Source organism: Denticeps clupeoides, chromosome 4 (genome assembly GCF_900700375.1).
Source record: "Denticeps clupeoides chromosome 4, fDenClu1.1, whole genome shotgun sequence".
Lineage (NCBI taxonomy): Eukaryota > Metazoa > Chordata > Actinopteri > Clupeiformes > Denticipitidae > Denticeps > Denticeps clupeoides.
In genome coordinates, this window is record NC_041710.1 from 3,341,203 (window position 1) to 3,456,493 (window position 115,291).

At 46.5% G+C, this 115,291-nt stretch overlaps 6 protein-coding genes across 17 annotated transcripts; 1 reads left to right on the forward strand and 5 right to left on the reverse strand.

The window, feature by feature from the left end:
• Nucleotides 1–9,256: 9,256 nt before the first annotated feature.
• On the reverse strand, nt 9,257–33,624 carry cacnb2b (calcium channel, voltage-dependent, beta 2b). 10 transcript variants are annotated; one of them, XM_028975700.1, is made up of 14 exons: nt 33,494–33,624; nt 33,140–33,385; nt 19,928–20,005; nt 18,601–18,723; nt 18,385–18,524; nt 17,969–18,036; nt 17,471–17,493; nt 16,953–17,092; nt 16,119–16,228; nt 15,838–15,846; nt 15,111–15,262; nt 13,439–13,534; nt 13,156–13,332; nt 9,257–12,063 (listed from the first exon to the last, which is right to left on the reverse strand). In XM_028975700.1, the coding sequence occupies exons 2-14, from the start codon at nt 33,185–33,187 to the stop codon at nt 11,383–11,385; spliced, it is 1,845 nt and encodes a 614-aa protein (XP_028831533.1). In that variant the 5' UTR covers nt 33,188–33,385; nt 33,494–33,624; the 3' UTR covers nt 9,257–11,382. The 10 variants fall into 10 exon arrangements, with proteins under 10 accessions (XP_028831533.1, XP_028831537.1, XP_028831535.1 ...); XM_028975704.1 differs by having other exon boundaries at nt 19,928–20,002; nt 33,494–33,623; XM_028975702.1 differs by having other exon boundaries at nt 33,490–33,597.
• Nucleotides 33,625–38,265: 4,641 nt separating this feature from the next.
• tmem236 (transmembrane protein 236) lies at nt 38,266–40,458 on the reverse strand. The gene is made up of 4 exons (XM_028975717.1): nt 40,119–40,458; nt 39,814–39,886; nt 39,269–39,392; nt 38,266–39,159 (listed from the first exon to the last, which is right to left on the reverse strand). Exons 1-4 carry the CDS (start codon nt 40,367–40,369, stop codon nt 38,552–38,554), a joined length of 1,056 nt encoding a protein of 351 aa, XP_028831550.1. The 5' UTR covers nt 40,370–40,458; the 3' UTR covers nt 38,266–38,551.
• Nucleotides 40,459–42,649: 2,191 nt separating this feature from the next.
• On the reverse strand, nt 42,650–51,009 carry stam (signal transducing adaptor molecule (SH3 domain and ITAM motif) 1). 3 transcript variants are annotated; one of them, XM_028975713.1, is made up of 15 exons: nt 50,901–51,009; nt 50,635–50,764; nt 49,645–49,729; nt 49,417–49,492; nt 47,886–47,981; nt 47,028–47,174; nt 46,861–46,951; nt 46,569–46,764; nt 46,384–46,478; nt 46,045–46,133; nt 45,835–45,922; nt 45,699–45,753; nt 45,410–45,587; nt 44,880–45,013; nt 42,650–44,451 (listed from the first exon to the last, which is right to left on the reverse strand). In XM_028975713.1, the coding sequence occupies exons 2-15, from the start codon at nt 50,672–50,674 to the stop codon at nt 44,241–44,243; spliced, it is 1,581 nt and encodes a 526-aa protein (XP_028831546.1). In that variant the 5' UTR covers nt 50,675–50,764; nt 50,901–51,009; the 3' UTR covers nt 42,650–44,240. The 3 variants fall into 3 exon arrangements, with proteins under 3 accessions (XP_028831546.1, XP_028831545.1, XP_028831547.1); XM_028975712.1 differs by having other exon boundaries at nt 50,635–50,809; XM_028975714.1 differs by lacking the exon at nt 49,645–49,729 and having other exon boundaries at nt 50,635–50,809.
• Nucleotides 51,010–51,954: 945 nt separating this feature from the next.
• Nucleotides 51,955–77,504, reverse strand: colec12 (collectin sub-family member 12). Its single transcript, XM_028975699.1, has 10 exons — nt 77,132–77,504; nt 75,584–75,634; nt 59,669–59,791; nt 56,637–56,723; nt 55,302–56,345; nt 54,736–55,215; nt 53,761–53,903; nt 53,181–53,290; nt 52,950–53,092; nt 51,955–52,767 (listed from the first exon to the last, which is right to left on the reverse strand). Exons 1-10 carry the CDS (start codon nt 77,136–77,138, stop codon nt 52,748–52,750), a joined length of 2,208 nt encoding a protein of 735 aa, XP_028831532.1. The 5' UTR covers nt 77,139–77,504; the 3' UTR covers nt 51,955–52,747.
• Nucleotides 77,505–81,629: 4,125 nt separating this feature from the next.
• clul1 (clusterin-like 1 (retinal)) lies at nt 81,630–86,410 on the forward strand. Its single transcript, XM_028975715.1, has 9 exons — nt 81,630–81,760; nt 82,695–82,807; nt 82,878–83,026; nt 83,196–83,369; nt 84,063–84,474; nt 84,569–84,691; nt 85,351–85,565; nt 85,641–85,801; nt 86,012–86,410. Exons 2-9 carry the CDS (start codon nt 82,705–82,707, stop codon nt 86,025–86,027), a joined length of 1,353 nt encoding a protein of 450 aa, XP_028831548.1. The 5' UTR covers nt 81,630–81,760; nt 82,695–82,704; the 3' UTR covers nt 86,028–86,410.
• A 2,369-nt stretch (nt 86,411–88,779) lies between these two features.
• On the reverse strand, nt 88,780–114,048 carry yes1 (YES proto-oncogene 1, Src family tyrosine kinase). The gene is made up of 12 exons (XM_028975711.1): nt 113,453–114,048; nt 101,118–101,411; nt 98,281–98,380; nt 97,803–97,901; nt 97,325–97,428; nt 97,100–97,249; nt 95,437–95,592; nt 94,941–95,120; nt 92,977–93,053; nt 92,591–92,744; nt 91,552–91,683; nt 88,780–89,088 (listed from the first exon to the last, which is right to left on the reverse strand). The coding sequence occupies exons 2-12, from the start codon at nt 101,401–101,403 to the stop codon at nt 88,880–88,882; spliced, it is 1,647 nt and encodes a 548-aa protein (XP_028831544.1). The 5' UTR covers nt 101,404–101,411; nt 113,453–114,048; the 3' UTR covers nt 88,780–88,879.
• Nucleotides 114,049–115,291: the final 1,243 nt, after the last annotated feature.

Genomic DNA, 115,291 nt, shown 5'->3' on the forward strand with positions numbered 1-115,291 from the left:
TGACAACAATATCATACAAATTTTGTGATCAAATCAAATTTATCAACCCATGGAGGTCTGGATTTAGCGTCACGGAAAAACACACTACAGTCTCAAAATGAGGCTCAGTAGTATGTGTGGCCTCCACATGCTTGCATGACCTCCCTACAACACCTGGACATGCTCCTGATGAGGTGGCGGGTGCTCTCCTGAGGGATCTCCTCCCAGACCTTCACTAACACATCTGCCAACTCCCCAACAGTCTGTAATGCAATGTGGTGCTGGTGGATCAAGAGAGACATGGTGGCCTAGCGGTTAAGGAAGCGGCCCCATAGTCAGAACGTTGCTGGTTCAAATCCCAATCCGCCAAGGTGCCACTGAGGTGCCACTGAGCAAAGCACTGTCCCCACACACTGCTCATGGCTGCCCACTGCTGTGTATCACATGTAAATACAAATTGGATTCAGGTCTGGGGAATGGGCAAGCCAGTCTATACCACCGTCATGGAGTCTGTTTCTGGCCATTTCAGCATTTGAGCCTGCTGGAGGTCACAAAGGCAGAGGTAGCAATCTTGCTGCTGGGTAGTTGCCGTCCTACGGCCTCCTCCAAGTCTCCTGATGTACTGGCCTGTCTCCTGGTAGCGCCTCCAAGCTCTGGACACTATGCTGACAGACAAACCCTCTTGCCTCAGCTCGCATTGTTGTGCCATCCTGGATGAGCTGCACTACCTGAACCTATGTGGGTTTGAGTGAAAACACCGCCAGCATTCAAAAGTGATCAATACATCAGCCAGAAAGTAAAGGAACTGAGAAGTGGTCTGTGGTCACCACCTGCAGAACTGCGCCTTTATTGGGGACATCTTGATAACTGCCTATAATTTCCATCTGTTGTTTATTCCATTTGCACATTGTGTTGTTTAAATGTTCCCTTTATTTTTTGAGCGATGTACAGGGAGTGCAGAATTATTAGGCAAATTAGTATTTTGTCCACATCATCCTCTTCATGCATGTTGTCTTACTCCAAGCTGTATAGGCTCGAAAGCCTACTACCAATTAAGCATATTAGGTGATGTGCATCTCTGTAATGAGAAGGGGTGTGGTCTAATGACATCAACATCAGGTGTGCATAATTATTAGGCAACTTCCTTTCCTTTGGCAAAATGGGTCAAAAGAAGGACTTGACAGGCTCAGAAAAGTAAAAAATAGTGAGATATCTTGCAGAGGGATGCAGCACTCTTAAAATTGCAAAGCTTCTGAAGCGTGATCATCGAACAATCAAGCGTTTCATTCAAAATAGTCAACAGGGTCGCAAGAAGCGTGTGGAAAAACCAAGGCGCAAAATAACTGCCCATGAACTGAGAAAAGTCAAGCGTGCAGCTGCCAAGATGCCACTTGCCACCAGTTTGGCCATATTTCAGAGCTGCAACATCACTGGAGGGCCCAAAAGCACAAGGTGTGCAATACTCAGATACATGGCCAAGGTAAGAAAGGCTGAAAGACGACCACCACTGAACAAGACACACCCTGAAACATCAAGACTGGGCCAAGAAATATCTCAAGACTGATTTTTCTAAGGTTTTATGGACTGATGAAATGAGAGTGAGTCTTGATGGGCCAGATGGATGGGCCCGTGGCTGGATTGGTAAAGGGCAGAGAGCTCCAGTCCGACTCAGACGCCAGCAAGGTGGAGGTGGAGTACTGGTTTGGGCTGGTATCATCAAAGATGAGCTTGTGGGGCCTTTTTGGGTTGAGGATGGAGTCAAGCTCAACTCCCAGTCCTACTGCCAGTGGTACAGGAAGAAGTCTGCATCCTTCAAGAAAAACATGATTTTCATGCAGGACAATGCTCCATCACACGCGTCCAAGTACTCCACAGTGTGGCTGGCAAGAAAGGGTATAAAAGAAGAAAAACTAATGACATGGCCTCCTTGTTCACCTGATCTGAACCCCATTGAGAACCTGTGGTCCATCATCATATGTGAGATTTACAAGGAGGGAAAACAGTACACCTCTCTGAACAGTGTCTGGGAGGCTGTGGTTGCTGCTGCACGCAATGTTGATGGTGAACAGATCAAAACACTGACAGAATCCATGGATGTTATATTGGTTTCACTGGTAAAAACAAATAATTGCCTAATAATTATGCACAGTAATAGTCACCTGCACACACAGATATCCCCCTAAAATAGCTAACAATAAAAACAAACTAAAAACTACTTCCAAAAACATTCAGCTTTGATATTAATGAGTTTTTTGGGTTCATTGAGAACATGGTTGTTGTTCAATAATAAAATTATTCCTCAAAAATACAACTTGCCTAATAATTCTGCACTCCCTGTATATCAATGGTCAATAATGACTGATATTTCAATTTACCTATTAAGATCACAATTTCCTCTTTGTTTCTTTCTAGTCCCACTTCCTACATTTATACCTTCAACACATAAGTCTTGAAATCATGAAATAACACAATAAATAAAGAAATAGTCAGAAATACACCTTCTAAAATCTAAAAGTCGCAGCATATTTGTATTTATATGCTTTATTTTCTTTTTTCATTGATTACAGAACAGATTACAGGGGGCAGTGGTGGCCTAGCGGTTAAGGAAGCAGCCCCGTAATCAGAAGGTTGCCGGTTCGAATCCCGATCCGCCAAGGTGCTACTGAGGTGCTACTGAGCAAAGCACCGTCCCCACACACTGCTCCCCGGGCACCTGTCATGGCTGCCCACTGCTCACTCAGGGTGATGGGTTAAATGCAGAGGACAAATTTCACTGTGTGCACCTTGTGCTGTGCTGCTGTGTATCACACGTGACAATCACTTCACTAAATAAAATAAAAAACAGTTATTCTCGAACCCGGACATATTTACACTGGCATGGCCATGGCCATCATGCTTGCCCTGCTAAGTGTGATGGGATTTGCTACTGCTCTATTTTGCCACAAAATTTCTAATTACGTTTGATAACCTGCTGTATTTTATTTATTACAAGATGAGAAGAATCTAATCAGCAACATGGAGGTGGAGCCACAAGAATAAATGTTCCTAGCGGAAACATCACATAAGGAATCTCTTTGGACTTCCTTGTCATTTTGGTGGCCTGTCTGAATTTTAGTTTTAGTCTTTGTGTCCTGTTGTCACATCCAGACTCATTTGTCAAGTTTCAATCAACTAAAAGTCTGAGCATTTTATTCTTATTTTAGTCAAAATTATCCATGACTATTTTAGTCTTTTTTAGTAATGCAATTCTATTTAACCCAGTCAATATAGTACACGTGCCTAGCAGAACAGACAAAAACAAAATTTTGACTTATGTACATATGCATAGAAACAATATTCAAGCTACGTCATCATCATAAACTAATGCATAGAGTATTCAATGCAGTCATGCTTCTGGACAAACAACATCACCATGCTTAAAGCCTCACTTAATGAAAGTAAGAATTTTAATTTGCATTTGAAAGTAAATGAGTCTGGTATAAGAAAACACAAGTGCTTTGGCTCTGTAGGAGAGACTAAGATTTAGTAGATCTCATTATACTGAACTGAGCGGATACTTGTAGGGTCATTTGGAAGTACATGATTTGGACATCTACCAGTGGTTATCATGGCTGTTGTGGTGACACAAATAGCTGAAATTGAGCCTCTTGTGTTCATTTTGAATCATCAAATTTTATAAGTTTAGTTTTGATAGGAAACGAGGATTCTCAAAGGAGAACAGCAAAAAAAAAAAGAGTTAATGAAATGGAAAAACAAAGTGCATCAGTTTCTGCCAGAAGGGGGCACTGAAAAAGAAAAAATATATATAATGTTATTTTTTTGTTTGCATTTAAACTGGTACAGTAACTCTCTAAATATGTCTCCATAAAGGGGTTGCGTCCCCAGGGTTCAGAACATATCTGTGAGGTCATTCAAACATGCCCATCAGAATAAAGACCTGATGTTGTGAAGGCCAGTGAATATTATGTGGAATATTTCTGCAGATGTATTTGTTAAAGCTAGCTAGGTAGCAGCTTTGCAAATTCTTTCAGATTTCAAAACCCGCAAAACCCACAAGTGCCGCCTGAATGTGGCCAAAATATCAAGGGTTGAAGGCATTTACAGAGCATAAAGAAAAAATAAAAAAACAGCACAGGACAATACGCAGGACATGATAATGACACGAACAGAAATCTGACAGCAGCATAATTCTTCAACCGATTGTCATTTCTGAATTTATTGTTACTGATTTGTTCATTATGTTCATATCAGATCTGTGAATGTTTCCCCAACTCTTTGTGGCATAAATTGTCACTGATAGAAAAATTTTAATTGCTACATTTACTGTGAGTCTTGATGGGCCAGATGAATGGGCCCGTGGCTGGATTGGTAAAGGGCAGAGAGCTCCAGTCCGACTCAGACGCCAGCAAGGTGGAGGTGGAGTACTGGTTTGGGCTGGTATCATCAAAGATGAGCTTGTGGGGCCTTTTTGGGTTGAGGATGGAGTCAAGCTCAACTCCCAGTCCTACTGCCAGTGGTACAGGAAGAAGTCTGCATCCTTCAAGAAAAACATGATTTTCATGCAGGACAATGCTCCATCACACGCGTCCAAGTACTCCACAGTGTGGCTGGCAAGAAAGGGTATAAAAGAAGAAAAACTAATGACATGGCCTCCTTGTTCACCTGATCTGAACCCCATTGAGAACCTGTGGTCCATAATCAAATGTGAGATTTACAAGGAGGGAAAACAGTACACCTCTCTGAACAGTGTCTGGGAGGCTGTGGTTGCTGCTGCACGCAATGTTGATGGTGAACAGATCAAAACACTGACAGAATCCATGGATGTTATATTGGTTTCACTGGTAAAAACAAATAATTGCCTAATAATTATGCACAGTAATAGTCACCTGCACACACAGATATCCCCCTAAAATAGCTAACAATAAAAACAAACTAAAAACTACTTCCAAAAACATTCAGCTTTGATATTAATGAGTTTTTTGGGTTCATTGAGAACATGGTTGTTGTTCAATAATAAAATTATTCCTCAAAAATACAACTTGCCTAATAATTCTGCACTCCCTGTATATCAATGGTCAATAATGACTGATATTTCAATTTACTTATTAAGATCACAATTTCCTCTTTGTTTCTTTCTAGTCCCACTTCCTACATTTATACCTACAACACATAAGTCTTGAAATCATGAAATAACACAATAAATAAAGAAATAGTCAGAAATGCACCTTCTAAAATCTAAAAGTCGCAGCATATTTGTATTTATATGCTTTATTTTCTTTTTTCATTAATTACAGAACAGATTACAGGGGGCAGTGGTGGCCTAGCGGTTAAGGAAGCGGCCCCGTAATCAGAAGGTTGCCGGTTCGAATCCCGATCCGCCAAGGTGCTACTGAGGTGCTACTGAGCAAAGCACCGTCCCCACACACTGCTCCCCGGGCACCTGTCATGGCTGCCCACTGCTCACTCAGGGTGATGGGTTAAATGCAGAGGACAAATTTCACTGTGTGCACCTTGTGCTGTGCTGCTGTGTATCACACGTGACAATCACTTCACTAAATAAAATAAAAAACAGTTATTCTCGAACCCGGACATATTTACACTGGCATGGCCATGGCCATCATGCTTGCCCTGCTAAGTGTGATGGGATTTGCTACTGCTCTATTCTGCCACAAAATTTCTAATTACATTTGATAACCTGCTCTATTTTATTTATTTCAAGATGAGAAGAATCTAATCAGCAACATGGAGGTGGAGCCACAAGAATAAATGTTCCTAGCGGAAACATCACATAAGGAATCTCTTTGGACTTCCTTGTCATTTTGGTGGCCTGTCTGAATTTTAGTTTTAGTCTTTGTGTCCTGCTGTCACATCCAGACTCATTTGTCAAGTTTCAATCAACTAAAAGTCTGAGCATTTTATTCTTATTTTAGTCAAAATTATCCATGACTATTTTAGTCTTTTTTAGTAATGCAATTCTATTTAACCCAGTCAATATAGTACACGTGCCTAGCAGAACAGACAAAAACAAAATTTTCTTTTAGTCAAACCCATTTCATAATTAAAACAAGGTTATCTTATTCAACAATATTACAAGATATATTTTCTTATAGTTATTATCACATTACCAGAATTTCCTTATATGGAATTTACTTATCTATGTAGCACACTAGGCTAAATTAATAACCAGTGCGGGAGAGGGTTGTGTTCGTTCACTCCTTTAATGCACAACTGCAATCACACACGAAACTCAAAATGAACAGCGCGAACTCGGCATGCACGCTACTCCAGCTGCCTCTGCTCTAATTCAGTGGCCGTGTAGAGCACTCTTACACAAAACTTGTTCACATAACATACGTTTCCAGACATATTTGGTACACTAACATACATGGCCATAACATACATTTTCTAAGTACAGGTTCCATCCATTCATAATACATGAGAACATGACTTTTCACTACTCTCATCGGTTGTCCTTTTTCCTCTACACGTGTTTCTGCGACTGATTCGCTTACCTGCAATCACACACGAAACTCAAAATGAACAGCGCGAACTCGGCATGCAAGCTACTCCGGCTGCCTCTGCTCTAATTCAGCGGCCGTGTAGAGCACTCGTCCTACTGTTCCTTTGGTATGTTCGGTATGACATTTGCAGAATACAGGAAATATACATACAGTTCTACCATAACTCTGTGTCCAAACATACAGGATATTAGAAAATACAAAAAAATACAATGGGGGAGGCCCAGAATGATCCCAAAGTGTCCAGATCCCTACATCTATCTAGTTTTAATCACGTCTTAAAGGTTCGTTGATGAAGATATTTCGTCAAAAATTTGGTTGACAAAAACAACACTGTGTGTGAAGTTACATTTCTACAGTTCTGTTTATCCTGTTTAAAGCAAAGAAACCCTAGTACATCTCATACTGGAAGGGCACACAGGAAATGAAGGAGGCACCTTGAGATTAGCCATATACTTACCCTAATGTGCGTGGATCCATAACCTTGCTGTTCTTTTAGGAACATCACACGCCACAGTCATGTATGTCAGGGCAGGGCACAACATGTTCTGGTTGAAGATATGAACTGAGTAACATTACAGATTTATTAATGTACCTAAACATTATTCTAAACTTTACTACAGAAGTAACGTATTCTGTAAAAAAAAAAGGCAGGAATCCGGTGCATGTGAGGTCCTATTCTGATTACTATTATTCTAAATTGTGATCCTTCCTTTCCCACCTTTTCCTTTCTCTCCCTCTCCGTCTCTTTCATCTTCTTTCTCATGCTGGTCTTTATGTAACATTGGTACCATTTTACATACAATTATTGCACGTAACATCAAAATTAATCAATCTGTGTCAATAAATGAGAAAAAAGTGTCCTTGAGGATTTGGTAAATTTATTTAAAATAAAAAACAGGGAAATCGCATGTACATAAATATTCACCACCTTCGTTCATTTCACAGCGTTGTCCCATCTTTCCCTCCATCCTAACTAGTCTCCCACTTCCTGCACCTTCACTGTAGGGATGGTATTGGCCTGGTGATGAGCGGTGTGGTTTCCTCCAAAGGTGACGCCTAGCATTAACACGAAAGAATTCAGTTGTTGTCTCATCAGTTACATTTACATTTACATTAATGGAATTTGACAGACCAAAGAGACTTGCATCGTGCTTTCATGTTAGCATTGTAAGATTGGACGTCGCAGGACCATGCAGAAATTTGGTGGGTGGTAGTAGCCTAGTGGGTAACACACTCGCCTGTGAACCAGAAGACCCGGGTTCAAATCCCACTTACTACCCTGAGCAAGACACTTAACCCTAAGTTGCTCCAGGAGGACTGTCCCTGTAACTACTGATTGTAAGTCGCTCTGGATAAGGGTGCCTGATAAATGCTCTAAATGTAAATGTAAGAAATTTGACATTCCTGTGCCAATTGTTGTGCATGAGGATTCAACACCTCTGTTTTTCATGCCTTTTGTCGGATGGCAATGTGTGAGGTGTCGGCCGTCAGGACCGCCCACTCTCTATGAAAGTGAAAGCGAAGTGATTGTCACATGTGATACACAGCAGCACAGCACATGGTGCACACAGTGAAATTTGTCCTCTGCATTTAACCCATCACCCTGAGTGGTGGCTTGCTGCAGAGATGGTTGTCCTTCTAGAAGGCTCTATTCTGTCCACATAGGACCTCTGAAGCTCTGACAGACTAAGGCTCTTCTCCCCCGATCACTCAGTTTAGGCGGCCGTCACACACTTGTGTGGAAGAGTCCTGGTGGTTTTGAACTTCTTTTACACTTACTGTCACAGCCAATACACCTCCAGCCCACCAGAGAGCACCAGACCAGACAGAGAGACGGCGACCCAGAAGCGGAAACGAGAGCGGGCAGCGTAGAGTATGAAAGTCAGGTAACCCCGAGGAGACGCTGCCCGCTCTTTGAGTTGAATCTATTTCCCAGAGACGCTAGCCTTGTTTTCCCACGCCCAGCTGACTAGAATCCACGACCACAACCTTTGCCTGTCCCTGACCACGAGCCTTGCCTGCCCCCTTTATTACGACGATCTCCTGATGGATTCTACCTCGACACCACGACCTTCACCTGCCACTGACACTGAGTTTGCCTGACCCTTGTGACAAGACGATCTCCCCGCTACCCCCCACGAAGCCCTAGTTCCCTGACTTTGTGGGAGGAATTGAAGCCGACCAGCTCCACCTACCATCTGCCCATTGGTCATCTCCACCTATATAAAGAGACTTCAGATGGTGTTCGGGAGGTCCCCAGGGTCTGCTAGGCCCTTACTCTTTTGGGAGGTCCCCAGGGCCCACAGAGATCTGCAAGGAGCTCCGTTGGGAATCTCGTTGTGTGATAGACCCATTTGTTATTAGCCTATTAGCTTTATGTGCCCTTTTCGTGGTACTGATGTTGGTTAGCTGTGGTGAGTCCGCGGTTTTATTGTACCTGTTAGCTCACTGTAAATAAAAGCACTGTTTCCTAGACTTAGGAACGTGACAGGCGTGCAAACGCTAAGAATAAGGCTGTAGGTCAGGTCAGCAGAGTATCTCATCTCTGATGACCTCCCTTAGCCACAGGTTCCTTAAAGGTGAATAACAGACATAATGTCATTACTCTCATGTACTATGCACTAGTAATCTGTTACAAATAGCAATTTAACTGGCTTTACATGAAAGTTAAAGTTAAAAGTGCAGATGCAATGAAGAGGAAATAACATGCAATAGCAATTCACATGTTTACAGCAAATAAAATTATAACAGCGTGATTACTCAAGATTCATTAATTTATTCAGTAATATAAACGAGACCAAACATATTTACTGTACACTCTACCAGGTGCTCTCATCATTCTGCTTACCATATTTACAAAGGCATTTTTATGATTTATGTACATATGCATAGAAACAATATTCAAGCTACGTCATCATCATAAACTAATGCATAGAGTATTCAATGCAGTCATGCTTCTGGACAAACAACATCACCATGCTTAAAGCCTCACTTAATGAAAGTAAGAATTTGAATTTGCATTTGAAAGTAAATGAGTCTGGTATAAGAAAACACAAGTGCTTTGGCTCTGTAGGAGAGACTAAGATTTAGTAGATCTCATTATACTGAACTGAGCGGATACTTGTAGGGTCATTTGGAAGTACATGATTTGGACATCTACCAGTGGTTATCATGGCTGTTGTGGTGACACAAATAGCAGAAATTGAGCCTCTTGTGTTCATTTTGAATCATCAAATTTTATAAGTTTAGTTTTGATAGGAAACAAGAGGATTCTCAAAGGAGAACAGCAAAAAAAAGTTAATGAAATGGAAAAACAAAGTGCATCAGTTTCTGCCAGAAGGGGGCACTGAAAAAGAAAAAATATATATAATGTTATTTTTTTGTTTGCATTTAAACTGGTACAGTAACTCTCTAAATATGTCTCCATAAAGGGGTTGCGTCCCCAGGGTTCAGAACATATCTGTGAGGTCATTCAAACATGCCCATCAGAATAAAGACCTGATGTTGTGAAGGCCAGTGAATATTATGTGGAATATTTCTGCAGATGTATTTGTTAAAGCTAGCTAGGTAGAAGCTTTGCAAATTCTTTCAGATTTCAAAACCCGCAAAACCCACAAGTGCCGCCTGAATGTGGCCAAAATATCAAGGGTTGAAGGCATTTACAGAGCATAAAGAAAAAATAAAAAAACAGCACAGGACAATACGCAGGACATGATAATGACACGAACAGAAATCTGACAGCAGCATAATTCTTCAACCGATTGTCATTTCTGAATTTATTGTTACTGATTTGTTCATTATGTTGATATCAGATCTGTGAATGTTTCCCCAACTCTTTGTGGCATAAATTGTCACTGATAGAAAAATTTTAATTGCTACATTTACTGTAGATAATAAATAATTTGTATTTTTCAAACTTTTATGATCTGTTATTTTCCCTAACAAAGAGAATATGCATCACTTCTGTACATAACTGATTATATTTAATTAACCAATGCAATCAAATGATGGTTGTAAGCATGTTCTAACATCATATGTGATAACATGTTCCAATAAATATAGTAACATGATGCTATATGATGAAAATATAACACTGTTTATTAATTAGAACATTGCCACCGAAATCTGTCACTTTTTTTTTGCTAATTTATAATAGTTTTCTGATTCCTAAAGACATCCACAGTACAAATATTCCCTTTAAGTAACAGATTTTAAACTTTAATTGGTATTGGGGTGTCACAGTTACCGTAAATTATGCTGTACTGTAATTTCACAACTATGTGCAAGTCTTAAAACTCTGTCTTTCATCAGAGTGACCTAATTATTTCCAAATTTCTTTTGATGTACAGATGTCATGCAAAATAAAGAAAGACTGGCTTTTTTGGTAGAACCACGTCAAGCACATACAACTTGTGTTCCGTATTAGAAATGAAAGTACGTGCACAAGCCTCCTTTCCTGGCCACTGATGACCAGCATGCAGGTTGTTCTTGGTGAGATGCCCCCAATTTGAAAAAAAAACCCAGAAAAGAATCAGACGAACTGGCCGCCAAACTGACTACAGTACGTGAGCAGATACATGCTGGCCTACAACTTTACACACATACTGAACACAAAGTGTGATTTGGCAATGAATCAAGCATCGCTGCGATTCAGTTCATTCCATGGAACCAGCTAAGAACCTTGACCCTTGACCTTCTGAGGTGTGAAAAAAGACAGACGACACGTGATATTAAATGATCACTTTATGACTTAAAGCTGGTTGGATCAGGAACGCGTCCAGACAGAAGTGTTGAGGGGGAGTTGGATCGGACGGTGTGAGGTTTAGGAAGGAAAAGACTAGAGGGCCCTGAGTACGAACGCGCTGAGCCAACATGGCGGCGCTCACTGGTGGACGTATGTTTCTCTGGGCCAGCGTCCACCATCCCCCCGCTGAGCATCTCGGACCCTCTCCCTGTCCCTGTCCCTGCCAGGGTAGTGGTAATGGTTGTGGTGGTGGTGTTCGTGGTGTGAGCGGAGCTGGTTTGGGGGCCTTGGCTGCCGGTTGCGCTCGTTGTGCTCCAGCTCGTAGTCCTGTCCCCGGTAGACGGGTTCCATGTGGTCCTCGTTGGCCCCTCGTTGGCGGTGATGGTGGTGGTGGTGTTTGTGATGGTGGTGGTTGTGGTCCCTGTGGGTCACCGTGTTGTGGTAAACGTCACCGTCCAGCTCCTCCTCCTCCTCCTCGTCCTCCAGCAGCAGCCGCCTCCGCCGGGTCTCCAGGTACGCCGGGTCCCGGGCCGGCAGGAGCTCCACGTCCAGGGCCGGCTGCGTCTGTGTGAGTTGAGGGTTGTGGGGTTCGGTCCGGGCAGTAGTGGAGCGGTGCCGGTGGTGGTGGTGGTGAATGTGCTGCGGCCTTTTAGGTTCGGCCCGCAAGGGTCTTGACTCTTCATCCTCATACTCATCTTCCTCTAGCCTGTCTTGCTCCTCCTCCTCATCCTCCTCCTCTCTCTGCTCCTGGGGCTCAACCTGGGTCTCCTGCGATCCTTTCCGTTTGGTCGCCGTGGTCTTCTTGCTTTTCTGATCATCCTGGACAGTCAGGAACACGCACATGAGCCACGATAACATCTGACCTCATCGCATTTTATTACTCACCCACACGCACACAGTTCATCACCATCAACACTCTCACACTGAACAACTGAGCAGTAGTTGGTGACGCTGCTGCTACTAAAAGAGGTTACCCTGCAGCTACGGCTATGGCATCTCACTCACCCGAAAGACTCATGTCTTCTTTGCATTCTTCGCGGTGTTAGTGATGGAGGACAGATGGGGTGGGGAGGACATGTCAGAATACACAAAATGATGAAATATAACCAACTCAACAACTAAGGTTAAAAAGAGGCTGCACCGGTACTTTTTAACTGTTCTCACCGATCCTTTTTGCATCTGTAGTGTAGTAGGGTATAGTATAGTATAGTGTAGTTGCACACACACACACAAAGTAAACCAGTTCCTCTGGAAGAGAGTGAGGTGTGTGCCGAGTCTGTTGTTGCGTATTCTGATACATGCATAGAAAGGTGGCCGCATTTTTCAACCTAAACCCTAAACCAGTGTTTATTGCTGCCGCCTTTCTGTCATGACTTGACTATGTAGGCGACTGCAGGGGGGCTCAGAGCACTTGGTCCATGTTCTCTCCCTTCGTGTCCCTGCACTAAATAAATAAAAAAAAAAAAACACTATTGTCACACTTCATGCACCTCATCCACTCTCGCAATTCCGGCTGATCCGTTTCAGATCATTTCTCAAGCCTGCATGTGCACGCCGACAGTACAGATGTGCCACTTATTCTGGTTTGTGTCTATGTAGGATATAGGATGAGAGCGGCATTCATCCTTGCAATGTTCATTGTTGGTAAGTGTATTTTTTTCAGCTCAAAAAATTATGAATGTGTTTAAAGAATGCCACATACAACATTGCTCACAGGCACAGTAGCGGCAGAAACGTTTAGCGCCCCCTAGTGTTGAGGAATAACTTAAATTGCACAAGGAAGCTGTTAAAAAGCTGCTTAGAGTTAATATGATTGACTTAATTTTACTTTGGATTGAAGTAAATGATGATATTAAAGCACGGCATTGATTAGATGAGATAGGAATGTGACTGTGGTTGGAGTAGTGGTACCTTGGTTGTGGCAGCCGGGCTTATTGGCAGCGTGTTCTCCGCCAGTTTCTCCACCATCGGGTTGGGAGGGTCCATCTCTGGTGGATGGGTGGCCCGCCAGTAAGACTCCAGGTAGTCAGCTATGTGCTCACAGGCGTCTGAAAGTTGGTTTTCGTCCAGAATGACATCAAATATTTCCTGCAGTAGCGTGGGTGGAATGTGTGTGACTCAAAAATAACAATTTCCTACAGATTAATTGTAAAAAAAAAAAACTCTAAATAAGGTCAACTATATAAGAACTCACATTTGGACACTGGGCCAATTTATCAGCCGCCACCAGCTGGACATTTAGATGCTTGGTTTGAGACTTGCCCCTTGTCTTGATCAGTCTTGTCAGAACCTAAATCAATAGAGTGAAAATTAATGCTACAGATTGTAAAATAAATATTTGCAATGAACAAATGCAATGGATTAAATCATGAAATAATTAGTTTTATGTTTTAAAAGCCATGTTCGGTGTTCACGCTGTGGTGAAATAACTTTGATAACTGTACACCTTTGTGCATGCATATAGGTGGAAAGATGCTTTATTTTTGCCAGGGAGATATTTCACCAATCAGACGTAGCCATGCAGTCACATGACCACACTCAAACCGTGGTGGCATAGCAGCACAAACTCAACACACAGCACAGACACGGGACGAAAAATGTCAGCTGCGACTGTCAGCAAATCAAATGTTACTGTAAGTGTCATATTGACCCTTTTAGTGTTTGTAAACATGTTGTTAAATGGTGCGATGAGCTAAATAGACCACAATGTAGGGTAAGGAGTTAGCGTTATCCTTTAGCTGTTTTATTTAATGTAGCAATGCTAACACATATAATTGCCACATATATACGATCAGATTTAGTCCATTAATTACAACAAATTGTACTTTAAGTTACTATTATTATTGCTATTATAAATATTATTATTATTGTTGTTGTTATTATTTTAAGCATCATATCGACCCTTTTAGTGTGTGAAAACATGTTGTTAAATGGTGCGATGAGCTAAATAGACCACAATGTAGGGTAAGGAGTTAGCGTTATCCTTTAGCTGTTTTATTTAATGTAGCAATGCTAACACATATAATTGCCACATATATACGATCAGATTTAGTCCATTAATTACAACAAATTGTACTTTAAGTTACTATTATTACTGCTATTATAAATATTATTATTATTGTTGTTGTTATTATTTTAAGCATCATATCGACCCTTTTAGTGTGTGAAAACATGTTGTTAAATGGTGCGATGAGCTAAATAGACCACAATATAGGGGAAGGAGTTAGCATTATCGTTTAGCTATTTTATTTAATGTAGCAATGCTAACACATTTAATTGGCATATATATATATGTGTGTGTGTGTGTGTGTGTGTGTATGTATGTGTGTGTGTATATATATAAATCAGATTTAGTCCATTAATTACTACAAATTGTACTTTAAGTTATTATTATTATTACCCTTAAAAATATTATTGTTGTTGTTGTTTTTATTATTAGGAAATACCATAATTATCACATTTATATTTTTGTTTCTAAAAATTAAATGCGATATTACAATCCAACAGTTACTCAGTACTAGAGTAGTCTAATCACTAAATACTTTTGTATTCTTACTTGAGTAATTTTTGAATGACTACTTTTTACAATATTATTGTTTTGGAGTAATGCTACTCATGGTTATTCAGGGACTCCAGAGAGTTCTCAGGAAACCAGAGAACCCGACAGAAACTCACAGATTTCTGACCAATTGAGGTACTATGATGAGATATAACATTATAATGCACTTCATAATTTTTTCTAAATCATCAAATTATTTGCAACCTTTCAAAGTGTTTGGGAATGACACAACTGCCACTATTACTAGTAATAATGTGCAATATTGGTAATAGTATGGCAACCATTAAAAGAGAAGATATGTGTTAACCTTAGGCGACGAGATCTTGACATAGACCAGGATGGGCGCCAGAGAGGTCTTGCTCAGCTGGATGGGGTGGTTGATGGTGTCCGCATCCAGCACCACCAGCTGCAGACTTCGGGCCAGTTCAAAGATCCGCTCCACCTCCCCCTGGATCTGGGCTGAGAGTGGAGACATGCAGAGCTACCAACCACATCCATCAAAATGTTTCTCCCAACCCCCGTAAACTCTGCTCATTATCCCTGAAGTGGCTCAGCTATCGATGTCTCCAAAACCTTACAGACAATCCGATCTCAGCCTCGATCTGCACCTGATCACATGACTCCACATGGACCAAAAGTACCAGCTAGAAGCGGGAACTGAGAACTATAAAATCACATGACCCGTTTCAACACCACATGTTCACCAGATGCACAGCTCTGAATGGCGCTAAGCCACGTTACGAGGAAATGATGGCCGCAGCGATGGGATTATCAGGCTCCGTTTAGATTGCCTGTGCTGGTGTGGGTGCAGGCAAAGGTCAGAATGCAGATTTTTTTCTCTCTCTCTCTGGGGAAATGCACTAAATGGAACACGGCAACAGCGCAGTCTTCACGTGATGATGAGAAAAGCCAAAGCCCATGCGCTTCCTCCATTTCTCAGCAGTCATCAGAGGGTCTCTGGGTGGGTGGAAATGACCGGCTGAAGCCAGGGGGGAAAGGAGCACAAAGACAGTCTACTGCTGCGTGATACGTACCGGCGGCGTCTGAGCCAACACGTAGCGTAGTGAGGGGCAGAGCAGAAAGAACCAGAACAGTCAGACACAACTCCGTGCCCAGGGGTGACAGGAACTGGTCCCACATGTCTGCCACTGGCCCATCTAACATCAAGTTCACTCGGCTCCGACTCGGTGGTCAATTTTATTTTTTTTGGATTGCATTATGCTTTTTGCATTATTGTAAACTATTCTTTTTTTTCCAAAGGGTTCCCTGATACGGTACATGCAGTGGTGAAAGTCTGCGTGGCCACGTCACCTACCCAAGTTGGACCTTGTGTTGGACCGGTCCATTATGGCGTGTTTGCTTGGGTTGTTGAGTATGGAGCGTTTGGCAAGAGCGATGTCAGCCGTGACCCGAGTGATGGTTATTCTGACAACACACAAAGACACCATGAGATCAAAAATACCTTCCCTCAGCTTCAAATGCTTCTCAAGCACTAAAAGAACGAAGGAGATTAAATAGCGTTCATGTGTTACTGCAAGCACTCGTTTGAAAATGCTGCATGTTACTGAACGCAAGTCGGAAAATCCTTTTTATTGTCACTATACACGTGTACAATGAGATTAAAAGCTACTCCTCTAGTGCAGCATGCAGGAGAACCAACACAAGATAAAGTGAACAAGTGCAAGACATTCATGTAGTAGAGCAGTACATTAATATTAAAATGCTTATCCTGACTGACACTAACCCTGGAGCGAGGCTTAGGTGGCGTACAAGGCCAGCTGGGTCAGCTGACTTTATTTATGACACCATCTTTAATTGTATATATTACATATATTCTCAAATACATTGTAAAATCAATTGGCCTGGAATTGCACAAAGGAAGCAGTAATTGTTCTTCTGTACTGTAAAATTGATGTGCCAGCAAGAAACATTTGCTTCTGACAGCATTGATGTGACATGCACTTGTGAGTATAAAAAACGCGAGTGCGTTAATTGAATTACAAATTACAGCATATTTATTTATGCTTGGAATCTAGACTGCACGTATAATAACTAGGTACATGAAGTAAAGTCCAGTCTGCATGAGGTTATTTAGGCCTGCCTATTATAACCTCTCCCTTCCTTCTGTACAGAAACAGAAGCCACTCACCTCCCTTCAAATCGGTGTTTCAGGAAGTCAAAGAGAGCTTTTTGCATCATGTCTGTCACCTCGTACCCCTTGAGCGAAGGCCCGATTAACACCACTGGCCGCATGGAAGGCACGACGTCATACGCAGCCAGTTGTTCACCCTTAAACGTAAAAAAGCCAGGCTCAGCGAGGCGTCGCAGCAGGAGCGGCGGCCGGAGACAACAGCGGCAACACACAATGAGGCTACGGCACCACAACACAACACCGCAGGAAGGGACCACGGGAAAAGCGTAGCTCAGAGGTTCTCAACGCGGCTCCCGGAGGCCTTTCCAGGCCTTTCCAATAGACGCACGGTTTACTGTCTTTGAGGGACGGTTGAGAACCCCTGAGGTAACACAGAGACACGAGAAGAAGGACACCAACCACCTACGTCATGTGAATTTTCACACCAGATGTGAATCATTGCACATCTCAAGCCGAAGCTTGAATACCGAACAGGGAACTAGGCGAACGGAACACACACAGACGCCCCAACTTACCGATTTCTTCTTCACCTGTTGGACTGTTCACAGTGGAGAGGTGGAAAAAATAAATTGAGTAACAGCATGCAGGCCGGTGAAATGACAACAATGCTATTCTTTTTTTTTTTTTTCTCTCGCACTTTGTGCCGAGACAGAGATAGAGAGAGAAAGGAGGAGGAGGGGGGGGCGGGCCTCGGGTGTGGCGGCAGCCGTACGGACGAGGCCGAAGCTTGGAGAGGCTGCACATGCTCCACCGTTAGCATTACCTTCTTAAGGAAGGACACTCTTTGCTCTTTGGCTAAGGGAGCAGTGACTGTGTTTGGGTCGTCTCTAGCCCGGGCTGGCGGCTCCGAGACTCTTGGCTCTAAGTCACTGTTGTCTATAGCAACTGATACGCAGAGAAACAGACATAGTGTAGGATATTTTTGTCCTATTGGATTTATGAAAGCAGAAAAGAAAAGAGGAGAAGAAGAAGAAGAAGAAAATGAAGCAGGAGAAGAGAAGAAGCTGCTTTACCTGCTGGTGGAGGAGGGGCTTTCTTTGCACTGGCGTCATTACCCTGGGCGGCAGCATTGGCTGCTTTACTGCAATCAAAGGTCAGCGATCAAATAAACTTTTCTCTAACTGTAACTCTCCAGAACGATCACCTACAATTCAGCTACCTATGTTGAACTACTGCACATCTTCAGCTCATAAAATAGATAAGATTTGTTGTTCACAATCGGGATGTTTTATATAACGCATTAATATGCTGCACAGCTTTTGCTACACAGCAAAGGCTACAAATAATGCAAAAAAATTATCAGCTCTACTGAAATAAGGTGTACCATAGGTGAAGATGAATAGCAGGCAAATTAATGTCGATTTTAATATTTGTTGTCATAGCGACAGATTTCTAGTCATGTAAAATGTAAGCCGTGAAGTGCTTGTACTTGGCCAGGGCCTTGGCAGCTTTGCGGGCTTGGACCTCTCGTCGGATGAGGATCGTCTCCAAGTTGACCGGACTGGGGATGAAGCCCACCTCACCACCCTCCTTCACCGGTCGCCCAATCCACCAGTCATTATTGAACTTCTGCAAACCAATCATTTTCATTCGTAAAATCAGCACGACAGCGACGCGAAAGCACGTTCCCAGACGCCAGACGCACCTCCTTGATGTGAAGGAAGTCCTTAGCCTCAAAGGAGACCCCGAGTCCTGGTATGGGGACGTTGTCGTCGTCCGCGGGAGTGTAGGTGTAGTTCGTGCGCACGGCGAACGCCACAGGTTTGAACTGTGTGAAGGAGTGAAAGAAATCAGAGCTCCACCAAAGCCCTGAGGACCTCGTCCTGTTTTCCACATGTCCTACTTCAACCACTCCACGAGCAATATGACTAAAGTTTCTAATGTTTAACTGGTTAATAGTAATCAATACATTAAATGATACATTGGGAACTTGTACATGAAATCAGGCTGCACCTTCACTTCAGTTTTGTTCATAGTTTTTTTTTTTTTTTGAGCTACGATTTAAGGCCAAATGGTCAATTTGTTGCAATTTAAAAGATTTGAATTCATTGAAAATGCAAAAAGACTCTTAAGGTTTTTAAGTTTTTACACAAAGCAATCAATCCTGGAAGTCCAGTACTTTTTGCCTTAGTAGTTCACCTAAATTTCCACAGTTTATGTACTGTGTGAGAAAAGCAGAAGTGACCCAGATGCACGCAGCTCTTTAACAGAATGAAGAACCTGGCTGGTGTATGCAGCAGCCGCGCTCATGTAAGTAACAAACACACTAAATTTGGAAAGGCTTTCAAAGCAGGGCGCTCACATCGGAAGGGATATTAGCATAAATTAGAGTTTCTTAAGATTGCATTCTGAAAACACAGCGGGCGTGTGAGCTTTTTTTAATTTTTTTATCAAATGCCTTCGTCTTGGTGAAAGCTGTTTCTTCTGAGTTTGTCTGTGGGCCAAGACGAATAGGATGTCTCAAGGACAAGGTCTCTGGAATTTCTTCACAGACGGAATACTGTGAGTTGGCTTTGGTGGTCAAAGGTCAAAAGTCAACAGGGCGGGCAAAATTAAATGCTCACCGTGGAAAAACTAGGACTGTTCCATTCACTGAAGTCCCCTGGGGCAATGTCCCCTCACCCCGACCTGACAACATCTCATGCCAGCGCTGTGCATATCAGGCTGCTAATTGCTCCAGTTTGGCGTCTGGGGATGTAACGGAGAGGAAAGGAGGCCAGGACGGGACAAAGCTGTCTGTTCTGAGCTTTAATTAAACAGCACCTCAGGGAGGTGGGGGGGATTTCGGTCAATATTCTGAGGCGGCAGGACCGTGACTGGGTCACCGTGGACGATGCCATCAGAGCAAATGGAGGGAAAGTCCGGTCTGATGAAGCTTATCAGCTGTTCCCACTGTTTTTTTTTTAATGGAACTAGGCACATTTTTATTTTATTCTGTTCAGAACAGTTCAAACATCATTTATTCATCATACCTTGGCCTTTTCCAGCTGAACCTGGGCATTTTTTTCCACCTCAATGGCACTTGAGTCCTGACGGTCCGCCGAACCCTGCTGAGGGCAGACAGAGGGACAACTGGGTGACAAGCTCAGACCAAAAACTTACAGAAATATATACAAAACACACACTCATGACTTAATTCATAATTTCATTTGAATTCTGAAGCAGTGTTAAAATCAGGAAGGTGTACTGGTACCCTGAGGACCTTCACAATCGAACCAGGGCCCCTGCCCTGTGCCCAGTGTCATTTTACAGCATTTACCAGACGCCCTTATCCAAAACAACTTACAATCAGTAGTTACAGGGACAGTCCCACCCGGAGACCCTCAGGGTTAATTGTCTTGCTCAGGGACATAATGGTAGTGAGTCAGGTTTGAACCTGGGACTTCTGGTTCGTAGGCTACTTCCACCCTAGCAAAATGGTTCTCAAACACTACTGAATTAATAGGCTATCTTTATATTATCTTTTATAATGCATTCATAAATCGACAAAAAAGAAGGATATTAAACATATCAGTCACATACAAGCATCAGAAACTAGTTCTATATACTGTAGTACTATTATGCTACAAACTAGAAACACATCTTTGGCCAGAACTGGGATCACTTGATTGCAAGAAATGTTTCAGAATGACACCATTGCTGTTACCACAGAGAAATAAAGATTTAGTCATTTGCAGGTTATGACAGGTTGATGGTGAAGCTGCAGACGTACAGAAACTGGGTGATGCAGCGTTAACAGGCTGCACGCTCCCACGGACACCAATCAGGTTTTGGCACGACGCCTCGTCTTTTTTTAAATTACACAAATTACACACACGGTCACAAATTTATCCATTCTGTGACCTCGGGCCCACTACCGCCTCTCTGCGAACACCACAGTGTTCTGCTGCAAAGAACATGTCGATATTAGATATATTATATGCACAACCCCACTTTTTCTACTCTCAAAAATTAAGTGAACAAAAAGGCAGATGTGCTGTGGATATACGGTGTCACAAGCATGGTGGCATGACGAGGCAGGTGAACGGAGATGATGACGAGGAAGAAGCACGCATTCGCACAACATCACCGGGGGTTTAATGAGTGAAGAACGGGACAGGGTAGACATCCGATAACATGGTGAATGTGTAACACTTAAGAAAGACCCAACAGAGAACAGAAACGAACAGGGCAGCTTTATACATAAGACACAGGTGAAAACGATTAGGGAACATTACACAGGACTAACGTGAAACCCCTTCCAGACCGGGTCAAGACAAACGGTCAGCTGCGTCCAGCACGTCATTTTCTCCCCCCAGGAAACTGAATGTATTTCAGTAAAAAGTCAGATACACAAACATTTAAGTTAAAGCCACTGTGAACCCAGTAAAAAAAATTATATATATATGCACACACACACACACACATTTTCATGACCATTTACGTTGGTAGATTCTCACTGAAGGCATCAAAACTATGAATGAACACATGTGGAGTTATGTACTTAACAAAAAGTGGAGACCTGGCCTCCACAGTCACCAGACCTGAACCCACCCCAGATGGTTTGGGGTGAGCTGGACCAACAAGTGCTAAACACCTCTGGGAACTCCTTCAAGACTGTTGGAGAAGCATTTCAGGTGACGACCTCTTGAAGCTCATCGAGAGAATGCCAAGAGTGTGCAAAGCAGTAATCAGAGCAAAGAAACTAGAATATAAAACATGTTTTCACTTATTTCACCTTTTTAGTAAAGCAGGACATAACTGGACAACATAGTGTAGGACGCCTGTAAGTGGATATGTTGGATATTTCAAACAGGACACACAAGACAAGACAAGCATGTATAAAATGTGCAGGAATGTGCAAAATGAGTTGAGATGTGTAAAGAGTGCATAAGGCTGGAAGTGTAGTTTACGTGTAGTTTGTTGAGTTTAACAGTTTTCTGGTGATGGCGGCGCATTGAGAGCTCTGACTGCCTGTGGGAAGACCTTGGAACCTTCTTCCCTTGGAACACGTTTGGTAAGCACAGCAGACCAGGAATGGGGAGAGAACCATGTTACTGCTTTTCCTGCTTCCATCAGCTTCAAAGACAAAACGTTAAGCTGCTGTCTAATTTATCCCACCCACTGTCAGGACGATCAGTGACATTCACTGTCAGTGGTTATAACTGTACGGCTGATAGGTGTAGAGACACTTATCCAGAACAACTTACAATCAGTAGTGACAGGGACAGTCCCCCCCCCTGGAGACACTCAGGGTTAAGTGTCTTGCTCAGGGACACAATGGTAGTAAGTGGGGTTCGAACCTGTGAGTCCGTGGTATTCTGTCTCATGCGCTAGGCTCCTACCGGGCGTCATAATCTGTCTGTGACAACAGACCTGAACTTGAAAAGGCACCATTTAATGCTCAGCTGTCACTCACGCTGCCAAAAGTGTAAAGAACGACCGGCCGGATTTATTAACGGTGCCAGGCTCGTGCCAGCGCTCGGGGCTAGAACAGAGCGTCTCGTCTCAAGACCAAAAAAAAAATAAAGTGTGACTACGCACAGGACAATTAGTCCCTCGCAAGTGAAACGGCCTGCAGCAGGAGGACAGCAGGGAACCAGACGGGGGGGGGACCAGAGGGAGAGCGGTTATTTCTGAGAGACAGATACCTTCAAGCCGACCGATAATATCATGTTCCGCAGCTTTGACACGGGCGTTGCCTGAACGTTAGGATGGCGTTAAATAAAGGTTTTCTTGCCATCAATTTCCCCAATAAATGTTACACAGTGACAAGAGTAAAAAAGCGTCAAGCGGACGCCAATGAAATGCCACCTGAACGCAGCTTCGACGCGCAGCAAAAACGTCGGCGTATGAGCGCCTGTGTGGACGAGGCCGAACCGGCACTACTGTTTTCAACTAGAATTTTTATACCGCTGCCAGGAAATAACAGAACAACCTCACTGCGAGATAATCGATTATGTTCTGCACTGCATCGATGCAGAATCATTCACGTTTCCTTTTAATCGTTTGCCTTGTATGTAATTTGCCCGTCGTTCTGTAAATGTGTACATTGCGAATAAGATTTTATCTTAATACTGTCATCATGGAACCGTTCGGAGAGTAAAAGGGGTGCAAAATAGTATTTTTTATTATTATCACCAGAATAAGAAAGAGCCGATAAAGGCACTGCAAGGACAGCATGAGGAAGTTCATATTTTCCATGAAGAACTGCAATGATATTTCTTTTCTTCATTATGAACAACTATTTTGAATATTTTTTCCATTCATCTTTAGACCTCTCAAATGTTCAATAATCATTATTTCTTATCCAGTATCCTATTCTTGACCACAATTATTAATTGTAATGCAGTTATATTAGTCGGGCCCTGTGCAGCGCCCAGGCACATGCCTGGGACATCTGTTCCCTCAGCACCCATCCACCTGCGCCTGGGTGCCACACTGAGCTCTGTACAAAACGCAGATGAGTCAGACGTTTACCAGGTACCACACCCATGGCTGACTTCCCTCCATCTTACAACTCATATGGTGTTTTAACGCATCAGGTTGAAGCCCCGCCCCCTCGCTCCCTGCCAACGTCTGTTCGGTTCATTTCATTACGTTGTGACGTGCGGTGCAGCAGGCTTCCCACTCCACTGCTGCCAAGGGTCCGGGTTTGAGCAGGACGTCCTGAAGGTGACCGGGAGCTTTTTAATCTCGCCTCCAAATGGCTTGACACGCCGTTGGTGCATTAGAAGATCATGTGACCGGAGGGACGCAGCTGGACAGAACCGAGTCAGCAGAATACACCGGAGATTTCGCCAAAAAACCCACCAGACATGACGAAGCGTCTTAACCCGCCATCTTCCTACACATGTTAAGGGCTCGCAGCCTGTAGCCGCGGAGAATCTGCTCCACCTCCACTGCTGGAAATAAAGCGATGACGACTGAATAATTCTCCACTTCATGACACCAAAAATGTCACCCTTGTAGTAGGTGGACTGTCCCTGTCCGCTCTGGATACGGGCGTCATATAAATGCCGTAAATATGATAAACATTCCCCTAACATTATCACCATGCCCTGCAAAAACGCCCCCAGGATGTATATACAACAGTCCCACAATGTCCTCAGGACTTTCTTACACAATGACTTTTGGCTTTACAAAAAAGCCAAAAGCAAAACAATGCTGCTATATGCAAAGATCTAGGAGAAAAAGATCTATGAGCAAAGATCTAAGAAAAAAAACGTATCGCTAAGGTAAGTCAAATATTTCCTTGCATTATATCTTCTTTCCTTTCAATGGACTTTTAACAGGTAAAACAATCACCTGCCTGGTCATGTGACACATTACATTTTATTATTTAGCATGTTCGAGGTGGGTCAGGTGATTCATTTCTGTACACCGACCTTCTGGCTGGAGGCAGAGGCCCATGAACCACCCTGGAAACCACCCTGGTCTTTTGTTCAGGAAAAGGTCATGTGTCATTCTATCTCAAGCGCTGACTGATCAAGACCTCTGTTCAAACCGTGAATAAATATAAAAGCAAATCAAATAAAAAATGCTGAATCGTTTAATATAGTAACTAAATCGTGGGAACACGATACTGAGGCTGAAAGATGAAACGATGTACAGCCATGCTTTGCAGCTATCCTTCATTTCGACATGAATTATGTTCGTTACCTGAACTCCAGGTATTAATTACAGCTGATAGGCGGACAGAAAGAACTGAACCTGGCAACCACTGGGGCAATGGGGGATGTTGCCATTACACTCAGCAGATTAAACTGCAGCTAAAGAAAGTTCTATTCAATTCAAACATGACCATTAATAATACTGACCGCCAACCTTTCTAATCAGTCAGGAACTAAAGTTAATACACCAACTAGAAGCTAGTGAACACACCCTGAAATGGGTCTAGAACAGCGCATTTCATTTGTTTTTCCACTTGGATCCCTTCACACCCCTTCTTTGACTCATCTCTTGCATTCTAATGAAGAATCATAAATAAACAGGCGCCAGCGAGAGGCATCCTGGCACTGCTCCGGTGCAGAATAGCTGCTGCCACATCGTCAGAGGTGGTGAGGGGGATGATACGTGAGCGGAACAAATCATTTATTAAATAATCTTGGCTTTAAAAAAAAAAAGTTGTGATTTGTTCTTGCATAGTGACGCATGTGTGTCAAAGGTCATCAGGAGCAGGAGAGACCGTAAGGTGCGACGAGACGATGAAATGTGCGAAGAATAGGAATAGAGGGACCAGCCGTCTCGCCACCTTGAACACACCTGAACTTGGGACCACATACAGCTACTAAAACCCACATCACACTACTTAGAGGCACTTAGAAATAACAATTGCAGTGGTGACCTAGCGGTTAAGGAAGCGGCCCCATAATCAGAAGGTTGCCGATCCGCCAAGGTGCCACTGAGCAAAGCACCGTCCCCACACACTGCTCCCCAGGCGCCTGTCATGGTGCCCACTGCTCACCAAGGGTGATGGGTTAAATGCAGAGGACACATTTCACTGTGTGTGCTGTGTATGAAAATCACTTCACTTTATCTTCACGATTCTAATTTTTATAGCTTGTTTTAAACAAAAAAGGTTGATGAAATCTCTGTTTTGTAAGATAAGTGTATCAAAGTATGTAAACAGGTCAGATTAATTGGCCTAATAGCAGCATAAATGCACGGCAACATGGCTTTGTGAAATACACATTCTACGTAGCGCTGGTTAGTGATCGGTTGAAGTGACTCAGTTTCGTTTCGAATCCCACTTCCACTGCTACCTGTCTCTACTCATTTTGTACCCGATTCGCCCCCCCCCTCTAGTTACGTTTTGTGGTCTTGTCCAGCCTTGCAGTTTCTCCATACGCCATTTATCCACTTACAATCAGTAGTTACAGGGACAGTCCCCCCCGGAGACACTCAGGGTTAAGTGTCTTGCTCAGGGACACAATGGTATTAAGTGGGGTTTGAACCTGGGTCTTCTGGTTCACAGGCGAGCGTGTTACCCACTAGGCTACTACCACCCACCAGAACCACGGCCAGTGGCGTCACCGGCTACGCCAGCAACCTGCGTGGCATAAATTCTACACACAAGCGGGCGGAACTCATTTAAAATGTTGCTTAAATCACAATAACAGGGCAGATGCACAAGAAGCAACATGCCTGCGTGCTGCCTCTGTCTCTGGATTTCTGTCCTGTCGCTCTTGCTCATGATTGCTTCTCTGTAAGGAGATTAGGGCACCGTGCGTCAATCCAGGATTTGGAGAAAAAGAGACAAATGCAAACCATTCTTTGGCAGGCAACGTCCAACGGCCACACCTACCACCACTAAGTGCAGCAATTGAAGTAACGAACTGGAACTGCGTTAGATGCTGCGTGCATGCTTTCAATCGCATGACCAGCGCGCAGAAATTACTCTTGCAAAGCCTTCATGCACGTTTCCTCAGATCTCTACAGTTCTACTGACCCAAAGCCTCCTTCGATGAGAAGAGTTTAAACATAAGACAGGCTACACAAAATGATTTGGCCTGCTGCTCTGAACTTATATAAAATATATAAAAATTCATATAAAAAAAAGTGGTGGGTATAACTGTTAGGGAATCCCTATCTAAAATAGGCCATTGTTTCATGTATAATGACCATATCATCTTGGCTGGATTAAATCGGGGTGGAAGAAAACCCCATTCGACCCACTCTAGAACATTCCCGGCCCCTGAAGTGGTTCAGGAAGCATTATACCCCATTTTAATACCCCGGCGACAACTTCTAAGAGGCTTTTCCTATTTAATGGGTGCAGGATACCTGCTAGTCTCACAGGCTGTGCCACTAATACATACATACTAATACATAATACTAATACATAATCTATACATACGAGCTGCAAGAATTGACGGAATAAATTGAATTCATTTCCTGTATTAATTGAATAATCAGGACGTTCAGCACCACGAACAGCGCCTTTCTGTCTCTCTCAGGCGAACCGAGGACCTCCTGGACGGGTCAAGGGGCGACATTTCTTCATCTGGGGGGGACAGAAAGTGACCGCGTCGACCGGCGTCCCCCACGCAGCGTGGACGGGAACGCGGCGAGGCAGAAAAGCCGGAGCGCACGGATTTACAGCTCAGCGCAACAGATGGCACTCTCTGCGGACGGTGCTCTGTCCTGTCTCTGCTATTCACACACACACGTACGCACACACACACACACACACGCACACATACGTACACACACGCACGCAAAACGTTATGCCGCGTTACCTTTTTCTTGGGCGCCATGCCGGCAGAGTCGGGCGGCCCGGCGCACCTCCACGACCCACGGACGAGTCAGACGCGTCAAATCAAATCAAATAAAAGCCGAGAAGAAGCGGACGGAGCGCGTTTTATCCCGCCACGTCACCGGGCTCGTCCGACGGGGGAGAGAAGGAGGAGAAAACGGCGCGGAACGGACGCGGAGACGCGCGGAGAGGCCGGAGCGCAACTCCAGCGCTCCTCGGGCGCGCCGGGCGTGTGTGTGTGTGTGTGTGTGTGTGTGTGCGTGTGTGTGTATCTGTGCTCACCCCTCCTGAGTCTTAACGGAATTAAAGGCTTATTTCGCAGCGCGGCATCTGCCGGCCCGCACTGTTCTCTGACCTGGAGTCGGTGGGGTCGCCGCCACCTCCGCCCCCCCACCGCCGAGCCCCGAAATGCCACGAAGTGCCACGGACTCGGCCGAATTTGCCGTGCGGTGACAGGAAATGACGTGTGCGCGGATAATTATCCATCCATTCGCCCGCCACATGGAGCTTCTCTTTCTTACATGACTGTCACAGTTAACTTTCATTGATAATTCCCTGTTGATCTTGGTTGCATGAGTTGTCGAGATGTGTTCAACATAACTACATTACATTTACTTATCCAGAGCGACTTGCAACATGCTTCCATGTTACCATCGATGAAGTGATCAGTTCTGGTTCACTAGGACCCCAACTATGAATACAATCTTTTTATTCACTCTGTTGTAGTTTCTATACAGAAGTCAGACAAGAAGAAGGTTACAAGTTCATCTAAATATTCTCTAAACAGGAAGGTCTTGAGCTGCCGTGTGAAGTTGCTCAGTGACTGAGTTGTTCTGACCTCGAGGGGAACAGAGGGGCCGAGACGGAGAAGAGTCTATACGAGCGTCTTCCTTTTACCTTCAGAGATGGAGGGACCAGGCGAGCAGTACTGGAGGCTCGGAGTATACGAGGTGCAGTGCGAGGTGTAATAAGGGCTGTGAGGTAGGATGGTGCTACTCCATGTTTGGCTTTGTAGGCCAGCATCAGTATTTTGAACCTGATGCAGCTACTGGCAGCCAGTGGAGGGAACGTAGCAGAGGGACGCTGTGGGACTTTGACCTGAACATTTTTACATTTTTTTTTTTACCAGTTAACTGGTTCCGGATAGGTTACTGTTCCAAATGTACCGGATTCCAGGGTTTATTAGCTGATTATGGAAGACCTGAACAATTGTTCGTTCACGAATACGGTCCATCCTTGATTTAATTGGCCGATTGACGTTACTGAACTCTTTCTACCCATGATGCACCGGCCGTCCCAGCTCCTCGGCTGACCTACATTCCGGATTAGACTAACGAGATGACGGTGCATTAAACGCTGTTTGATGGGGTTGGAAGGGCCGCGGTGCAGGTAAGGGGCAGTGCCACCTCCCTCAGTCTGGGGGACGGCAGATGGCCCGGGCGGGCGGCTCGGTTAGAGCGGATGCTTCTTGCGGCAGGCGTGCTTTTTATTCTGGTGCACAGGGGAACGGATCCAGCTTCCTGGGAGGGTTACGTAAGAGGCGGCGGAAGTGGCCAGTGCTGGCTGCATCGCGCTGAACTCTGGGCCAGACCGAGACATCTGGGGTCGCCATTAACCCCTCAAACGGGACAGACCCCCCATACCATGCATTTATCCGAGGGACTGCATTAACGACATGGAATTATTACAAGGATGTGCGTGTACGTGTCATAGGACGGTAATATATATATTTTTTTTATTTAAACTAAAAGGCTGTGGTGTATGCAGTGTAACGGGTCACATGACCAGAGTGGCTCTGTTGCATTATGGGTCAATCTGTATTTTTACTTATTGTTGCCTTGTTTCGCTCACGTGCCTTTACAATCTGGCCTGTGTTGATTGACAATAAAACAGCACGACCTTTAACCCCTCAGCGCAGTAATACAGACACGGAACGGGCGTCCGGTGGAGGCCGTCGGGCCACAGTCTGGTCAGGTGACCGCGCCACACGGGCGTGGTCAGACATTCCCAAACAATCAAAGGTGGAGAAAAATCCATTTTCCATGGCTTAGCTTCTCAAGCCCACAGCATATATTCTGATGTAACGGTTACAGCAACAATATGAATAATATGGAGGAAGAGTACAAATTCCTCCGCCGTTTACGTACTTTTATTGATGACAGGCCAGTAAATCGCCGAATTTCCAACCCCTTCTTGTCGGCTTTGCCTAGCAACGATTTGCATCTTGTTGTCTGCATGAGCATGATTCTCTGATGTGTTGCATCAGGATGAAGTGGATCATGTGACCAGACCCAAACCAGATTAAAAGATATCGCCGAGGACGGGGGAGTTAATACCGCAATAATAATAAATAAATAAATATAATAATAATCTTTTTTTTTTTAAGAATTTAGCTGTTCAGCATGAAGTGCGAATAGATACCTACACGGCCACCAGTTCATTGCTCGTGTGTGTATTAAACCAAACACACACACACACACACACACACACACAGGCAGCAAACGCACACATCTGTCTCTAAGCCTCTTACAGGCGGACATACACAGCGCCGTGCAGGGTTTCGGACGGGCAGGGGCCGGATCAGGGGCCAGATCGGGGGCAGGGGCAGACGTTCGGGGCCACGCCCGGTTCTCGCCGCCCCCCACGCTGGGCCCGCACGCTCGCCCTTAAACCAGCGCTCCGGAAAAGGCTGCTCCCGTTAATAAATATCACATCGTAACGTGCACGCACGTACACCGCAGCCACGGGCCGAAGGGGACGGCCCAGCTGGAAGTGTCCAGGGAGGGGGTCGCTGGAATCATCCAGGAAGGCTTAGTTTTTGTTGGTTTGGAGTAATCCTCCGTCCCCGCCCACATTCAGGTCACACATTTGATCTCTTTTATGATCATTTTTTTGTCCCGTTTCTTTTGTGAGAGCTCCGTCGCAGGGACACGTGCGGGGAAGCAGCTCCGGGCGGGTTTCGGCGATCCATGCGCACATCCGACATCCAGACAGAGACGCCTCGAGTGGCAGAGGGAACGCTTCAGACACCCCGGCGGAAGTGGCACAGAGAGCTCGGCAAACCGAGACGTCAAGCGAAATGTGGCTCCCTGCACACAACATCTGTTGTCTACGTAGTAAATAAAGAACATTTTTAAAAATCTGCCGCGAGGCCTTCATCTGCCTTAAAGTACAATCGCAGGCACAGAAAACGGGAAAAGAAACGAAAAGTAATTTGTTCCTATGATTGTCATTCCAACAGAAGACTCGCATCTTGGAATTATGCGAGGAAACGAGCATTCCTAACGTTGCCGTACTCACCCAAGAGACGTTTTTGATCTTGGGGGTGGATTTGGGCATGGCTGTACGGAGGCGCCCGCAGACCCGTCAGGCCTCTGGACCAGCAGAACCCATGTCAGCGCGTCCGCCCCGGCCCGGTCGGGAGGGGGTCCGGCGGGGAGACCTTCACCCTCCTCCTGCTCCACCTCCTCGCTCTCGGCCCGCGCTGGTAATGTGCTCAGACCCGGCACGAGAACATCTGGGCCGCGCACCTCCCCCACCGCGCTGTAGGCTGGCACCGGGCTATGGCCAATCCCGCCCCTGCCCACCAGCGGCGGCAGGAGGAGATTTAGGAGAGGCGCGGGGGCTGGGTCAGCGTGGCTGGAGGTGGGACGTGTGCCGGCCAGTGGCTGACGGGCGGCTCAAGCGTCTCAGAGGCACAAACGGCTTCGGTAAAGAACTTTGCCACATGGCCTCATAGCGCCACAGTGGCCTCAGAGAAGAAGCCGACCCGTCCGAGAGGCGAGGGTGACAATCGCAAATACTTTATTGTGGACGCCTACCGTGACGGTCACCCCTGCTTTTATGGTTAGAGATTACAGCCCAGCTGGCAATGTGCACTTTGTGTTGGTCATGGTCCTGTCCTGAAGGACAGCTGCTGAATTTTACTTTTAATGTCCCTTTTAATGTGCCGAGAATGGGGCAGGGGTGGCCTAGTGGTAAAGGAAGCGGCCCCGTAATCACTGAGGTGCCACCGAGCAAGGAGCCGTCCCCACACACTGCTCCCCGGGCGCCCGTCATGGTGCCCACTGCTCACCGAGGGTGATGGTTCAATGCAGAGGACACATTTCGTTGTGTCACCGTGTGCCGTGCTGCAGTGTATCACAAGGACAATCACTTCACTTTGAGAACGGTACAAAGTTGGGTGTCATTTTTTTCCACTTTTCCTGCCCTGGTTAGACCGCGTCAAGTGGGCGTGGCACGTGGCGCCGGGGTCAAAGGATCACAAAGAAGCCTGCAGAGCGACTCCTCGTTAGCATAGTGTCGCGCATCAGCGCTCCAGAACCCTTTTTTAATACAGACACGCCCTTCATCGGCTGCCAGGCGACTCTCTCCGGCACATTATTATGCGGCGGGTGGGAAAGGCGGGAAAAAAAAAGCCACGACGGCACACAGCATAGTACTCAGGACGCAAAGCCAAGCAATCACTTAATGCAATTCAGCCGCGTCCCCTCGCAAAGACGGCCGCATGACAGCGACATAAAAATAGCAACAACTCACCGACACAGAATCCCACATCCATATGTTCTGGTGCATGTCCAACTAATTGGTGTCCCTTCATATATGCACAATTTGATAAAAATGGTTGCGTTTATCCTTGAATTAAAGGAAAATTCTAAAAATGTACTATGTTGCTCGTACGTATACGTTTTTTTTATACTTTTTACTATATTTGAAATGTCTGATATGAATTCAGTCTTTAGATGTACTTCATGCAATGTAACATTACGTTCATGTAATTCATTTTTGATTGTTTTAAAAAAAAAACACACACACAAATTATCACAAAAATGGAAATTCAACTTCATTTTTAAAGTCCCGCCTTGATTTAGGGGATGTCACCATACTCGCAATACAATGTTGGCTATGTGTAGTACAACACAATATTTCCTCCAAGTGTCACCCAGCCCCGAACCTGTAGACAGCACCAGGGAGAACTTTTGCTGGAAGGTTTTCTGAAAAAGGTTCAGTTCAATTTAAGCACATAGGGAAACATCTGAACGTTTCACCTCAAAACATTAAAGCTTGTGAAAAGGACACAGGAACGCGACGAGTGACGGCACCAGGGAGGACGGACGATGTTGACCGGCGGGGTGGCATGCTGGGAAAATGCGGATGACTTCCTGAGCGTGCCAAACGTGCTGTGCTCGAAGAAACAGCAAGTTGGTGTCGGTAAGCCTGTTGACTTCGCGGCACTTGCGTGCTGCATTGCAGCAGACGAAGAGGGAGGAAGAGGAGGGGGGTGGGGTGGACATGTGAGGGGCATATCGAGGCTTACGTTCTCACCTGCTGACTGGGCATTAACATTAACAGCGTTTACCAGACGCCCTTATCCAGAGCGACTTACAGTCAGTAGTTACAGGGACAGTCTTCCCCCGGAGACACTCAGGGTCAAGTGTCTTGCTCAGGGACACGATGGTAGTAAGTGGGATTTGAACCTGGGTCTCCTGGTACATAGGCGAGTGTGTTACCCGCCAGGCTACTACCACCTAACTAGACCGCGCAATTCTATCCTCGGAGTCCTGCGCCCTGCAACGAGACTTTTGGCCGCCGGTCTCCACACCGCTGGGGCAATTTAACCTTTAACCCCGGGGACTGGTCGAACCGCCAGGCGTGTGAAGGGTTGAGGCCAGATGCACACCTTCTGCCATCGCAGCCTCTCCCGTACGTCCGCCTGGCGATATTTACACGCGTGTGACCTGGTCAATGAACTTTCCCTGAAAGGAGGAGAAGAGAAGCGCGAGGGACGTTTTACATTCATCCTTATTGCCCCCGGCAGCACGTGGACGGGCAATAAAAGCACAAATCTGCCTTTTCCGGCGTGCAGAGCTGCCACATTCTCCTGTGACTCGTGGAAAAAGAGCTGATTTCCACTTGCGGACGAAAGTTGAAGGTTGAAGGTACTCACGTAGGTGGACTGTACTCTCCTCCAGCGTCCCAGCCCACAACAATACATCAAGAGGACATCCGGGGGGGCTCGAGTGGACGGCACGGCCAAGAGGAGGCGCTTTCAGCCCGCCCGAGCCATCGGTCCCCGTCGCCACGGCAGCCTGTAGGATCACAGCCGAGCCGCGCCGCCTTGGGCGGGATCCGGCCCTGGGCCGCCCGGCCGTTCCATGGGGGAGCCTGGCTGGGTCCTCCGAGCGCCTTCCTCCTGTCGAGGGAGCAAATCCGCCTTTATCGTCCGGCACTCTGCCCTCACACACACACACACACACACACACACACACACACACTCTCGCTATCTCTGCTTCTCACACACAGCCAGAATCCCGTGGGCAGCCTCCTCACACGCTCGCTCCGGCGTCTCCGGGTGCACGACTGCTCCCGCTCGTCCCCGCAGCGCATCTTACACGCTCCTCTCCTCGGGCGTTTTATTTATTTACCGATCTGCCCCCACCCCTCCCCACCTCGGACACCGGCAGCAGAAAAAAAAGTGGGATTGATACATCGGCATAAATGTCATTTGCCACCCCCTTTTTTTATCCACGCCCTCTACACCAACATCCCCCTTTCTTCCCGTTCTTCCACCCCCTCCCCACAAATCTCCCTCCATCCAATCAGAATCCGGCGAGCGTGCCACGTCTGAGCGTGCCGGCTTGTCTCCAGTCCAGACCAGGCAGAGTCCGGGCTGCCTGACTCACCCCTTTTCCATCACCGTTACCTCCCTCTCTCTCTCTCTCTCTCTCTCTCTCTCTCCCCCCTCCAGAGGGGACCGTCTGCTCCCTCCCCTCGTACGCTTGCGGACTCCCCGGGGTCTGGTGCACCGCCGTCACCTCCCAGGAGCAGAGCTCAGTCACCGATCTGGGGGCCGCCAACAAGTCTCCCGGACACGCTCGCTCTGCATGCAGGAGCAGGGAATGGGCCGAGCGGCACTAGCGCAGGAGACACACAGGCGGAATTCAAATATGCTGCCTTACCTCCCCAAACACACACACACACACACAGTCCGCCTTGTAGCGCCCCATCGTTCGTTATCAGTCCACTCTTCCTTCCTTCCTTCTCTCCCTCTATCAGGCTATCTGTCCTTCCCCTCACCCCCAGTCAGCACATCAGCACAAGAAGGTCAGCGTGTGGTTTTATTTCTCCATTGCAACTGGCTTCTGCCTGACGCCACCATTCAACCACCATTGATTGGGTGGGGATTTGTGCAGAGGTGGGTTGAAAACGCTTTCTTTTTTCTGCCAGTTAACCACTTTCTTCACAATCCTGGAAGCACAGAAGGTTTGGAGGAAGCTCTGCCCAGAGTTCACGTTGTGGTGGCAGATGAATGAGTTAAACTGCGATAAATCATTCCTCTCCACTCTCCACACTGTAAATTCAGCTTCTTCCCCTGTTGTGGGCTCTGGGGCTGTCCGTCACTGAACAAACGTTCAGAGGCCATAACTCTTCCGAATGGCTCAGAGTGGAAAACATGGCATTTCAGAGCCCTGTTGGACTGAATCAGACTGATGGCTTTTTGCTCCGTCAGGCAGAAGCTTCAAGGTTGCATCAGCATAAAATGCCACATACTTCAGAAGATGACAACCGACACCATTTGTACCATTCACAAAGAAATTTGACTATCTACAAATATATAATTAGGGCTGTTAATTAACTACATATAATTAAATATTAACTGATCAATCACAGATTTTGTAATGAATTCATATGTTTTTAATACATAAGCCTAAATTTGTTTTCAAAATTGATTGAGATTAATGCCGATGACACATCACATAGTACTGTTTAATCTGGTCATGCCCGATTTTCACTTTCTTCCACACATTAATTTTGACCTCCCTAATATTAATATTTGCACTACCATACCCACAAATATTTTCTACTGAGGTGTGCCGAGTATCACAATCACTTCACTTTCACCACAAATATGTATTAATACCTGAGCTGGGTAAATAATGAAATTGGCAACATGTGTACTTTCGTTCAGTTTATTAAAGACCAACTTTTATAGCAATCTTTAGTGGGGCTTTAGATGGCGTGCATATTGTAAATTCTGAATTATAATTTAGGGTTCCTCTTTTCCCTTGTTGTGTCCTTTCTGAGACATGGAAATTGACAATTCTTAACTGGTTTTATGAATTGTCTGGGTTTTTGAGGTGATTAAATATTCATCACGTCATGGGCATCCTACATGCCTATTCACTTCCAATTCCACAAAGTATTGTTAACAACCCGCTCGCGATAGTCAAAGTACCACTAGCAAACAGCTTGTGCTGGTCAAAATTCTGCTAGTGACCCGCTTGCACCAGTCGAAATACAGCTAGCAACCCGCTCACGCTGGTCAATGTATTGTTATCAACCCACTTGCGATAGTCAAAGTATTGTTAGCAACCCGCTCGCGATAGTCAAAGTATTGTTAGCAGCCCGCTCGCGATAGTCAAAGTACTGCTAGTTACCCACTCGCAATAGTCGAAGTACCGCTAGCAACCCACTCGCGATAGTCAAAGTACCGCTAGCAAGCCACTTGTGATAGTCGAAGTATCCCTAGTAACCCGCTTGCACCAATCAAATTACCGCTATCAACCCACTCGTGATAGTCGAAGTACCACAAGCAACCCACTCGCTGAGGTCAAAGTACCGCTAGTAACCCGCTTACGATAGTCAAAATACCGCTAGCAATGCGCTCACAACAGTATAAGTATTATTAACAACCCACTCGCGATAGTCGAAGTACCACTAGTAACCCACTCGCGATAGTCGAAGTACCGCTAGCAACATGCTTGCGATAGTCAAAGTACCGCTAGCAAGCCACTTGTGATAGTTGAAGTATCGCTAGAAACCCGCTTGCACCAGTCAAAGTACAGCTAGCAACCCACTCGCGATAGTCGAAGTACCACTAGCAACCGACTTGCAATAGTCGAAGTACCGCTAGTAACGTGCTCGCAATAGTCAAAATACTGCTAGCAACATGCTCTCAATAGTCGAAGTATTGTTAATAACCCGCTCGCTTTAGTCAAAGTACCGCTAGCAAGCCACTTGTGATGGTCGAAGTATCGCTAGCAACCTGCTTGCACCAGTCAAAGTACAGCTAGCAACCCACTCGCGATAGTCTAAGTACCGCTAGCAACCCACTCACGATAGTCAAAGTATCACTAGTAACCCACTCACGATAGTCAAAATACCGCTAACAACGTGCTCACAACAGTCTTGTTAACAACCCACTCGCGATAGTCTAAGTACCACTAGCAACCCACTTGCAATAGTCGAAGTACCGCTAGTAACCTTTTCGCAATAGTCGAAATACCGCTAGCAACATGCTCTCAATAGTCGATGTATTGTTAAAAACCCGCTTGCGATAGTCAAAGTACTACTAGTTACCCACTCGCAATAGTCGAAGTACAGCTAGCAACCCACTCGCGATACTCAATGTACCACTAGTAACCTGCTCGCAATAGTCGAAATACTGCTAGCAACATGCTCTCAATAGTCGAAGTATTGTTAATAACCCGCTCGCTTTAGTCAAAGTACCGCTAGCAAGCCACTTGTGATGGTCGAAGTATTGCTAGCAACCTGCTTGCACCAGTCAAAGTACGGCTAGCAACCCACTCGCGATAGTCTAAGTACCGCTAGCAACCCACTCACGATAGTCGAAGTACCACTAGTAACCCACTCACGATAGTCAAAATACCGCTAGCAACGTGCTCACAACAGTCTAAGTATTGTTAACAACCCACTCGCGATAGTCGAAGTACCACTAGCAACCCACTTGCAATAGTCGAAGTACCGTTAGTAATCTGTTCGCAATAGTCGAAATACCGCTAGCAACATGCTCTCAATACTCGAAGTATTGTTAAAAACCCGCTTGCGATAGTCAAAGTACTACTAGTTACCCACTCGCAATAGTCGAAGTACAGCTAGCAACCCACTCGCGATACTCAATGTACCACTAGTAACCTGCTCGCAATAGTCGAAATACTGCTAGCAACATGCTCTCAATAGTCGAAGTATTGTTAATAACCCGCTCGCTTTAGTCAAAGTACCGCTAGCAAGCCACTTGTGATGGTCGAAGTATTGCTAGCAACCTGCTTGCACCAGTCAAAGTACGGCTAGCAACCCACTCGCGATAGTCTAAGTACCGCTAGCAACCCACTCACGATAGTCGAAGTACCACTAGTAACCCACTCACGATAGTCAAAATACCGCTAGCAACGTGCTCACAACAGTCTAAGTATTGTTAACAACCCACTCGCGATAGTCGAAGTACCACTAGCAACCCACTTGCAATAGTCGAAGTACCGTTAGTAATCTGTTCGCAATAGTCGAAATACCGCTAGCAACATGCTCTCAATACTCGAAGTATTGTTAAAAACCCGCTTGCGATAGTCAAAGTACTACTAGTTACCCACTCGCAATAGTCGAAGTACTGCTAGCAACCCACTCGAGATACTCAATGTACCACTAGTAACCTGCTCGCAATAGTTGAAGTATTGTTAACAACCCGCTCACGATGGTCAAAGTACAGCTAGTGACCCGCTCGCGATAGTCGAAATACAGCTAGCAACCCACTCGTGATAGTCAAAGTATTGTTAGCAACCCGCTTACAATAGTCGAATGTCCTCTGTTCAACACACACAAAAAAAAACAGTCAAAGCCACCTGAACCCCCAGCCATTCAATGTAATTAAAGTACTGGTGCTGAGCCACCAAGGACACAGCAACAACGTACAGACCAAACACATGAAGAAAGAAATCTAAAACGCACTCATGATGCTAACTCAACTGATAACAGTCTTCATATAACCTTTATTGAAACATTTTTATGCTGTTAAATAAGCATATATATTTCTGAGATCCAGAATGTGTAAACCTTTTTTGCTAAAAATACTTTTAAAACAATGTAATATTAAAAGTATTTTTCTGTTTACGCCAATAACAACTTATTAATGTCATGGCTGAATGGTTCATAAAATAACTAAATTGAAATGAAAACAGATAACCTTTTTCAATGATATTCAGATTATTGAGACTAGCAAACTCACACAGAAAATGCTTCATGTCAAAGACTGGAATTTTTCATTTTCAAAGAAGGACTGAAATCAAGTAAAACAATATTACTACAGAGACACTCAAAGGCAATAATACATATTTAAATAAAAAAAGAGTATGGTTTTATACATAAACCATTCCAAGACACAACAGTTTTTACATTTTAATTTCCACCTATACTAAACTGTGACTTTGTGAATTTTGTATATTTAGATTGTATTTAGACTGTGTTTCTTTGTGTATTTAGACTGTACATATAGTTTATATAAACATAAGCATTATTGCATAGACCAGTGGGCACCATCAGACCCAGCTTCCATGGTCCACAGGCTTCAGAACATGCTGGTCATCTTGAAGATTTTCAGCTTTGTCAAAAAGTGGAAATATAGAAACGTCAAGCACACTAGCATGTTTTTCATGACGTAAAACAACGGCGTCACATGACCAAACACTGCAATCAGACAAATCCGGACAATAAGGAAAGGCAGGTCCTGGACCATGACTCCCAGTGAGGACAACATGGGGCTATCAGGGGAGACAACCAGTCGCAGCACTGACAAGTAGGCCAGGAGGTAAACAGGAAAAATCCAGGCTGAGTAGTAGACTGACGGTTCCTCGGCCGCTCGAACCATCTCGGCCGTGTCCATCCAGAAGAGAAAGCTGTCCACGAACAGATCTGCTCTGGGCTCGCGCGCCCACAAAAATCCAAAGCGGCCAGAGGTGGCACGTGTGGAATAGAGGTAGGAGCTGCTAGATGCTCGTGAGAAGTACCCCTCAGAATCCGCTCTGCGGCAGCCAAATGACCCGTTAATGCCCTCCAGTTGTGTTGGCAAGCCATTCTGTCCTCTGTCCACACTGAGTTGGGACGATACTGTGGGCACCTGCTCCAGGTGGGTCAGGACAGGTGTGGGCATCTCAAATGCATGCTCCAGACCTTCAGCTAGGAGCCATGAAGAACACAAAAGCATCCATGAAGCAACCATAAATATTTCACATCTACAATGTGGACACAATGTGGACACAATGTGGACAACAGAGCGCCTCGTCACCTTGTCCAGTGAGGCGAAATGGCCGAATTCTCTCCACAACATCCACAATGACCAGCGAGAACAGCACTAAAGAGACAGGAAGCTCTGTGAAGCCATCAAAACGGTCCTCTCCATCAAGCTGCACCTTTGAAGGTTGAAAGACAAGAAAGATGAGAGGAGAGGAGAAGAGAAGGGAACAGCAGGCGCTTTGAACTACGAAACGGGTCCAGTGGAGAGATAATGAAAGTGGCCGAGTCTCGGGGCTTCAGATCGCACAAGGAAACCAACTGGCACTTTATATGGTCCGTGCTATAAAAAAAACCTCTACTGGCATGGTTTACATTTCATGCCTACAACTGCGCCGGTTAATGGGAAATCTGTTTTCACCGCCGGTTACTGAACAGCCCGGCACTAGTTAGCAATTTGGACTTTATTCAGTCAGAGATCCATGATACTTTCACTAGGCTAAAATTGCTGTAGCATAACCTTAAATGATGTTTAATGGCGTCTACAAACACTTACTACGTACAAATATGGAATGTGAAGGAGATGAGAAGTGTTATTACCTTGGAGCTGGCCACAACAATGGCAAAGCACGGGAGTGTGCTTAAAATGACAAAGGCCAAAGTCACGGGTCTCCTGCAGGAGTTGGATTTTAGAAGAATAGCAGATTAATAAGCGCGAAAAAGACGTCTTTTCTGTTTCTTTCAGCTGATTTATACTCTCCACAGCATGTGCTGAGCAGGACGGGACCAAATTCAAAGCATCGGCTGATTTGCTGAGCTTTGGAAAGGGTTGAAAAATTGTCTCATAAATCTGCAGAATTCTTTCAGAGGAATTTTCAGAGGAAGGGCACAGGATCAACACTCACCAGGCGGTGACCTCAGAGAAAAACCTGGACCTGAGGATGAAATACTTCAGAGGCACCCAAACCACCAGGGTCACCGAGGTCACATAGGCGATGGAGGCGGCCACCACCAGCCAGTAGGCCACCAGGTCCTTCGATCGGACTTGCCACATGAGGGAAGCAAACCGCTCCATGACCACAAAGATGGGGACGCAGAGACAGGCGTAAAGAAGCAGCTCGTATACAACGAGCTTGATGGTTTTTCCCAAGGACATCCTAGGTCCTGATGGCGGCTGAAACCCAGGTACTGTGAGCACAATTCCATCCAGTGCAGCTCCAGCGCATGGCTCAGCGCGTCTCCGGCTGGACTTTGGACAGTCATGGTCCTCCTCACTACCAACAGTGTCATATGCAGTGTCATATGCTGACCCGTCATGCTTCTGGTTTTATGAAGGGGTGGCCAGTCAGGTACGAAACTCCTAAATTTAGTTTAAACGGGGCTTCTGCAGGTTTAAGGAAGCCATGTTTTAGTCTTTTAAAGACATTTTAAGGCCTTTTATTAAATTTAAGACCCTTTATAGGGGTTTATTGGTGACATTTCTCCAAAGGCCAGATTTTTCTCAGCAGACATTGCGAGGAACAGAGGGCCAATTAATATTGTAAAATACCTTTTTGTATTTTGTATTTATATTGCTTTTAATAATATTGTATTTAATAATGTAATTATTGTAAGTAAACTTTTTTTATTTAGTATATTAATTTTCCTTTCAGGTTTACATCAATGCAAAGGTTATTTTCCCAACACTGCAGTTTAATAAAAACAAATAATAAGTAAATCAATAAGAATTATTAAAAAAAAAAAACAGGTACATATAGTAGGATGTAGGAACTGCTGGATAGAAATGCGATGCTTTAGGTGCTGATACATATTGGTCGTGTTACCTTGTGTTGTTGCATTTTTAACTATGGCTAGTTCACTTCTGCTCTTGTGTCGCACATAAGACTTGTAAAATGGTGCTTTCAGAGGCTGTTGTACGGGGTGGGTGTGGCTTTGAACAATGAGTGGAAGAACAGAGTAAGAACAGAGGTGTGGTGTTTGGACAAAAACCCTGTGAAAAGTAATAAACCCCCATTGTTACGTCCCTGGACGTACGCTCCCACGTGTTCTGTGTGTCTGGCTGTGTTTTTGTGTCCTGTCTCTTTTAGTTTATTTTTGTGTGAGGAGTCGAAGACGACCAGCTCCACCTACCCTCTGACTATTGGTCACCATCACCAATATAAAAAGACTTCAGATAGTGTTTGTGAGGTCCCCAGGGTCTGCTAGGCCCTTACTCTTTCGGAAGGTCCTCAGGGTCCACAGAGATCCTCAAGCAGCTCCGTTTGGGATTTTGTTTGTGTGATAGACTCCTTGTCGTTAGTCTCTGGTAGCCCCAAATGTGTCCCTTTCGTGCGAGTTTGAGGTTTCCCCTCTGAACATGCTTACTCACTTAAATAAAAGCACCGTTTTGCTTGGTTGTGTGTGTAACGGCGGGCCTCCACCTCTCCACACCCATGTCGTGTTTTTTGAACCCCTAGACACCCTGCAATAATAAATACTTTGTTCGTTGTATACTCTGTATTTATTTGGCTCACCACCTGCGAAAAACTTTAATCAATCACCAAAGTTACTGTACAAGCAGCGAATTATGCAGAAAAGAAAAGGTCAAACAGACCAGAAGTTCGGCAAATTATGTAGAGATTACAAAAAAAATTTGTAATCTTAAGTAATTTTGTAATCAGTAATTTTAAGACTGGATTTAAGGAGTACTTAAATATTTAAGGCCAATATTAATTTTTAATTAATTAATTTTCTAAAACCCAATTTAAGACTTTTTAAGAATATGCAGAAACTAGAGGTGTTAGAAAACATCAATACAGCAATATAGCGAGATATTTTATGTGCTGATATTGTATCAATACAGGGACATCAAATATCGGTATTTTTGTATACAAATTTAGTCCACAGGGTGGTGCTGTTGAGCATTTTCTTTAGCGAGGTCAGCGGAGGTGATAGTCAGTGTGCAACTACAACCTCCACTCCTGTAGATGGCGCTGTACAGCTGGGTAATTTGAATTATTGCCTGGCATTTTAGTTTTTGCTTCCTTCATGCTGACAGAACAAGAAGGTCTCGCAATAACACTGGATGCGCCTGGAAGCCTCTAGTTTGCCAAGCCAAAGATGCTTTCCTACAATAAATCTTAATAAATGCAAATATAATTTGGCTTTTAAGTATTAACATGTACCGTATCAGTTTAAACCCTGTTTAAAGCCCTCAGTAATTTGGACCTGAAGCTGATCTCTTCTTAAATACAACAATTAACCAAATTAAAGCGGCAACTCCTATTACCTATGGAGGCATATTATCTACATTCATATACAAACGATTAATTGATTTCTACCTTCATAATTTTCATGCAGAAAAATAATAGGTGGGTGTATACTATTTTCTCAATGACATGTTTGGATAAATAACCAGACATTCATTTTCAGATATGAAACAGGCCTGGACACATAAAACTGTACATTGGCCTATTTTTATTGTGAATACTAATAATTAAGATGGATTAAAATTGTACATACAAATGTTTGGGTACACTGAAACAAACTGTTACAATGAGAACTTTTTAAAACATTAACGTTTCCCTGTGGGTGAAGTTCAAAGTGAGGATGTTCATCTTCCATGTGCAAAAGGAGAAATAATTAAACAAAACCTATCATTAGCAACTGGCTCATGGTCCCGGGATTGACAATTTAAGAATACACTTGGTAAAGGAAGCCCAAAAAAAAAAAATTTAAAAAAAAAATGAAGACGACATCAAAAATCTTGTAGTTGGTCAACAACAGTAAGATGGTTATTGAAACGTTTGACTTGCTTTTTTCACAACTGAGTCCTTCTGCTACTCACAAATAACAATTTAGGGTTTAATAATGTAGAACAGAAACAACAGTGCTTGAAGAGTTCCTCTTGCCCTGGTGGTGGTGATCATTGAAAGCTGAGAAACATCATAGCAGCTAGGGCTGCGTAATAGAAGTTTTGAAAGGGTTTAAACGTGATTTCATACGTCATCATTGGCTTATCAATCCTGGATGAAGAGACACCACTCCATCAGTCTAATGTCTCCACTGTCTATTGTTTCAGCAGATGTGTCATGGTTTATTTTAGTCTCCCAGCCCTAGCAGCCTTCATTCAGTCCCCTTGAAATGCATTATGGTCATAAAAAAAAAACTTCTTTACCCACGGTCAGCCAGCAGATTAGTGTTTCCTTTAGCATGGATGAGAAAGATGAGAGATCCGTAACGAACAGGGGAACTAAAAAAAATAAAAGTGCACCACGTACGGGAATTCCCATACCTGCCTGCCTGACGTGAACCCGTTCCACAAAGCAAGCAGCTGTTCCGAGTCGACAGAACAAGCCTCCGACGTATACGACTACGGTAGGCGGAAAATTACAAAGGTGCAGACTTCCCTCACTCTCTGCATCTAAATATTAAAGTAATGTGCATTCAAAATAGCAGAACAGTAAATCAAAAGTATAAATTAACACACAGCTACAAAATAAAAACTTGGTAACAACTTAACACTGAATGAAGAGATGCTGCTCCACAACAGACCCCCCCCCCAAAAAAAAACCAACAGGGTGGGCAGCTGCAGGAGCTCCGGAGGTGTGGTACAGTAACACGTGCAATGCTTACACCACTCCACCTCGGCCTTCCTCGTCTCCGGCGGCTAGAGCGCGTCGCTGCAGGTTATACGTGGAAAAAAAAAAAGAAAAAAAAAAAAACGGATGGAGAGGGTCTGAGTGTGTTCCTTCTGAGCCTTCCCTTTCACAAAGAAGCCCCACTTCCTCAGAATATAAAAAGGTCACCACTGCTTGGGGGTGATGCCTCCAGTAGTCAATAGTACGACCACGAGTGTGTGTGTGTGTGTGTGTGTGTGGGAAGTGTGTAAGAGGTAAGTACGCAACATTTACATTACTGTTGAGTCAATGGATGTTGTTGTCGCTATGCATGATGTCTGTGAATCTGTACCTGTGTTTGTGTCTGTGTGTTTCTACAAATGCATTGAAAAGAGGGGAGCAGGGCGTGGCCCTGGTTCTCCATCGGCTCTATAGCAGGGCTTTCTCCACAGGGTACGAGGCCTGCTGGCTGTCTACGGCAGGAGGGAGGCTGTGGGCGCTTGGGCCGCTGTAGCTGGGGGGTGGCACTGCCACGCCAGCTGGGGCGCCAGAGGGTCCCTGGTAGCTCACGTCTGCCGGGGCCACACTGCCCAGGGAGGGGTTGTACACTTGAGGCTGGGCCATGTACATGTGGACGTCGCTGGGGTTAAAAAAAAAACACAAATGCAAGAGATGAAACGATGACGTAAAATCAGTCATTTTCACAAGAGGACACACTGAAGCTAAATGAAATGTATAATTTACAAAACTCCTTACTCTATTCAATATAAAACTAAGAAATAGTAGGATGAAAACCATATGGGCATACATGACATTCTGCCAATGAGAGCAAAAACTGAAAAGGACAATATTTTTATCTAATTTTGGGCAACAATTGACAGTAAAGAAAGTAAACAATATTTAATTTTTAAAAAATGTTTAATTACCAACTGCTTATGTGTGTTCAGTATCAAGTCATTTGGATTTTTTTTAAGGCTTTAAACTAAAGAATTCCTTCATAAATCACAATTGATATCTATATCGAATATCAGTTTCGCCCAATGTGTTACTGCAGTCGGGTGGGCGTACCTGGCAGGCGGCTGGCCTGGCATTGCGTTGCCAGCCTGATTTAGAGAGGGGTGTTGCTCCAAAGGTACGCTGTAGCCCTGCACTGGTGCGCCACCGATCACATACGGGGTCCCTGCAGTCTGGCCTGGGTACACCTGTACACAGGAACAGGTAATAGGTATATTGATGACTGGATATTTATTTTGGGCACAAAAGGTTCAGACGGGGTCTCCTATTCCAATCCACTCTGTTCTCCTTTGTTGTCCCTGGCTGGTGGAACAACTTGCCCGGCAAAAAATATATATATATATATAAAATTTCTTTGTCTAGCACCTAACAATTTCCGAGCATGTTCTATTCTTGACAAGTTGAGCCTTATTAGGCTCAACTTGTCTTATTTTTGTCTTATTTATTTTTTTTGTCTTATAAACTTATTTTGTAAACTCAATCTATAGAAACCGAACGAGAATTGCTGGTGTCTTCCTCTTGTAAGTCGCTTTGGATAAAAGCGTCTGCTAAGTAAAGTAAAGTAGAGATGGGCGCCACTGTACCGGTTGGGCCGTGTTGGGCGGCGGCTGCTGCTGCTGCTGCTGCTGCTGCTGCATGTAGTACTGCTGGCTCTGCAGCTTGGCGTACATGGCGTAAACGGGGTCCTCGTTCATCAGCTTGGCGTACAGTGACAGAGCCTCCATCACCTTCACGTTCAGCTCGGACAGCTCAGAGTGCTTCCTGAAAACACAGCACTGCCCCTCAGTGGACGTTCAGCGGACGACATGCTGGTGTCGTGAGGAAGAAAATAAAAACCATTTCTACTGCATGTCTGTGGCAGAACCTCCGTACCTGTCGATATCTTCAAGTTTCTGATCAATGAGAGGACCCATCTGGTTGCAGGCACCTACAGGGACGAACATGAATAAATAAAAGCACACTGGAACGCACAGTGCATGTGCTGAAGAGCGCCGGGGGGCAGTCCTACCTTCGAGTTGGAGTAGCTCACATGAGTCTGACTGGCTGTCTGTTGGGTCGGCGCTCTGGATCATCTGCAAGAGCTGGTCCATCTTCTCCTAATAAACACAGCAATGGTCTGTTGCATTCAAGTGGCTAATAGCAAGCGCATTCAATAAACACATTACAAAGGGCATAGCGCATTTCAACAACCGCAGTCATTGCTCCTTCATCCTCCTACCTCATCGATATACACCGGCTCAGGCTCTGGCTCAATGGTCTCCACTTGGACGTCCTCGCTGAACTGCACAGACTTTTTCTCGGTTTTCACTAAAAAGAGAGAGAAAAAGACAGAGCTGTTGTGAAACAAGAGAACTGGAGGAAAAAAGGAACAGTGGAACCGGGGGGGGGGGGGGGGGGGGGGGGGGGGGGGGGGGTCAAACACACAACTCAGGTGTGCACAATGCTCCACAGACACGGTACAGCCATTCTTCTCATTAACTTTAATCAGAAAATTAATAAATAAATAAAATCAATTGCTAAAGAGATTTGCATACATAGAGAAAAAGAAAAACTCAACTCATTTCAGGCTCCGCCGTCAAGTCTGCTGTTACGAAGTTAGATGGAAACAGCCCTATGCCCTGGTACGTCTCCCCCTTCCACCAGTTGGGGTCACTGTGAGAGAGTCAAATAACCAGCGCTGTTAAACTTTTGAACGGGCGCGCAAAGCTGAAAGCTGACATTGTCAGGGACGGCGCAGTTGACCTGTCGTCTAGGATGGTGATGATCTCTCCGGATTTGAAGGTGAGCTCGTTGTCCTCTGCGGCCTCAAAGTCGTATATTGCCCGGACCTTGCGTCCCTCCTGTTTGCCGGGTGCGAGGAGGCTGTTCGCGCTGGGGTACAGGCCGGAGAGGGAGGTCTGGGACTGCAGCCTCTGCTCTTTCAGGGACAGCTCAATAGCTGTAAAGGAGGAATTGGCGAGATGTTATACTGCCGGTTAAGGACTCTCCATAGAGCAGAGATCACGGTTTCTGCAAAAACAGCCAGTTGGCTCACCTTTAGCAAGGTCCTCCTCTTCCTTTTTGTGTGTTGTGGTGGAGGGGTCTTTGGCCACTAATGCTGGGCTAGCTTTAGCCTGTTCAGCTGCCTTAAAAAAAAAAAAAAAAAGTTGGATAAGAGTTCACAACGAAAAAACACGGACAATTTGATCTTAACGGCCTTACTTGGGAGCCCACTGCAGGAAAGGTGACGCCCTGCTCTCTGAGGTTCTTAATCATTGCCGAGATGAGACTGAGCTGAGGGTCACTGCGGAAGTCCTCAGCCCATTCAACCATGAGCGCCTTCAGTTTCTCACACACTTTAGGGTGGCCCTGAAAGACATTGCCAAACACCTTAACCACAATGCTATCTCTCACATACATACATATACATATACATTATATATATATATATATATATATAAAAGGTGTGAGATAATATTGATACAGCAATATATTGTATTGATACAGGGACATTAAATGTGTATACAATGTAATATCCCCACCGATTGTACACAGCATCCTGTATTTCAGCTCTGTTTTTACATTTTCATTTTGAATTGTACAGGGTGGGCCATGGATACACCTTAATAAAATGGGAATGGTTGGTGACATTGAACACATTTTATAAGTGGTCAGAAACCTGTAAATAACTCATGAAAGAATAAAGCACACCATTGTTTTTCTTGTGAAACTACCAATAAATTTGATGTGTCACATGACCCTCTTCCTATTGAAAAACAAAAGTTGGATCCAATGGCCGACTTCAAAATGGCCACTATGGTCACCACCCATCTTGAAAAGTTTGCCCCCTCACATATACTAATGTGCCACAATCAGGATGTTAATATCACCAACCATTCCCATTTTATTAAGGTGTATCCATAGAAATGGCCCACCCTGTAGAATATTGCAATATGTATACCATCACAATATATATTGATAAAATCGTATTGTGACGATCCTTGCAAATACACACACACACACACACACAAAACAGTACTGTGGCTCTGTACTTTTCAAGTAGGGCGACTGGATACATACCTTGTTTAAGACGTTGCTGACTTCACTTGCAAACTCTCTGGAGCACACCTCTAAATGGAATATTTTACCACAGTTTGATACACAAGCACCAAGTAGCTGTGGGGGGGACATGAGAAAGTGTGGTTAGAACAGTAATGGGCAGCTGTGGCCAAGTGGGAAAGCAGGCGGACCCATGAATCAGAAGGTTGCCGGTTCGAAGACCCGCCGCTGAGCAAAGTCCCGTCCTCACGCACTTTCGTGGCTGTCCACTGCTCACTAAAGCAGAGGACCTGTTTCCTCACGTCACCGCATGCTGTCACAATGACATTATTCCCGTGAATTGAAGAGCCACGACCCGTTCAATTATTGCTACACAAGCATATTAAACAAAATACTTGTACAATACCAGCACAATACTACTTCACACGCTTTTCTGGTAATACTGAAGTAATCAATGTTCATTATCCATTCATGAATAACACCCTACACATCTCATAACAGAAAATACACTGCATGACCACACAATGACCAGCAAAATGGAGCGGCAAAATTGTCAAACTAAAAGTTATAACAAGCCTGAAAATCTGAACATCAGCGACATTGTTTCTTCCTCCAAATTTAAAAGGAGACACGCGGCTGCGGAGGTGCTGGAATACGGAAGCAACGCACACATTAGCACGAGACGTGGTTCACTACGCACACTGCAGACCTGCGCTAGTTTTAAACGTGGTAGTTGTAAACGTGCAGTCTTGCGGGAACTATGTACTTCATGTTATACAGTACAGGCCAAAAGTTTGGACACCTTCTCATTCAATGTGTTTTCTTCATGACCATTTATGTCGGTAGATTCTCACTGAAGGCATCAAAACTATGAATGAACACATGTGGAGTTATGTACTTAACAAAAAGTGGAGACCTGGCCTCCACAGTCACCGGACCTGAACCCAATCCAGATGGTTTGGGGTGAGCTGGCCCAACAAGTGTTAAACACCTCTGGGAACTCCTTCAAGACTGTTGGAGAAGCATTTCAGGGGACGACCTCTTGAAGCTCATCGAGAGAATGCCAAGAGTGTTCAAAGCAGGAATCAGAGCAAAGAAACTAGAATATAAAACATGTTTTCACTTATTTCACCTTTTTTTGTTAAGTACAGAACTCCACATGTGTTCATTCATAGTTCTGATGCCTTCAGTGAGAATCTACCAACGTAAATGGTCATGAAAATAAAGAAACTGTACATTTCATATTTCGATCACATCCCAATGACTTTTCCAGATCTTTGTGTGTTTATTTGTCGTATTCCAAAACTTGAGGCCTGGAAAATTCTGTTCAAATTCCATGACTTCAGGTTTTTAATGACTGTAGGAACCCAGGGTAAACATTTCCATTTCCGGCATTCATCGGACGCCCTTCCCCAGAGCGAATAACTGGAGACAAGCGGGGGGTTTGAACCTGTGAATTTGCGGGCTTCTGGTTCAAAGAAAGCGTGTTGTCAACTAGGCTACTACAACCTTAAAGCGCTGGACTGCAGGCCACGGGCCTCGGCTTTCTTACCGTCAGTGCCTGCATGGCCACGTGGGGGTCCTTGTGGTTCACCCTTCTCATGATGGAGCGCAGGCATTCTTTTGGCCTTCAAAAGAGACAAATTAAATTTTCATTAATTTGACGCAACAAGCATTCAGTTTCCGAAAGGAAAAAATAAATAAAAAAAACACGGTGACTTTCGTGGGTGCAGGGGAAGTTCGAGTATCGAAATGGGCGTGGTCGTCTTACAAAACTCACCCTGTGCGCGACTGTCCTATTTTATCGCATATATCCAATATGAGGCCCCAGTCCTCAGCTGTATTCATCTCACTGGTCGCTTTCTCTGCACATAAAACAGTGTGTTAGAACGCAGCCAATCGACAAATACTTTCCATTAAGAAGCCACTTTTAACCCGCTGTTACGCGGCCCTTTCACTCGACCTCTTGCTACGGTTCGAACATTTTGTCCACGTCCGTCCTGTCCCTGGCAACTGTAATGTACAGCACTTTTAAAAGGGCTTTATTAATACATTCGGCGTGGTGAACATCACAAGAACCAGTCGGCGGGTCGCCGGTTCGAGTCCGCTGCCGGTGTCGCGGTGTGTCACTTCACCTCCTCACTCCGGAACGAAATAAAAAAAAAACCAACGCGGGGACCCGTGGGCGTGACGTCACGCTAACAAGCTGACGGCCAATTAACACAGGCCCCGCCCACCGTTCGGCGTAAACCTTCCGGAATGTTCGAAACCGTTTAACATTTACAGCGTTTACCAGACGCCCTTATCCAGAGCGACGTACAACCAGTAGTTACAGGGACAGTCCCCCCTGGAGACACTCAGGGTTAAGTGTCTTGCTCAGGGACACAATGGTAGTAAGTGGGGTTTGAACCTGTGTCTTCTGGATCATAGGCGAGTGTGTTACCCGCTAGGCTACTACCACCAGCCTTTAATTAAAAATAAAACGGGTTACCGGGCAGCTGGCACTTAAGGGCTCTCGGCGCCGACGCCGCCACAACTGCGCAGTCATCGTGCGCGCCGGGCCGCGGCCGGACGTCGAACTTTACCCGGCGCCGTCGGCCGGATCGTACGAACGGGCGGGCCGAGACCCTCGGGGCCGGTCGGTCGAGCAGCGGGGCGGCCCGCGGGGAGCCCGGCCGGCCGTGGGCTCAAGACTCCCGCAGGACACGGGCTTGTTAAAACGCGTTGCGCCGCAGCTAGCATGCTAACGCGCCGGCCGCTCCCGACTCACCAACATCTTGGTCAAAAGGGTTGGACGTGAAGAGAGGCATCGCCGTGACGAAAGCGGCGACAACAACAGCGCAGTGCGGCCTCTCCTGGTTCTTCCCCCCCGTCAGCTGGCAGTAAACGGGCAGGCGGAGCTGTTACGCGGCATAAAAGTAGCTCTCCATCAAAACAGAGGGGCTCTTCGGGGGTGTAAACACAAGTGCATTCTGGGTAAAAGGAGAAGAGGGAGGGGGGGGGCACACGCCTAATTCGCGTTTATTTCTTACTTACCCCCAAGATGGCATTAACGCGCCGCTTTTGTGGTTCAACGATAGCAGACAGTGTTTCTTTTCACTGCCGCTATTTGTCTTGTCCCCATCTGTGGAAAGACCACGTGACGGTCAGGTGACTTGATCATATGACTCGCGCCCTCGTCACTGACCTTACGTCATCACAGTCCACGGGCATTGACGGCCCTTATCCAGAGCGACTTGACAGGGACGGTCCCGTCCCGCTGGAGACACTCAGGGTTCAGTGTCTTGCTCAGGGACACGATGGTAGTTATTGGGGTTCGAACCCGGGACTTCTGTATTACCCACTAGGCCACTATTACCCTATTAACAACAAAAACATGTATTTCTTATATAGTCCAAAATAACATACACTATGTCTCAATGACAAGTCCTACAGTTGACACCCAACACACTTGACCCTTCTGCACACAAGGAAATACTCCACACACAAAAAGAAAGGAAGAAACGTTGGGAAGGAGCGATACAGATAGGGACGTCCTTCCAGGGTAGAGTGAGCCTGCAAATGGTGTCAGTGCAGGGTTGGTCATGGTTTGTCCAATAAGAGAAAAAGGCCTACAGTTGTAGATGAGACGTGTCATGGTGTACAATACATATTACTCACCTTACGTACCACGCACAGTGCACACTGATCGGAGCATTGTATTAGAGTATTGTATGTGTTATCCAGACAGTGGGCATTTTTTTTTTCTTTATTGACAGCATTACGACCACTTTGAATCAGGGAACATGGAAGAAGTGTCAGGACCTGGTGACAGTGGCTTGTCACCCTGCTCCGCTGCAGACGTTGTTCAGGATTGCTTTGAAGTGTCCTCTTGGCCTCCAAACTGGGGCCGGAGGGTTCAGAGGTTTTGTGGAGTCCATGTAGCCCTCGCAGTCGATTTGTGCGCATAGAGCGGCACCACGATAAAGATTGAGTGGATTTTACAAAAAATACAGAATAAATATCACTGCTTATTTACGTTATTAAAATAAACCACATCCCAGTGTAAAGAAGGCAAGAAAATGAGACCTAATTAAAAAAACAGCACAGGTTAACAATCAATGTTGTTCTTTATTTTCAGACTATAGAATAAATCCCAACCTTACAACGACACCGACACAAAGAGCAACAAACAGAACATGTAAAATTACCTGAGGCCAATATACGGGATTGAAGAGGTCAATTTTGATGTTCCTTGCCTTTTTAAAAAAAATTATACACCATCACATTCAAAATACTATTGTTTTTTTTTTTAAACATAGAAAAATATTCATATAATAACAGCTGTACTTTTCGTAAGATGAAACAAGTCTTCAGTGACACATGGTGACGTACATGAGTATTTGTATTGAAACATATTGCTATGTATCCCAAGGATTTATACATTTAGTATTGTCCATTGTGATAATCACATTTAAATGTCGTTTGTTAAGGATAAAACTTGAAAAATGTGTAGCTTATGATATGACGTCTCCATCCTTCTTAAAGTGAACCTACTGCAAAGCTCTTCGTATTGCACTGGAGTACTGATTACTAAGCAAGACCTCATAGCTAAATAAGGTTGTGTAATTAATATTTACACTCATTAAGGCAGCATTAAGCAATTACGCTCAAGATTTGTTCTAAAAAAAAAAAAAAAAAAAAATCTGACCAGCGGCCAGTAATCTAAATACAGATTCTTTTATATGCACATTTCTTTCATTCCGAGGGTGTTCGAAGTCCTGCTTGTCAGGGATGGTCAAAAGTGTCTTTTGGCACAGCAGCCCTGGCCATTTGGTCCATAATGAAGGTGATGCAAGGCATATTTAGTGGTCAGCCTCTATAAATGTCACATCTCTTAGATGCTATAAAACGGGGACCGGTGCTGCGGAAAAAAAAAAGAAGAAGAAGACAGCTTGAATGCAAACGGGCCGTAATATTCCGTAATTTGGTGTTACTACTCGGATGGTCACAGGAAATGCTTACGTCATTGTGGAGACATCGATAGATGTCGACAGCAATGAACGTTAGTGTACTGCGAGGTGTGATTGTATTTTCGTTGCTTACTTTCAATGGGCCGCTCGCAGATGAACCCGATGCGGTCAGTGCAGAAGAAGTCGTTCCAGCTGGCTTCGTGGATCAGCCCAGCACAGTCCTCCCCTTCCTCGTGGCCGTGGCTCCAGTTGTCGGGCTGCCCCGGCTTCCACTTCCTGCAACGACACCGACGCACGGACGGGCCGAGTCACTTCGCTGCCGCGACGCGCCGATGCAGAACCTGCAAGTGCTGCGGTGACTCACGTGAAGGCCGGAAGGGTGCCGTCCACCCACTTCCAGACGTTCTCCTCCTCGCTGTCTGTCAGGCCGAGCCAGAAGTAGCCCCTTCCTGCAATTAGCTTTCTGATCCATTGCTAAAGCGAGGAAACAATGACAGAACAAACAGGCACGCGTTCAGATGTACACGCTGGCTGGAGTAACACCGCACATCACCACATTCGCCTGACCAGGAGTTTCCACACTGGCCTGCACCCGCGGCATGAGCATATTACAACATTAGTGGGTAACACACTCGCCTATGAACCAGAAGACCCAGGTTCAAACCCCACTTACTACCATTGTGTCCCTGAGCAAGACACTTAACCCTGAGTGTCTCCAGGGGGGGACTGTCCCTGTAACTACTGATTGTAAGTCGCTCTGGATAAGGGCGTCTGGTAAATGCCATAAAATGTAAATATAAATGCATTGCAAGATATCAATCGATAGAGATTTGATACGATTCATGGTTTTAACTTGACAATATTAACATAAGCTATAAAAAAAATGAAACCAGCCAAAACTGCTGTAAATAATATACATTTCTAGTAACTGCATGTGGGTTTACCTGTTCTGCACTGTCATTAATTATTAGCATGGAAGAGGTTCTGTTGCTGCAGTATTCCTTTGTCTCTTCAAAGCTCAGCCTCTCTCCTCCGGACGACAGGTAGTAGCATTTGTCTCTGAAGCTCCTCCACCGTGGTGGGCAACCTGACAAAAATGCACGAACGCACGATCGTAATTAAACTACGGCTGGAAGGAAAAACCTTCACAATCAGGACAGATCCCAGAAAGCATTTCACTGCACATCATACAACGTATGACTGTGTATGTGACAAATAAAATTCTAATTTGGGATTCGGACCTGGCAAGAGGAAACAGCTGGGCTGTTGTTTCCAATGACACACACAAGGGGGAGATACAGAGCAGAGTGTCACCTGAGTGTCACTTAATGTGGATCGATGTTGCCCCCGCATTCCGCACCATGGTTTGGATTAACGCTTGATTCCGGCTGCCCACCATCAGTCGTGTTTAATCACAATTTTGAATGAACCAATCTGAACACAAGAGCCCGCGAGTCTGGGTCTAGAATCCATATTTTATTTGAACAAATCAGGAGACACAAGACAAAATGACCATTTATAATTATTAATCAGACCATGATATAAGGCAGTGGTTCCAGGGTGGTGGTGGCCTAGTGGGTAGCACACTCGCCTACGAACCAGAAGACCCGGGTTCAAACCCCACTTACTACCATCGTGTCCCTGAGCAAGGCACTTAACCCCGAGTGTCTCCAGGGGGGACTGTCCCTGTAACTACTGATTGTAAGTCGCTCTGGATAAGGGCGTCTGGTAAATGCCGTAAATCTAAATGTAAAATGGTTCCCAGAGTGGAGGGCTGAGCTGAGCATGCAGGAATTACCAAATATTGTGTGATTTTAATTATTTAGATGCACTTGAGTTCTTCCTGAGTTCTTTGAGACCTTTGCCTCTGCTAAATACATGAAGTCAAAGCCTTCGAAGTGTTCAACACCCAAACGTACCTGGTACTGTTGTGGGTTCCACAGGCCTGAGCTGACGGTGTTCCAGAGGAGGGCTAATCACCAGGCCAGGAAGCCCTGGTGGGCCGGGTGGTCCTGGAGGACCAATGGGACCGACTGGTCCACGCTGGCCTTCAGCTCCCTCTGGACCGACTGAACCCCTGAGGCCTTGAGGCCCTTGTGGCCCTTGAGGTCCAGGCAGTCCTTCTCGCCCAGGCATACCAGCAACACCTGGGTCACCCTTCTCTCCGGGAGGGCCAGCACGACCTCCTGACCCTCTGGAACCCTTTGACCCAGGAATTCCCTTGGACCCCATTGACCCTTTAGCCCCAGGTGTTCCAGGTAGACCAGGCACCCCTCGATCTCCTTTAGATCCTTGGAAGCCTGGAAACCCCCTTTCCCCAGTCTCCCCTTTTTGGCCTGCCTTTCCCACTGGCCCCTGTGGACCCTTTTCACCAGGAGGTCCTCTTGGTCCTGGAGGGCCTAGAAGACATAACAATTTTATTTTTCAAGCTTTTTAGATTGAATGAGAATGAGTTGAGCTGACAGGAATGCTGCTCATTGTTCACCTTGTAGAATTGTAAAGTTTCTGATGAGCTGCGAGTGTTTGGTGTCGACCAGCTTCATCTCCTCCATGACCATGGAGAGGCTGGTGACCTCCCTATCAAGCCTGGCAGTGAGCACGGTCTGCTGGGCTCGGAGCTCAGCACTGTCTGCCCGGGCTTCCACCAGGCTGCTGTTCATCCCTGAGAGAAGGTCTGAGTGCCGCGTCACCATCTCCGTGCAGGACCGGAGACTGTTCAGGTCACTGCTGATGGCCCCCAGCATCTGCGTGGCAAAGCTGACATTCCCCGTGACCCGGTCCATGTTGCCTTCGTAGCGGTCTAGCCTGTCCTCCAGCGCATCAAACTTGGCGGAGGTGGTGTTGTCGTGGTCGCGCCGGTGGTCCAGGAGCTCACGCAGGGTCTGCTCGTGGCCGTCGGCTACGACGGAGGTGTTCTGGGCCAGCTCTGTCAGGCCGCTCACCTGCGAGCTCATGTCCTCCAACGTCTCGCGGTTGGACCGCGCTACATCGGAGTTGTTGGCCGCCAGCACCTGCAGGTTCTGCACCTTCTCCCTCAGCCAGTCGGTGTCGGCTTTGGTCTGCCGGGCGGTCTGCTGCAGGCCCTGGTAGTCGTTCTTCAGCTTCTGCACCGCCTGGCTGGCGTCCTCCACAGACCGCTGCAGGGCGCTGATGAGGTTCCTCTGCTGGTTCTGGCTGAGGTTGAGCGCGCTGACCGTCAGGGTGGCTCGGCCCTGCTCCGCGGCCTGCGTCTGGAGCTGCGACTGCAGCCTCTCCGTGTCCGACTTGAGCCCGCCGATCAGGCCGCTGTAGAGGGACAGCGTGCTGTTCACGCTGCGGATGGTGTCGGCGTTGCTGTCCAGCAGGCTGCGCAGGGAGACGTGGCCGTTCTGCATGTCCTCGCCCACTTCCCGCAGCTCGTCCAGGACCGCCTGGTTGCTGCTGGCCTTCAGGGCAATGTCGTCCAGCTGCTTCTGCAGCAGCTGAATGTCTGACTTGAAGGACTGAAGTTCACTGGTGGCATTTTCCGATTTCTCACCCGTCTGGTCATCTAAGAAAGAAGAACTTTGTTTAAATGCACGCGTCCACCATTTACATTTACATTTACAGCATTTATCAGACGCTCTTATCCAGAGCGACTTACAATCAGTAGTTACAGGGACAGTCCCCCTGGAGCAACTTAGGGTTAAGTGTCTTGCTCAGGGACACAATGGTATTAAGTGGGGTTTGAACCTGTGACTCTGTAGTCTTCTGGTTCATAGGCAAGTGTGTTACCCACTAGGCTACTACCACCCCACCATGCACAGCCATCGGCTGTAGTATCCATGTGTAAAGGGCTCACCAAGCTTCTTCAGGTCTGTCTCCACTGCCATAATCTTCCCGCCATAGTTCTCCATGCCCACTGTCACATTATCCATCCTCTGGACCACTGTGGAGGAGAGAGTGTTAGTGTAGTTCCTGCCCACAGATCTCCCGGAATCAGGTGCTATTCTGGACTGAGAGTTGACTTTACAACAAAATCTGCAGATAACACTTTCACACACTCACACACACACACACACACACTCCTAGAGGAAATGAACGACCCTTCATTTCCTCTGGAATGTGGTGAAGAACCTCGGGGCTGGCTGAACGTCTCAGTGTCTCAGTGCTGAGCAGACTGTGCTGGTTCCTGCCAGTCTCTCTGGCACCACTCAAGCTGTCTTAACATTCTTCTGTTGTCGCTGAAGTCGGTTTATAAACCCCGACAGAGAGGGACGGCACGGAAAAAACAACGGAATGGTCATGAATCGTTAGATTGACTATCGAGCACAAAAGTGTCTACAAACTCATTTACATTTACAGCATTTATCAGACAGCCTTGTCCAGAGCGACTTACAATCAGTAGTTACAGGGACAGTCCCCCCCTGGAGACACTCAGGATTAAGTGTCTTGCTCAGGGACACAGTGGTAGTAAGTGGGGTTTGAACCTGGGTCTTCTGGTTCATAGGCGAGTGTGTGTCCAAGGTGCCGGTGTAACGTCCTGGATGACTTTGCCCTGTCACTATTCCTCTCATTCCTTAACAATGCATGTTGGGCCATCCTGTCCCGCTCAGCATCTTGGCCAAACGAGTCGGAGAATGCCGGAGGACTCAGTTAATGGGCTCTCTGCTCATTCATGCCTCAACGGCGTGTTATTTAATGAACTGTTTTGATAGCTATGAAACAACAGAGAGACGAAACTGACAAACAAACGCGCACAGAGCGCAGAACAAACTGTTTCCATCATCGAACGAGCTTGAGTAACTAAACACAGGACAACAGCATGTTCAGAGGACAAACACCAGGCTGCAGATCCTAGGAAGTGGACAAGCAACCGTTGCCAGTTCGAATACAGAGCCGCCGAGCAAAGCACTGTCCCCACACACTGCTCCCCAGGCCCCTGTCATGGCTGCCCACCGCTCACCAAGGGGCCGGGTTAAATGTGGAAGACACGTTTCACTGTGTGCACTGGGACTTGTGCAGTGATCGCTTAATCACTTACCGACCTGTCTGTCTAATGATCAATTGATCCGTCTGTCTATCTGTCTCCACAGGATTCAAACAACAAGTGCAATGCAACAACATGCACAACCCACTGCAGCACGGACTGCCTGAATTAGGGTGGTAGTAGCCTAGTGGGTAACATGCTTGCCTATGAACCAGAAGACCCAGGTTCAAACCCCACTTACTACCATTATGTCCCTGAGCAAGACACTTTATTTATTTTAATGTGTTCAAAATTTAGTTTTGACCATCTCTCTAATGAAAACAATCTAAAACACATAGGGAAATCCTTTTATTAATTATTATTATCGGTTATGACATAATCAGAATCAGAATCGTGCTTATTGGTCAAATATGTGGGTGAACACATACAAGGAATTTGATTCCGGTCAATGGTGTCTCTCAAGCACAACAGTATAAAAACAACGACAATATACAATATAAACTATCATCATAACCCAGAAATTCAAGGTTATGTTTCAAGTTCACCATGCTCACTATATTGAATAGTGCATCAGGCTTAATAAAAATATTCATACAATGCAAATATTTGGTGCAATAGTTTTGTCTGAATGCTTGTAGAGTTTACAGAATTTTATTGTGGAAGTTGGTTTTAGTGAGTGAGACTAGTTTTCTGTGTCCCGTGCATCACATGGCAAGTTTTGCAAATGCTTGTATAACTTTATACTGAAGTACCCAGCAATAAGGCACGACAAGTACTACATGCATGTCACACTTGTTCATAGCTCATGTGTGTGTGTGTGTGTGTGTGTATATATATATATATATACATATATATATATATGTGTGTGTGTGTGTATATATATATATACATATATATATATGTGTGTGTGTGTGTGTGTGTGACAAGCCGTTAATTGCTTTATACAATTTAAATACCTTCATTGCTCACTCATTGCTCATTGTTTTTACTGTAATGAAAAACTCATGCAAACACATACGTAACACTAGTTTACAGCATGATGTGGCTGTAACCCTCTTCCAGCCACATGATTGGTTTGGTGCTATTTCTTAAAAAGTGCTGCTAATTATCAATAATGCCTCGGTCCTAAAACCATTAACAGTACACGAGGCCCATACCACGGACTGCCCCCAATATTCTACTGCGAAGAGGAATGTGAGCGCGCACGCGACAAGCAATCACGCTAAAAAGCCAGATTACACAAAGTGTTCTGGACACGGGCCCCATTTGTCATTCACCCCGCGGTTCCCGGGACAACAAATTACTGCCAAGTCATAAAGCCCTAACTGGAGGGCCGGGAAGGGGGCCGGTGGTACGCACGCATCTGGTAGAAATTAAGAGCCCCTTCAGAATCCAGTGGAAACACATGAGCTGGATCCACGTCAAGGCCACGATGCGGGCCGAGAAGCCCTGACGTACGCCGCGGTGTAAATCCCAAACATGTCAAGAGTACGTGCTCCGCTTTTACACACTTTTCGCCTTCTTTCAAAGTCACCGGGGCAGCCATTAAGGTCGAAATAAACAGGGCCGTTAAAACTCCTTTATGACGCGGAAAATGAAATACTTCATCTGAATGCTTGCAATCGTTTGTAAGCCCACATATGGATTTTTCTGTTCCTGTTTCTATGCTGGTAGAAGGTCTGTCCTGTCTCAAAATCCCATAAACCCCAGAGGGGGAGTGCATTCGGTCACGTGGTGCACATTCGGTCACGTATCACCTGGACAGAGAATAAACAGACAGCGACCAACCCCGGCAGGGTACATTCCTCAAACCCCGCTTGTACTTTTGACACTCAGAGACCAAGGAAGAGGAGAAGGAGGAAGAGTGGGGGGTGACATGTGGACATCTAATGGCTCTTCCTTACCTTTGTAACCGAGCACAGAGACGGCAATGGTGAGCAGGGCACACAGCACGTACAGCAGGGCAATGGCCGCTCTCAGGGCCCAGTCGTTCTTGCATTTAGTGCACTCACTTCCTTCCTGAATGCCTGTAAGATATGGAATAGTGAAACGATTATTTAGCATCAGTTTAAACTAAGTCTTGGACTAAAACCACTAAACCTGAACACTTTGGGTTGTAGAAATGACTTTATTTCCAGGGCAAGCTATGGCATACGCAATTACAAATCTGGTGGAAAAGAGTTGGTAGCACATTTGTGTATTTTAGATTCAAGAATTTACTTGCATTTTCTCATTCCCAATAGATCAAAAATATATTTTTTTTCATTTCGATTAATTTCATTGCAGCGTTAACAGTACCTCTCAGCACCTTTTAAATGTTATTTAAAATGATAATATTTTAAATGCAAACTCTAGCCTAAACCTGCAGTTTTTCATTCATGGGAAAGGTGAGGACAGCTAATGTTAGACAAATAAATTAAAATTTTACCTATTTGTATCAGTAGACAAGACCCGTGTTTCTCAGGGTGAATCCCACAAAATCTGCAGTTTAACGCATATTTTTGCGTTATTCTCAAACCTACTGGATAATCTTTGCAAAAATGACCAAAAAATCCTTAATTGTGATGCCCGGAGGTCATCGGGCCGTCACAGCCGGTGCCGAGGCACCTAATTACAGAGTCCTGACCTGTCTCATCTGAAGCCAATGAATCATGATAACTCGGTGTCCTTTCCATTCGGTGTTGCGAAATTACATTTACATTTACGGCATTTATCAGATGCCCTTATCCAGTGCGCCTTACAATCAGTAGTTACAGGGACAGTCCTCCCCTGGAGACACGATGGTAGTAAGTGGGGTTTGAACCTGGGTCTTCTGGTTCACAGGCAAGTGTGTTACCCACTAGGCTACTACCACCCTGGTAGTAGCACACATTAATGTGGATATCTGTGAATGCTTCCCTTATGTTTGTTTTCTGTCCTTTGACACACGCCTGCGGGTTAGTTTAGTTTGTAATAAATGCTTCCTTTACATTTACATTTACATTTACGGCATTTGGCAGACATCCTTATCCAGAGCGACTTACAACGTGCATTCAAGTTACCATCAATGAAGAGATCAATTCCGGTTCACTAGGACCCCAACTATGAATACAATCTTTTTATTCACTCTGTTGTAGATTCTGTACACAAGTTCGACAACAAGAAAATTACAATTTAATCTAAATATTCTCTAAAGAGGAAGGTCTTAAGCTGTCGTTTGAAGGTGCTCAGTGACTGAGCTGCTCTGACCTCGAGGGGAAGTTCATTCCACCACCGAGGGGCCAAGACGGAGAAGAGTCTAGATGAGCGTCTTCCTTTTACCTTCAGAGATGGAGGGACCAGGCGAGCAGTACTGGAGGCTCGGAGTATACGAGGTGCAGTGCGAGGTGTAATAAGGGCTGTGAGGTAGGATGGTGCTGCTCCATGTTTGGCTTTGTAGGCCAGCATCAGTATTTTGAACCTGATGCGTGCAGCTACTGGGAGCCAGTGGAGGGAACGTAGCAGAGGGGTGGTGTGGGAGAATTTGGGAAGGTTGAAGATCAGTCATGCTGCTGCATTTTGTATGAGTTGTCGTCGTTGTCTCGGTCGTGACATTAATGCAAAGTCACAACTGTTCTACAACACCTGGTGACAGTATTTCCAAGACAACACTACTAACAATTTTGCACCATTTTCATCAATAACGGCCAGAACGAAGAAGAGAAACAAGTCTCATTTAGCTATGGTGCCCAGACGTGCCCGAAAAATTGCATCCGGCCAGGACCATCAAAACATATCCACAGTAAATCACCAACATCAGAAGGCCGTTTGAATACAAGAAGAGTAATTTTGATGCAGATCATATGTGTGTGGTGGTGGCTGCTCATGTTAAAGCGATTCAAATAACTAACTGTGCTTTGCCGACATTCGCAGATTGGGTACGCTGATGGGCAATTCACGCAATACATCTGCCTGCCTGTCAATTGTGTTCATATCTCACTCTTTCAGTGTTTACCAAGGGCAAAAATCGCTAAATTGATTGCAAAATTTGAGAAAACAGCGCAAAAAAAAAAAAAAAAATCATGAACCCCTGGGAGGACTGCGTAAAAGGGCAACAACTAGTCATAAATGGCATACCAGCGTATTTAAATAATTTTTTGGCAAGGCCAGGCACACTACCAGAAGAAAACCAGGCAAAAAAAACAAAACAAGGGAAATTCTCCATACTAAGGAATGTCTCTCTCTTCTGAGAGCTGATATTCCCCGCTGCAGAGAAGATTCGCTCCGGTGGCGTAGACGTTGCATGGAATTCACCGTAAAGACATTGGCAGGTTTGGCAGTTCGGGAAAACACCCTTCAGTTTCCTCCCACCTTGTTTGAGGGTCTTCCTTTTTGGAAATTCTTTGTAGAAGCCCAAACTCCATGGTGCGAATAGCGCGTGCTGCGTTCGGTCTGAATCCAGCTTCGCTCCATTTAGAAATACATCTAGCGACAATTATCAACAATCAAGTTTGTCAGTGTCACATCCCTAAGTCTAGGGGTACGAACCGCTGTTACCCACACTTTTATTTACAGTGGGCCACTACGTACAATACCACAACGGACTCAGCACAGCTAACCAACGTAAGAACGGCCTAGAGGAAGGGGTGGTCCAGAGGGGATAACTAGAACCCACGCTAGAGTTAACAAAAAGGGCCACGTAAACACACACAGGCTAACAAAAAAGGGGTCTGGGGACCTCCTGAAGGAGTAAGGGCCTGACAGACCCCGAGGACCTGACAAACACTGTCTGAAGTCCCTTTATATGGGTGATTGTGACCAATAGTCAGATTTTAGGTGGAGCTGGTAGTCTTAAACTCCTCCCACGAAGTCAACCTTAAAGAGACAGGACACAAAAACATAGCCAGCCACACAGAACATGTGGGAGCGTACGTCCAGGGATGTAACAGTCCACCACGGTTTTTATTATTGGTTTTTCAGAACAAATCAGGTTTGTGTGACAGCGAGATAAGCTGCTTCACAGTCTGACTGTGACGAACATCCCCCAATTTTTATTTGTCCTGATTTTAATCCCGGATTAAAATCAGAACACCTATGTATCTAACACATTAATTCACCTTTCAGCATGATATAATGCCATAACCATATATTTTTGTACGTTACCATATAAATCATATTTGAAAGAAAGGAAGTCACTAGAAAATAAATAAGTGAAGAGGAACTTGGAAGAAGAATCTAACAAGACCCCCCCAGCTCTAAGCAAAGACGCACCCCACGGCTCTCTGGGAAATTCACTTAAGGGTCTGGTAAATAAACCCCAGACAGGACCCCGGTATCTCCACCAGAAAAGAGACAAGACGTTCCCCAGCTGGGCTGACATCCTTCCTCCCGCCTAATTTCATCAGGGCCACGGGCCTTTCATCACCAGATGGCCACACTGGCAGTCGTGGCATCCAGGTCGGGCCCAAACGAAAGCCACAGGAGACGTGGCCGGGGCTCGGGGGGGGGGCTCTGTCAGGGGGGTCAGAAGGGTAGAGCCCCTTTCCTGGAAGCGAACATCTGTATAAACACTGCGGCCCAGCCGGCTCCCTCTCGATCGCGTCCCACCCCCGCGTGGCCCTGCCTCTGTCACCCTGTGTGGCGGGTGGCCTGTGACAAGACACCCCCCCAATGGCACCTTATCTATGCGCTGCTTAAAGCTGAGCTGTGCAAGGGGGTGTGTTGCATTCTCGAGGCTGGCGAGGGGAGGGCTAGAGTTGCATCACTTTTCGACCCAGTAGAGTTCCCCCTTGTCATTTTCGTCATTTGGTTTCGTCAGCTTGGTTGCGAAACAAAACCGAAAAAATTCTTCTTTGTTCCATCCGCCATTAAAAAACCTCGTCCCCGTTCCTGCCACGCTCAGCGAAACCCGAGCCCCCAACGCCGCCGCACATAAACACACTGACCCACATTCTGCACGCTCAGGAAATAAAACACACACACACACACACGTGGGGCGGCATATGGCCGCGGCGCCGCCTTTCGCAGCGTCGAGCGCGTGGAATGCGGCCGGCGTGTCCCGGCCTACTGGTGCCGGGCCAGGAAGTTCCCTGTGAGCGCATAAACAGGCAGGCGCACCCCCCCCGCAAGAAGCCGGACCCCCGTCACTTAACTCGTAAATGGAAACCTGGAGGTGAGGGGTGTGTGCGTGTGTTTTTCGTGGTCCTCGACCGCGGGGGAGGGGCCGAGAGGTTCGTAAAAACAGCTGTGATTCATTTGGACACAGGAAGTCAGTTCTGAAAATTCCTGCTTCTCTCTGTTTCTCTCTCTCTTTATATATATATATATATATATATAGCTTTCTTTCCTCTCCTCTATGTACCTGGAATAAGACAAACTTGCACACACAACTGCACGAACTGGAATGTTCCATGGCAACGGAAAGGGAAGCCCGTTCGGAACGCTTTGCCGTGCATCCATTAACGCCAAAGAGTCCAAAATAGAGAAGGAAAGAAGTCGGCGAATTTCCTCCTGTTTACAACTCTGCAGAAATCGGTTGCAGAGGCGCGTGGAGGTCTCAGACGGAACGACGCCGTAAAAATGTTAATTGCGCTGGCAGCCCCAGACGCCGTGCGATTCTGTGCTAATACCTTCAGCAGAACGAAACGGACAAACGCACAAAAACAAATGAAAGGAGGCATAAGGTTTTGCTTCGCGCTTCTTTTTCCGAGGGAAGCAGCGAGGCCGAATTTCCACACGTGCCGTTCCAATGAAAACAAGCACATGTCAAGACGACCCGGCCAGCGCGAACGCGGCCGATGACGCCGTTCACAGCGCGCCTTCGATCCAGCTGCAGTCCCCTGTACTGCAGATATTAGCTCCAGATCGAGTTCCAGTCACTCGTGTCTTGCTCGGGGACATCATTGTGGCAGTGGTGGCCTAGCGGTTAAGGAAGTGGCCCCGTAATCAGAGGGTGCCATTGAGGTGCCACTGAGCAAAGCACCGTCCCCACACACTGCTCCCCGGGCGCCTGTCATGGCTGCACACTGCTCACCAAGGGTGATGGGTTAAATGCAGAGGACAAATTTCACTGTGTGCACCGTGCTGTGCTGCTGTGTATCACAATGACAATCACTTCACTTTCACGCATTTGCTCACCATTGCCCAGTAAACTGGAACAGGATGAGCAGAACGTAGCTGCACCTTCATGTCATAAGGAAATAAGACGATAAGATCTAATTAATGGTCTATTCATCAGTTCGCTAATTCATCAGGACTACTGAGGCCATTTTGACGCTTTTGTACAGTGGCCCCGAAGGGTCAAGACAATGCAAATGTTAAAGCACGAACGCAAGAGCCACAACAGAAGGCTCATCACTGTGTTTAAGTGCTGACGATAGAAAACACTGCATTCATATATCAAATATTACGTGCAAAATATCATATTTGACATATGAATGCTGTCTCCGTAACTTTCGGGGTGCGTAACTTCCATTGTGGCTTTTGCGTTGTGTTGACCCTTCTGGCTCACCGTATTTTTACGACTCGTTTTTTTTATGTAAATCCCCAGGTCTTTGTTAAGACCGTGTTAGGCCTGCATGATTTGGGGAATCTGTTTTAGGCAAATCAATTTGGGGACCTGTACTATGCAAATCTAACCTGATTTTTAAATATCAGCAAAATATCATGTCCATGCTGGACCATCACCAATCAGAAGCAGGAGGACGTTGCTCAGTAACAGCAGACCTTCTCTGCCCTCGCAGCCAAAACACAAAAGGGGCGTGCACCTTGCCAAACTACCCATGTTACACGGCTAACAGGAAAACAGTCCCAAAAGCAGGGCAGGACCCCCTCAACGTCATGCCTGCGAGCCTTGCACAAAGCCCAGCCAGGCACAATAGCATGCAAAGCTGCCATTTTTTTCAACTTGCTAACAGGTTTATGACACTTTAACTGGGCACAGCCCCCCAGGCCATATGGTACCTATTAAATGCAGCAAAGAATGGGGTGAAGCAAAAAAAACAAATCAAAGCAGGAACGAGAACACAAGATACATCACTTACTATGCCAGGCATCCAAGAACAAACATCTAAAATGTCAGCTCGTTTTTACTGCTCGGATTCTGGCGGAGCGGTGCTTAATGGACTTTGGTGGATCTGGCCTCGCCGCAGAAAAACAACAGCAGTCACGCTGCTGGCAGACGGGGAATGAATCACAGCGGAGCAGCTCATTCACGTACGCCGCGCCGGAGCTGGAAGGTTCCGAGTGCATTTTCACCCACAGACACGACACTGGACGTCCTCTGGATCGCGGACGATCTCCGCAGGTGGATCTCCAGACGTGCGCTCTCATCATCATGGTAGAAGTGAGCTATGTGGCGGACGCACTAATGCAAACCAGGTCCTGCCAAACCCCCATCGCATAGACGCATACATGACATCATCTGACAGAGGGATATAAAAGCCTCTCGTGAGTTCAGGCAGAGGGAGCCAGGCCGTTGCCATGGTTACCACCACATGTGCGGCCTGTTTAGGCTCTGGCCATTTCACGGTGTGAGGCGACGTCCCAAAGTTCCGGTCCGCACCATGTGTGTCAAAATTCATTTATAAATATTTAATGTGTTAAAACCAATAACGTGATTTTGTTAACTTCCTGTGTGGGGTCTATGACCCAGATGCAAAATTCATCCTAGCCAGGGACAACCCATACATAAAGACAGACAGTCTGCAAGTGGAAATCAGACACAACCAGGGAACCACCCCAATCAGCCTCTAGGCACTGTTTTTTAAACGAAATTTGCACCAAAATTTTACTTACTATCAGTCCACAGTGTTGTATTTAAAAAAAGACCAGATCATCTCCCCATCACTCCTTGTCTAAGCCTCTTTCACACACTTGTCTCTGTCATAGGTTCAAATATGCATTATAGCAAGTTTTAGTCTAAAGAATCGACCACGATTAATCATGATTAATTCATTGCTAGGCCTCCAGCTCTGATGGCTGCATGGTGTGAGATCACCATCTGGATGGACGTCTGGGTCTTCGGCATGCATCTGCGCTGCATTATCTTGAGACAGACAACGGCAAACGTAGCGTTTATCTCAATCCAGACAGAAAGGACGGAGCAGATGAGTGAGTGAGTAAGTGAGTGAGTGCGCGTGTCACACGAACAAAAGCAGCTCCATTGCGGCTGCCGCAGTGAGGAGATCTTCCCTCAGCCCCGTCACTTCCAATCTGAAGTGCAGGCTAAACTGGAAGTAGAATAAGAGAACCTTAAAAGCCATTCTCCATGCAGGACGTAGAGTTGCGTGGACCAACGGCACAAACTGGACACAAACTTGCATTCAGTGCCGAACTCCCACTGCACAACGGCAAATAAACGCATGTAAAGATGATACGAGTACGTCAGAGGTCACCGTCAGGTCAAGCACACTCGCATTGTGTAGAGTTCAGAGAGATAGCGGACTCTTAACCGGAGGTTTGTGGGTTCAAATCCAGAACCGCCAAGGTGCCACTAAGGTACACGCCCCCCCACAATCAATTTCACTTTCTCAAACATCCATTTCACCAACAGTATTTATGTCCACGGCCTGCTGTATGTTATATATCTGCCAGAAACTGTGAATAATCTTATTATGGCCAAACATTATACTCCACTTATACTTCAATGAACTCAATGACTCAAGGCGTCAGGACACGTTGGCCTTAAAAGCACCTCAGCCGACTCTCCGTGGGGCGCCGACTTACCCCAATCCCCCTTCCGTTCTCCGGCCAGCTTGGCATTCTCCGTTCTCGTGCACCTTGCAAGGCCATGCGGCTCCGACCCTCCCTCGGCTCTCCTGGGAATCGGGAGCTGGCAGGTACGGGTGAGATTATTTCCAGGAAACCTGGCCCACATGCCTATCCGAGGCCACAAAAGCCCTGTTCTAGAAAGGCGCTCGTAATCCCACACTCATTACTCCAAACTACCCGGGCCAGCGTCCATCTGGGCCTGTTCTTCCGGAACATTCTTTACTTCTAGAGCGCCGAGCTGATACAAAGACCCCAAGCCTTTTGACCAAAGTCTAACGGGACCAGTTCTAATTTCCTCCGAGATAGAGAACATATTAAGAGGTAAAAAAAAACACGCCTGGTTCAAATCATGTGGTCATAATCTTTTATGAGCCAAACGAGAATGTGTTCTTTAGGGGCTAGTAATAATAATAAAAAAGCATTCGGTGATCCAGCAAAGACCATTTCCTTTCTATTACAAAAAAAAAACCCCACAGTTTCCCAATCTTAATGACCCGAGTTTGGGACAGTTTGGCCTGATATGGAACAACTCCATGCAAATTTACGACAACGAGGTCACACCATAATTTGCTATTCACTATTATTCTATAGAGAGCTGAAGCAGCGTGACCGTCCCCAATGGACCATCCGAGTCCAGCTGCAGACGAACGTGAAGCCTCTACACTTATTTGGTCCATTTCTGACGTTCCAGGCAGAAACCGTTAATATGGTTTGACGTCCTCGAGATATCTGGCCGGCGTCTGACAGCAGGCTGGGGGGAGAGGTTAGGGGCCCGCAGGGTCCTCGGCGGTGGGTGGCCCAGCGCCGCAGCCTGGACTCTGAGTCAGCATCTGCAGGAGAAGATGGGGGCCCACCCGGACGTGGACCAGGGCAACAGCAGAACGCTCAGTGGCGCCCTCGCCGCAGACCGGTGCAGAACGTACCGTCGTCAACGGAATGAATGCGGCACAAGAACGCCGGGGGAAGGAATGTCGGGAAGATGTAAACAGTCAAGCCCCCTGGCGGGGGGGTCGGGTTTAAATTAAACAGTAAGACGGCGAAATAAATCTTCAGAACAAGGCCGCAGCCGTAGAGTCAACACGGGGGGGGGCAAATCTGACAGAGGATCTGCCCCCAGGGGTGTGAAATGTGAAAAATAATTTCCTGTCATTCTTAAATATTATATCTTTAAAATATTTCTTTTTAATAATGTTTTTTTTTTTACCTCTTCATTGTATGCAGGAATGCTGGAGATCACTCTGAGACATCATGTAGGGAGGGACACTCTTTTCTATTTTCTATCGCCGTTTGCTGTTTGTAATTTTGGAAGTAATGGAATGGGGGGGGAGTTTTTGTAACGTTCCACAATTTTAAGAAATTAAAATAATCCACAAATCACGATAATTCAAAACACTATATGTATAAAAAAAATTGCATAACATAGATTGAAATACAAAATGCACTAAATCTAGCGAACGTCCTTGCTTGCGTTGAAGTGGGCATGACTTTAAAATGGGACAAATCAGCGACGTTGTTGTCCCGTGCATCACACCATCTTGGTCCTTTTATTTGCATATATTGGTTTTGCATAAACATTATTTTACTGTATTTTAAGTGTTGCACAGGTTTGACACCAATAGTTTTGTCCGAATGCTTGTAGAGTTCGCAGAATTTTATTGTGGAAGTTTGTTTAACAAGTGAGACTAGTTTTCTGTGTCCCGTGCGTCCCATTGCTGGTTTTCAAACTGCTTGTTTGGCTTTTTTCATAATTAACAAGTACTACATACATGTCACGCTTGTTCATAGTTCTGACCACTAGCTGTGGGGATAAAGAACCTTTACCGCAGACCTGCCGATCTACACTTTTGCTCTCACTGAAATATACAACTCCAGTGGCACTTTATCACCAAAGAAACTGTGAGCAGATATGATATGGCCCACCTCTAACATCTTGAACATCCACACATACACCATCTCATCTGGCAGGATGTGTGCAATGTGAGAGCTCAGACATGGCGTTGGGGGAAGAAGAAGAATGTGTCCACCCTTAATATTGCAAGGAACAACCCCATACTGAAAGGACTGCGGATTATGCTGGAAGACTCCATCTCCTGGTTTATACAACCGGAGAAAGTGAGAAAGTTACACAATAAGGGAGAAAGAGACATTTTCTCTCTTCTGAAGTTCTGAACACATCGGTTCATTATGCAGACACACCGGCTTCCAGCTAAGGCCACCCTCATCACTCAGTCAACATTTATATTCATAAGCATTTAGAAAAGGAATAGAATATTAAGGAAATTTAAATTGAATAACTTTTTTTTTTTAACCAAATGTGGCTCAAATGTAGGCGTGGTTGACCCGCTTCATTGCGTCACAAGGGCAGAGGTCAAAGTTCAACAATATTCAACTTTGACCGCGGTGTCTGCAGAGGCTGGCGGAGCATCACTCGCCACTGGCCGCTCCGCTGATTACATGAGATGATAGGCGCTCTTCTAGCAAACTAAGTGTGTCTTTAATGTAAACATTGGGTCCTTAGGGTAGCTGTGGGAGGGGCTGGCCACTTCAATGCCCGTTGAAAATTGTTGTAATTTCCGCAAACCAGCAGATGCAAAACTGGAGCTTAAGTATCGATACCAGTGCAAAACTGATCTAAAAGTTGGGAGGGAGAAGACGGTGACCTGAACAGGAGCAGTTAGCCTCTGTCCATTTTTGTTCTTTCCTGATACTCAAACTCTGGCTTACAGTTTTCATAAATGTACTTCTACTGAAGCTACATCTCCACCACTCCACTCAACCATTTCCGTAAAACTCCGTAAAGTATCAATACCAGTACTAATTGGAATCAAAATTGACATAAAACTTTTGTATCGATTAATACCTGAGAATCGATTTATGAAAGTGAAAGTGAAGTGATTGTCACCTGTGATACACAGCAGCACAGCACATGGTGCACACAGTGAAATTTGTCCTCTGCATTTAATTGAGTAGTGGGCAGCCATGACAGGCGCCCGGGGAGCTGTGTGTGGGGACGGTGCTTTGCTCAGTGGCACCTCAAGGGCACCTTGGCGGATCGGGATTAGAACCGGCAACCTTCTGATTACGGGGCCGCTTCCTTAACCACCAGGACACCACTTGCCAACCCTTGGTACTATAGACCATTAACTTGTGTTGGATTATTTACCGTGCAAGCTCTACCCGGCCTGAGCCCGACTAAATTGCTAGAAATTGGGCACGAACCTGCCACGACCTGTTCAGGCCAAGAGTAAAAGCTTTGTGCCCTTGACCTTACACCGGCCAAAAAGCCCCACGCTTAGTGTGTTGTATGCACCTTGCACAACTGTCCAGTTTATCACCAATAACAACCTGGATACAGGCTTGAAGAAGCCATTTTGTGTTGCTCTGAGCTGTTTGAGTGCGGTCTGTGTTGGGGGAACACAGCCGCACACAGCGGGCGGGAGCAGAGCTGTTAAAACCCTCACAAAGCTGAGCAAACAGAATGCCGCTCCAAAGCACCATTTGCATTGGAGCACATCGCTTTCAATAAAACTGGCAAAAGTAGGAAACGCGGGGAAGAAAAATGTTCGGAAAGACGTTCGGAGCGGCGGCCAAAGCAAGCAAAGTGAGATGGCAGAAGCGAAGGCCCCTGGCCTGATCGCGATTGCCGGTGGGGCTCCTAAGCAGAAAAAAAAAGAACCCACACATCTTTATTCTCCTCTTTTACTTCTGCTGCGCAGGAAGCGGCGAGTTGGTTTTGGACGCGGCGCGAGCCGGCGGCCTTTCGTTAATACATCAGGCGCGGCGCTCCACCGGTGGGGCCAGAGAGAAGCGAACGCGTGTTATTGTTGAGGGGCCGCCGGGTCGTGCTGAGAGAAGTGGGCGCTGCGCACATCCATCACACCGGCGAGACACCCCATCGGGCGGGGCGGGGCAGGGCGGGGCGGCTGGGTTACACTTGGGCAGCGCCTTATGCAACCGGACCACCTACCCCTGTAACCATACCCTTCCCCCGACGCGGGTCAGACCCCGGCCTCCGAGCCGCGGCTTCTGATCAAGTGTCCAGATGTGTTTGGAGTGTGGGGGGCGTGGCGAACACGCTCCTCCGGCCCTCGGTTGCCATGGCGAAGCCCCTACAGTTTCTGCCGGAATATTCCAGAAGCCCGTTTTGTTTGGATGAAACTTTGTCGTTTTCTGGAGTCTCCACTCGGTGACTCAGACGGGGCCTTCAAGAGTCGAATTCCACCATCCCGAACCACCGGTGACCCGGGTCATCAACCCCCCCCCCCCCCCCCCCCCGATAGAGCTCAGGGCCCTGGTCTGCCGGTCTCCCGCTGGGATGCGTCTTCCCAGACACCGGCCAATCGGAGAGGCCGAGAGGCGAGGTACGAGCGCCCATTTAAACCTGACCTGAGGACACCCCGCTCCCCCCCTCCATCTGGCTCTGCTCTATATTGGAAACACGAGCATGTAATATTTCATCGGGCCCCCCCGGCCGGTGGGCAATAAGCGAGCGTCCAGTAATAAGCTGGAGTCAAATTAAAACCGCCCGCTGTTCGTCCCGACGGGCGCCGTGGGGAGCGAAAGTCCTCCACCCGCATTCCTTCTGCAGTCATGCCTCTCTACGCCGGGCCACGGTGGAGGGCGTGCGGAGTTACGCCGGCCCTGCTGCTTCTTTGCTTTTTGGTCGGGGAGAAAATGGCTTCGGTTCCAACGTTTTTTTCCAAACCCAGGACCGCCGTTCCTTCAGTAGGAAATTGGAGCGAGGGGCTCGGGCGGGAAGGGGGCGCTCTCCCCGCCCGGGACACCTTGTTTCCTCTGGCAGGGAACCCGAAGTTCTGGGGAGGCGCCACCTTCCCGGCCACTTCCCCGCGACTTGTGCTGACGCAGCGGAGTTCTGCACCGGGAGACCGGCCCTTCCCCGTCTCGCTCCCTCGTCCTCCGCCCCAGAAAACGGATCGGGCCCCTCCGACGCCGAGCGGAAAAATGGATCCGTTTCGCACCACAACGCAGAACATTCATAATTACTGCAAGATGTTCCGACACATGAACAGAATAATCGTGATCTTTACATGTTCGCACCCTACGGCCACGCAATTACAAACCGATCGTGTCAATTCAAGAACAATTTATCTTGTTCTAAAATGCTAAGTTATTGTCATAACAGAACGTATCATCTCATAGTTTACATCGGTATCGTTTCATTGGCCGTAATAACAGAAGGGTTAATCAAGTCACATTTTGAGCTTGTAAATGTCCCTCCAGAGTGGTGGAGATGTACCTTCAGGAGAAGAACATTTACGAAGACCATAAGCCTGAGTTTGAGCGTCAGGAAAGAACAAAAATGGACGGAGGCTAACTGCTCCAGTTTAGGTGGTAGTAGCCTGGCGGGTAACACACTCGCCTGTGAACCAGAAGACCCAGGTTCAAATCTCACTTACTACCATCGTGTCCCTGAGCAAGACACTTAACCCTGAGTGTCTCCAGGGGGGGACTGTCCCTGTAACTACTGGTTGTAAGTCGCTCTGGATTGTATCACAAGTGATTGTCACATGTGATACACAGTAGCACAGCACACAGTGCACACAGTGAAATTTGTCCTCTGCATTTGAGCCATGAAGCAGTGTGTGGGGACGGTGCTTTGCTCAGTGGCATCTCAGTGGCACCTTGGCAGATCGGGATTCAAACCGGCAACCTTCTGATTACGGGGCCGCTTCCTTAATCGCTAGGCCTCCGCTGCACTGTAAATGTGAATATGTAGTTCACCGTTTCCTCCCTCCCAACATCACTGGACAACGGTCCTGTCAAGGATCATATTTAAGCTTTAAAGCCCTAAATAACTTTTCCCGTCTCTATCTGAAGCAGCTCCAGGCTCCAGATGCTCCCAGGTCCTCCTCATTGTCCCACATGCCAGGCGCTCCAACTTGGACGCCTCTTCATCAGCCTCGATGTGACTGCTCCCACTTCTCCACCTCCAAATCACAACTTCGCCCCCCCCCCTTATGAAAAGTGACATATTTTTAGTAAAAGTGCAACCTGGATGCAACCTATTATTATTAAAACTATCAACGCTTTTATATCTGTGGGTGGTAGTAGCCTAGTGAGTAACACACTCACCTAAGAACCAGAAGACCCAGGTTCAAATCCAACTTACTACCATTGTGTCCCTGAGCAAGACACTTAACCCTGAGTGTCTCCAGGGGGGGACTGTCCCTGTAACTACTGGTTGTAAGTCGCTCTGTATAAGGGCATCTGGTAAATGGTGTAAATGTAAATGTATATATCTTAACCATTGGAAGGTGATCAAAAGATGTGTTCAGGTCTGGTGCTGATGTCTGGTTGCCCCTCATGTGACACTTTATGGCGGCGCTCTGACGACGAGTAAGTGACTCTCCTGCAAGTATGCAAACTTCGGCTGGAAGTTTTTTTTTTTTTTTTGCGTGGAGTCCCAGGAAAACACAGAACACCTCAAAGGCCCCAGCATCCGGTTCTGCCGGCGAGGGCGGGGGGAGAAAATCCTGGCGCCCGAACAGAACGTTGTATTGTAATGAGATGAGTCCAGACTTAAGCACAGCCATGTGGCCACTCCTCTCCTTTCACCCAGCTGCTGTGTTTTTGGGGTTTGGTGGTTAGGGCTCAGCAGAACAGAAAATAAAGCACAAGAGTACAAAAGAGCAACAGAGAGAGTCAATAATGCCCCCCCCCCCCAAAAAAAAAGCACAATGCAGCTCTCCAAGCAACGTGAATTTTCCGAGTTAAAACGAAACAACAGACCCCAACTTTCCACGGCAGCATCTGCACCCAGTGCAGCCCAGTTTTTGTGTGTATGGGGCTGTTTGTGTATTGGACGTAGGGGCATTGTGTTCGAGCTAATGCTAGGTGCTAAGTGTGGGGCTCGTTGGCTAACGTAGGTTCAAAGACGTCCTCAGGATTTACAGTACAGGCCAAAAGTCTGGACACACCTTCTCATCATGTGTTTTCTTTATTTTCATGACCATTTACGTTGGTAGATTCTCACTGAAGGCATGAAAACTATGAATGAACACATGTGGAGTTATGTACTTAACAAAAAAAGGTGAAATAAGTGAAATCATGTTTTATATTCTAGTTTCTTTGCTCTGATTACTGCTTTGCACACTCTTGGCATTCTCTCGATGAGCTTCAAGAGGTCGTCACCTGAAATGCTTCTCCAACAGTCTTGAAGGAGTTCCCAGAGGTGTTTAGCACTTGTTGGCCCCTTTGCCTTCACTCTGGGGTCAAGCTCACCCCAAACCATCTGGACTGGGTTCAGGTCCGGTGACTGTGGAGGCCAGGTCTCCACTTTTTGTTAAGTACATAACTCCACATGTGTTCATTCATAGTTTTGATGCCTTCAGTGAGAATCTACCAACGTAAATGGTCATGAAAATAAAGAAAACACACTGAATGAGAAGGTGTGTCCAAATTTTTGGCCTGTACTGTACATGTATTAAACCGGTAAAACAAGAATAAAAACACCAACTTTAATGATGTATTGATGGGCGCGGATTTAACTCATCCAGTCATTGTAAAAAAACACCATTAAAGACTGTGTTCCGTGCAACAGAAACTTCTTTTTTGTTTCACTCATTTATTTATCCCGGCCAATGCAGCTCTGCTGTTTGGGTCAGTAGTGGTCTAGCGGTTAAGGAAGTGGCCCCGTAACCAGAAGGTTGCCGGTACCGCCAAGGTGCCAGTGAGGTGCCACTGAGCAAAGCACCGTCCCCGCACTCTGCTCCTTGGGCGCCTGTCATGGCTGCCCACCACTCACCAAGGGTGATGGTTAAATGCAGAGGACACATTTCACTGTGTGCACCATGTGCTGTGCATCACAATGACAATCCCTTCACTTTACTTAAAACTTGAGTTGCTCCTGAGGACGCCAGCGCTGCCCTACTGCTTCAGCGGCACTGACGGTTCCGGGCCTGGGACAGTGGTGTATTAATCGGCCCATCCTGGTCCTCAGGTGAGCCCAAGGACGCGCCAGAAAGATGCGCACACCCTCGCCTTCCTCCCAACGACCTTAGCACACGCTCGTCTGGAAGCCTGGAGGCCAACCTGACGCGCCCCGCCCGGAGGCCCCCCGGGGTACTCACCGAACCGCTTGTAGCCAAACGACTGCACGTCCTCCTCATCTGCGAAGTCGTCTGTGGAAACGATGACCGGAGAGAGAATGTTAACTTTTCACTCGGAAACATGATTGAATTCGCGCCGGTCGAGTTTGCAGCCGGTCTCAGGAATGTGTCAAGAGACTAAACAACTTGCACAAGCGCTTCCACGCTCGGCTTCTCTCTTTTTTGGCTCCTGACCAGTCGTTCCAGGCCTTTGGGGAACAGGAGAACGGTTGAGAACATTGCTACGTTGCCAGTTCCAAAAATGTAAGAAAATTGAGGCTGGAGGCCGTCAAGAGACACAAAGGGTCACATTACGGTCTCCTTTTAGGCCTTCAGCTGCAAAACAAACAGCGTTTTCCTGGACCGTCCTCAATGGAAGCCAGCAATCTGGAAGCCATCAAAATACACGGCACAGGATGTTATTATACGGGGGTCATAATTCTCATTGTTCGCGCATGCGGTCTCTACGCTGCAGCGCCACAGAAGAGCCTGAGAAGAGCGGCCACGATGTTCCCCATCCCTCTCTGTCCCCGCACGGTTCACGCTCTGGGCCGGCCAGATGGGGGGGGGTGTCGCTGGACCCGAGTCGCAGGCCCCCATCCCAAACCCGCCGTATTCGAGAGAGCGGAGAAGCCGAGATTTCCATATTCTGCCAAGGAGAGGTTCTGGGTCTAAGGGAACTTAGAACAGGCCTTTCGAGGAGAAGACACCAGCTATTCTCATTCGGTTTCCATAGATAAGGCCTTTCCCAGGATCGGCGTCCCTGCTGCGCGTCCCCAATACGTCAAATCGCCCACCAAACTCAGAACAAACGATTGAACGGATTTCCAAGACACACGTACTGTGACATTAAAATGTCATTGAGACAATTTCACGTCACTGCCGCTTCATGTGTGTTTCCGTGGACATTTTTCTCACACTCGAAAAAAAGGATTTTAATTATGAGACTTGATTTTTAGAAAGGACTTCGGCACAGTGTAATATATTAACATCTGCCCCCTGTTTTAAATATCCCCGGTGTTCCCAGCGAGGAAAACCGTGGCCGCCAGGTGGCGCCACGTAGACCTAAAAAAACAAATGTAAAAAAAATGTGAACGAATAAAAAGTTTTCCGAATTGTGCTTCGACGCGCTTAAAAACGCGACAATGACGCACAGCGTCCCGCGCACCGACGCGACCTTTTATTTCAAAGCTCGACGGAAAGCGCCGAATTCCGCGCAGCTCCAGATGGGACCGATCGAATTCCATCTTCAGGCGCATCCTCGGGGAATTCAAGTGTCGTGTGTGTGTGTGTGTGTGTGTGTGTGTGTGTTTTAAATCACGGTGACACGAGAATCCGAGTCGCACAGAGCAGCTTTTCTCTACACGACACGACCCCGACCCGTTATTTCCTCACCCGCCCGAGAAATAAACTCCACGCCGGGGAGACGTGCGCATTTCACGCGGGTCTCCATTGTCCGCGGCGTAATCGCATCCAGATGCGCGGCGCGGCGCGGCGTTGTAACGCGTTACGAGCGCGCGTCGCTCCCACCTTTCATGGTGTCCCGGGGTGGCGATGCTCCGCTCCTGCGACTCTACTGCATGTCAGTGGCCCGCCAGCTCCGTCCCCGAAGTCCACGCCGCCTGGGACATCGGCGTCGCCTCGCCTCTCCAAACAGTGCAAAGTTTTCAACAAAAAGCCAAGAAACTAAAAAAAAAAAGTGAATTAAATAACGAAGAAAAAAAAAGAGAGGGAGAGAGAGAGTGAGGGAGAGAGGGAGAGAGAGAGAGGGAGAGAGAGAGGAGCGCAAGACGCGTGGAAAGCTGGCGGAACTCCGGAGCGCAGCGCAGCGCGGCGCGGAAGGTGAGAGGAAGTGGCGAGTCCGCGGGGTGCCTGCGCGCCACACCACGTGTTTTCGGGGTTCGGACACCTTCCCCACATTCATCCACTTCGGTTTCCGTCGTGGGGGGGGGGGGGGGGACCCCACGGTGACGGTACAGGTGCAGTGTTGGGGTGTCACTGTTCATCATACCATGAATAACTTACCATGAATAAGTTGTCAGAGATGACATCATTCAAGCTATTTTCACACTACAGAGAAGAACAGAAGTTAGAAGAACATTTAGATCATAAACGAAGTGATCAGATCCGGTTCACTAGGACCCCTAACTATGAATAAAAAACATTTTATTCACTCTGTTGTAGTTTCTATATAAGTCAGACAATAAAGTTACAAGTTCATCTAAATATTCTCTAAAGAGGAAGGTCAGTGACTGAGCTGTTCTGACCTCGAGGGGAAGTTCATTCCACCACCGAGGGGTCGAGATGGAGAAGAGTCTAGATGAGCGTCTTCCTTTTACCTTCAGAGATGGAGGGACCAGGCGAGCAGTACTGGAGGCTCGTACAGTGTGAGGTGCATTGGGAGGTATAATAAGGGCTAATATGTTTGGCTTTGCAGGCTGGCATCAGTATGGGGGGCAGCTACTAGGAGCAGTGTAAGTGAAGTGATTGTCATTGTGACACACTGAACAACACAGCACACAGTGACACGGTGAAACGTGTCCTCTGTATTTAACCATCGCCCTTGGTGAGCAGTGGACACCATGACAGGCGCCCAGGGAGCAGTGTGTGGGGACGGTGCTTTGCTCAGTGGCACCTCAGTGGCACCATGGCAGATCGGGATTCGAACCGGCAACCACTAGGCCACCACTGCCCCAAAGTAGCAGTGGGGTGGTGTGGGAGAATTTGGGAAACTGTAATAGTTGTAGAGGCCGGATGGCAGTCAGAGGTAGACCAGCTAGACGGGAGTTTGTGGTTGAACGTTTTCATAAACAGCAAGCAAACGGACAAATAAAGTTCTTACACGGTAAGCAGATGAGCTGAATCGAGAAGCCGCATCAGAGCCGCTACGCCACAGACTTGCCGGCAAGGAATTGAGTAATTCTACATCATTTGGGGGTAATTGAGTAATTCTACATCATTTGTAAGTCGCTCTGGATAAGGACGTCTGACAAATGCCGTAAATGTAAATGTATGTGATTGGCCCAACATTTACGGCATTTACCAGACGCCCTTATCCAGAGCGACTTACAATCAGTAGTTACAGGGACAGTCCCCCCCTGGACCAACTTAGGGTTAAGTGTATTGCTCAGGGACACAATGGTAGTAAGTGGAGTTTGAACCTGGGTCTTCTGGATTATAGGCGAGTGTGTTACCCGCTAGGCTACTACCACCCACCCAACAGAACAGATAAACTCGGGTGAGAGCTGCACCCCAGATTTGGACTTCGACCTGCACATTTCATATTTCATAACCGGCGAGAGGGCTGGACGCTGGCGATGACTGTGGCGAGGAAGACGACAGGTGGGCTCAGGATCCGGCACGCAGCCTGGTTCTGATTACAGGCCACCATTTTCTGGGTCAGGGCTCTGGGAAAAAGGGCACAGCTTTAATAGGCCGGGGCGGTCACTAATGGGAAACGTAAGAGGAATGCGGCCACACCAGACCCCTTTTCGTTCAAGGTTACGAAATAGTAATGTCACTTTTCCCTCTGATTTATTTCCCTGAGAATTGCTATGGCGCAATAAATTTCAGCCCCCTCGAAAATAGCCAAAGTTGTGCAACAAAACTATGAGAATGGGGTAAAGTGGCAGGTTAAAGGTCCCTTGACATAAAATTTCTTTTTTTTTTTTTTTTTGCTTTATTGGTCCCCTAATTCTGTATTTGAAGTCTCTTTCCGAAATTCAGCCGTGGTGCGGAATTACTGCCACTTTGATCCAGTTCCACGACGAGAGTTACTTTACTTTACTTTACTTTACTTTACTTTACTTTACTTTACTTTACTTTACTTTACTTTACTTTACTTTACTTTACTTTACTTTACTTTATTTAGCAGACGCTTTTATCCAAAGCGACTTACAAGAGGAAGACACCAGCAATTCTCGTTCGATTTCTATAGAATATTGAGTTTACAAACTAAGAGCCCTGATAAGGCCCAACTTGTCAGCGAGTTCTCAGGACGCGGCGTTTCACCGCCTGGAGAGGCGGGACGGGGAGGAGAGCGGCCTGTAGAAGTTGAGGGGACATTCGCGGAAATGACACCGTCATCAACACCGTTCACCAACCACGACGTTTGGTGTTGACAGGAAGTCGTGTCGCGTTTTTCCAGAAAAAAAAAACATTTTTCTTAACCCACCGATCCCTCAGAGTCTTGAGTGACGGAACTAAAAAAAAATACATTTGTGCTCATTTTTACATCCAGTCACAGAGCAACTGCACAAAGTGACATTTTGATAGGGGACCTTTAAGGATCTGCATCTGGTCTCAGTTGGACGTGCACCGTCACCTGCTGTTGGGGACAAGGCATCCTTTTCCTGAGATCTCAGCGTGGGCGGACAGTTTACACAAAAGCTGTAAACTTGGAGTCAGAAGGACAGTAAATAGGTGGCCCTGTTCTTTCATTTCCAAAAATGTCCCCAACCTCAGCTAGGGGTTGTTAGAACATATCGATACAGCAATATATGATGATATGAATGATACAGGGACATCAAATATCGATGTATCCAAATTAAGTCCACCGTGCGGTGCTGTCCAGCGTTTTCTTTAGGGAGGTCCGCAGAGATGAGAATCAGCGTACGACTACAACATCCACTCCTGTAGATGGCGCTGTACAGCTGGCCACTTTAAATTACTATCGCAAAACACACACATACATTCTTTTACTGTGGGGGTACACGTCCCACGTTGCAGCCATTAGCTTAGCATTCCCAGTTAAACACAACACGCCGTATGTTACCATAAAGTTTAATTTATTGCACGTGAATAAAACATGTGGCCTCCAAAAGCCGCCATGCTGCGGCCTAAACCTAACCCTAACCTAATTTGGACCAGAGAGCTGATTTTGAAAGTGAAAGTGATTGTCATTGTGAAGCACTGCAGCGCAGCACACGGTGCACACGGTGAAACGTGTCTTCTGCTTTTAACCATCACCCCTGGTGAGCAGTGGGCAGCCATGACAGGCGCCCGGGGAGCAGTGTGTGGGGACCAGTGCCACCATTCGAACCGGCAATCTTCTTTTTGGTCAATATTTACACAGCACCAAAAAAACTATTTCTTGGCAGAAAGGTGTCATGATGATGTGATGTAATTAGGGTCATCCAAGGAATAAATATTGTGTGCATGTGAGAGAGAGAGAAAAGTCCAGATTGTGACATGTGAACATAGTGGTGGCCTAGCGGGTAACGGGGCAGACCCATAATCAGAAGGTGCCACTGAGGTGCCACTGCTCCCCGGGGGTCTGTCATGGCCGCCCACTGCTCACCAAGGGTGATGGTTAAATACAGAGGACACATTTCACCGTGTCACTGTGTGCTATGCCTGCTGTGACAATGGCAATCACTTCACTTACACTAAATGATATAAAGTCGGGCATCTTCCGTAAGTCTACACCTCACAGAGTTGGGGGTCTCTTGTCATGCCTGTCATGGTGCCCACCGCTCACCAAGGGTGATGGTTAAAAGCAGAGGACACGCTTCGTTGCGTCAACGTGTGCTGCGCTGCTGTGTCTCACAATAACAGTCACTTCACTTTCTTTTCTTAGCTGCTTGTTTCCAGCAGCCGTCAGTCAGATAGACATTCATCTTAATGATGGATGTTGGGGGACGTTTGCTGCCTGTGGCCTGCCTGGCACGACCTGGACATGGAAGATTTCCCGATGCCGACATGATGGGGTGGCAGGGTCATGAGTCACAATAATAACTGATTCTTTATACAAGTGACCTGTCTGTGACCTGTCTTAGGTATATTTAGGTCTGGTGTGACGCTTCCAGTTATATGTGAGTTAAATATAGAAAACGGAATCACTTTATTTACAGGAATCTCTGGGCCACTTTTTATATATGGTTAGTAATACTTTATTAGTAATAACCACCAACCAACGACAGAATAAATTATGCCCCCCATGCCAATGAGGCTGGTGCCCCGATGCCGTTTGCCATACAGAAGCGGCACAAAGGTTCCCTTTGCTGTCGACTGCTGGATTAGCGAAGCACTAATCGGATCAGCGCCGAGCATAAATAGCAGAGTCCAGGTAAAGTCGAACAGGACGTCCAAACTTCACCGGCCAGGCGGAGACGCGGCGCTCAGCCCCGCGAGACGACACCAGAGCTCAGCTGCATACAGGTCAGTCCCGCAGGGTCATTTCTAAACGGTCCATACTAACAATCATCTATCTGTTCATCCATCAAAAACCTCCCAAATGAAAGAGCAGAGCGGGCTGCCTTCATAGCCCACGGCTAAATCCCCTTTGAAGTCAACAAAGCAACGGTCTATGTAAAGGAACGTGTGTAAAAACGCCAGGCCCCGGCGAATCAGTGCCAAAGATCCCCACGCCGAGCCACTTTGGGGACGAAGAGACCTGGCAGCAGAACTATGACGTCGAAGAGGGAAACCATATTTACTGCCGAATAAATCCGTCTAAATAAGACCTTTAACGCGTTTTGCTTCGCATTTCTCACTGTGCGTGTGGTGTTAGTTCCATGTGATGGATGTCACGGTGCTGCGGGCTCCTCATTCAGGACTCCTGGTTATTCGTCACATGCACAGTGATGAGTATACTTATAATAATAATTATTATAAACTAGTTACTGTAAGTACTAATCAACAGAAGGTAACATCCTGAAATCAGAAATAATCATAGTAATAATGATTTTGGAAGAAACTGCGCCACCTGCTGTCCAGTCTGAAGAACGCATTTCTGGATTTTTCCAGAAGTCGAATCCTGCCTTTTGTGGTGTTCGGCCTTTGATGCCGAACGTGTGACTGAAGTTAATAAAACTTAACAATAACACACCCGAACAACCGGAAACTTAATCAGCATAGAACTGTATTTTTTCAGATTCATATCAGCATGTGGCTAAAAAAAAGATTTTTTTCCTGCATGCATTCGTATCTGCAAACATCACATGCTTAAAACGTGCTACTTTAAAGGAAACTGTACAAATGTCATTTCTATCGAGTGTAAAACCCTCCTGGACCCGATTAAGACGCCTTTACTAAGGTCTATACGCGATGATGCAAATCCAGGTTTTTGCAGATGCTTTTCTTTTTCCTGTAGGTGGAGAAAGATGAGGGCCTTGGTGGCTTCTCTGGTTTTGGTGGTCTCTGCAGGGGTCCTTCACTGCACTCCAGAAGGTTCCGTGAAAGGCCTCGGCGCAGAAGAACTGAGGAGTGGGTGACATCTGCTCGTATGATTATTGAACTCGATGTTTGCAGAATTTTGCTCACATTCTTTTCCCAGGGCTGAACTTGGAAGGGGAGCGGTATGTGGACGAGGAGGTGAGGAAGACTCTGTATGGGGTCCAACAGATGAAGGAGATCATGACCAAGAATGAGGAGAAACACGAGCATCTCATGAAGTCCCTGAAATACACCAACAGCAAGAAATCGGTGAGCAGCTGCATTAGCAGACTAATGCTCATTTTGGGTGGAGTGGGTGGAGTTTTCAAAATGTCCCTGTAATTCGTGCTGCATGCTGGGATATAATCCTGAACGCAGACGACAGACGAACGGATGGACAGATGGAGGAGTTTCAGTCTTTATTCCTGTTCACAACCAGGGGGCAGCACAGCTGGCGCAGGAGGTGGAGCAGAAGTTGGAGGAGGCGGAGCAGCAGTGCCGGGCGTCTGTAGGGGCGGGGTCGTGGGAGGAGTGTCAGCCTTGCCTGGAGGATGTCTGCAGGACCTTCTACACCTCAACCTGCCGTCGTGGCTTCTCAGGGTTCACCAACAGGGTACGAATCAGACCCCACAGCTTCTAGTCATCAACTCTTCCTGCTACTAGTCCCATAAAGGGGACATAACTCGTGTTTAAACCAAGTTTAAAATTGTATGAAATGAATGAAAGAAGTGAAATGCATTCTAAATCTGAGTTTAATGAATAGCCGTGTTTCAAATAAAACCTGAACAGTTCAAAAGCAATAAACCAGTATTTGTGTCATTCTCAAAACCTTTGGCCATGACCATGGAAGCACATTACAAGAAGATGGTGCTCTACATAGTCTCAAACGTTCAGAATCAGAATACAAGACAACTACACATACATGTAATAAATAGACATAACAATAGACATGATACATTTACATTTACAGCATTTACCAGGCGCCCTTATCCAGAGCGACTTACAATCAGTAGTTACAGGGACAGTCCCCCCCTGAAGACACTCAGGGTTAAGTGTCTTGCTCAGGGACACAATGGTAGTAAGTGGGATTTGAACCTGGGTCTTCTGGTTCATAGGCGAGTGTGTTACCCACTAGCCTACCAACCTAAAAATAAATTGATTAAGATGTGGAGCAGGATGGCATGTTGTGTGAAGTTATGGTTTTGGACTTTGTGGAACATATGTTATAAATGCTACAAATTGGTTGATGTATTGGTTGAAGTGGTTATTAAGTCTTGATCTTTCTCGTCTTTATTTCTGTCTGTAGATGGAGAACTTCTTCCGCAGGATGAGCTCCAGGTTCAGCCCCCGCCGCACCAACCTGACCACCGAGACCCCCGACCAGCAGGTGATGCGGATGGAGGACGCCTTCAGCCTCCTGAGGGCCAAGGTCAATACGCTGCTGGACTGCAGCTACACGCTGGCCGCCCGCATGAACCAGCGCCTGGACCAGGCCCTGCGCCAGGCCTTCTTCCCACAAGGCCAGCCGAGCCAGAGCGAGGTGGTGCTCCAGCTCGCGGACGGGCAGCTGGACCCGGGCTTCGTGAAGGGCGTGGGCCTGGACCAGGTGCTGGACTCCTTCTTCGACTTTGGCCGCAGCGTGGTGGAGCAGTTCGGGGCCGCGATCACGCAGGTTCACAGTGACTTCAAAGGAGCCCTGGAAGAGGAGAGGAAAAACGGTAAAATCCGCCCCGAGTCACGAGCCCTCAGCCCCTTCCTGCAGGAAGCACGTGGCGCGATGATGTGACACGAAGTGTGTCGGCTGTGTGACAGAGCGGACGGCGTTCCCCCGGTTCCTGCAGAACAGGAGGCTGTGCCGGGACCTGCGGAGACGCTCGTCCGAGTGCTGGCGGCTGCAGCACAAGTGCGAGTCGTGCCAGGGGACCGTGCTGACAGGTGACAGCTGGAGAACTGCACTGGAAACCCAGGTTACAGAACCATGTGTAGATTTGACAGGACTTCAGTGTAGAACAAGCAAAGATTAAAGAAGTAGTTTTTACAGAATTATTCTTGCAGTGGTGCAGTGGGTCCTAATCTAGCGGTTAAGGAAGTGGCCCCATAATCTAAAGGTTGCCGGTTCGAACCCCGAGCCGCCGAGGTGCCGAGCAAAGCACCGTCCCCACACACTGCTCCCCGGGAGCCTGTCATGGCTGCCCACTGCTCACCAAGGGTGAAGGTTAAATACAGAGGACACATTTTGCTGTGTGCACTGGGTGCTGTCTGATACTAGGTACACTGGCCTATGAACCAGAAGACCCAGGTTCAAATCCCACTCACTACCATCATGTCCCTGAGCAGGAAACTTAACCCTGAGTGTGTCCAGGGGGGGACTGTCCCTGTAACTGCTGATTGTAAATCCCTCTGGACAAGGACGACACGTTTCCAGGATGCAATTCACAAAGAAACCAATAGATGTCCTACATTTACAGTATTTACTTTTACATTATAAAAGCTAAAAAGATCCTTTATTAGTCCCACAAGTGGGAAATTTACAATTGTTTCATATTACAATATTACAATTTATTATGTATTATGTTTTTTTTTTTTATTAAAAGAGTGCCCTGGGGTGCAGGAGCTGCATGTGGAGCTGGATGAGGCGTCGGAGGTGCTGCAGGCATCTCAGCAGCGGTATGAGGAGGTGCTGGACATCGTGCAGCGTCACACAGACGAGACCGTCACCTGGCTGGGCAACATGGCGGCCGACCTCGACTGGGTGGCCGAGCTTGTCAAGAACAACACCACCCCGGAGAACGTCTTCAGCATTTTCACTGTGAGAGAGAAACGCAGAAACAAAAAATGAAATCATTATCAGCCACGTATACGACGTCTGTCCGTAATCTTTCAGATTGCACCAGACAGTGGGGGTGACAGCATGGCAGTTGATGTCAACATCCTGAACTCCCCCACTTTCACCATCAGCATCCCGGGCGACCTGGAGGTGCAGGACCCTGCTTTCATCCAGTACGTGGCGAAGGAGGCCCTGGACATTTACAAGCAGAAGGTCAGGTAAGAGCTGCCAGCAGGTGACAAGTGGCCTCCAGTACGGGGCAGCGGTGGCCTAGCGGTTAAGGAAGCGTCCCCATAATCAGAAGGTTGCCGGTTCGAATCCCGACCCAGTTTTTAAACTGTGTTTATTAAGTTCATCTGGGTGGGTAGTTAGTTCAGACTCTTCTTTCTGTCTGTTTAATTCTGTGGCCACGTGTTTTACGCATACAGACATGAAGACACCTGAGACCGGCAATTCCTCTTTCCCAAGATTGCTGCCTAGAGAAGAGGAGCCGCACCAACAATACTGCATTTTAGATCATGTGCTCTCTGCGTTTCATTAGATGCTCGGCACTTTTCACAGGAGAAGACCACAGCTGTAATATGTTCATCTCTTTAGTGCTTTTTTCGTGCAGTGATTGCAACGTGTGATCAATTATTCTGTCATTACATTAGATAGAGGAGGCCAAAAGCATGAGGTAAACATTTACTTTACTTTATTTCATCATTTAGATGGCAAAAAAATGACAAGAATGCATGTGGCCCTCACCTTTTTCACCAATAATATGCTGTAATGTGTAGCATTAAAGCTCCCACAACACAAATTTTTTGGTCTTGTTGGTCTTCTAATTCTGTATCTGACGTCTCTTTCCGAAATTCAGCCATGGTGCAGAATTACAGACACTTTGATCCAGTCCCACGATGAGATTTCCCAGGACGCGCCGTTTCACCGTCTGTAGCTTTAAATGCTAATGAGGAGGAGAGAGGCGGGACGGGGAGGAGATCGGCCTATAGAAGTTGAGGGGGCATTCGCAGAAATGACGTCATCAACACCGTTCACCAACCACAAAGTTTGGCACAGACAGGAAGTCGTGTCGGTATTTTTCCAGAATAAAAAAAAAAAAAACCCTCTTGTGACGTCATAAGGGGACAAATTCCAGATCCGACCGTCTGAGCTGCTGCTCTCTGAACGGTGAAGCAGAACAACCAGAACACTCTTTACACCTGTCACCATTTCTAGCCACTGCAGGACCATAGACAGGCTAGAGGAACTCGTATTAACGTTAAACCATCTCTCAATGTGAAATCTTCATAATGGGGCGAGGCATCCACTAGAGGGCAGGGTTGAACTTCTCTGACTAGAACGGTGATGCAAAGGATGGATTTTTACTTTTATCATTCTGAAGTGACTGGCCTAAATGAGAATGGGCTGCTTCTTCACCTCCTCACGTTGGCCTGTGGATGACACAGTCCCTCACGGTCACCCCTTCAAATCTACGGTGGGATTACAAGACAGGATTATTCAGTAACTGCCGCTGGAATACAATACGTGGAGGTATTTCATATCTCTTCAAATTCTGTTGAAAATTGTAGCTTTGCATATTCAAACATAAAATTCACATTTGAACGTTTGAACTTTAAAACACAACTCGCTGGATAACGTTTCCTACAATAAACATTAAAATTAAACCGTGGACATGCATGTGTAGGCCTATGGGAGTTCAAAAATACAATAAAATACACTGAGAAAGTATCTAAAAGCATTAGGTTAAACTTTATTATTTTTCACTGTACAAATATTTTTGGATTAGTAATTGTAGCAGTCTTTTTACTAAGCCCCGCCCATTAGGACATTTCTACATGTTCTGTGCCATCACATTAGAGTTCTCTTCAGGAAAAAGTATAATAAAAAAAAAAAAAAAAAAAAAAAAACATGAAACCAAAGAACATACGAGTACATGAATGAAACGGGACACTTGAGCGGAGACCTGCCACCTGCACTCATAGCCCTTTGGAGAAAAGACTGATTCGTCCAGTGAAATGGGGCGTGGCACTGTAAAGCCCAGCCTCGCGAGGGACCTCAAATAGGGACCTGGACCTCCGGGACTCACGTGCTTCTTTAGTTCCACGAGCAGAACTTTTCTTCAGAAACCCATTCCAGACTTGGTGTCACATTGCAGTTTCCAGCTACTAATTCCCAATTTGCATTTAATCTCATCCGAATTACCATGAAATGTCTACCTCCAGTACATCTTTTCACACAAGTGGCACTAAAACAGACAGCATTTCATCGTAAAAAACACGTTACAGCATCTGTTTCAAAATGACGACTCAGCACATGGATTTCAAATTTACAGTCGCTGTTAACATGGACTCCTTTAAAGCAAGTCCATTTTGACACCAGAAGAAACAGGTTTAATTCTTAGTAGCAGAACTTGGCTTTATAATGATGTAAATGGAAACATTTAATTTTTAAAAAATTACAATGTTCAGCATGGCTCTTTGTGTGAAATTCAAGTTGTTATATAGATTAAAAAAAGAAATACACAGAAGTACTATATTGCATTAATAAAAAAAAAAAGATTTGCCACCAGTGTAGAAAAACAGGAACGTACAGATGGTCACAAACACGTGCGTCCGAATGATTCAGAAAAAAAATACAAATAAAAATCATCAACAGTTACTGTTACTTTCTTCTCAGAATCCCACGGATTCGCACCAGTCACAACTTTTACATTCATCGATTCAGAGTCTCGCGCCCGTTCTCACGCTTTCTGTCTGGAGAAGAGTCCTCATTCTACCACAGTTATTGGTCACATTAAAGTTGCTACTGAAATTGAAAAAAAAAAAAAAAAAAAAAAAACCACCAAGAAACACCCCTCATTCTGAAATGATTCTTCTACAAATGAAAAATTGCAAAGAAAGGAGGAAAAAAAACTGACAGAAGGGGAAAAAAAAACACAATAAATTCTTTGTGCAATTGTACAACGGCAATTAGCTCTTTTTACTCCAAAATTGCAGCCCGCCCCCTCTCTGTGCTGTACAGGGGTGTTCAACACACAATGCATTGCATTGCATTGCATTGCTCCGTCGTGCCAAATGGTAACTAAGACCAACCCACCCATACGTGTTTCAGAACACGCTTATCCTCACGTTGTCCACATTTTACAGAAAAAAAAAAAAAAAAAAAAAAAAAAGATAAAAAGAAAAGAGGGGACGGTGGCGGCATCCACAACCACCGCAGGCCGGAAGGAAGGGGTCAGTTTGCAGGGAAGCGGTAGGAGGCGACTCAGAGTCTCCCGGGACCCCGTCTGGACCCTACAGGTTGTCCCCCGGCTGGTACTGGGGCTCGGTGGCGGTGAAGTAGTCTTCCAGGAAGGACTGGATGTACTCGAACGTGGGCCTCTCGTCCGGCTCCTTCTTCCAGCACAGCTTCATCATCTCGTGCAGGGACTCGGGGCAGCCCTGCGGACACGGCATCCGGTACCCGCGCTCCACTTGCTCCAGCACCTCGCGGTTGACCATGCCTGTCCGGGAGAGAAAGTCCACTCAGTCAGACTATATTTATAGTACACTCATATCAATGCAAGGTAAAGTAAGACTAAAGTAAAAAATAATAATTATAATAATAATAATAATTATATGTGTATATATATATATATATAAAAATTTAAGGCTCTTGTCTCCTGAATGATTTGAAAAACCAATAACAGGAGTAAAGAAGATACGGTTCTGGTGTACGGACCAACTCCTGGTCTGAGCGCCGGGCAAAACGAGTTCACAGTCGGGGGAGGCGGGGCGAGCAGATACCAGTCTCCGGGCGACTGGCCAACCCAGCAGGGGTAACAGGGCACAGGATGACCTGCTGTCCTCTGGAAATAACAGAACGAGTGGGGCCAGGGCCACGGGGGGATGGACTGGACACGGTGGAGGTACATGAGAGCATCGGCGTTCAGTAAATCTACGGCCTGGCTGCTTGTGGGTGTGTGAGCAGATGCCTCCTCCATAGTCAGAGAGTTCAGATAGGAGCAGAAAAAAAAAAAAAAAAGCCTCATAGTTAAATGTTAGACGCCCTTATCCAGAGCGACGTACAAACGCTCGATGCTAGTAAGTGGGGATCTGACCTGGGACTAGTTCAGCGCAGTGTTGCATTCGGGCCTGTTTATGAGCTGAAAATGCGGTGGTTTGTGTTTACATGCCACTGCTCTTCACGTGGCTCGTGATGCTGCGCTGGCACATGCAACATGCAGACTGTTGTGTAGTTCGGTGAAACTGGGCTCGTGTGAGCCGCTGTGACTGGGAAGTTAATGAAACAGGCCCAGGAGGAGAAATTTTTGAGTCGCTCCATGTCGGCGGCGGGGAAGCAGGGGGACGGTGCAGGCCGGGCAGGGACGACAGGCACGACAGGGACAGCTGGCAGTAAACAAGTTAATGCCCAGTCTCTGAGTGTGTGCCAACCAGATGGTTTCTCCCATCAGGCATGACTAATGCGTGCGGAGCTTTCTGAGCGTGCAGCGCCCCGGCGTACCAGCAGGGGGCGGCCAGAGAGACGGTTTGAGATGTTCGTCTGTGGCACCTAATCATTAATTAGACAGCAGGGGAGTGATGCATTGATCCCGTCACTCAATCCCTCAGTCGGTTTATTTGCTCACATCGTCTGTCATTGATCCTCACTGACCAGCCTGTGATTACCTGTGACGCTGATGGGTCAGTCAGTGCGATTTCTAATGGCAGGAAGTAAAAATTGAAAATACGTCTATACGTCTGTAGCAATAGATGCAATTTATCCAAAGATATGTAAGGCGTGAAGATGAATGATTTTTTGACGAACCAAAGATTTGCCGAAATTACAAACAACTTCCCTAGCGGCACCTCTTCTTTACATTTACTGCATCAGAGCGTTACAAATCAGTCTTCTCCTTCACCGGCATCTGTGCTGGCAGCCATTACACTTTAATCTGGTCCTTCATTAAATATATTGCTGATATTTTTCACCAAAAGCATCGTGTGAACCAAGCGGTGTGCCACAGTTTAGAAATCATTGTTCCTCTATGTTACTGTCTTACGTGGCTTACACAGCCGACATAATAAAAAGTCAAATCGCTTTTATTGTCACATGGTGGCATTACAAAAACAATAAACATATCTATATGCATCTATATGCATAAACTGTCAATGAATCCCGGAATGCTGACATAATAGTTTCCGATTTTATGCCCACGTAATGTGTATCGCTCCCTGAAGATTCATAGTACAACATTACATATCATAAAAAGGTTGGTCCATATGCAAAAACAATATGCTCTCCACTCAATCAAAAGTCCCGTATTTAAGTCAATTGAATTCAATAATTAAATCATGTATGTTTATTAACTTACTATTAATTATTCCACTTAAACTAAACTGCATTTAGGCTCGTGTATTGCGGAAAATGTACTAAATGTGACACCTGTCTTTATGAGCCCAATGCTCGTGTTTTTTTTTTCCCGGTGTCTTTGACCTGATGGTGTCCCTGCGTGTGACTTCGAGTGTTGCTCTTGGTGGGAACTCATCACACTATTTGTGGAAAAGAAAACCAAACCAACCTCGTAACAAATGCAATTTTGTACCGGTTTCGTGCCGTGACGGTGTCATTTCTGACGTTTACATTGTGAAGAACAACTTTTCCTTTTCTCGGTGCCTTGGTGTGACGTCTCGTGAAACCAACCTATAGTCTGGTGAGCTGAGAAGTACAGCTTTCGCTAACTATTACAAATGTACAACATGCGAAACACTTTTACAAGCAGCGAATCATATGGAAAGGATGGGTACTATAGTATAGACCAGACGTTCGTGTTTGCTGACCGATCACAAACCACAGCGAGCTCGGCTTCACCAGACCAGACCCGACTAAAATAACAGAAATCGGGTTTGGTCGAGATTTACAGCTCCAATAGTCTCCTCACTCAGACCACCTGACCTGGTACTACAATTCCCAGAAGGCCGCTCACCTGGGTACGGAACTCTGCCCTTGGTGACCTGTTCAGTGAGCAGGATGCCAAAAGACCAGACGTCCGACTTGATTGTGAAACGACCGTACAGCGCCGCTTCTGGGGCCGTCCACTTGATGGGAAATTTGGCTCCTGCATAGAGGGAAGAGGAAGACATCATGCATTATAAAAAATCAATTATTAATTATATCAGAGAAAAAAAAAAAAGTGATTAATGCTTAATGGTCAGTTCTGAGTGCATAGGAAGTGAAAATCAGGAAATTTCAAATTCCAAAACGCCCAGTATCAGCAGAGTTCCAGTAGCAGTGCGTGAAGCTTCCAGGAGGGGTCGGAAGTGGGGAAAAACCACGGCAGGGCGGAGTTGCTCCGCCCTGCTCCTGTAGAGTGGAGTCAGTCGGGCACAGATCAGGGTTAATTCTCGTTACCAAGCCCTTCGTGACAAATGCTGAGGATCGACAGGATCGGCAAGGACAGAGACTCACTTTCGGTCTCGTTCCTCATTTTCCCCGTCCCCGAGTGACTCATTCCGGCATGTCATTTCAATAAAACCAGCAGAGACCTGACCCGGCACGAACCCCGAAAATTACAATTAGAATTAAGACTCGCAAGGTTCTTTTCGGTTTCCTTTCTCTGATCATCTCTCCCATTTTATTTGATAAAATGGGAGAGACCATACAAAGAAGAAAAGGAAAATATACCCAGTGTTCCCAGGCCCAGAGGCCCCACCCACAATCAACACACTAGACATAACCAATAGACGACAGATAAATATTAGATCAGCTCAATGATGTGTGCTGGTAGTGGGACAGGACCGACATAATAAGGAACAAAATGAATAGAAATCCCAGAGGAACTTCACTAATTGAAAGGAATGTTCGTTAATGGATGTAATGGATTTTCTCTCACCATTGACTGGTGCCTGATAGACTGGAGTTGTAAACGCTATAACGTCATACAAGCAAGTCATCTGAGGGACAATGTCCAGAATGGCAAAAAAAAAAAAAAAAAAAAAAGCTGATGGGTGTGCTGGTGAACAGACCTTGTCTGGCCGTGTACTCGTTATCCTCGATGAGCCGCGCCAGGCCAAAGTCGGCAATCTTGCAGACGAGGTTCTCGCCCACCAGGATGTTGGCAGCCCGCAGGTCTCGGTGGATGTAGTTCATCCTCTCGATAAAGGCCATCCCGTCCGCGATCTTCAGGGCACAAAGCGGCGGGGGTTAAGGGACATCGCCTCTGATGCAAGCGAGCTTGACACCATGCACGACGAGACGCAACTTCTACCACGTCTCATCAGTTGAAGAGAGATCTCAGAACGCACTTACAGGCAGGCAAATGTCACATTTAAGCCAAACATTTATAGATGTATAAGTAGATAAAAAGCAAAAAAAAAAAAAAAAAAAAAGTGATAACATCTGACCCTCTTACCTGTGCTGCCATGTCCACCAGCTGAGGAAGCTTCAGGTACTTCCCTTCCCCTTCCTTTAGGAAGTCCAGCAAACTTCCTGCAAAAAACAGGAAGAGCGTCTTTAACCTCTTAACACACGTTATCCGCAACTGGGCCAACATACGCAGGCAGAACTCATCACAGAATCAATCAGTGGATGGTAGTAGCCTAGTGGGTAACACACTCTATGAACCAGAAGACCCGGGTTCAAACCCCACTTACTACCATCGTGTCCCTGAGAAAGACACTGAACCCTGACTGTCTCCAGGGGGGGACTGTCCCTGTAACTACTGGTTGTAAGTCGCTCTGGATAAGGGCGTCTGATAAATCCGAGGAAGTGCACGCAGATCCAAAACCTTTCCAATGTCTGACCACCGGCCCGGGGAAGGGATTTATCACAGTCAAGTAACAATATAGCAAGCAATAATGCTCATGTGGTCCACCGATTAGGAGTTTTATCGGTCAGGCAACAGTTGTGAACAGCACCTCCTGAATGGTCACCATCACTGCTGTGTAAAACAGGAAGTTCCGGCCAACCTAAACTCACTTGTTCATTATAATCACGTTTTCTAATTACCGTAAATTCTGGACTATGGAGCACACCTGTTTGTAGGTTGCACCGACTGAAAAGAAACTGTAGACAAAACAGGTGATTATGTTAATGGGGCAAGGATGGTTTTTTTGGCTTCTTCAGTATCGGAATTGAACCACCCGAATGTACGCCATTACTTCGTCACACACAAAAATACAGGAAAAGCACATGTCATTGATCACTGTCGCCATCACGAGCCTCCAGTACTTCTCCGAGCCTCCAGTACTGCTCGCCTGGTCCCTCCATCTCTGAAGGTAAAAGGAAAACATTCATCTAGACTCTTCTCCGTCTTGGAGAATTGTAATTTTCTTATTGTCGAACTTGTGTACAGAATCTACAACAGAGTGAATAAAATAGATGTATTCATAGTTGGGGGTCCTAGTGAACCGGAATTGATCTCTTCATCGATGGTAACTTGAATGCACGTTGTAAGTTGCTCTGGATAAGGCCGTCTGCCAAATGCCATAAATGTAAATGTAAATGCCATCGTCCCCTCCTGTGCACTCGAGCTTACATGCAGCAGCTCTATTCTACTCTCGACAGAGAGACTGGTCAATTTTTAACACGGAAGTTGCATCATATGCATTTCCCCGTGCCTTTATCCACGACGAGGGACTGTGCGCAAAATGGCTGATCTGAAGAACGAGTGTGAGTGAGTTTGCCGAAAATGTTTAATTGGTCCACTGTGACCTGTTTGGTAATTTCATTGCTCTGATATGACCAGGTTAAATGTGTTGGCGGCAGGGAATCCCATAAAGTAGCCGCATCACTGCAACAGCCGCAGTTCTCAAAGCGGCTTATATGACCGAACTGAGGGTATATGGCGGGTACATCAAAACAGGAAGTGCAGATCTCATCACGGCACTTTCATGTGGCATCGCTGGCGCGGACAGAGGGGGTCTGGCAGTGTTTTGACGTCTTTGATGTTTGTTGGGGCAGTTCGGAAAAACCCTGTCATTTTTATTGCAGACATAAGGGTGTGCTCCATGTTTTTTTACGTTAACCACGCAGTTCAGGCATTTTCTACGGTCACAAGGTAACTTCTCCGATGTTCAACATTTACTGTGCTATGATTCACCTTTTTGAAATAAATTATTATTCACAATATTCTAATTTATTGAGATGCACCAGAACGTAAAGCTGCAACAGTGTGAAACAAGTAATAATTTTGATGATCATACGGTGGTGGCTAATAATGAAGATTGGGTGTGCATGTGTGAGTGACGATAGTGTCTCACTCATTTAATGTATTACAAAGACTAGACCTTGGATGAGTTTTCCCAAGGGTGTGAAAAAACAAGCCACAAAATCTGCCATTTTCATCGTTGCGGAATGGCTGGACCGTCACCGCACCTTTGCCCATGAACTCGGTGACGATGTAAATGGGCTCCTCAGACACCACGGCATACAGCGGCACCAGCTTGTCGTGCCGAAGTTTCTTCATGATCTGGGCTTCCTGCAGGAAGGCCTCTGGAGACATGGTGCCCGGCTTCAGGGTCTTGATGGCAACTTTGGTCGTGCCGTTCCATGTGCCTGCAGACGATGGAGACAGACAGAACTATTAATGTCTATTTTGTCTGCTGCCTACAACATGTTTGGGACACACCCAGAACCTGCATTCATGCCCTGCCATCCATTCACTTTACACAGAGAACAGAGAGGGAGGGAACTGAAAGATGAGAACATGCTCTGGATTCCTCAGTCTGCAGGTGGGCAGGTCAGGACATGCAGGACTTTTGAACAACAGACAATTCAGTTCAATGGCGAGGTTCGTGCTGTGATGATGCTTTGAATATCCATGTAAGGAAATGATCTGGAAGCATCAGACAGGGCAGGTTGTGTTTCTTACCCATCCACACCTCTCCAAAACAGCCCTGGCCAAGTTTGACCTCAAGCCTGAGGGACTCCCGTGGGATCTCCCACGCGTCCTTGGCCAGGCCCTGAGTCTGGGGCTTGACTGTAGGGCAGACAGCAGTCAACCGGTGGCACAGCCCATCGGCATGTTCTATCAAAGACAGAGAGAGAGCAAGAGATGGGTTTGCTGTGGGTATTTATTGAACTAAGAATTTATGACGATCAACATCTCAACAACCACATCACTTCATAGAACTCCAATACAATCCAGCACTTTCAATAATTCTGGACTCAATCCCCCCCCAGAATTTTTGCACAAACTCTTTACTTTTTTTTTTCCCCACTTTAACATAAAAGTGTAATATTTGGTTATGTTTGTAATATCTGCATATTGGTAATCATTGTATACTTGCAATATTTGCAATACTGTGGTCTGTAGCAGTCACCAAAGCATTTCACTGCATATCATACCGTGTATGAGTATGTATGTGACAAATACAATTTGAATTATGATAAATAAAATAAAATTTGAATTTGAATTAAAAAAAAAAAAGTTTGTTTTTTTGGAAAGTATGAGGACAAGAGGAAGGAAGCACGCGGCATCGCCACACTCATACAAATTAGGTCAATTTATTCAGCTTCCTTTGAAAGTGTTGTGCAGGGCCGCCCCGCGAGGAGCCGGGCCAGACGTTTGGTGGACAGCCCAAGCAGGACAGCCCAGTTACGTTAATTATCACGAACACACGCGTTTTAAACAGGGAGGCGGTTTAACCTCCTCGATGGAACACTTCATTGTGTGTGCTGATTTGATGGAAGGTTTGCGCTGCATATCTCCGCACTTTTCATGTCGCAGAAAAGAACCCAGGCCAGGAGTCAGCGGTCACGTTGGGACTGGAAGAAGTTCCTTTTCCAAGTGGTTCCATATTGTATAAACTCAGTATTTATCATAGAAAACAAAGTGCCAATTTGAGGGGTAAGTATCTTACCAAGAACTATGTCAGTGTAGATGTGTAGTCTACACAAAATTAACAAAATACAGCAAGCTAATAATCGGAATTTAATGTATATGACACAATGCAAACACAAAGCCCTAGGACATTCATGGACCTCAAAAAGAGCCTGATGGCGAGAGCCGGGCTCGTGGATTCTGCAGGGATCAGAAGCTGGTGCGTGGAGAACGGCATTTGGAAAACTTTAAACACGCCCAGACTGCTTGGCTGTAGCAGCGTGGAACCGCAGGGTGTAAAATATCCCTCAGAAAGGAGCTCCAGACAGCTGTGTGGAGATAAGACCCCCATTCTCCCCTCCACACAGCTGATCCTGCCAATCAGAGTGAAGCTCCGGCACAGTTCTGACTTGTGTGTGTGTGTGTGTGTGTGTGTGCACTGTGGCCAGGAAGCGTATGAGACCTCCGACAAGGGAAGTTAAAGTAAACTACACTGTAGAGACGGATCAGAGATGGCCAGTATATAGGATCTAATAAAAACTATATAGGATCACATAAACTAAAGCTAAACTAATATTAACATGATGGTCAGACAGGTTAATATCTTGATCTTTTAATGTTCATCATTTGTACAGATGACTGTTGCATATAGGCTTACCAGTGTGTGTGTGTGTGTGTGTGTGTGTGTGTGTGTGTGTGTGTAAAAGCAAACCTGTGTAATGTTTAACCAGCTTCTGTAGCGTCTCGAACTGGGCCCGGGTGGTGATGTAATAGCCGCCGTTGTCGAGCTTGCGGATTTTGTAATGCTTGACGTTGTCTCCCTTGACCTCATCCCAGTCGCGTATGGACAGAGAGTACGCCCCTGTTGGGGGAAGGGACAGACATTCAGAACTGGGTCCCGCCCATTCCCCGCTTTCGGCCGGAGAACCGGGTTCACCTTTGGTCGTCTCACTCTCTCGCACCAGGAAGGTGCCTCTTTGGTTTCCGGGTACCAAAAGCAGCCGCTCTGCGTCCTTGCGGCCCATTTTCCCAAAATACCATCTGGATCAGAGAATAAAATGGATCAGATTTTCTTAAAAGCCTTACATTATCAATGTGGGGTTTGGAACGCCGGTGAATGAGGTAATGTACAGCATGATAACAGGAGCGATGTGGCCCAGAAATCTCAGCAGTGTAAAGTAGTGCATTAGGGGAAGGGGCGGGGCTAATGGAATGCGCTCTAATCTCCCAGGCTGCACAAAAGCCTTTTGTCTCGCAGTCATGCGTTCGTTCGCTCGTTCATTTATCAGCTGGAAGCCGCTCATGTTGCGCGAGTCGGTTCCCATCACACACTCTTAATTACCACAGGGGAGGGGGGGAGGGGAGACCGAGCGATTGGACAGGCCGCAGGGGGAGGGGGCGGTCCGTGGTCTTACTCTTCCGCCTGGATGGAGTCCGCCGGGGCGACGTAATTGCTGGGAATGTAGCCCTTCTTCCCGGTGTTGATGGATCTCGCTTCCCACCAGTCGCCCTCCCTGCCGAGGACAGAGACAGACAGATAGACAGAGGTGCCCTTCAGACCGGCTCCAGTCCAGCTTCCAACACAGTCATTAGCGGGAGCCAGACAAAAGCACCGGGTGCCGTTTTGAAAGATTCCCGGTCACGTGAACGCCGGGCATCTGCAGTAAAAACGGTTTCGGTTTCAGAAAGACACACCTAGCGGCTCCTCCCCCTGTACAGCCAGGCGAGCAGATGGCCCATTAAGGAAAAGGGCTTTAAACCAGGCCGATTTTGCCCACATCAGGGACGGAGCACAGTGATGGATTAAAGGCCCGGCATTACCATCCTGCCCAATCCTGGTTGAGGTATTATCTGCACCATGTCACCACTCCTGAGGACAGAGGCCAGACTTACGTGTTGTTGATGATCTGGAAGCGGTCGCCTTTCTTGAAAGACAGGTCGTCCGACGTCCTGGCTTCATAGTCATATAAGGCCACAAAGAAGGTCACACCACCTGCCACGTGGACAATGAAGACAGCCATTTTACTTTACGAAAGATATTAAACATTACAATATATTTTAGGAAAGAAAGAGAACATCATTGGGTTCTTGCCACATATTATAAGTGCAATGATCGGCCAATTGTCTTTCATTCTTTAATGAAAAAAAAAAGGTCAACATTCAAACCTTTTTTAAAATGACTGTAGGTGATATTTTATATATAGTACATTTGGGAAATATACGGTCATGATGGATCAGCAAAAATTATGCCGTTTTACATAAAATTTACGCAAAACAATACAACCTAGTCGTGAAAAAGTTCATTTTCAGCTGTTTGAACTAAAGTATAAGTACATATAAGCACTGAGCTTAGGAGTCGGAGCCCCGCTGGATTCTCCTTTTATCTGTGAAAAATAAACAAAGACATTTCATGTTCTGTTGTGAGTCTCTCCTTCACATGTGGGCCTGCGAGGATTGAGCTGGGTTGCCGGGAGACCAGATGGTCCATTACGAACAAGCTTTCACATCTGCATATCTGGGTCGAATAACACCTATGGAACACGGTTAGAAGAAAGTTTTCTGTTCCCCTTGGCTGTATAGGTGTGAACGTTCACTGGTCTGTTACGTCCCATGGTTATGTGGTCACATGGTTATGTGACGTGTTCTGTCTTGTGTTTCTCCTTTTTGTAGGAGGAGCCTGTAATTTACGGAACTCCTCCCAGACCCGACGCTGATTTGGAGTGAAGCCATTAAAGATGGCGTGCTGTGAAGGGGAAAGGAGAGATAGAGGGGAAGAAAGGGAGAATGGGAAAAAACGGCAGACAGATGCCCAGTTCCCATAAGTCTACCCGGTGCTTTTTTGTGGCCTGACTGTGTTTCAAGGCGTGATTTGTAAAGTTTCGTTGTATTAAAAAATCACCTCGTTCAAACGGTTGTGACCTTTCCCTCCCTCTTTCAAATTTTTCACGTACCTGACCTAGACCAGGACGTAACAGGTCTCACGATTCGTTTTAGATTCAGCTTACCAATGTCTTGATTATGGACGAATCCCATACATTTTCTACATTACTTTATACGAGATGCTTTCAAAATGCACGAGTTAGATCTCGTTCACCCGTGTGGACGCTTTGATTTGCCACAACGAGCAGAAATTTACGCTGCCGGTTCATCTGCTCTCTGCTGAAGCCGCTTTCAGAATGAACGCGGCACGGGCTGCACTCGCCGTGAGGTTTGTGCGTCTTAAACGGCGAGTCGCGGTAAAATGACAAAGTTGTGTTGTGAATCTCCGGACACTCGGGAGGCCGGTAAGACCAGCTCTTCCTCCAGTCCTGCTTTGAGTTCGATTCCATCGGACTCGCAAAAAAAAAAAAAAAAAAAAAAAAAAAAAAAAAAAAAAAACGCCATTCCTCCCTGGGGTGGCACTGTACTCAAATCAAGCCACCCCAGGCACAACTTTTTAACAAATATTTTAATATACCGCCACCAGAAAATCACCCACCAGCATCATTAGGAAATAATTAATAAGGTGCTGCATGGCATCCGGGCAGAATAGTCCACGTCTGCATCACGATGCATCGATTATAATTCTATTATATTATTAGACGAGATGTTCACAAGATGGAATGGGGACTGGTATCGCAGTCGTGTGTGACTGGGCGTCTACAGAGGGCCTGTGGGAGGATGCTGGGTGCCCGAGAGGCCGTGGGATTGGGATACAGGATGCAGGCTGCATGTTCAGTTCAGTTGCAGCATTTAGCAGACGCCCTCATCCAGAGAAAGTGTCTTGCTCAGGAACACAATGGTAGTAAGTGGGGTTTGAACCTGGTTCATTCTTCTGGTTCATTGGTGAATGTGTTACCCGCTAGGCCACTAGAACCCTACATGTTCTATGTTCTGGGGGGCAGAGAGAGGGGCTCTGGACACTGATGGATTTTTATCTCCATAGAAAAAAAACTGATCTGGCCGGATTAGATATGAGCAGACCCCAGGGACGAGATTATCTCCGAGTGGAGGACTGATTACTACTGATTCTCAAAAGGACAGGAAACATGGAAACACACACACACACACTACAGCAGAAGCCACGTTTATGACATACGCTAACATCCCCGGTGTACAAAGAGTATTAGGAGTGAAGAGAATGAAGGGAAAATGAGAACGGATGAGATGAACACTGTGCTACACCCGGGCGTGTGACGTGTTGATGGGAGGGGGTTTATGTAGTCCAGAATGAGGAAGTAGGGAGTGAAAAATGTCAATAATAAATAAAGGCTCCGCCCCTTTTAAAACTGTTTTTACCAAAAATATATTCATCATTATCGATCATCTTCACACCAACTTCTCTTCAACATTCAGGTAACTAGCAAGAAGCGTCTTCTGGTTTCCATTTGCTTATTTCTGTGAGTACAGAAGGAATTGTGAACACGCCCAATGCACTACATCTTGTCTAGAAACAGGAAAGTAGAATGACGACAGGAATACCACCACCACACGGTTTCAGTGGTGGCCTAGCGGTTAAGGAAGCGGCGCCGTAATCAGAAGGTTGCCGGTTCGAATCCAGAGCCACTGAGGTGCCACTGAGCAAAGCACCGTCCCCACACACTGCTCACTCAGGGTGATGGGTTAAATGCAGAGGACAAATTGCACTGTGTGCACCGTGTGCTGTGCTGCTGTGTATCACCTGACAATCACTTCACTTTAAACTTTTAAACTTTAAACTGAGGCCGTTGTGGACGGCGCTTATTTCTCACCTGTGACGGCACCTGGGAAAGGGTTGCTCACGGCAACAGAGGAGAAGGAGGACGAGGCACCGCCGAACGGGGTGAGGCCGGCGGAGGAGGAGCCTCCAAAGGGCGTAAGGCCGGCGGGGTGGTTGTTGTAGCTGTTGGATGGCCCTTTCAGCGATGGAGACTGGCCCATCTGGGTGGGGTCTGGCCCGTAGTGTCCCATGTGGGAGCCCATCGGCGTGGGCGCAGCGGCCTCTGCCCGGTACTTCTGCGCCGGGGCCTTACCCTCTTTACTCTTGACACAACCCATAGTCAAGCCTGAGGATGGGGAAGAAAGGAAAAATGCAGTTAAAATAAAAATCACACTTCAGTTCATGCGAAACGCAGGGAAAGAACACTCCAGTCATAATTTTTTGATAGCCACTTCTCTAGCATCGGTACTGCATGATGTGGACGCCTCGCGTGGATCTTACATGAACAAAGAAAGAAATAAAGACTTTTATATAATAAAGACGTGACGGAAATATGTTGTAGCGGTGTTAAAATGAACCTCATAATCGTTGAATCGCGATGCAGACGTGGGCGAATTTGTAGTGCTGGTTGTGATCGGAGTGCAGCAACGCTCTGGGTAGGGGTACGGAGTACGGGCGTTCGAAATTAGCGCCATATGTTCATTTGACGTTGTCTGACACATTCCACTGCCTGTTGTTACTGCATAGCTTGTATGTACATTTACGGCATTTACCAGACGCTCTAAACCAGAGCGACTTACAATCAGTAGTTACAGGGACAGTCCCCCCCCTGGAGCAACTACAGGTTAAGTGTCTTGCTCAGGGACACAATGGTAGTAAGTGGGATTTGAACCTGGGCCTTCTGGTTCAGGCTACTACCACTACAACTACCATGTGACAAAAATATGTAAGGAATCTGAGGAACTCCTCAAAATATAGATTTTTACTGTTGTATACCAAGATTATGACATCAGAACAGAGCACAAGCGGCTCGGAGAAGTTACACCGCGGTGTTACGATAGGAATAGTACATTTGTGTGACAAATCAGTCCAAATCATCGTCAACAAGCCTTCAATGGGCAGTTTTTGAAGTTCATCCGTTTTGTAGAGTTGTGCAGATGGATTCTGGGTGAACAGTATATATATATGTTTTGTATTAGGGTAGAGAGCATGTGAGTAAGTGTGTACATATATCATATACTTACATTCTCTTTACTACAATTAGGGCAATTGTATGATAATCACGACACAGCAGGACAGCAGTCTATGGTGATATGTGTGTGTGTGTATGTACTAGGGGTGTGCCAAAAAAAAAAAAAAAAAAAAAAAATCACAAAAGAATTGCGATTTTATGTCTACTGATTCAAAATCGATTAATATTTCCCATTTTGTAACAGCGCAAGTTTAATTGTTTTTCTGGATAGGAGTTTGCCAATCCTACAGATGGCGCTATGCAGGTTTCTGCTCAGATAGTAATCCTTGGTGTGCATAAGAAGAAAGTGGGCGTGGGCACGCGTGTGCAACGGATGGACGCGCCATGGAAAGTGCAACGGCAAAGAAAATTCAACCTGCTCCGTCCTCATTTAAGGCAGACGTCTGGCCGATAAAACTCACGTTTTTTTTTATTCTGATAATGGAACTAATATGGCAGCTCTTATTTGGTTTTATTTAATCTACTTTAGATAAAAGTGTCAATTTAAGGTGTTTAATTTGAAGGTTTGTAGTTTATATTTTTGTTATGTGACTATTATCTCACGGCTGTATTTCGTATCAGACTGATGGAAAATAAAAAATAATGAACGTTTTGAATCGAGAATATTTTTGAATGCACCGTTAATATGTACCTTAATATGTACTAAAGAACCATTAAAACAGCACTATATAGGAGTTAACAACACTTCCCTAGCTTTATTCTGATATAAAAACAGGTCCTCCCACATGCATTAGGCATACATTTCAATAAATCAATACTATTTTGCAAATAATGAATCACCAAAACAAGCAAGCTATACAGAAACACACATATATTGGAATATATTAGCAACAACAGCCATTTTTTAATTCGTCCTTCCTCACAACTACGCGAGCCATCATTTACAGCGCCACTGGACAGCAGTAGATCACAGTAGAGCAGCCCTCAGATGGATGCAGAGATCAAAGTGCAGGTGAAAGGTCATCTCGGCGCCGCTCGTCCCCTCTGCAGGGCGTGTACCTGTGCACCGGGGACCCGGTCGCCTGCTGTTTACTTTGGTCAATCGATCACTAGTACGACAGAGAGAGAGAGACGGCCCCCGGCGAGTTCAACAATTCAGATTATTAAATCGTGCGAATGCAACGAGACGCTTTCTTCTGGTGTTCCGCCCCGGAGCGGACGAGCCGACGGATTACATCCCCGGCCGGAATCAGTCACGCGGGCTTCCCCGACTTCACAGACACGGTAACCCCCTGTGGGCCGGAGCAGCATAATCTCCTCTGTAGAGGCCAGAGGGCGCGGCTGGACCGGAGCTGGTGGGGTCTGGTGACTGCGGCACGTGTGAACAGCTGTCAAATGTGTGTGTCTGAATGAAAGCAAACCGTGTGCGCGTATAAGCAGGCCTAGCGGACCCTTAATCGGAAGGTTGCCGGTTCAAATCTCCACCGAGCAAAGCACCGTCCCCACACACTGCTCCCCGGGCGCCTGTCATGGCCGCCCACTGCTCACCAAGGGTGGTGGTTAAATACAGAGGACACGTTTCACTGTCGAAATTCTGCTGTCAGCGAGCAGTCATGAAAGGCACCCGGGGGAGCAGTGTGTGGTCAGTCCACTCCGACTACCAGAAGAGCAGAAGAAGTGAAGAAGTGACACACTACAGCACAGCACGCGGTGCAGACAGTGAAATTTGTCCTCTGCATTTAACCAATCACCCTTGGTGAGCAGTGGGCAGCCATGACAGGCGCCCGGGGGGGCAGAGTGTGGGGACGGTGCCTTGCTCAGTGGCACCTCAGTGGAACCTTGGCAGGACGGGATTAGAACCGGAAACCGCTTCCTTAACCCACTAGGCTGCCACTGCCCCTCGAAGAACGAGATGGTGCCCAAAAATTCCCACCAGACCCTCACAAAGTTCACTTGAAGCCACAATCCAACAATTCACCAGACCAGGAGTGAATTGAACGCTCAGTTTCTCAACATACATTCCAGCCCCCAAAAAGATGTATTTCAAAAGTACCCAACGAAGCTAAAATCCTCGCTGAGCCAGGTCAATACGGAGCGGAGATAAATCGGCGAGGGCACGTACTGCCCTGGCAGTTTGGCTCCGAGTTTGGACAGTCTGAGTCAGTGCTGGACGCCGCAGGCTTATCAAGGCAGCCAGCATCACGTGACCCGCGTGACCCTCCACCGCAAATTCACTCCAGCCCACGTCACAGGTTCCGTCTCGGAGCTCTTAGAAGCTTGGCCGCGCAGCGTCGTGCAAACAGGAGTGGCCGGCGTTAACCAATCCAGATCTAAAGCGCTTCACAGTCCAAACCCCGAGTCACCTGACCTACGGTGCCCCGCTTTTGCTGACAAAGTCAACAGAACCACGCCTGGCCACTGGCTAAGAACGAACGAACGAACAAATTTGTTTTTACCCATTACGTTCACTTTAGTTCGTTACTTTATATGGTTACTTGGCAAAAAGTGAAGTATAAAATAAAACTGATTCAAACGGGACGAAAGAAGAGCATAAAGTCTGTAAAGAGCAAATAAAGTAAAACATAGTGCACACGTCTAAAAAGCCTGAGAGAACTGACGTGATTTTCGCCTCGAATCTTTCAATGGTGGGAGCAGACCGGACACGAAGAGGGAGCTTGTTCTCCATTACGTGGACAAATGGCAAAAATGTCTAAATAAGTTCACCTGGTTAATGAACACACAGATAATTCCTCGTATTAATATCAAGCAATGGCTGGACCTCTCAAACCGGTTTTTCCGCGAAACGCCGACACCCCCTGCTTGCACAACCGCCGAGGAAAGAACAAAAGAACAGAGAGAGCAACGGAGCGCAAATTACTGGCAAAAACCGATTCGAATCGGGCCGGGCGCGATGCCGGCCCAGAACAAGACGCGGCACGCCGGATCTGACTTCTGCCGAAGCCCAACTGACAGCAGCCATCGCGCAAAAACGTGACTGCCGCACAACGCCGCGGTCCAGATGGGGTTTTGGATGTAAGAGGACCAGAAGAAGAAAAAGAAGAGCTCAGTGACGGGGACCAACGGGCCGGGTCTCCAACAGACCCAGTACACACCATTACATCCCTTTCAATGGGCTTTTCAAATGTACTGCACACACACACACACACACACACACACACACACACACACACACACACACAAAGTGCAGAAACCTTGAGACCATCCCTCTTCCACCACGCACACGTCTTATTACGCTCTCCGCACGTGCAGGCCTTGACCCTTCCGCGACCCCGCCCGATCCTCACATACATCACTGATGCCAGGACAGGAGCCTCTTAACAGCTTACCCACCTAGCTACTTACTTATAACAAGGAAATCCGTTACGAAATCCGTTTTTACTCTCCCGAATTCTGTGTTTTCGGTTATAAGCGTATTTATTGGCCCAAAAACTGTGTGACTGTGGAGTGGATTGGGGGTAAAAAAAAAAAAAAAAGAACAAATGCCATATGACAAAATCACATTTAATTGCTTGGGCACCTGCTGCTAGGTTTAAACTAAAATCTTTCATGCAAAGAACGAAGATGATCTTCGGTGTTTCACTGAGCCTCTAAGTTGCGTTGCGTGCGAAAGAGCCGCCTCAACCGGAAAACCGAACCGTGTGCGGCAGCGGCCTAACATGCAAATTACATACAATTCCGTGCATTGCAACCAATTCCGTTTTATTTGTTGGACTCCACAATTCGGTCTGCGTTTTCCGCATTGCGGAAATCATGGGGCCCTACTTACTATCCTGTGACAGAGGATGATCATGGAAGTGCAGCGCCGTAAGCGAGAATCCCGTGTTCTGGGGAGCCTGGGCAGGTAAATCCCCATTGTGGGGCTGGTTAATCCTTAAAAAGAACAGCGTGGACAGCGAGGAGAAGAACGGTGGAAGCTCCGTCGGATCAATATTACAACCAGCAGGCCAGGAAACGTACCAGAGAACTCGGTTTCGTCAGCAAGCGGATGGGAGCGACAATCAAACATCAAAACGGATATTTATAATAAATGAACCCCTTTCACAGGGGGTTTAATATGCGTTTCATGTTGATTATTAGTAATAATGACCAACTTATAAATCACAAATAAATAATATTAAAATACATTAAATATACTTCAGAAAATGTCTAACATACCTGACATACCTATTGTGTAAAATATGCTACTTTTTACATTCATATTGAATTAAAATATAGAATTTAATGTTTTCTAAATAGTAAATTATTTTGGCTTTGTTTATTCACTTTATTAAAAGAGTTGTTTTAATGTATTATTTTGTATTATGTAACATTGTGTATGTATACATTACACACACAGTTACCCATCTTGCATTGCTATTTACAAGAAAGCTGTTAAACACCTAAAAATGTCTGAATTATTCCCTGGGGGATCGTTTTTGATACCGACGGGAGAAAAGGGCTGAAATGACGTGGATGCATAGGCGCTCGTGTTTTTGGGAGAAAGAGGGGATTTAAAAAAAACAAAACAAAAAAAAAAAAAACGAATACGCGCTTGATTGGGACCGGAATGCGGCATGCCGAGGGTTTTCCTGTATCGGCATTCCTTCACCTCTCCGGACTGCAAAGCCGCCCACTCCGCAGGCCCGGGCATCTTCAGTCCAACCTGTACAGTGTTCATATGGCGGGTGCGCCATAAAAAGAGGGTTTAAGCAGAGCAAGCTTTCACGAAGGCACGTGTTCGGAGGCCGAGGTCTTTATCGGCTCCCAACCCCCCCCCCTCACGGCTGACATCGCCTAAAAAACCGAACCCCCGATTTACATCTCCAGGCGCCCGCATTCTTATTCTCCGGCCAGGAGTCCGTCGAAGAGTAAAAAGCGCCGCGCTCATGCATTACAAAAGACATTTGGCCTGAGAGGGGTTGGGGGGGGTTGGGACAGAGAATTCATTCACGGAGCCACGCCCACGCCCACCCCCCCCCACCGATCCGCCCCGCAAGTGGTCCGCTCAGCTGCGGGCTGGGGGAAGCAGGCCAGGCATTCCAGAAGACAGCATCTCGCCGCAGCTCCTGCATCTAACTGCAGGCTAGAAACCTGCCGGCACCCGATAGTTAAAAATAAATCAATAAATAAAACTTTTTTTTTTAATTAATCAGACAGCAACCGGAGGAAACCACAGTGCCACTGGCTCGTATGCAAAATGTCCGTATCCGGTGATGTTCTCAGTAATTAAAAATAAAATACGTGACTAAATAAAACGCATCTCCAGGCAAAACACGCTCTTATTTAACTCTTTACACTCTTTTACAGCGAAAGGCCCGTTTTCTCCATTCACATAATCATCCAGCCAGGAAATGATCTTGTTTAGTGAAAGTGAAGTGATTGTCATTGTGATACACAGCAGCACAGCACAAGGTGCGCACAACGAAACGTGTCCTCACCCTTGGTGAGCAGTGGGCGGCCATGACAGGCGCCCAGGGAGCAGTGTGTGGGGACGGTGCCTTGCTCGGTGGCGCCTTGGCAGACCGGGATTCGAACCGGCAACCTTCTGATTACGGGGCCGCTTCCTTAACTGCCAGGCCACCACTGACAAGTTTACTTGACTGACATGAAGTTATTTGCATCAGCATCATTGCGTCATTCCCACCAATTTGTGGAAATGTCCTGTGTGATTTCTCAGTTCAAGTGAACATCGATATTCTAAGCACAAGGTGTGTTGAAATTGATTGTGTAATCGGGGTGGTAGTAGCCTAGTGGTAACACACTCGTCTATGAACCAGAAGACCCGGGTTCTAATCCCACTTACTACCATTGTGTCCCTGAGCAAGACACTTAACCCTGAGTTGCTCCAGGGGGGGACTGTCCCTGTAACTTCTGATTGTAAGTCGCTCTGGATAAGGGCGTCTGATAAATGCCATAAATGTAAATGTAATCGATGCATCGCGATGCAGACGTGGACAATTCCACATCGATGCCGCGCAGAACATCATTGATTTTATCATAATAACGTTGCTCTGTGATTTTCTGGCGGCGGCATAACAAAATTCTCGTAAAAAAGTAGAGCTGGTAGTGACTGTGGCTGCCTGATCTGAGTACAGCGGTTGTTCTTGCACCGCGGTCAAAGTTGAAACTTGTTGAACTTTGACTGGGGCACGCCCCGACGCTTTTTCGCAAAACCAATAGGATCAAATCGGCGGAGGGTTCCCGGCAAGCGGGAAGGAAGGAAAGGCTGATCCTAACCGTCTCCGAGTGTCCCGAGATCTAAAACACGCCATTACACTGACATTACTACAGTCTTACCGGGACTTTTTTCGTCCTGAGCCCTGCAGCGGGCGCAGCGTGTGCCCTGTCCGGTCTGGAAGCGACTTTTAGATTTTCTCCAATGAGCAGAAAAATGTTCTGTGTCCAGCCCGGACCTACCCGGCGCCACGGACGTCTGGCTTCAGGTTGTAACGGGTTTGGGTCGGTGTGTAGTGGAGGAAACCCTGGTGAAGCGTGCAGAGAAAGGACCGAACGTTGCGGTTTTCACGCAACACAAAATTAAATAATAAAAGGGACCACAGGAGCTTGGACTGGTCTGCTCGGTTCCTCTGCATGGTGGAGAGTTGATCTGCATCAGGACAGGAACAGACGACTAACTCCGCCCACAGCAGTGCGCCGTGTGCATTTAAAGAACAACTACCAGCATATACTGTTACATGGCAGCAATCGTAAGTGAGTAAAGTGAAGTGATTGTCACATGTGATACACAGCATACGGTGCACACAGTGAAATTTGTCCTCTGCATTTAACCCATCACCCTGAGTGAGCAGTGGGCAGCCATGACAGGCGCCCGGGGAGCAGTGTGTGGGGACGGTGCTTTGCTCATCAGGATTCGAACCAGCAACCTTCTGATTACGGGGCCGCATCCTTAACCGCTAGGCCACCGCTGCCACTGTAACCAGATCGAAACGTGACACCAGTGACAATTCACACCTCTGCTAAGCACACACCTGATTAAAAAAAATATATATGTATCGGTGGCTAAATGTGTTACTTCAGTCACTTACACATCTTTCAAATATTTCGGATGGTTTCTAATATTACAGTAAACATCTCAGTAAATATCTTGAAATCATGAGAAAATAAATCAACCTTTCAAACCTTTCTTGGGGCAGCGGTGGCCTAGCGGTTAAGGAAGCGGCCCCGTAATCAGAAGGTTGCCGGTTCGAATCCCGTTCCGCCAAGGTGCCACTGACTGCTCCCCGGACGCCTGTCATGGCTGCCCACTGCTCACCGAGGGTGACGGGTTAAATGCAGAAGACACATTTCGCCGTGTCACCGCGTGCTGTGCTGCGGTGTTTCACGACGACAATCACTTCACTTTCACACACACAGTGATGGACTTTTGCTCCATTCATTCCTGGGACATCGTCCAGCGTGTGACTCGTCTCGACCATGAATGAACAATGCCGGTCGGCCGGAGCGGGATGCAGCGTGTAGAGAATCGCGAAGCCCGAGTGCGGCGTAGCGTGGAACCAGGCGGGCCCCGGTGATTTATAAACTGCGGTGCCAGCACCAAGCCCATCGTCGTAAAGACTGTAATTACTGTCGTGAACCTCAAAATTCTTAACAATTACGCCACGACGCCTGCTCTGGCCAACCGAGACTGCAGAGGAAACGCTGGTCTCGGATCAGCCGCCTGTGGAAAAATCCCAGACGTCGAGTTGAGGGGGCGGAGAATTTGGTGGGGGGGGGGGGGGGTTGAACGGGTTCGCGCATAATCAACGATCGCCGCCGTTTCTACGCATAAATCACGCACGTGCCCGTTTCGAGGGGCTATGGAGATGATTTAAGACGCCGTTACTGAGACCTTCCTGCCGAGTATCCTGCGGTGGAAGCGCGGAAAATTATAATCGCTTCTACGTTTAAGGCGTTTGGCATTGGCTTAAGGCATAAGCGTGGCATGGCATAAGGCATTGTGGGCATATTTGTACGGCACCGTATTAAATTGGTCCAAAAAAAAAAAGGGGCTTCCTGTATCTGATAGGTAGGCCCGGCGCCGTGCCTTTAAGAACGAGTCTCCGCGGCCGATTGATGGACCGACCCGCGTGGCGTGGGCCAATCACGTCCGCCGCTGACCACTGGGGTTTCCGGCCCCGGTACAGACGCTCGCACAACAAAACAACAAAAAGGACAAAGAAAGACAAGACAATGGCCAATGGGTTTGGGGGGGGGGGGGGGTTGCTTCGTTCGTTCACGCATCTCTAATAGACGAGTATTAAGAGCGGCGGCGTCAGCCGTGAAAAATGTGCCGTATTCGTCCTGCCGCTGATAAGCTAATGAGCGGCGCAGCGGCGTTAGGAAACGGCGGGCTGGTGTAATTAAACGGAGAATTAGCGGCGTCATCAACGAGGGGCCTTCGCACTGCTACGGAGGAGGGGAGGAATAAATAAAATAAAATTTAAAAAAAGACAAATAGACCGATGAAAGACGCCGGGAGGAGAGTCGGCTCTCTGAGGCCACCAGAACCCACATGACATGTGACACGCTCAGCCTGCCAGAACTGGCCAGCGAGGGAAGATTAGTGAGAAAGAGCAGCAGCTCAGCCCACTGCTCTGTGTGTGTGTGTGTGTGTTGCCCTACTTAATACACAAATTTCCCATAAAGTCACAAGAGATGAACCATCCAAGCAACACTGAAGGTTCCCGTCGACGTGCCACTAAAAACCCACTTCCTTCTTAACTACACGGGTAACTAAGCTGTTAAGCTGAAGGGTGTGTGTGTGTGTTTGAAAGGGTAAAGTACAAGTGTGCAATACAATATATTTAATATTTAAACCATTACGAGTGTTGCGTCATTAGTCAGTAATTGTGACTGTGACAGTAACTGTGAATCTCATTACTCTACGACATGTACCTACAAATGGAACACTCCAAACAATTTAGATTAAATACGCATAGAACCGTAACTGTTACAAACCCATGAAATATGAATACCTAGAGCCGTAACTATATCAAATACGCATGCCTAGAACCGTAACGGTTACAAACCCAAGAAAATCTGCGTGCCTTGAACCTTAATCGTTACAAACCCATGAAATACAAGTACCTAGAGCCGTAACTATATAAAATATGCATGCCTAGAACTGTAACTGTTACAATCCCTATCAAATACACATAACCATTACAAACAACCCCCATCAAATACACTTGCCCAGAACCGTAACCATTACAAACCCTATCAAAGACACGTACCTAGAACCGTAACCACTACAAATCCGATCAAACATACATGCCTACAACCGTAACCATTACAAACCCTAGCATACATACGTGCCTACAACCGTAACCATTACGAACAAACCCAATCAAAGACGCGTACCTGCAATGTAACAGTTACTAACAAACCCAATCAAAGACGCGTACCTGCAATGTAACAGTTACTAACAAACCCCATCAAAGATGCGTACCTGCAATTGAACCTTTACGAACAAACCCCAAAGACGTGTACCTACAACATAACCGTTACGAACAAAGATGTGTGTCGAGCAGTCACTACTATAAACAAAAATACTGATGTGCACCTAGATGCATAACTAATACATTCCAGTATTCAGTGTGTCATTGTTTTATGTTCAAAAATGATTAAGAATTTATTCAGTTTTTCATTTGATACCAATCTCAACTTCGCCCACATCAGAAAATAAACGTGACATAGGATACGATCCTAAAGCTAGACAGAAATTGCGGCTTATTTTGTGGTTTTATATATGTTAAAAATACATCTGCCCAAGGCCCGACAACGAGCCCTGTCGGTGCGTCCGGCGCGGCTACAACTGCCCCGTTCCTGACCTTTACCCAGAGGGTTAAGAAAACAAGGGCGCCCACAGAACGAAGGTGGCAGATTCACCAGATGCCGTTCTCAGATGGCAGCTCAGTGACACGGAGCACCAGGTCGGGCGCGGGGCGAGTAAACGTGAAGCGGGACGCCTGGTGAAGACGTCCTTCCGACAATTCCATTATTCCTACCCACCTGCCGCCCCAGTCAGGGAGCCTTCACCCAAATCCGGACCGACAACAAAAGTTCATGAACCACAACCTTTCAGATGAGACGGTGACAGGGCGATTCTCTATGTTCCTTCACCCCCATAACTAGTGGTCAGAACTATGAACAATGAACATGAGGGTGGTAGTAGCCTAGCGGGTAACACACTCGCCTATGAACCAGAAGACCCAGGTTCGAACCCCACTTACTACCATCGTGTCCCTGAGCAAGATACTTAACCCTGAGTGTCTCCAGGGGGGGACTGTCCCTGTAACTACTGGTTGTATGTCATTCTGGATAAGGGCGTCTGGTAAATGCTGTAAATGTAAATGAACAAGTGTGTCAAAACTGTGCAAGACAAAATAATGTTCACGCAAAACAAACACGTTCGATAAAAATGGCCAAGATGGTGTGGCGTATGGGACGACAACGCACGTGTACGGTAAATTTTAACATATGATAGTCAGTACTAAGAGTTAAAATGTGGTGCCTTTTATGAATATTGTATTGAGTCTGATGCTCTAATCATTTACATTTAAAGCGATTTACAACGTGCTTCCATGTTACCATCGATGAAGAGATCAATTCTGGTTCACTAGGACCCCCAACTATGAATACAATCTTTTTATTCACTCTGTTGTAGTTTCTATACAGAAGTCTATTCAATATAACATATATAAAGTTAACTTTGAATGTCCGGGTTATGACTAATTTGCTTTGAATTCCATTGAAATGAGTAAAACCCGCACTGAAGTAAATGTGTTATAGATTTATAGATGATAGATTTCTCTTCAGCATTTACAGGACGTGGGAACCCGGGAACTGGCCCAGGGCACAGAGGGACAATGTTGTCCCCGCTCAGGGATCATCGTGCGAGGATTAAAGCCCCCTCCTCCACGTCTCTACCTCCTTTACTTGGCGCAGACGCTCTCACGGCCCGTTTTAGACGCGGATTCGGGATTGAAAGTTCGAGGGGAGTTGGGGACCGACGGGGCCTGTTCCTTTAGGACCCGACAGAACCGCGCCGAGACAGGGACAAATTATAATAATGATAACGTTTTAAACCCGGAACGAGCCGTTACCGCACTCTCGGTTTATTACCTTTATAATAATAATAATGGCGGTGATAATAATCCGTGTTTTCCGAGGCCCGGCGGCGTGGGTCTCCTTACCTCGAGCAGGAGAAGGAACACTTTCCTTTATTTGCGGTCACATGCGGCGTCCGGGGGGGTTTAATCCACGTCTCCCCTCCTTCCTTCCTTCCTTTCTTTCTTTCTCGTTTTTATCCCCAACTTGAAATCAGCGTCTGTCCCATGCCGACTCCATTGGCGGAAATGAAAGGGAGGTCGACGGGAATAAAAAAAAAATACGCGTTTACATGTCGGTCCGTGTAAAATCCACCCGCGGCGTGTCGAGGGAACCCCGCGCCAGCGCAAAACAAAGGGACGCGGGGACAACGGGGGGACTGGAGGGACCGAGGGAGGGGGGGAACGAGCCTTTAAACCGGAACCGGTAGAGATTGGAACACGGCTCGGCTACATGACAAAAGACAGCCGAGCGGCGAACTCCCACAGTTGGAGAACGACCTCCTCCTCCTCCTCCTCCTCTTCCTCTTCCTCTTCCTCCTCCTTCTCCGGAGTTACTCGGAACGACGCGTCCCACAATATGGCCGCCGCGGAGGTCCGGTCGGTCCGCTAGCCGGAGCCCCTTGCGTGGCTTTCGGTACGAAGACGGACGGGCCGGACCGCGCACTGTCCGCGCCCTGTCGCTTTTCCGAAGCGGAACGTTGGATCGGCGGCGCGACGGCGCCACCCAGCGGCCGAGCGGAGAAATGGGAAAAGCGCCGCGATTTCACTCTTCAAAGCTTCTTTTTTTTTTTTTTTTTGCACTTATATCTTATATTGGTCTTCCGATACTGTACCTGACGTCTCTTTTTGGTGCAGCCACTTTGGAGAGACCTCCCCAGGACGCGCCGTTTCGGTGTCTGTGGCTTTAAATGTTAATGAGGAGGAGAGGGGCGGAGCGAGGGGCAGAGGGGCGGGGCGATGGGGGTACATTTATGGCATTTATCAGACTCCTTTATCCAGATCCAAGTATTCAGAGCGACTTACAACGTGCTTTCATGTTACCATCAACGAAGCGATCAGTTCTGGTTCACTACGACCCCCAACTATGAATAAAAGCCATTTTATTCACTCTGTTGTAGTTTTTTTCTTGCGTTATTCAGTTTAGAAGAAGGTTACAAGAGGAAGATCTTAAGCTGCCATTTGAAAATGCTCAACGACTGTGCTGTTCTGACCTTGGGGGAAGTTCATTCCAGAAGAGTCTATACGAGCGTCTTCCTTGTACCTTCAGAGATGGAGGGACCAGGCGAGCAGTACTGGAGGCTCGGAGTATACGAGGTGCAGTGTGAGGTGTAATAAGGGCTGTGAGGTAGGATGGTGCTACTCCATGTTTGGCTTTGTAGGCCAGCATCAGTATTTTGAACCTGATGCGTGCAGCTACTGGGAGCCAGTGGAGGAAGCGTAGCAGAGGGAGGTGTGGGAGAATTTGGGAGGGTGCTGCTGTGTTCTGTATTAGTCGTAGAGGCCAGATGGCAGTCAGAGGTAGACCAGCTAGAAGGGAGTTACAGTAATCCAGTCGTGAGATTACTAAGGACTGAACCGGTATCTGGGTGGCCTGTGATGACAGATTAGGGCGGATCTGTCTGATATTGAAGAGAAAGAATCAACATGAGCAAGAGCGAGCGAAAGAGAGGGGGCATTATTTGGTGGGGTCACCATAGAAGTGACTGGGTCTTCGCGGAAATGACCTCATCAACACCATTCCCCAACCACAATGTTTGGCGAGGACAGGGTACACTGAGCAACTGCAATGCTTCACACATTTGGAAGCCATTCACTGGGCGGAAAAACCATGACAAACGGGAGGGAACTGTTCCCCGTATGATGACGTAAGGGGACAAATTCCAGATCTGACCGTCTGAGCGGCCACTCTCTGAACAGTGAAGC

Bases quoted from the DNA above. Each gene is read 5' to 3' on its own strand.
- yes1 (XM_028975711.1), bottom strand. From the start codon at position 101,403: ATGGGTTGTGTCAAGAGTAAAGAGGGTAAGGCCCCGGCGCAGAAGTAC. The intron at 95,593-97,099 runs GTTTGCTTTTAC...TGTCTTTGATAG, and splicing joins GCTGGTTAAACATTACACAG to AACATGCCGATGGGCTGTGC. The intron at 95,121-95,436 runs GTAAGAAACACA...CATCGTCTGCAG, and splicing joins TTTTGGAGAGGTGTGGATGG to GCACATGGAACGGCACGACC.
- cacnb2b (XM_028975700.1), bottom strand. From the start codon at position 33,187: ATGTATTGTTGTGGGCTGGGACGCTGGAGGAGAGTACAGTCCACCTAC. The intron at 20,006-33,139 runs GTGAGTACCTTC...GTCTGCCCTCAG, and splicing joins GGAGAGTACAGTCCACCTAC to CAGGGTTCGGCGGACCGTCA. The intron at 12,064-13,155 runs GTACCACTACTC...CTGACTGTCCAG, and splicing joins GCCCGGCTGCCACAACCAAG to GATGATCAGAAAAGCAAGAA.
- colec12 (XM_028975699.1), bottom strand. The intron at 59,792-75,583 runs GTGAGTACCCCG...CATATCTTACAG, and splicing joins GTTTGGCTACAAGCGGTTCG to GCATTCAGGAAGGAAGTGAG. The intron at 53,093-53,180 runs GTGAGTCACCGC...GTGTCGTTGCAG, and splicing joins GGCACCCTTCCGGCCTTCAC to GAAGTGGAAGCCGGGGCAGC.
- clul1 (XM_028975715.1), top strand. From the start codon at position 82,705: ATGAGGGCCTTGGTGGCTTCTCTGGTTTTGGTGGTCTCTGCAGGGGTC. The intron at 84,475-84,568 runs GTAAAATCCGCC...GCTGTGTGACAG, and splicing joins GGAAGAGGAGAGGAAAAACG to AGCGGACGGCGTTCCCCCGG. The intron at 84,692-85,350 runs GTGACAGCTGGA...TTTTATTAAAAG, and splicing joins CCAGGGGACCGTGCTGACAG to AGTGCCCTGGGGTGCAGGAG.
- tmem236 (XM_028975717.1), bottom strand. From the start codon at position 40,369: ATGTCCTTGGGAAAAACCATCAAGCTCGTTGTATACGAGCTGCTTCTT. The intron at 39,887-40,118 runs GTGAGTGTTGAT...CAACTCCTGCAG, and splicing joins TTCTCTGAGGTCACCGCCTG to GAGACCCGTGACTTTGGCCT. The intron at 39,160-39,268 runs GTGACGAGGCGC...CATGGCTCCTAG, and splicing joins ATTTCGCCTCACTGGACAAG to CTGAAGGTCTGGAGCATGCA.
- stam (XM_028975713.1), bottom strand. From the start codon at position 50,674: ATGCCTCTCTTCACGTCCAACCCTTTTGACCAAGATGTTG. The intron at 47,175-47,885 runs GTATGTATCCAG...AATGTCTTTCAG, and splicing joins TCAGCAACGTCTTAAACAAG to GGCCACCCTAAAGTGTGTGA. The intron at 46,765-46,860 runs GTGAGCCAACTG...CCTCCTTTACAG, and splicing joins AGAGGAGGACCTTGCTAAAG to CTATTGAGCTGTCCCTGAAA.